Genomic DNA, 144,179 nt, shown 5'->3' on the forward strand with positions numbered 1-144,179 from the left:
CGTTGTAAGTGTGCACAACACCATATGCACTTAAACAACTGTAAATAATTTAAAAGAAGTGGCCCGAGAAACGATTTTGACCTACGGCTGGATTATCAGTAACTGCATTTTACTGGCTCTGCCATCTGCACTACAAGCTTCCATTCTAGATGCATTGCTCAGTTTTAAAACGTGCCCTTTCTACGGCTCAATAAGTTGCAAGTTTGCACTGCGCCATATGCACTTTAACTGCTCGATGACTGCAGATGATCTTATCGACTCACAAATGAATGTAGGCAGAGATTGTTGGGTAGTAGGGTTTAGGAAATACTCGCGCTACACTTTATTACTCTAGAGATGCAAGACTTATACATGTGATTGTTACATTTTATATTGTATTTTATTGCCAGCAGGAGTCTTTTTGAGTGTTGTTTTAGTCATGGAATGATTTTAATTAACTACGCCTGGTAAATAAACGATTTCATTAATTTTGATGTTAAATTGAGAATGCAGTGTATCACCAACTTGAGTATCTTTGACTTTCAAAGACCAATTTACAAAGCCAATCAGTTTGGCTTTGTTTAGTGAAAACATTTTCCCAACATTAACTTACATCGAAGTACACTAGTATGGGCAGTAGTAGTGCAAGCTTCAACCAACTGGAGCAGCACTGGCAGCACCTGGGTAACCTCCAATTAGTAACGTTGTTACAGCACAGACAGAAGAGGTTCAATTGACATTATCTAAAGAACAGGCACAGCACAGGCAGCAGCAGTGTAAGTTCAGCTTCAGAGTACAGATGGTTACAACTTCACTTACATGATAATGTTGTGGGTAGACCAAAAGTAATGTTGGGGTGTAAAGGGAGAGGTAATAAAAACAAGCATTTGCAATGCAATCAGTCTCGCCATTGGGACGTTGTGTTTAGCCAGAGCTATTGGCTCTGCCAATGTGTTTAAGTCATGTTATTAAAAAATACTTAATTCAAAAGCTATCAGGGGTTGCTTATATTTATACAGATCTTAGCAGTATTTATTGCCAAGTACCAAGGTGCTACATAGCCTGCTAGAGTTTTTGTCTGTGGTCTCGCCTTTGGGACCTTATAAGTCTTTAGTTATGCAGCACAATATCCTTGGTGCAACAACATTAACTGTTGCATGGCTAAACACTTATATGGTCCCAAAGGTGAGACCTATTGGCTATGCCAATGCTTGTTTTATTTTACCTTTAGCACACATGCCAGTGACTTTAAAGAAAGTCTAAGTGAAGCGCAACGATTTAAGTATTCTCGTCTTTTAATAATAGTTTAGTGGACTTAATAACTAAACCACCTATACCGCTCCTTATAGAAATTTTGAAAATGTTTTCCCATTACAAAAACGCTCTTACATCATAACAAGCCGACACAATAGAACGCATCTAGTTGCTTGTAATAAATTTTTACTAGTGATGTGACATAGGAGCTGGCTGTGAAACAAAGTGAGCACCTGTCTTCCCTTGCAATATAAGATACAAATGTCACTGGGTGTTGTCAGCAAAATGACAATCTGTAATCCACAGGGGCTTATCGCAGGGCCCTGCAGCCTCTATACCGCAGGGGGGCTGGAAACCCTCCAGGGATCACCAAATCTTCAAGGAGACTCGTTCAGCCCAAAGCCAATGAATATCTGTGAGATATGGGAGACTCTGGGACCCTCATCACATTCTACAGGGAGAGCACCCTGATTCTGTGTTGTGCCACTAATTATCCACAGCTTCTGACAGTCACAAATAGTGGTTGATTCCCTAGCCATACCCGCGTTTATCTTTTTAAAAAAAAAACAATATTTCAACATGTTTATATTGTTTTTTTTTTTTTTAAAACACGGCAATACATACAACATAAAACATCCAGTCATCATAGATTTCTCGTTATCATCATTTCTTAGCATCAAAAAATAGAAAACTTGAGCCTCTCTTTGGAATCAATTTCTGCATTGGTTCTGCAGTAAACAATGAAAAACGTGGAGTCAGAGAATCACAAAGATAGGAATAGAGAAAGTGTGGCAGTATGTGGGGGCAGGGAATGTTAAAAACAAATAACAAGGAAGATGGAACATCCCCCAGCCGGATACACATATTTAATATGGGTAGAGAGTAAGAAGGATGGTCTAAAAGGTATTTATTAAAAAATGGGGGGGTGGAGGGGAGTGGGATAATAAAAAATTTACAAAGAAATATGAAGAATGGGGAGGACACATTTAGGGAGACTGTAAACATCATTAGGCTAAGAGAGGAAGACATGCGATAATATCAATAAAGTACACCCAACTGCACATGCAAAAAGATATTGCCTAACACCTCAGAGACGAGGGATGTAATAAAGACAATGAATCCTACACCAGTGTGAATTTAGATAGCACTATATTTCATTAATGATTTGCAATATCCTAGCAATGTTGATTTCCTGTAACACGCCGGCCTTATGATTGATTGGCAACTGTGAGCCTGTCCTCTAAGGGCCAGATGTATGACCTTTTCTAGCGGTCGGAAATGGGTAATCGGCTCATTTACGACAGCTAGATTCGCCTGTGCAATGTACAGACCCTATTTTGCAAGTCGCTAACCTATTACCGACTCGTAAAATTTGGTTTGCGACTCACTAACAGGAAGGGGCATGCCAAGGGCGTCCCTTCCTAAAAGCTAGTCGCACTTATATGTACGATTGTTTTGCGAACTCAATTGCGGTCACAAAATACTTGCAGTTTACCAGTTTCCTTGCTGCGAAAACAAAATTTAAGAGCAGGCAGTGGTCCAATGGACCACTGGCTACTCTAAAAAAATTACACAGAAACATTTCTTTTTTCTTTTTTAATGCATCCCATTTTCCTTTAAGGAAAACGTGTTGCGTTTTAAAAAAAAAGTTTTATTTAAAAAGCAGTCACAGAAATGGTGGTCTGCTGACCCCAGCAGGCCACCATCCCTGAAAAGTGCAGGCCATTCCCAATGCGTTTGCAAATTGCGACTTACCTCATGAATATTAATGAGGCAAGTCATTTGTGAACCCATTGGGACCTTATAAGTCTTTAGTTATGCAGCACAATATCCTTGGTGCAACAACATTAACTGTTGCATGGCTAAACACTTATATGGTCCCAAAGGTGAGACCTATTGGCTATGCCAATGCTTGTTTTATTTTACCTTTAGCACACATGCCTTTACTAGGTATCTCGTAGTAAAGGTATGCGTGGTAAAGGCTATTCGTGGTAACCACGCATGCGTTGTAATGCATGCGTGGTTATGGTAATGCGTGCAAATGGCCGCGTTGTAGTGGCCGTATCACCCACGGCGGTGCCTCAGACAATGGGCACCGCAAAAGAAAAATAATTTCTGCATGTATCGACTGTAAAGCCCATGCCGCACAGGAACTGGGGTACATGCACACAGGGAGGTACATGTTGTGCCCTCATGCATGCACCCCATGGCCCTGAGGCACAAGGGGGCACTGTAGAGCCCTCTTTGTTACCTCTCCAAAGCGTTTTTCATGGAGTAGGAACCGCCATGAAAACCGTGACGGAGAGGAATCTTGGAATATGCTTTGCAGGACCATGGCGTTCCCTCCAAGCATATTGTGGCCTCAAGACTGTTGCAACACCGCCAGGGAACAACGGTTCCCTGGTGGCTGCTGTGGGGTAATGGCGGCCCATCCTAATTGTAACAGGGCGGTCAGAAGACTGCCACCGCTGCGCCCCTGCGAGTCTGGCAGTGTATGGACCCCCAGTCTCGTAATCCAGCCCTATATTTTTACCCTTGTGCAGTATTCTAACTTTCAACGCAACAAAGAAAGAGAAGAGTATAGCTAAGTCCTTTAATTGTTGTCTTAAGGCACAGAAGACCTTCCTGCGTGTTACCGTGTCTTGAGTGATGTTAATCTTGGTTCTGTTCAAATTAATGCATTGGATTTTCTTCATGTGTGATGCTATTGCTTCTGTGTGGCGATATCTTAAAGGCCTGAAAATACAAGGTCTTATTGTTTGAGATGGTCTCAGGAGAGACTTTGATTTTCTGGAAGCTGGGATTCTATGTTCTCTTTCTATTTCAATTCTTTGTCAAAGTTGATTTCTCGAGTCTTTGGGTTCCTACGAATTCTGCACAGGAGTTTGCATCATGCTCTGCGTCTTCAGGGAGGCCAACAATTCTTAAATTCCCCACAAACAAATCAGAACCAGCAAGAGGAACTTCATTTTTTTTTATTAAACATACTTTATTGATGACCATGACATTCTATCCAACGTAGACAGTCTTTTGTATTTATAACAGGTACTACATATGTTTTACAGAAAACTACCATATATTTTGTACTATTCGATATGAATTGAAGGACAAATAATCTCTAATGACAACATGAGTATCAGGAACATCGTAGTTATGGCAAAGGAACTGGAAGCATTAAGCATTTACATTTCTAATTAGCTAGAATAACATGTTCAACCATATCCCCTCCCTCCCTAACCCACCCAACCCGGACTCCTGGTCAGTCTATTATTAACTTCCAAAAACAACTGAGAGGAGAATTCTAGTAGTGAAATTCTGGGAGGTCTATAGTGCCCTTGGGTTACAGTGTATGGGTCAAAATCTCAGAACCCTAGAGACAGGGAATTTTAGCCTGACCTTGTACGTCATACGGGTGGGGTACTTTGTGGGGGTAATAGGTCGAGTGATTCGAACTCATGTAGCATGATCTCCCATTTCATCGAAATGGGTTTCTTTCGCAGCCCCCTCTCTTCTTCCCTCCGAAGGGCAGCACTCTCCCTCCCTCATTGAAGCATATCGGCTACCAGCTTGAAACCGCAGGACATCTGGGGGACTTCCACCTCATGGTGAGGGCTCGCACTGCTAATATAAGGGCTAAGTCTAAAAATCTCAGACGGACCTTCTGCACCTTTATATGTCTAAGCAGACCCATGAGGCAGTTAAGGACATCATCCGAAACAGGGAGTTGTGTGACTTCGCTCAAAGAGCGACAAACTCCCTCCCAATAGTCTCAAATGTGGGGGCAGGTCCACAGCATATGTAGAAAGTCTGACTTGTCACCTTTACAGCGGGGCAACAATGGGAAGAACCTGGGAACATGCGATGAATCTTCTTAGGGGTGAGATAAGACCTATGAAGGACCATTGTCTGAATTAACTTTAGTTTCGCATTATGTGACACTTTTTTGGGGTGTTCTAGCATATACTTCCAAGCCTTGTCCGTGATTTCCGTAGTAGTGTCCTCGGACCAGTGCGCTCTGAGGGACGTGAGTGCAATTGCTGCGTGTGCCTGAATATCCGTGTATAACCATCGGACCAAGTGTCCCCCATTTCCCATGTAGTATAAGAGGTGTACCAAGTTATGTTGTGAGGGTTCACTGCGCTGTGGGGCCCATGTGTTTTTGATATAATGTGCGACAGCAGCGTTTAACAGATATAAACGTGTTGGTGCACCTGTAGCCTGAACACAGGAGTCATGATCTAGCATAGTTCCATCTCCAAAGAACGCCCGACGTCCTTCACCCCCGCATCTATCCAATCCTGTATCCTGGCCTTCGTGAGCCTACCTTGTGGGGTGGAAATGCCCAAAAGGAGCATATTCATCGCATAAGGGGTTGTTAGGGAGGTATACTCTAACGCCTTCCTCCAGCACTGTAGAGCGGTCTTCAGTAGGAGGGGGGGCATCCACAGGAATCTTGGCTTTAAGCAGGAGTAGTGAGTGTAGCTCGCCCCGATCCAGATCCCTAGGTGTGTAACCTATTCCCTGTAAATTCCTCCCTGCGATCCAGTAAGAGAGCCAATGGAGCAGACTAGCATAGTAGTAGGCCCTGAAGTCCGGGACTCCCAGGCCGCCGCTCCGGGTCTCCAGCTGAAGTTTCCGTAAACTCACTCGTCTGCGGCCTGTTCTCCAAATTAGATCCACCAGTATTGTATTCAATGTGTTGAAATTAGACTGTGGGACAACAACAGGTATGTTCACAAAGTAGTATAAGAGGTGAGGAAGCATCATCATCTTTGAGGTGGCGATACGCCACATCACCGATAGCGGCAGAAAGGACCAAAATGCTACTCTCGCACGGAGGGCCGTTATGGTCCGCATAATGTTACCTTCAATTTGATCCAACTGGGTTCTGAACACTTGAATGCCTAAATCTTTAAAGGTGGTGGAGGCAACTGGTAGAGTGTAATCTCCGAATTGTAAAGTATCAGAGCATGTTGTTTCCCGAGAGAAGTAAGCCATAGATTTCCCCGGGTTAATGGCCAAACCCGAGAGACGTTCGAAATTGGCAAAGATCTCAGGGAGGGGAGTGTTATCCGCTGTCAGGTCTCGTAGGTACAAGAGGATGTCATATGCGTAAATAGAGATTAGGTGAGGCAACCCATTGATGTGTATACCTAGTCGATCTGCCGATCCTCTAAGTGCCATAGCTAGGGGCTTCAGCGCAATAGCAAACAACAGGGGGGGGGAAGCAGACATCCCTGCCTTGTAGCCCTATGGATTGTATATTGGTCGGAAATCTAGCGGCCTGTGGGTGCTCTGGCCATGGTAGATGTGTATAATAAGCATATCCATTTTAGATATGTGTCCAGGAACCCAAATCGTTGGAGTGTCGCGAACATGAAGTCCCAGGAAAGAGAGTCAAAGGCCTATCGGAGGTCTAGTGCTATGCCTCTCGCTGCCTGGTATGCGTGTGGAGTAGCTTTCATAACGTGATGTAACCGTCGGGTATTAAGGGATGTGCTACAGTTTTGTAGGAGCCCACACTGGTCACTATGTATAAGTGTAGTAAGATATGGCTGTATACGGTTGGCGAGAGCCTTACTTAGAATTTTATATTCGGTCGCTAGCAGAGAAAGGGGTCTATAATTAGACAACTCTAAGCCATCGCGACCTGGTTTGGGTAACGACGTGACCAGTGCTTGCATGGTGGATTATGGCAGATGACCGGTCTCGAAGGCGGCCTTATATACTGATTCCAGTGCGGGGAATAGAGTCTCTGAGTATGTATGGTAGAATTCAGTGGGCAGCCCGTCAATTCCAGGTGCCTTGTTACGATTCAGACCTTTTATAGCTGCTCGAATTTCCTGTTGGGTTATGGGGCCATGAATGTCTTTTTGTATTTCATCGGAGATTACCGGAACGGGGAGATCCTGCAAGAACTCTACTATAGAGGAGCCCTCCACAGGAGTAGGTACTGCGTAAAGCGCACTAAGGTAATCATGAAAGACTGTATTTATTTCTCGTTGGGTATGTGCTATATGTCTCTGCGATGTACGGATTCTGGTTATAACCGGTGGATCAGGCCTATCTCGGACTATGCGGGCGAGCAGTGTACCGGACCTGTACGCCTCTGTGTGTTTGCGTTGCAGAAATGTTCTATGATCTATTATCACCCCTTCCCCTTTGTCCAGTTTTGCGCCAGAGCTGGGGCTGAGTGCCCCAGCAACCAGTTTGAACTGGGAAATGCATGGAGCACCTTGTGTGCCCCAGGCAGTGTCTGAAATGCATTCACTGAATGCAACCCACCCTGCCCCAATACACTAAAGCCTGTCTGGGGAGGTGCTAGCGCCTCCCTGGACAGGAAACCTATTGTCCAGGCCTCCCCTGCCAAAGGCTCTTGCCACAACAGGTGCTGTAGTGGTCCTAAGGGGAATTGCCTCTGGGTACCTGGTGGCATGATCCACTATCACCAGGATAAACCTGTGCCCAGATGCAGTTTGGGGATCAATTGGTCCAACAATGTCAATCCCTACTCTTTCAAATGGAACCCCCAACACAGGTAGTGGTATAAGGGGGGCCTTTGTAGTGCCACCTGCTTTGCCACTGGCTTGGCAGGTTACACAATGGTAGCTGTGAAGAGCAGCCTTCAGGCTAAGTCTGGAAGGAATGTAAAGCAGCTTGTTTTACCAGTCTATCATCTCTTGAATAATCAAATGAAAGTACACCACACAAGGTATATATCAAATATATATATATATATATATATATATATATATATATATATATATATATATATATATATTTATTCTAAACACAACCCCTCCAGTCCCTTTACGAAGCTAGAGGCAAAAGTACAATACAAGGACTTAAATAGCACACAGTAAACTAGCACAGTACACATGCTGCCCTTGGGGCCTCACACACCATATACTAAAAAAGTGGTATAAGAACCACGTGAGGGATAGAAGTGAGGCCTAGGGCCTGTAGAACCACTTGGGCAACCAGGAACCACCCAAGGTTGGGACGCAGAAGACCCACGAGGGATGCGTGCAGTGTCTAAACACAGCTGCGAATCACCATTGACTTCAATGGAGGAAAAGCAAGTAAAAATGTTAAAGATTAAGGACACTTGGGAGTGAACTACGATGGAACCCTTTTAGACTAGGACACTTCGAGAGTCAAGACCCATGGGAGCACTGGAGTACTCGTGTTACCTCACCCAGGGAAGCCGGGTGCATAGGTGTCTTTTGGTGTTGGGTTTCGTCGTCTTTTCCAATGGAGAGCTGCGAAGAAGTGCTGCAGGCGACCAGGGGAAAAGTGTCCGGGTGGATCCAAGGGTGGATCGGAGACCTGAAGAACCTGAAAGCAGAGGGGACAGAGTCTGGGTCACTAGCCAGTGACCAGGATGGCGATAGGAAGTTGCCAGCCGATGTTGGGTGCTTTAAGGTGAAGTAGGTGAAGCTTGACTCTTCAACCACGAGGACCAGGAGGCGTCGACCAGGAGCTGGATTCGAGCTGTCCCACGAAGGATGTCGAGTGCTGCAGCGTCAGAATCCGGATTGAACCCAACAAGCCTTGGCAACAGCAACCCACGCAAGAAGACAAGATTGGCTTTGGTGCAGACCAGCAAGGTCTGAGGGACTCACCCTTTGGAGGTGAGTCAGAGCACATCTGGAGCAACCAGGAAAGGTCAAGAAACAAAGGATTGTCCTTCATGGGGACCCACTAGCCAATGGACTAGGTAATGCAAAGGAGCCTCGAGCTGCGGTGAAGAAAGGGGACTCACAGAACATTCGTGGAGTGCAGGCCTCTCAGCTTAGGCGCAAAAGGTGCTCGGGGCAGGGGCTTCAAATACCCAAATGCACAACTTCGGGAAACTTCGGGAAGTAGGTGCAGTTGCAAAATTGCAGGATGTCCAGGAGTTCCGGTCCCACGTCTCTCGTGATGGCTATAGGTCTCAGCTCTGCTGGGGACTCCTGTCAGCCTCGAGATGTCTGGAAGTCCGTGTCCTGTGGCGCAGATTAATCGGGATCTGGTGGGAGCCTCGAAAATGCAGACCGGCAAGATGCTTCTTTGGTGCCTGTTTGAACAGGGAGGTCACTCCTTGACCCAAGGGAGATTTATTCCATCTTCCAGTCGATATGGAATGTCGAAGGTCCAAGATTTCTTCTTCAGAGTTTCGTCCAGGGTAATCTAAAGTCCTTGGGACTGGGTTCCTATACTTATACTAAGTTTAGGGGATGGACTAACTCTATGGCCCCACCTATGGGAGGGCCTGGGGAGAGGGTGTTTACAGACCTTCCCCTTTGTCCAGTTTCGCGCCAGAGCTGGGGCTGAGTGCCCCAGCAACCGGTTTGAACTGGGAAATGCATGGAGCACCTTGTGTGCCCCAGGCAGTGTCTGTAAAGCATTCACTGAATGCAATCCACCCTGCCCCAATACACTAAAGCCTGTCTGGGGAGGTGCTAGCACCTCCCTGGACAGGAAACCTATTGTCCAGACCTCCCCTGCCGGAGTTTCATCCAGCAGCAGGAGGTCAGACTCGTGTCTGTGGCAGCAGCATCCATTTTGTGATGCTGAGGCTCTTTAAAACTATTACTGGGTATACCAGTGTGTATATGTCTTCTCCCTCTAGAAGGGTGGAATTCTACCCCCGCCGCCAGAACAGGCGGGGGGTAGGATTCCAAAGTGTTTGACACCAAACATGACATGTTTTGATAAAGCCAAACCAAAGTTAGCATTTACCGCAAGGTTATAATGCACTTAAGAGTATATGGTATGTCTATATCATAGAACAGCTATAAGGAAGGGATTCCGAAAGCTGCAGAGGGGCTCAGCTTATGCTAGGACACCCTCTCATACAAAACCAAGCACTCTGCCTTCAGGATTGTCAAGGCCTGCCATAGGAGTGACTTATAGGTTAGTATGTGTCTATATGTATAGGTAGATATAGGTATACTATATCTAAGTAAGGGGTGTTTACACCACCTTACACAGGCTGCAAGTTCAGACCTGTGGTGTCATTTTGGAAGGCTTCCCAGGGGTGGCATAATACATGCTTCAGCCCCTGGTAGGCCTCTGGGGTACCTGTGCCCTTGGTACCTTAGGTACCATATATTAGGGGCTCACAAGGTAACTCAGTAACCAATCATGGTATGCACCTAAAGTACATGGTATCAATTTAGAGAGAGAACAGCTAGGCTGTGGTCCTGATTAGCAGGGCCACAGCCAGACTACAGTCGAAAAACCAGTGAAACACAGCAAAAAGTGGGGGTAACCATAGGAAGCAGACCCTGCTCTCCTACAGGAGGGGGTTATGATTTGACCAGTCATAGACAGTAACGTTAGCCTAATGTGACCATATGTACAAAGCTGCCAGAGTCCCTGTATAAAAAGAGCCCAATACGCACACAGGCAGAGGTGATCTATGTATACTGTTTTAGCAAAAAATCCAAACCTCCATGTTAACACATAGGCTGTAACAGGATGACAATGTTCGTAGTTCTAATAAAAAAAAAAGGATATAATAGCCGTCAGGAGTTGGTGTCCATTCTGTCCATAGAAGCGTGTGCCGAATGATAGACCCAGAAACATTCTTATCTCCCCCCTCCCGACCCTCCACAGTAATGTTCATGCAACAACATGGTGTCAATGTTCAAGTATAGAACTACAAAGAAAGGATACAACAGGCGCCGGGAGGGGGAGCCCAAGCCATCAGTACACACGTCCGCCTATCAACAGTTCCAGAAGTCATCTCAACACATCGAGCGGTCTCCACAGTTTCAGTTATCAATGATATCGTCCGCCGCCCGGGGAGTCATTGTGGGAAATAAAGTTAGACTGTGTTCGGAATCTGAGTTCAGAGTGCTGTCCTCCGAGTCCGTGGGGATTTTGTTGGTGTCTTCACGAAAGGCCCCAGTGACAGCAAGGGCCCCTTCCTGGTCACGTCGCTGTTGTTCGCGTGATGGTCCAGCGCTGCCCTTGCCCCGAATGGAGGTCTGTGATCCATGAGGTCCTCATTTTTGAAGTCTGCCGGAGCCCTGCGAGGATACGTCAGATCGGCTGAACTGGCTAGACCCAAGGCCCATAACTTCGAGCCATTCCTTGGTGTGCGCAGGACTCTCAAAGAAGTGTTTTTTTTATCATGGATAACTTTCAGTCTGGCAGGGTACAGAAGTGCCTATTTGAGTTGTGCCTGCTGGAATTTCTTCTTCACAGCTTGGTAGGACGATCTCTGCCTCTGAACCATGATGGTGTAGTCGGGGTACAACGAAATGCGGTGGTTTTCAAACTGAATCAGCTTCTTTTCTCTCGCTTTCTGTAATAACACATCGCGGTTCCTATAATTCAGGATTTTCACTATCAGAGGGAGAGGTGGTGCGCCTGGCTTGGGCGGCCTGGTTGGTATTCTATGGGTCCATTCGACACAGAAGTTTGAGGAGAGTCCCTCCGGTGCAACAGGGTCCCTGAACCATGCCAGTAGATAAAAAGAGAGAGATGGCCCAACACGTTCCAGGGAACAGGGCTCTTAAGACCATTAAGCAAAATAGAAGATCTCTGGAGAAATTCTCAAACACTTTACTCATACCACATGCACTATGCGGGCTCTAAATTGCACTTGTTGACCAGAGAAGCTATACAATGAACCTTCTTATGGCATATAAGTCTAAATTAAAATTTTAAATCCCAAACTGAAATGTAATGTTTACATTTGTTTATTTTAAAAAAGAATTAATTTCTCTCCTATACCAATCAAAAATCTCTGAATTGTTCCAGAGATAAACACCTATACAATACATATGTACAACCATTACTATTAAGCCACTGGATAAAGGGGGGGGGGGGAGTAGTAATCTTCAACACAGAAGACTATGATCGGAGAGCATTAGAACTCTTGTCAAATGAACAGCACTACTCTAGGTATCTCAAATCATATTAGAGGAACTTGAAAAAGAGGGCGAGAATCTGTTACTGACAGCTAAAAGCAATGGAGAGATTAGTGAGGAAGAATACAAATTCCTTAATATCAATAACCCCAAAATACCCGCTTTTTATGGACTTCCTAACGTCCATAAATGTATAGAGAATCCACCCCTCAGACCAATAGTAGCCTCCATTGATTCGCTTTTGGAACCGCTTAGTAAATATGGAGACAAATTCCTAAAACCTATAGTACAAAAGTAGAAATCATACATAAGAGACACCTCAGATATGATTTCTAAAATAGAAGGGATTGAATTCAACAGCGAAGGGGAGTATATGGTGACCCTTGATGTAGAGGCACTATATACGAACATACCCCAACATGACACTATAGATGTTGTTAAAGGCATGTTAGAAATAACAAATTACAGGGGCGAACAAGTTCATCTTAAAATGTGTCTAAATGGTGCTCCTTAATAACATTTTCCTGTTTAAACAAGATCTCTATATCCAACCGAAAGGTACCAGCATGGGCGCAACCTGTGCGCCGATCCTGGCATGTATATATGTAAGCAGGTTTGAGAAAATACATATATATAATGAGATCAGTCCCTTTAATGAAAACATACGCAACTGGGTCTGTTTTATAGTTGATATTTTTTTCATCTGGACGGGCCCAGAAGAAGGACTGGCGGAATTCCTTGAATGGATAAATCTAGGAAACAGGAATCTAAAATTTACAGCTCAATACAGCAGGAGTATAGTCAACTTTCTGGACGTTAGTATCAAACATGAGGAAGGACACCTGGCAGTGGAACTATTAAAAAAATAAACAGATCGAAATACTTTATTGCATTACAATAGCTACCACCTGAGACGCCAAAAAGATAGTATACCCTTCGGTGAATTTCTTCGACTATGAAGAAACTGCACATCTTTAGAAGATTTTTATAAACACGCAGAAGAAACTAAGACCAAATTCAGGGAAAGAGGGTATCCTAAGACATTAATCAACCATTCCTTAAAAAGGGCCATATTCTATGATAGAGAAAGTCTCCTTATGAGCAAAATGAAAGAGAATACCATGGAAAAACTAGTAATGGTAATTCAGTTCTCCAGCATAAGTAATAAAGTGAAGAATAACAACCACAATTGGAAAATTCTCTATGATGGAGAAGGCACAATCTGCCGAAACCGATGTTTGCCTATAGGAAAAACAAAAATCTGTGTAACACCTTAGGGCACACTTATAGAGAGGACAGGCCAGAGACTCAACAAACTATCACAGGGGGCAGAGCCAGGGGTAACCACAAGTGTGGGAACTGCAGTATATGTAACCTGTGCTTAGTTACAAAATGTATTACTCGAAACTCAATAAAATATCAAATCAAAACCTTAAACAACTGTAGGAGTAAGAACATGGTATACCTTATACTCTGCCCATGTGGGCAGGGGTATATAGGTGAGACAGGAAGGGAGCTGAAATCACGAATTTGTGAACACAGTTCAGCGATTAATACAAATAAAGAGAAAGCACCCCTGGTAAGCCATTGGAAAGAAAAGGGCCACAATGCCAATGATATTAGATGAATAGTTCTGGAAAAGATAGTAGCACAAAGGCGAACAGGGAACTGTACACAACGTAGGAAGCATCAGGAACAATGGTTCATGATTACATTTGACACCATCAAGAATGGTTTGAACAGCAGGGAGGATTGGGAGACTATCATCCAGAAATTAACTGTAGATACATGCATCAAGAGAATAATAGAGTATGGTAGTATTGAAAAAATAGAAATATTATGCAAGGAAAACCCAGTATAGACAGACCAGGTGTTTGTTATAGATATAGGGAGAGGACCCCTTCCCACAGGTGGAAAAAAACAGGACTGTTTACGGGTTTGGTGGTTAGCTCCTGTAGTGTCTGGGACACAGGGTGTAGGGAAAACCTATGCCGCTTAATAGGGCCTAACTTTACTGTTAATGAGGACGCAGACACTAGCTGATAGTTAGGGCCAAAGACCCCGAGCGGTCTTCCGGCCGTTTATTTATACCCAGGGGCTACCCCGCCCCTGAGGTGCATGCGTGCGTGTATGCGTACGTGAACGGGCCGGGTGGCTCCGTTACTACATCCCTCCAAACTCACGGATCAACAGTCTAGGTAATGGGAGTCGCTTAGGCGAAACCACTCTCCACGCATAGTCTCTCAGTCTCTGGCTGGGAGCTGGATTCGGCCTGAGGTGATATCTTTGGCTTCGACGGCTCTCCATGTCCTCAACTTCATCGTGTCGTTCAGGGGGATTCCGGACTTCATTCGGGATGTGCTCAAGACGGTATACACCCGTTACAACGCATTTTTTACAACGCACTACCATTACAACGCAAATACTATTACAACGCATTTATTTACAACGCATGTTTTTACAACGCAGGTACCTTTACAACGCATACCATTACAACGTAAGTATTGGTAAGTATATAATTATATTTAAAATGTTATATGTTAGGTTTTTTTTAAAGGGGTATTTTTAGGGTTCAGGGTCAGTTTTGGGTTTTTGGGTAAAGGGGTATTTTTAGGGTTCAGGGTCAGTTTTGGGTTTTTGGGTAAAGGGGTATTTTTAGGGTTCAGGGTCAGTTTTGGGTTTTTGGGTAAAGGGGTATTTTTAGGATTCAGGGTCAGTTTTGGGTTTTTGGGTAAAGGGGTATTTTTAGGATTCAGGGTCAGTTTTGGGTTTTTGGGTAAAGGGGTAATTTTAGGGTTCAGGGTCAGTTTTGGGTTTTTGGGTAAAGGGGTATTTTTAGGGTTTAGGGTCAGTTTTCAGTTTTTGGGTTCAGGGTCAGTTTTGGGTTTTTGGGTAAAGGGGTATTTTTAGGGTTTAGGGTCAGTTTTCAGTTTTTGGGTAAAGGGGTATTTTTTGAGTTCAGGGTCAGTTTTGGGTTTTTGGGTAAAGGGGTATTTTTAGGGTTTAGGGTCAGTTTTCAGTTTTTGGGTAAAGGGGTATTTTTTGGGTTCAGGGTCAGTTTTGGGTTTTTGGGTAAAGGGGTATTTTTAGGGTTCAGGGTCAGTTTTCAGTTTTTGGGTAAAGGGGTATTTTTAGGGTTAAGGGTCAGTTTTCAGTTTTTGGGTAAAGGGGTATTTTTAGGGTTTAGGGTCAGTTTTCAGTTTTTGGGTAAAGGGGTATTTTTTGGGTTCAGGGTCAGTTTTGGGTTTTTGGGGTACAGGGGTACAGGGTAAAAATAAAATAAAATTAATTAAATGAAATTAAATTAAATTAAATACAATTACATTAAATTATATTAATTTTAAATAATTTACAATTAAAAAAATTATATATACTTACCAATACTTACGTTGTAATGGTATGCGTTGTAAAGGTACCTGCGTTGTAAAAAAATGCGTTGTAAATACATGCGTTGTAATAGTATTTGCGTTGTAAAAGTCTCGTTGTAACGGTATGCGTTGTAAAAGTATGCGTTTTAACGTCATACATCCGCTCAAGACTGATGGTCTTTTCCGGTTCAGGCCTCGGCGGGGCTGTCTCTTCTTCTTCTCGTGAGCTTGCCGATGACTCGTCGTCAACCTGTCCGTAGTCCTCGTCCTCTGCACCATCGGATGTTGAGCCGGTATTCCCGCGCCCTCGAGAGACGCGCTTAAACCACGACACGTTCCGTGTCATAGCTCTCGTGCTTCTGGTAGCGGATACCATGGTGCCTTGGACATTTATGATCTCCCACACTTCAGGTTCAAAAGCAGGGTCATACTTTGAATTCTGATGTCTGTTTTTGAGGACTACCTTGTCACCGACAACCAGGGATCTGGTCTGGGCTCTCCGGGCCCGACTGGCTTTGTCATTTGTGCGTCTTCGCCGCTCTTGGGTTGCATTTTGGTTCATTTGAGGTGGGCACCACGAGGGTGCGGCTGGCACACAGTCTCTGGGCACTTTCTTAAACAGCAAATGCACCCGGGCGCAGTGCGTGGTTGAGTGTGGTGTTTGTCGGTACGCACTTAAGAACTGAGACAGACATTCTTCTGCATCTTCTCTTTTTTCCACCCCAATCTGAAGCGCACGATTCAGAGTTCGCATAAACCTCTCGACTTCCCCATTTGCCTGGGGCCACTGTGGGGTGATTTTCCTGTGATGGATGCCTCTTGCTGCTAGATATGCCTGAAAGTCTTTTCCCTGGAAGGGCGGGCCGTTGTCTGATCTTATCTCTTCCGGCAGGCCCATCATGGCAAACACCTTTTCCAGGGCTTTTCTCACGTGCGTGAACGCAGTGGAGGGCACCACCTCCACGATAGGAAACCGTGAGTAAGAGTCGATCAGCACAACGGTATGTCGTCCATCTGGGAAGGACCCAAAGTCTACGCTGACCTTTGACCACAGCTCGCGGCACGGATCCTCGGTTATCACTGGGTGGGGGCCCAGGTCCTGGCCTGTGATGGCGCACGAGTGGCAGTTGCTTACTTCTTCTTCCACCGCAGCGTCCATGCCGGGAAACCACACTTTGCTGCGCAGTCGTGCTTTCGTTTTCAACACACCTTGGTGACCCTGATGAGCCAGGTGCACGACCTCGTTCTGCAGCTTGGCTGGAATCACAATCGCTGTACCCCTGAGAACAATTCCATGGGGTCCGACACTGAGCTCGCTCTGGGCTCTCCACATCTGTTGTCTTGACTGTTGTTCTGTGGCCGTGAGGGCACTGACTCCGTCCAGAAAGTGTTATCAGTTCCGATTCGTTAGGGTGGCCTTCACCTTGTTGAGGCACTCGTCCTCCTCCGTGGCTTTCCTGATGACTTCCAGTGTGAGGGCAGTTGGGCAAGCCTCTTGCGACACCATCCTTACAAATTCTTCGACCTCCTCCGTGTCTGCCGACCCCTGATCTGAGGTAGTGGTCCCAGGGTGTCTCGATAGAAAGTCAGCGGGGTTGTCTGCACCAGTACGGTATATGACTTCAAAACGGTAGGTCTGGAGTTGGACGGCCCACCTCTCGATCCGGGGAGGGGCCAGCCTGGCCGTTCCCGCAAATAAAGGCACCAAAGGCTTGTGGTCTGACACGACCTTGAACTCGTGTCCGTACAAGTAGAGGTGAAAGTGTTGGCATGCCCACTTAATGGCCAGTGCCTCCCGTTCGATCTGGGCGTATCTCATTTCGGTTGCCGTCAACGCCCGACTTGCATACGCCGTCGGCACCCATTTGTGTGTTTCTGTCTCCTGCATGAGGACGGCCCCGAGACCAACGGCGCTCGCGTCAACGATTACTTCTCTGCGCCGATGGGGTCTGAAGTAGGCCATGACTTTGTCATCAATCAGTGCATTCTTGATTGCTATGAAAGCCTCGTCTTCTCTGGCAGACCATGCCCATGGTTGGCCTGACTTGGTTAGGACACGTAGGGGCTCCGAGAGAGATGCTAGACCGGGGATGAAGCGGCCGCAATAGGTGGCCATCCCCAGGAAGCTTCTGACTTCTGTGGCGGACGTCGGCTTGGGTGCCGCCCGGATAGCTTCGGCCTTCTTTGGATCGACTTGAAGCCTTTCCCTGGAGAATACGTATCCAAAGAATTCCACTGATTCCTTATAAAAGGAACACTTCTCCCGATGCAGGGTGAGACCATGATCAGCCAGACGTTGTAGGGTGGCCCTGAGGTGTGTATGGTGCTCCTCTAGGGTCTTCGAAAAAACGAGAATGTCGTCACTTAGATTTATGACTCCTGACAGTCCTGAGAGTGTTTCTCTAATGGCGTTTTGAAACACTTCGGCGGCCGACGACACACCAAAGCTTAAACGCTTGTACCTCCGAAGTCCAACATGGGTGGAGAAGGTAGTTATGTTGCGGCTGTCCGGGTGTAGCTCGAGCTGGTGGTACCCGGCATTAAGGTCTAATTTGGAGAACCAGCGGGCACCGTTGAGGTCAGCCACGATGTCGTCCATCGTGGGCGTCAGGTGTCTCTCCCTTTTCACTGCTTTGTTGGGGAGACGCATATCCACGCACAAGCGTATAGCGCCCGGCTGTTTCGGTTTTGGGGCTATCACCAGGGGCGATACCCATGGTGTCGGGCCTGAAACTTTCTCTATGACGCCCAGTTCTTCGAGCTTTCGCAGTTCTTCCTCAACCTGCGGCCGCAGGTGAAACGGTACTCTTCTGTGTCTTAGGGCTGTCGGTCTGATGGTGGGGTCCACGTGGAGTTTGAATGTCTTTCCTTTTAGGCAGCCGAGTCCTCGAAACAGAGTTGGGAAGTCTCTCAGCATAGCGTCTGCATGTAACTCGTGTACTTGTCGTGCAAAGAATACTAGTTGAAGATCTTCAGCCGTGTGGCAGCTGAGGAGCGTGCCACGCTTACCACCCGTCACGTGGAATCGCATCTTAACCTCTTGGTCGTTACAGGCGGCCACTACTTCAATCACTCCAAGCAGTGGAAGTGGTTCATCACTGTCGCAGGTATAGATCTTGGCTTTGGACGGAGATAACGGTGGGCGTGGAGACAATAGTTCATATTGGGCACTATCCATTACATTTACTGATGCCCCGGTATCGATGAGTGCCTGTACAGGTGAACCAGCTATGGATATTTCGCACATGGGGGGTGGCTTTCTTCTCGAACCCTCTCTCCCTACGAAGGAGACAAAGAAAACATCATCGTCCTCGAGGCGAAACGCTGATCTTGATGCGTCACTGCATGGTCCTGGGTCCTCCAGAGATAGCTGTCGCACACTCTGTGCGGGACTTCTTCCACTGGGTCCGAGACGGCGGCTGCCGCGGCACATCTTTGCGAAGTGGTTCATTTTTCTGCAATTCGAGCAGACTTTTCCCCTTGCAAAACACTTCCCCCCTGCTGGGTGATCCATGCCGCAGTTTCTGCATGAGGCGCGTGGCGTCGGTTGAGTGCTCCCTTTTTAGGTCTCGCCTTTTCCATTCCGAAGGAATGGGAAATGGCGAGAATTCAAGTGCTCGAAATTCTCGTGAAACCACCGCTTTTTTCGTGCGGTTTTCATCGAGTTCACGTGGCCACAGGCACGCGCTTTTGGGCCATAAACTTTCCCCCTCCCCAGCCAGCTTTGCCAGCAGCATTTGCCTCATCAAAGGCTTCCGCTGCCCCGCCCCCCGCCCTCACTTATTCACGGCCGCAGGCCGTGACTTCAAAGGGTGCATCTTGCTTAACAGGCCGGGCTGCACGCATGTCTCGCGCTTTAGAGGACCAACAATATAAAACCGAGCAGTGCACACCAACGTAAAAAGTAAAACAGTGGCTTTATCTGAAGAATTTAGTCACTGATAAGTATTAAACACTCATGTACACAAAATAAATGAATAATCAATTGCCTACTATAGACAAACATCGCAGGAAAAAAAACTCGCTACTGACACGGAGCCGAGGAGTCCTATTTAGAGAGCTGCCTCCTAAATACAAGTAACATCGAAGGAAAAACAACCACTGGCGTTGCCAATAGGTCTCGCATTAGGAAAGTTTATGTCATTTACAATACCAATAGGTTAAACTTTCCTAATGCGAGACCTATTGGCAACTCCAGTGCTTGTTGAAATGGCGGCCGCCTGCGGATAGCATCTACCTGCTCCTCCTTGATAGGTGGGACTCTTGCTGCCACTCCAGGCCGGTCGAGGGCCGCTTGCATCTCATCGGCCCTGGCGTTGGAGAGCTCATGCGATCTCGCAAGCACGAGGATTTCATCCAGGGAGATCCGCGGTTGTCTGAGAATGAGGCGTCTGAGTTGCACCGACCTGCAACCCTAGATGAGCTGCGCGCGTATCTCTTGACGCTGGTCAGGAAGTTCGCAAGCCAACGCCAGCTTCTGCTGCCGGGCATAGAAGGTGTCGATCGACTCTGTTTCGCCCTGTCGAGCTTGGCGCAATTTAAACCATTCATAGTCAGGGTTCACTCTGGGGTCGAAATACAGGTTCAATGCTCTGACAGCAGCGTCGTAGTCATGGTCCCCCCCTTTGTCTGGCAATGTCTCGAAGAGCTCGTAAAGTTAATCTCCCCCGTAGCACATCAGCAGCGAGCGTTTTACTATGCCATAGGTCTCTCTAACTCCGACGAAGTAGTGCTCCAGCCTCCCTATCCACAAGCGCCACCTTGCTGCGGCTGTGAACGGATCCGAGAGTTCGCTGAACGGGGGAAGGGGCGCTGCTAGACCATGTCCGGGAGGAACTGGCGCGGCGGCTGCCGCAGGGCCTGCAGCATTCCCGGCAACTGGAGGTGGTGCTGCGGTAGGAGGTCCAGTGGGCTGTTGGGCCTGGGGTCGCACTGGGGCCGCAGCCGCGGCTCCGCCGTTCGCGGGCTGCACGCTCATGGCAGGTGGTGTGCCGGCACGTGTTCGCGGCCTGTGAAGAGAGACCGTGCCTCGCTATGAGGTAGGTGGGCGGGGCCACTCCGGTGACGCTGCGCGCTGGCCTTCAGGACGAGGCGCAGAGGTGTGGAGGTCCCTTGCGTGAAAGGCTTGGAGTTCCACCTTCAGACACAGAGCGCGTGAAAAGCGCGATGTGTGGTATGCTGCGACACACCCTATGTGTCCACGGGGCCTCCCTGGCGCAGATGCACTGGTCGTGTTGCAGCCCGCCCTCCTGGCGCGGCCTGGTGGATAGATGCGCTTGCAGAACAGGAGCCGGGTGTGAGGGCCGATCTCTCCCCCGATATATGACTGCCGTCCGCCCAATGTGTGAGCAAACGCAGGTGCCGGCCGGAAACGCACGATGCGCACGTGCGCGAGCCAGAGCTTCCAGCGCGTCTCGTGCTCTTCGGGCGTGAGGGCCGAGACAGTCCCCCCGAAGCGCTTTCCAGGCCAAGAGGGCGCACGCCGGCGCCGTGAGCGCGCGCACGCCGCTCAGGGGGTGCGGCTGCGAGGCGAGCCGGAGTCGGGCCGCAGGCGGAACCGGGCAGTGCAGAGCGGGGGCCGCCGACCTCGTTATGGCAGAGGTGCGGGCTCACCTGTTGTGCCACGGCCTAGCACAGGGCAGACGGCAGGTACCGGCACAGGTACACGTGGTGGCACCGTGCCGAGGGCTCAAGCGCGACAGGCGCGAGCCCTCCAGGCGGGAGTCAAGCTGCAGGGCACTGCTGCGGGGCGAGGCGTGGGTAAGGACCCGCCTCGTCGCCAGTGTAGTGTTGGGGACACAGGGTGTAGGGAAAACCTATGCCGCTTAATGGGGCCTAACTTTACTGTTAATGAGGACGCAGACACTAGCTGATAGTTAGGGCCAAAGACCCCGAGCGGTCTTCCGGACGTTTATTTATACCCAGGGGCTACCCCGCCCCTGAGGTGCATGCGTGCGTGTATGCGTACGTGAACGGGCCGGGTGGCTCCGTTACTACAGCTCCTACCCATGCGTAAACCCGTTTAAGCAAGAGTTGGAATTATAATGTGTTAGGTATTTAACATATCAGGAATTATCCGATGCATTAACCACTTCACGTGTACGTCACGTGGGCGTCGGATGGCTGGAGGCTGTCCGATCTGTGCGCGCAATTCGTCTGCAGAGCGGCGGAATGTGCGCTGCGGCGAAGCGTTTAATAACTCTACCTTTGTTAAATTTCAGCACGTCTAACCTGCCTAAGTTTAACGGGGGATAAACTATACGGTATTTACTGTTATCATGCAGATTTTATTGCATTACTACCCAACAACCCGTAATAGGTGGTATTTAGCGCACTCAATAAATAACATACCCCTGTGGCATTGTTATTAATCATATGCGGTATATAGCATCTCTAGTCGTAATTAGGGCCTCACTCGTAATGAGGTCCTCAGGGTCAGTGGCTCTAATTACAATCCTAGGCAGTATTTAGCGGACCTGAAAAATAATGACACCACCTGGTACGTTATTTATGGGGTGCGATAAACAGCACCTATAAACATGCAGATTTGGGTGTTTAACGCACCAAAATACGCATGATACGGTAAATACCATATACTATTTTCCTATTTCGGCAGGTTTTGACCTGCATAAATTTAACGAATGCTAAGGTGTGAAATATAGATGGGAGACACGCCAATGGTGGTATTTAAGGCATGCCATAATTATCGGAAACGTTAAATAAAAGAAAGCTCGTAAATCCGACCCGTGCTTAAACAGGAGTTTAGGCACCGGCCAAAATTAACAGAATCACTCGTAAACAGACCAACTTCAGTGACATCGCCATAGCCTCCGGCTCCTACAGAGAAAATAAAGGCAACGTAGCCGCTAAACTGTTTATCAGAAATGCGCATGCACGTTCCAAAGTCTCGCAGCCAATCCGTAACAAGCATGCCCCAGCCAATCCACTCCATAGCCAATGAATGAGTGCTACGAGCGCAGCTGACAAGCATACCCTAGCCAATGAATGTGTGTTACGCGCGCAACTGCCAATGCCACAATGTAAATTGTTTCCGCCTACCTTATTGGTTGTCAGTCTACCTTGTTCCTGTTTGCCGAATTTTACGAACAAAATGTCAGTTGAATAAGATACATTGGACTGTACTCTAGACATATAAATGTTGTGGTGAGAGGTGCACAGCACCTTTTGGCAACCTTTCTCATATTTAGGTATAACTGGGGACGGAGTCTGGTTGTTTAAAGGCGTGTTGCCTGGCCAGTCAGAGCGTCGTAAAAGTGTCGGCGGAGGCGGGAGATTTGAAGCTTTGGTTCATTCGAGTCCTGCAACTCTTCAGCGAACGACCACCGAGGCCTCACGGTGCTCGCCATGTCTGAAGCATACTCCCCGGTGCCTCCCGGACTAGGCCGCGAGGAGAGTATGCTCTCCCTGGATGATATCCTTATGTCCCACGAGAGGCTGCCCTGCGTGACTGAGAGCGCATTACCTCGGCTAGGTTTCCTGGAGAAGAGCGGAGAGGGAGACAGCATCCAGCAGGTAATGGCAAGGGTTAATTCCCACGGGTAGTGACATTTGGCAATTTAAGTTCACTGGATGGGTGCTATTTCTTGCTGCAAGCGAAATCTAGAGATTAAGCCCCCCCCCCCCCCCCCCAATTAAAGTGACGCGCCCAGTTGCTACATTTTCCCCGAATGTATTTATTTATTATTTATTTAATGCATTTTTATATAGCGCGGACTTTACCCAAAGGTGTCCGAGCGCTTCACAATAGAACCAAGTACGTTACATGAGGAAATTTACATACTTACACACGTCGCAGGTACAAACGAGATCGACGAAAAAGTAAAGTAAAACAATTGGTGTCAGTCACACAAAAATCAAAAATAAATTAGGAGTTGGATCGTACAGGCATAGTTTACATATTTACAACATTGTAATAACTTCCTTGAGGAACATGAAAAGGGATGTATCTGGAAGTGTCTTTGGAAGAGAAGTGATTTGAGGTCAGTTTTGAAACTCTGGGTAGAGGAGGTGGCACGGAGTAGTGGAGGAAGAAAGTTCCAAATTCTAACCGCATTGCCTGAGAAGGATTGAGCCGTCGATCTTCTTCTTTTGAAGGTGGGGGGGCTCAAGCTGTACATTTTCCGCATTATGTGAAGGTCTAGAGCCTCCAGAGATTGTACGTTTATTCGCCAGGTATCGTGGGAAGGAAGTGTGCAAGCCTTTGAGGGTGATACTTACAGTCCTGTAGGTTGACCTTGCTTCGATCGGAAGCGATTGAAGAGAAAACAGTATGGGTGTAATGTGGTCACTTCTTTTGGCCCCAAAAACAAAACGAGGCGCTGAATGGGGTACGGGTTAAAGAGGGGAAAGGTGAGATTTGGGGAGGCCGGCAAGAAGAGAATTGCAATAGTCCAATCTAGAGAGAACCAGAGACTGGACCATAGTTTTTAAGTCTTGCTCTGGAAAGAAACATCAGATCCCCCAGAGAAGGCGCAGCTGGTAACGTGCATTCTTTGCAATGGAATTGATGTGGGAGTGTAGATTGAGCCTTTTGTCAAGTATGACACCAAGGGATTTAGCACGGTCGACAACAATAGGTTTGTGGTTAAGTAAATTCAGCTTTTCTATCCAAGATTGAATGGGAGGAGGAGAGAGTGGGGTAGAGAGGAGGAGGAATTCAGTTTGGACGGATTCAGAATGAGTTGATGAGCTAACATCCAGTTTTGAATAGAGTTGAGAGTAGTGTTGAGGATTGAGAAGTCGTGTGCGGAAGACACCTTAAGGTATATTTGGGGGTCATCAGAATAGAGGTGGTAAAGGATCCCAGATTTACTTAGATTTCTCAATGGTTCCAAATAAAGAATTAACAAAGTGAGTGCGAGGATAGATCCTTGCGGGACGCCTTTTACTTACCGCCATTGAAGACGAAAGGCTGTTCGCTATTTTAATCACTTGAGATCTGTCTGAGAGGAATGAAGCAAACCATTTAAGCACTGTGCCTTCCAAGCCCATTCTCTGTTTTAAAGTGTTAAGGAGAGTGTTGTGATTAACAGTATCAAAGGCTGCAGAAAAGTCTAGAAGAACCAGAAGACAAGACTACCCCCTCCCCCCACCAAGTCAAGTACATGCAGGGCATCGTCGATCACTTGCAGCAGGGCTGTTTCAGTCTTGCATGAAACAAGATTGAAATTTGTCGAAGATTGTTATCCTTAATGTGTAGGGAAAGTTGTTTCACTACACATCTTTCTGTGATTTTCGCAGGAAAAGGGAGGTAGGTGACGGGGCGGAAGTTGTTGAGGTCATTCGCATCAGCGGAGGGTTTTTTCAGAAGTGGGGTAACCTGTCCTGTTTTAAGGGCAACAGGAAGGGAGCCTTGGCTGAGGAAGAGGTTAACCAGACTGGTCCAATAAGAATAAGTGTGGGTGGAGAAGTCAGTGGTGATGTCACTCTGGATGGGGTCGAAAGAATGGTTAGAGGGTTTTGTTTCGAGAATACATTTGAGAAGGACATCTTCAGAGATGACGTCAAAGTTCTGCCAAATAAACTAAGGATTTGTGCATCTCTAGGGGGGGGTAGGGTGAATGACCTCACCAAACACTGATTTCACTTTTTCATCAAAGAATATAGCGAATTCTGCTGCTTTCTTTGGAGGATCGTCCGGCTTGAAGGTTGAGGATGAGAAGGCTCTATTCAAATAAGTATGCAAGCTTATTTTAGTTTTTACCTACTTCTTCTATCGTCTTGCACTTTAGTAGAAATAATAATATATGAGGTACGGGACTCCCCTGCCGTACATTATAAGGATAGTAGAAGTCACAAAGAAGTTCCATGACCATTGAGGGACGAAGCCGAAGGTCATGGAACCCCAGTGCGAATTGCAATACCTTATAATATACAGCAGAAGATTCTTTATTCCTTGTAATACATTGTAACAATATAACCCCTCCCTCAAACCACGTAAATCCTTGTGTGGTACTGTTTAGTATGAAATAGATAGGATGTTCTAAACCTGAAGAATACAAATAAAATCTTTAGTGTAAAATAAAAGCATCAACAAGTAGGTTATTATTAATAGCAAAAAGATACTAGTCCGGTTAAAAAAAAACCTGCCAAGAATATGCAGAAACATACAGAGAGATTCCATTCCACAGGCAGCTTGGACATCACCGTCCGTTCTTTCATTTAGAACCACAGCGTTTATTCTGTTTAGCGATTCCAGTAACATTCTTCCGCGTTCATCAGCCTTTATTTTGGGTGGAAAGACAGGGTGCAGGCTTCTTCCAGATCCTTATTTTTATATGCTTTTACTGTGGCATTTGAGATATTTGTGTTAAAGTCGCCCGTTGTTATTGTTTGGGAATTTCCTCCAGATTTGAGGGTGGGCTCTCTTAGATCAAATATCTCATTCATCAACTAGTTGAAATCTGGGCCGGAAGGAACATAAATGTTGAATAAGAATAAAGTGTCAGCAGAGTAAAGACTTTGGAAACTTTTATTTTGATTCATTGTATGTTGTTGCACTGGAGTTAGATTATTTCAAAGTCTCACTGTATCTTGATTGTAAGTAGGGTAGAGAGGCCACCCTTGAGATGACCTTTCTTGCAGGAACATCAATGGCGAAGTAATTGTTCCAGTCAAATTTAGGGACAGACCAGGTCTATTGGAGACAAATGATTGCTGGTGATAATCTCATCAGACTGTGCAATTTAGATATTTCCAGTCTAGCCAGGTTCCACGAGATAATCCACAGATCATCGCTCAAAAGGAAGTTAAGAGCCACTACCTCATTTAATTTTGTCTAAGTTCCTCCAGAGCCAAGACCAATGTATGTCTACGGGCCCATTATTGCACTCATGGCCCCTCCGACTAGATGGTGAAATTGAATGTTTCACTCCCCTTACAGGTGCCTACATTGGTAGCAGTGAGGCAGGAGACTTATAATGAATACCCACTTCGTAAAAGCCATTTATATGAAGTCTTTCACTTTCCTGAAGCGCTATCATGGGGATCAAATGTGACCAAAAATCTACGTGCACTGTAGAAAGTATTGCTTATTAGGAATGGACATAAACTTTATTTCAGAGGAAGTAAGAGATTGGAGTAGCAGGAAGTTATGTAGTAGCCGTAAAATTCTTTGCCTATTTTGAGGATCATTCCTGTTTGCAAAAAGATCTGAAATCTCAATAGCGATTTAATATTAGCTCTGCCAAAGACGACCCACCGTTAGAGCTTACTGCCAGGACTGCATGTGGAGGGGACCTGCTATCCGGTAGAAACATTGATCTTACAAAGTCTTGGGCCTGTGGGTCTAATTGCGTGTGTACTACTTTTTCGAATGGGAGGAGGGACATATTCGGTACTTGCACATCTTGTGAATTTGCCTTTTATTTGTGAAACCACTTGCTCCATTTACCTCAGCGCTTGTGTGGGCGTCTGTTATAGCAAACTATTCTTCTGGACAGTAATTCTGCAATTTGCTTTTTTCTTTTTTCTCATAGACTTCTTTACTTTTGCCTTGCTTCTGTTAGCCTTCTTTGGGTCTGTTTCTTGTGCTGTTGACGAGTGATTTTGAGAGGAACCTGCTCCATTGAGGCAAATAAATATCGGGTAAGGGAGGAGCAGCTATCTCCATACTTGCCTTCAGATCAAGTGGTGATTCTGCAAATAGCTTGTGTAGCAAGAAAATAGCTCCTGTTCCTTCCCCGTTCTCTTTTTTTTTCCCTTTTTGTGTTCTTTTGCTTCTTTGAGTTGCACTTGACTACTTGTGAGAATCCCATATAGATTGTGGGTTTTGGCAGTCTACAACCTCACCTGTTTGAACTCCCATTCCAAAAATGTACCCTTCCGGCAGTGGATAGGCCATTTTGATTTCTAGTGTGTGATCGGTACTAGATGTTACTCTTTCCAGCAATAGTAGTATAGATTCAAGTACCCTCTGTAATATTCGAAGAGACTCAGAGATGATTCCATGCTCATTAGCAGGTTGAAATGATGTTAATAGAGGAAAATGTGGGGCGCAGGATTGATTCACTTCAATCTCTGTTAAATTGCTCAGAGTACTATTGAATAGTTCTTAAGTCTCTTTCAATGGCTTGCTCCCAGCAGTATAAGGGATCTGAATCAGTTCTGTATTTGGTAGTGTATCCGTTGGCGAGGTGTGAATAGAGGCGACTTCTGGAATTTTCAACTGGTTACTTGATGCACTGAAAAGAGCGGTGCTGTTTATTTCTGCGTTGACTTCTGCTTTTGGCACTTGTTCCACACTAGGCCAATTGCTGTGATGTCACTTAACCCGCATCAAACTGAAGGAACTGGACTATTTAAGGCCCAGCGGTGCCAGGGAACAACACCTTAAACCTTCGTGGGATACCTGTTCAGGCGCACTAAAGACAGAGACACGGGAGACTTCCTTCGGCGTCAAAGATCAGCGTTTATTACTGCAGGGATGCAAAAGTCATGGGAAGTACAACAGAGTGTAGGTTCCAAGAGTCTGCTTCAAATTGCATTTGTGTGTCGCTCTCTTTTATACAAGATCTTGTCATTGCACAATATGTAAGCAAAAGGTTACAGCTCAGTTCCCACAGTAAAATTCAAAAGGATCGCTTTCATGTATTCAGAACCCCGGAACATAATTACATTAACATCACCAGTTCCAACTGTAAAAGCACATCTTCCCACCATTAGGTACATTCCACTTGAGTTGTAAATAAGCAAGAGAAAAGAGACAAGAACAGCTGCTAGGAAGTCAGGCACACCCAAAGAAAGAGTGTGGGGGTAATATTGGAAACATGATCATAGGATCAAAGAGCTTGATCTCAGCATGTGCATGGCTGAAACAATAGGCCGGTACGACAAGATTACCCTCAAGCTGAGCCATTTGCCTCTGCAGTGTCATTCCTCCGGTCATAAAGACGCATGAAAGGAATATGCGTCTTCCGTATGGCTTGGGAACTAACAGGTCACGATGCGGACACTTGCCTGTTCACTGACTACGTGAGGGCAAAAAACAAAATGAATGCCGTATCCAAAATGGAACCCATGGGTTCAGATGTAGAAACACGTAAATGAGGCGAACCATGCCAGGTAGTGTAGTGAAAACGCGTACACTTACCGAACTCGCCATTTACGGTTCATAGATACCAAACTCGTCCATATTCGGCAAGGCCCAAAACACCGTAACGATTTTCACGGAACCTCAAATCCTTACACTTCCTTTTGATGTATTCCCATTCCCAGGTGCTGTAGGAGCTATCATAGGGAAGACTTCAGGGATCGATGTTAGTCCTTCTTGCCTCTCCTATTTTTGTACCGTTCCTTGCCGCTTCATTACAACTGTGGGATTTCTTAGTTTTCTAATTGTCATGGTGAAGGGATAACTTTTTTCGCCCCCTTGGTTGTTGTTGATCGCCACCTTCACACACTACAATGAACGTTCCAGATATCTTAGTATAGTGTAACAACCCTCTAGGGTAAAACTTGAATTAGTTGCCTGGCACGAGCATGATCATATCTAAAGGATAAAAGAAACTGAGTGAAGTGTAAATGTGGATTTATGTGAATCAAGGTGATGGTGTACAATGGGCAGACAAACCGGGCGGCGCTTCTACTGTTTTCCCCGTTGACAAACTAATCTGCGGCGCATTCCGGGGGTGCTATTGCTCCACCTCCGCAAGTGACACTCCGTTAGCTGGGCCACTTCAGTGGGCCCGGGACACGCCTTTGCTGAGGACTCTAGGCCTACAGCCTCTTCAACCACTGTGCGCTGAACCTCAGTGCCTCACTGTAGTCGCATGGTGAGGCTCTCAGCAGAGTGCCCATTTTAAACAACTCTAAACTCTGTAGTTGATTCTGGTCGCACAATCCTCCGCTTATTACAGGTCTCTGATATGCCCCAGTCAGAGGAGACAGTATGATATTCTCGGTTGCTGGATGTTGCGAGTCACAGCCTTCATATGCACAAAATAGTTGTAGTAGAGTGCCAAGTGTAAGGGAGAACCCCTCCCACCTGTTCCTTTCCCTTGGCTTTAGCACTCAGCTTAGTTTTTCTGTCAATTATTGAGGGGTTCCAATTAGTATGGGGCTCAGGATCTGGGGCAGTGGACACCAATGCTGAGCAAGAACTCCAGAGGATCAGAAGTCGAGGCCCAAGAAACCCTGGCCCCTCGGTGAAGGTATGGAGCGGCTCGGCGGGAGAACCGAATTAGCAGGGGAGGGCCCATGGCGGTGCTCTGTTTACCGCCCCAAAGCTTCCACAGAAGTGCACTTTCATAGCTGCCAAGGTTTCAGATTGCTATATGTGACATTTTCATAATTTTGGTGTATTATGAGTGACATTTCAATGACTGAATGACACTTTCTCCCGAGCAAAATCCAGCAATGAAGATGAGAGGAACATATAAATATCATACATCACACCCATTTGAGCAACGAGAAACTCTAAGGAGCGCTTAAAACAGATGCAAAGCACCAGAAATGGAAGGGAACTAACCTGGTGCCAATGTAACCTGATTGGATAGTGGCCTCAGACACTCTGCATCAGGCAAGGCTCAGGGGAGTGAGGGTGAGGCACACATAAGTTACAGCCAGCCAGGGCGGAGTTGTGTGTAAAATGGTATGCCCCCTTAAGAGAAAATATGAACATATGGCAGACGCTGACACACCAAAAGAGGACAGGTTAATGTTTGACGTGGGCTACAAAAGGGGTGTGCAGTTTCATCTTTTTTTATTAATCCACCATACGTTTTGGCAGGAGGAGCACTTCTTTATCAGTTTCCCAGCTGAGGACGGATGGCCCATTATTGTTAAACATGAAAGCCTGGAACAACTATTAAAGTCAGAAAGAGTAATGGTAATAATGTGGAAAGTGTCTAGACTAATGGCCATTCAGAAATGTCATTCCCCATTTGTAATGTATAAGAGAAGTCATGAGCACAAAAAGCTATATATCCATGTACTGTAGCACATAAACAGGTAAGTGCTTTCAGCCAAACAGAGAGAGAATAAAAGAGAACTGCACTCATGAGACAGTGAGTTTAGGTACCTGCAGGGCTGTGGACTGATGCTGGGCTACATCTGTTGCCTTAGGTGATAAAATATAACATGCACTGTTTTAAATAGTTTTTTTTTAGCATGAATTACTTTTCAAATTATGTTGCTCAAAGACACTAAAGTATGTTACGATTTTCAGTGACACAGGACAGTGAATGCAAAAGCAGAAGAGATAATATATTATAATACAGATCTTGCTTTAAATTAATTTAGGAAACAGTCACTGTATGGGACCTCTATTCAAGAAAAACACAAACCATTCCCTTGCAAAGCTCGAGGTTAGCACCTCTCAGTATGCACGTCACAGTATCAACTTATGAAAAAATTGACTTACCATCATGAAGTATACATGTCCAGTGCCGGCTGATGAGAACCTGAACACCTTCAGAGGCAGTAGGTTGGTTGCCGGGCTCCTACAATGGTTAGCCCTCTAAAACAATTCTGGCCTTGCGCTTTCAGCGCTCTATAATTGAAGGCGGCGACTCCGGTCTGCAGAGGTGCAAGGCTGGCTGCAAACAGGGTCAGGCTGTGAGTCACAGAGGACCCTGGCAATTTGAATTTGCCACCCGGGGTACCAGCCTGCCTCCAGTGATAGTCATGTTGGATGCTCAGCAGTCCTGACTACTGTGAGTCTCGGGTAGAACCGTCCAGTAACGGACTGTTCTGGTGACCGCTGCGACACTAACTTCTTTCCGTCTTCCTCGGTTGTTGTAATATACTGGAAGAAGCTGGGGAGAAGTAATAACTACAGCTGATAGGATGTGGTTGCTCGGGCTGGTGCAAGCTGCAGAAAAGAGGGCTGTGAGCTCCTCGGCCGGCGCCATGATTATTTAAAGCGCTCCGGCAATTACTATATGCACTGCAAATTAGCCAGCCGAGCCGCCTTCTAGCCCGCAAAATAACCTCCCGTTCTCTGACAGAAGGGGGTAACATCTCCTCTAAATGACGTCAGGCTGCTAGTAGGGGCCGCCGGGATTGGAAGCACAGTCATGGTACATTGTAGCAGTTCAGCTAGGGAGCCCAAGCCTGACGAAGCAACTTGGGGAAGCCACAGGCGGCGCTCTGCCACAGACTCCGTTTTATCAGCTATTTTAGTGACCGCTGACACACAGCATATGTTTGACAATGCATTTCAGTGCGGTAATGCGGAGTACCACACTGAAATGCGTTAGTCTAATGCATGATGTGTGGCACTTGGCAGGACTGCACTTTCCAGGAGCCGTGGGCAGGAAAGAAAGCGGGGGCTTGGCTAGAGTGAATAAGAGCCAATAATCTCCTCCGAAGGCAGAATGCTGGGAGACAATGCACCCAGCACACCGCTGACTTCTGCTGCAGTCCGCCCATTTTGCATGGCTCGTAACACCTAGATTTGTTGTGACTACAAAACTGCGTTCTGTAGTTCTTGAGTACAATATTAGTATCTAACTTTCCCACTTCCTCATTCAAGCCCATGCTTTTTTCCCTTACCCCTTCAAAAAACTCTCATCTATCTTGTTAAATGTCTAGATATCATTATTGAGCTTAGTTCAAACCATTCTGCGATCTCGATAAAATAAACCATCATTTAAAAAAAGCACATTATATAAAGCATTGGACTATCATTGACTTCCTTGCTTGCTATGCACTGGACCTTACATACAAAAGAAAGACAGACCTTTGTCACAGGGTCGGCACTTCAAATTTTAGATCTAAAATGTAACTTTGGATTTCAGACTGTTAACTCTGTGCAAGAATTACTCAATGGTTCCTCTGGGAGGGGTTACATATGGAAATGATTCTGAATTGAAAATGAGGTGGAGAAGGTAAAGGGCATATGGACAACATAGAGGAAACATGAGGACTCCTGTGTACTATACAAAGGCCATTCTTTTGTTTGCAGTGGACAGGGCCATACTTGGTATTCTCCTGGATGGCGTGCATGCTGTAGGTAATCTCGGAAAGAAGGCTATTTGGATCTAGCAAGACAATGTCCATCTGGGCACCTTCAGGTGGGTGTTTCTCTGTCCATCTCTGGTGATTTTTTTAGCGTATTTCTAGGAAGCATTGTGTGAGGATACACACGGGCAACATCTCTCCCAAATTGTCTTTGCTCTTGCATGGGATTTAGAAAATAGAGGGTGTGCTCTAGTATGGCTGTACTTTGAGGATTGGGTGCATGCATGAAGGTGTCTCCCTATTGCTCGGGCTTGTGATCTTTCTAGTGGGAAGATTTGTAGGTAGCAACTGACCCTGAGTGTGAAGCACTGGTGGGGGTGATCTGTAATCTAAATTTTAGCTGTTGATACATTATAATTTTTATCTACTCTAGGGCTCAAAGATGGAGCTTCCTCTATGGCTGGTGAAGGGTCTTTATGACAGCAAGCGGCGCATTCTCTCAGTGGAGCTGCCGAAGATTTACAGAGCAGGTTGGAGGACTGTTTTCAGTGCTGATGCTAATGTTGTTGATCTTCACAAGATGGGTCCACATTATTATGGATTTGGCTCGCAACTTCTTCACTTCGAAAGTCCAGAAAATACGGAGATTGCGAAGACTATCTTGCAGGTCAGTGCAAACAATTCCTGGCATTCTCTTTGGGTGTAAGAAGCCTCTTCATGAGATAGAAACCTTGGAAACTGAGGTCTAATAACTTCCTTTAAGCTAATGTCCTGGAAAGTGAGATAAAAAAACATTGTTTGACAAATTGTTCTTGGGGCTTTTTGTAAAATTAGCCATTCTTATTTTACCTCAAAGACTGCTTTAAATGTAATGCTGGTCAACTGTTTGTCTACAGAACATCTTTCACACAAATGGTTTGACAAAGCAATAAACAAACTAAATTACTTAATTTTAAATTGAGCACCAAACATCAGCAACGTAGTCTGATGCAAACCTATTGTTTCTGAGCCCTCATGTTCGGTGGTTTGGAATACATCTACAGACTTTGGCTCCTATTTTGTTTCTATAGAAGCATCTGAACTACCTCACATTTCAGGAAGAGTGCTGTAAGAGTTGCATCTCAACAAATGAAAACCTTTGTAAAACATGGAAGATTTTCTGCACTATCTCTCTTCTCTTTCTAATGTGTTTATGTGTGTGAGCACTGCTTTATTTTTATAGTTTACTGATCATCTGCTCCTTTTGAGGCTTCTTGGTGGATTGGACAATTGAAGGAGTGCTGATAGTGTAAGCCTAGACCTAAGAGAAGGCTCTTAGGTATAGCCAAGGCTCTTTGCTATAGCCACGTCCTCCCTTTACCCCATCAAGATGTTTTGCAGAGCAAGTGTATGACACATGAAATAAATTGGCCTCCGGGAGAATGGGGGCAATCTTGGGACAAATACCTTTATTTGGACTGCTGAGTTTGGTTTAGTAGTAGTGAAGAAGATAGCCGATACGTAGAAAAATTCCAGATGGACCTAAACTAAATTTAAATCATTAACGTTATAGTGTACTGGATTCAGGCACAATTCCCTTATCTTTAGAGTCTTTTCAGTTAATGAATTAGTGAGGCCAGCCATGCCCCAGTAGAGAATGCTGTCTTGTTGGCTCTGTAAATATGTTGTATTGTAGCATTTTAATAGAGCTTACTACCCATATGTAGGGTATTGGAACTCCTACCCTCACAGATAGCAAGTTACACAGTGTACTATGTGTGACTAAAAGGGTGTTTTTGTTGTGAGGTTTTATGGAAGTGTTTTCATGTTGTGCGTGATGACCACTGAGGTGCGGTTATCGTTGTATGGGATACAGCACATGTCGGTGTGATTGCTGAGGCTATTTGAGAAATAGAAGCGTAAATTATAATAAGTAAGCAGGACTAGGCAGCATAGTGCCAGCGGCAACATGTGGTACTAATGATACGTCAGTGTTTATAACGGGCATTCAGCTTTATTAGACGCACAACAATGATTTGATTCCACAGAAGTATATTGAAATTTGAAACAATATTGGACCAGAAGTATTAGTATGGGCCATTAGTTACTCTGAGACTGCATATAAAACCATTGGCTTTTTAGCTAGCATATTTGCAAATTTGTTTTAAGAAATGTACTATTTGCTCAAGTTTGTGTTGTGCCTACTGCTGGCAATATGGAATGATTCCAGCGTTTGTTGCATGGGACCATTGCGTTGCTAGCAAACTATAGAGGATTCACTTTGGAATTGTTTTAGTCTGGCAGAATATTTTCGGAGGCTGATGGTAGATAGTGTCCCACACTGGAACTCTGTTCTATAGGTATCAATTACTAACCTTCGTATGATGCTCAAAGTCAACTTGTAGTTGCTTTTAATGTACTGATGTGAAATGGATACCAGGTTGTCTTGAGGATATTAAAATTTTAGTGAAGGTTCTTGCCTACTCTTGATGATTTAAGGATCCTTTCCGTTTGGCATTTGAATGACTGTCATCTGATTCCCAGATAGTGCATAATGGAGTAGCATGTACCATTCAATGCACATACTTTAAAATCTTTCCACAAAGATTAGGGGGCTCACGATATGCATGGTAAACAATGAAAATTGGACCTGCCAGTGTCACCAACTTGCCCACATTCTTCTTTATGTGCATTTTCTCTGTACTAGGTTATAGCTCAGGGATACTCCTTTTGGAGTGAGCTGTTTGCACTATATCACATTCTGTTAACTGTTTCGGGATCCGATTGTCCAAAAGGCGTTTTTCAAAATGTATTATTTATTTCTTGTAATCTCTGAGGAAAATAAAAATTCTCCCAACATGGGCGCCTTCCTCACAAGAAAAATGTCTGCATCAGATAATCTCAATCAACCATCCTCAGCCCTGCTACCGGAGTCTACAAAAGGATGAAGGCCTTCACTCTGTTGTTCTCTGTCGAAGAATTTATTGACTTCATTCGATCTGGCCAAAAATCTGAATCTCCAGCGAAACCACTTTAAGAAAGAAAGTCCTATGCTCTACATCAAATTCTTCCAGCGCTAGAAGCGTTCTCCATTAATCTTTTTAAACCAAAACCTCTTCTAGCGAATCTTGTACAGCATGCATATGTTAAAGAAGCAAGACTGCATATCTGTAACTCCGAATTGCAGATGTATTTCAAAATGTATATGCCTTGACATAACTTATTGAAATGAGCTTTTCTACAGCTTACTCAATACATAAAGTCCAACTTATCTCTGCCCCTTCCCTATTCTGTGCAAGTCCTCGATCCTCATCCAACTTCTTCTTTGGCCTAATCTGCTGTAACTACAAGGATGACGCTAAGATCTTCCTCAAACCTAAAAATCTTTCTAACTTTAACTCTTCCATGCTATACCTACTTCTAGCAGTCAATCTCTTGCTGAAGAGAAAGCACTTGAACCTAAGCACTGGCAAGCCTTCATTTCTAAGTACTGACTTAAGGCACTGGCCTTCATTTTGAAATATGGCACCCCAGCTCACCACCTGCACAGTATTAAGATGAATCTGAACTTTGCTACAAGAAACCATCTCCAGTGCCCTTGATCACATTTAGTTGGCCTTGCAGACTATTCTTTGGCCACCACTGGACTGCCAGATCTTGGTGACCCTATATGTTGCATAGCTTGCCCTTCATGGTATAATACCAAATTTCCTCCACCAAAAGATATGCTTCTCCCACCTAGATGAAGCCCCTATTGTTGAAATTTTATAAAAATGTTATATATATTGTTGAAATTTTATAAAAATGGAGCAGAGTAGGAAGGATGAGTAGGATAAATGTCAGGGGAGCCATGTGTCCACAGCACCTGGAAGTGGAGAGAAGAGTGAGGGCTTTCGCCCCTCATTGTGATCGGAAGAGAACGCCCTTGTGAAGATAATTTCAGTTTGTATCTTCCTGTTCTTAGCCTTGCATTGTTTATGCAAAGTGTAAGTATGGTCACTTGTGATGGTTGTTTGCAATGGTAGTTTTCAGTTTTTGTTTTTCTGCCAGAAACCTTTTATGGCTGTTGCCTCTTTAATTTTGTCCAGTTGAATTATTAGTTGGCTTTAGTTTTTTATGGTTCAGGACAAAGATGGAAGCTGCTGGCAGGTGCTTGGCTTAGATTTAATAACTTGTCCACGCTTTCCCTGGAGGAGGACCGTGCTAGTGTGGATAGTCATGCACTGTTCTTGGTTAGAGAGCACTCCCACATCACAATGCCAATAATCAGAAAAAATACATCACCAGCTGCAATAACTTCATCTTAGCTCACACTAGACTGGAGGATATTCACAGCCGGGGTCAAGAGACTCAGAAAGCCGTGAGCTGCTACACTGTATAAGACGCTTCTGTCCTTTCAGGTCCAAACAAAATCCCGCTCTCCAAGTCAACAGACCCCCGTTTTATAATCTCAATGCACTACAAGTTTCAGAGACCTCCTCTGCGCCAAGGAAACTTACTGGAGTTGGCTGATCTCCCACAAGCATTCCAAAGGCAAAGGAATTCTCACATGTTCTTATTCGCTTCCACATGTTCCAGCCCCTTATCTTAGTGAAGCTTCAGAAAGTAGAAAACCTCTCCAAAAGTACATAAAATAATCTTGAACGTGGATAACCTAAACAACGTGAGTGATCTGGGGGCCTGCTTGTGTGTGCAAAGCTCAAGCCAGACAGTTAGAATTTATGATGGCACGAGGGCATGCCCAAGCCAATAGTAAAAACTTCATAAAACGTCCCAGTGAACAACACAATTGTGGTCCACTGCATATAGCACTGCACACTTCACTTCCCAATGTAAAACACAATGCACATTTGGGCATCAATGCCTATAACATTACACTCTGAGACAGAGAAGTACATTCCACACCTTTTCTCTGTCATGCTTTCAAATGCACATCCCACATGTTCTGTTCCTGGCAAGGTTGTAAAAAGCAAACACTCCCACTTTGACGCTATTAGGAGAGACAAAATGAAATCACAAGGCAGAGTGCACATGCAAAAAAAAGTATGTCTTACATTCAAGCTAGAATAAATCAAAACATCTAAAATCCATTAAAACAATGGTAGTCCAAGCTCTTCACGTGGTCCCAATACATGGTAGTGCCACTGGCACTACAGCGCCTCTGCGTTCCAGTTGTTGCATCTTCATACCGAATCCCAATCTTATTTGAGCTGGTGAAGTGTATTTTGTTAATTTAAAAATCTTTCTCAATGCTCCCATTACTATACCATCCAGCGTGCTGGCGTCCCTACCCCTCATGCACTTGCTCCAATAGGTCATAGTTGAAATGAGGTTTTACAGTGTCACCTGGATCAGTTGAGTAAAGCTTGGACCGACAATTTTGTTTGAGATTTGTTTTTGTGCTACTGCTGTGTAAATACCTCTTCGTTTGAATGCCTCTTTATGAGCCTTAAATGTATCTTTGCTGTTTATGACCCCCATATATTTGTATTTGTTGACTGTTTCTAGTCTTTGTCCTGCCAAATGCCAGTGATGTTTTCGAGTAACCTTTTTTTTTTATTCGGCTGCATGACTTTGGATTTGTCTAAGTTTATGTTCAGCCTACTCTTCCTTTGGGTAGTGTCCTGTAAGCGTTGGAGACCGACCAATGAACACTAGGTCATCAGCATAATAGATTTGAAAAGGGCAACTCCGCTGATTTTGGGGGCCTGGAAATTACACTTGTCCAATTTGTTCAGTTGATCTGACATAAAAAGACTGAACAAAGTTGGGGCTAATACGCAGACTTGTTTCAGCCCCTGTGTGGTTGGAATCGTTTTTGACTGATGATTGCCAGCTCCACTTGGATTCAAGTGTCAGTGATTAGAAGAATCAACTGAGTGAAAAGATAAGGTAGAAGATTGATGATTCTTTGCTTTCAAAATCAAATGTTCACAAATAAAATGCGAAAACATTTTGCTAAATTACTGAAAAAAAGTAGGTACCATTACTTTGCAGCATCATTTAGTAAAATGTGTTGATGTACGCTAGTATTTCCCCAAAAATATTGAGAATGGGAAATCAGTCTAACCGGTTTTCATAAGATTATGGTAAACCTAAAAATAAACAAGCAATAGTAAACCCGGTAGGTCTGAAATTGTTAGTCAGCCTTTTGGTTTTGTCAATGCATAACTTGTTTTGGCATGGCTTTTGTAAAACCTTATTGGTGTGGGAGCTGCCTGGCCCTCACCATTATAACAAACATTAGCAAAAGCAAAAATTGTTTTGGGGTCAAAAAGCACACATTGCACAGTAGATCCTGGCACTGAACAAAAAGACTATGTCAATATGCTTGTTGTGGAAGAACAGAATGCTTTCACTCAGTGAAGCTAGCTGACAGAGACAAAATCTTAATAAACACAAAAGGTCATGGTTAACGCCAGGCCTAATTAGGGGCCCATTTTTAAAATAAAGTGCTCCCATGTCCTTGGATTAAGTGCAGATATACGACTTGCGTATATTCACAAGACTTTACAGAAGCAGGCCAAGAAATAGTACTCCTAGAAAATATTTGTGAACTGCATTTTAGCATGAGCAATTATGCAGATGTAGATTTGCTCATGCGAAAACCTGAGTGTTTGCAAGTTCGCTTTCCCTCCAACACTTTCTTCCCAACCCTGGAAGAAGTTTTATGTCCGCTATTGTCAGGAGTAATATCCAACCTTTCTCAGTATGGGAAAAGATTAGAGAAGAGTAGGCGAAAACCCTTAAAACAAGCATGTTAGTAGGTTAGCACAGGTTCAAAAGGACATTCCTACCCTGGAACTGCTGCTTACCATTACTGTCCGCCCCAGTTTGTAGATCTGCGGAAAAGTGGCAATATAAGGGAATTGCTAGTATTCAAACAATACTATGGAAGGAGGCCTGGCATATTCAGAGAGGCTATTTCAGAGCTCTTTTATAATAAGATTGCCGCCAAAATGTGTAGGAGCATTACATGGCCAAAAGGGGCAAGTGGATTTAGTTAAAGGACAAGTAGATTTATGAAGCAACCTGCCCATGGACAAGTAGATATTTTATTGAATTTAACACCCCTGTTGGAAATTGAGTGTTCAAGGGTTTTCCACCTGTGCAGCAATTTTGGGACAGTCCAGTTATGATCTGAAAATTCCAGTCTCATGCTTGGGTTCAGGCGCGGGCTGTGTTAAGACTTCTTGTTTTTTTAGTTTTGTGCGTCCTGCTGGTCCAGCATGCCCATCAGCACATGCAGGATGTGCCCTGGAGCCTCCATCTGCAGTGGGCATAACATTGGGGTTGCCTTTCGGACAACGTCTGCATTTCGAAGGAGGCAACAGAAACTTTGGTGGTGGCTATTGGACACCAACTTGACTTGCTACAAGGCTCTTCTCCCTACCCTGTTTGAAGCGCACAGTAGTGATGGGTACACTGTTTCTGGGATGGGGCTGTCCTCTGGAAAAGGGGGAGATCAACAGCCTTTAGTCCTGAGAGCAGCAGAAACTCCATATTAACCTTCTGAAGCTTCATGCTGTTGGGTAGTGTCTCAAGGCTTTCTGTCCCACTCTGAAGGGAAAACCAGAGTTCAGGTCTTAATAACAGCACAACTACTTTATGGTACTGCAACAAGTGTGGTTGTGGATCCTGTGCCAGAAGGCTCTGCATCTCTGGAAATGGATGGACCTTCAATGGATCTCTCTAATCGTCAACCATTTGGCAGGCTTGCTGAAAGCCAGAGTTGACCAGCTCAACCAATGTCAGCTGACAGACCACAAATTGCATCTTCATTTGAAGGGGATCCAATGCATCTTCACCCAGTGGGGTTGCATCTTTTCACCACTGTAAAGAACTCATAAGGTTGCGACTATTGCCCATTGGAGTTTCTGCCACAAGGCTCCCAGGGTGACCGATTTCCTGCACCCCTTTCCACCTCTGCTGCCTCGTCTGAAGATTATCAGGAAATATTCGGTTCTGATCCTCCAGATTGTGCCAGGAGGGTTTTACCCTGATATGTTGAGCCTGAACATTTGCACCCCCAATCCAGCTGCCTCTAGTCTCAGCAAGAAGGCAGGGCCCTGCTCCCAAATATCCACAACCCACGCTTCCTTCCATGGAGTTTGTGTGGCACAAACAGACTGTAATTAATTTCCATACAGAAGGCCAGTTCTGCTGGATATCCTGTGTAAGTCCACTCCACAGACACCTTCACTTTATGGGAGGTATTACTTTGGTATTTATTCAAAAGGTCAGTAATCTGTAGGTAGAAGTAGCCATCAAAAGAGTTATTTACTTGCCTTCAGTAATGCTTTTTCTGGTCGATACTCTAACTGCAGATTCCTCGCTGCCTTCCCTCCTCCCTATTCTGGACAGTGGACATTTAGGGTTCAAAAGTTCCACAGTTAGATTTTGCATGCTGTCTTTATTCCAGTTTGCCAAAGGTGGTCTGCGTCTGACGGAAGAGAGGAGTTCAACGGTAAACAGATGTTCGTCCACAAGAGGGGCACCTATGTACAGACCTGTGCTGTCACTCCTGGAAGCATAGTGTGATCATTACGGGGTAACTGTTTGTCACCTTCTGGTGTCTAGGAACAGTTATGAAAAAAGTTCCAAATCCAGTCTGGCGTCTGGGGAAATTCAAAAGGTGAGGAATCTGCTTTTAGAAGTATCCATCACAAAGAACATTACAGAAAGTAATGTGTTCTTTGTGAATATATGCTGTAAAGTACTGGAGCACAATTGTGACCCTGCATAAATGACAACCAGCTCTTTCATGTAGGTCATTGGCTAACCATACATCTTTCAGAGCACATATCGAGTTTCAACTTATGCTCTTCCCCCCTCGATCTCAAACTCACCCATCTCTAAACTAGGCCCTAACTCTTGATCCATCCTCTACCCCTCCCATCTCTCTAAACACGGCAAGAAAAACCTCAAACATAAACTTCTCTGTCTCCACCCAAAAACCTTATTTGCTGATCATCATAATAGCCTAAACTCCTCACTCATTACTAACTTCATCTTCTTCACCAAATGCCCATCTAAATGGAAAAGCCTATTTCTAAATCACTTCCTATCTCGAATTCACGTAACATCCCTTACGGCCTAAAACTCTCCACCACGCCTTCTCCTTCCTTTCCGGGTAAAATAGATATCTCCATCTTCAAATCGGGAACCGTTCTCAAACAACTTTCTGAAAACCACCTCGATATCTTTGAACAACACTTTGGCTCTATATCTCAATCCCTCACACAATCTTTGAACCCTACACTCTCTCCTACTCAACCCCTGACACTTCTCCCCCATCCCATCCTTGGCCCCCATATCTCGTATATTTGATTTACCACAAGCTCTATTGTCTTCTTCTCCTGGTCATTTTTCCTACCCCCCCTATCGCCGCTTCCCGACTTACCCTCCTCCGCACCTACTCCCAGAACGTTACCTTTTCCCACCAGCCATTGACCTCTCCCGCTCGCATCACTATTATGAGCACTGATTCCCCTCATCTGCCTCCCGCATTATCCCCTCTCACGACTTCTCCCTCCCCCTCCTCAACCAATCTTGCTGATTACTCCCGATCTCTACTTACCTCCCTCGCTCTCAACATTATAACCTGTTACGACTCCCTTGTCTTACAGCATCCTATTAGACATACCACCCTTCCATCCTCTACCAACAATGACTCCCCCTTCCCTCCTCATGAATCCTCCACATTATATAATTCCCCTGTCACCCACATGCCTATTCTTGCCTCCCCTCTAACACCGAATTCTCCACACCCTGCTACACATTCCTCTCCTTTCGATCTCCTCTGCAACATTCCTCCCCGTCCTCCATACTATTCAACCCCGAAAAGATGCCTCCAGCACACCCCACTTTCCCCCTATTCTCCCCAGACTCTAACAATACACTCCCCTCTTTGCTCCTCCCTCCCCTCGACACCCAGATAACTTCTCCCTCTGCCAATTATCTCCTGGCATCCTCCCTTTCCAATAATACTCTCTTCTATGCCCCTCCCTCCTTCCCTCTCTGCCAATTACCACCTGTCACCCCACTTTCTAATAATACACTCTCTGGCATGCACCTCCCTCCCCCTGACTCCCTCACCACTTCTCCCTCCGACTCTCTTCGACCTCTTCCACCTTGCTCATACATCCCCCTCACTCATGTGTTAGAACCCATACTTCCTCAACCTTTACCCCACTCTTACCCCCCTTGCTATTTTCAGCAACCCACAATTTATCAGGTACCTTAACTCCTTCTGCCCCTACACCACTTTCACCTAACTGTCAGACCAATAATAATGCCTTTTCTACATCCACCACCTATACACACCTGCTTTCAAATAACCATCCTCCCCCACAATATAATTACACATCCCTCCCCCTCCTGGTTTTCCCCCGCGTCCTCCACACTTTATCCCACCCCTAGACAACCCTTTCACGACCAACTTCCCAATAAATACGGATCCTCCACACTCTTCAATCCACACACTGCCACCTCTTAACATTGAACTTCTCCTTTCGTCCCTCGTTTCAGAAATCTCCTCACTCAAAAGCCATCTCCTCAGTCCCCTCTCAATACGCCTCATCGCCGCACATCAACACCCATCTCAATCCATCAACATACAGCTCGACAACCGATATTACCAACACCATCACTCCTCCACTTACCAGTAACTTTACTTCCTGTTCCTTACCCGCTCAACCTCCTTTAAGTGTCCCACCCCACAATCCTAACTCGCCCTTCCCGCCACAACTTGGTACTTGCCCAACAACCCCGGGAAGTTATTATCCCACAAACATACCTATCTCTCCCTCACCATCCTCGTCTACTATCCACCCTACTAATCAGTCTACTATTCCAGTTCTCTTAGGAACGAACAGACTCCCCCTTCTTCCCACCTCCCTGAGACCTCCCCAACAACTTAGACCTATCGCACCCTGTCCCCCCACCCAACTACCCGACCCCTCCCCACTCTGTTGCTTGTTGATCAACTGCCGTTCCGCCTCCTGCCATGCTACGGAGATTGCGGAAACCATTCTCAGTGAAAACATTGACATCGCATTCCTAACTGAAACCTGGCTCACCGCCCACTCCACTCCTATCCTCGACCTACTCATTCCCCCCGGTTATGCTATCATTAGGAAAGATAGAATAGAGCAAACTGGAGGAGGCCTTGCCCTAATCTTTAAAACTGAACTTAACATCTCACATGTCCATCTACAAGACCCGTCATCCTTTGAATACCTTTGCGCAGATCTCATTATACACGGCTCCCCCACCATTCGATTGCACACTATCTACCACCCCCCTGGAAATTGCCTCTCCTTTACTGAAGAGATGTCCAATCTTATTATTCAAGCATCGCTCTCACCATACAAGAATATCTTCCTTGGTGACTACAACATCCACTGGAATAAAACTGAAGACCCTTCTGTTATACTATTTAAGGCAGCCATGGATATCACCAACATGACCCAACTCTGCCATTCACCCACTCATAACAAAGGGGCCACCCTCGATGCTATTATGACTAGCAATGATCTGGCCTCCCTCTCGAATATACTTCCGGTTGACTGGTCTGATCACTACCTTATACTCTTCACCTTGAACAGATCCATTACGCGCCCCACCCCATCAACACCATACCTATGAAACCTTCTCGCAACCTCCACCGTATTCCACCTGGCGAACTGGAATCCACAATTAAAACCCGCTTACTTCTCCCTCCTCTCTCCGACTGCACCAATGACTTAACTAACCACTATAACAATTTTATTCGTGAAGCCCTCGACCAAATTGCCCCAGTTAAACAAAAAAAACAAAAAAACAACCCTCCCAAGTCTTGGTTCAATTCTGAACTCAATAATGAAAGACGAGCCCTTGGACACTCGGAACGTGTTTGGAGGAACCATCCCACCGCTTATAATCTGGTTCTCCTTAGAACTGCGAGAGCCCAATATAAAAAAACTCATCTTCAACGAAAAAGCCTCTTTTCTCCGATCACAACTTGACCAGGCTAGAAACAAACCTCCACTGGCCCTCCAAAAATATTAGCATCTACTGACAGATGCGAAGAAATTGCTAGCTTCTTTACGAATAAAGTCAACAAGATCGAACTATCCTTCCCTCATCCAACATACTCTCCCCAACACTTGCGCCCACTTCTCCCTCACTTCATGATCCATCTCTACCCCTCCCGGATCTCCCCCTACCAGACCCCTCTCCCACGGGCCTCCTAGCTAAAAACAAAGCTTCATGGAGCGAATTTAGTCCAATATCAGAATCCTCGATCATCAATATCATTACCAAACTCAAACCTTCCTCCCACTCCAAAGACCCTCTTCCAGCACATTTGGTTCAAGAACTCAAATATATCATCGCCCCTACATGGATCTAATATCATCAACTCCTCTCTTTCCACTGGTTGTGTTCCTGTCTCCCTTCAACTTGGTCAAATCTCACCCATCCTGAAAAACACCTCTGCCGACCCAAATGATCTTAACAACCTTCGCCCTATCTCTAACCTTCCCTTTCTCTCTAAAGCCCTTGAAAAATGTGTATTATCACAATTAGAGAAGCACATCGTCTCCTTCAATCTCCTTGACGTTTTCCAATCCGGCTTTAGAAAGGGGTGCAGCACGGAAACTGCTATGTTAAACATTACTGATGACATACATCGCTCCCTAGACAAAGGTGAATCCTCTCTAATTATCCTCCTTGACCTCTCGGCTGCATTTGATACTGTACACCATCCCACTCTTCTCAACACTCTCAAAGACCGATTTGGTTTGAAAGGCACTGTTTACAAATGTTTCTCCTCATTCCTTCAAAACAGATCACAGCAAATCAAGCTTAACCACTTCCTCTCTAAACCTCAACCTGTCTCTCTCGGTGTCCCTCAAGGATCCATCCTCTCCCCTACCCTATTCAATCTTTTCATGGAACCACTCACCCTCATCCTGAAACAAGCTAAAATCAGCTACCACCTCTATGCCGACAAAACACAATTATACTACAAGATCAAATCCCACAAAGACATTCTTCACCTCAATGACACCTTAACTAGAGTTAAAGCCTGGTTCCATCTAAACCACCTCAAACTGAATCCGAAAAAACCTGAAATCATCCTCTTCACCCCCAAAAACAATCCCCTTCCCATCCAACTCTGGATAAATGATATCAAAGCACTTAATTGCTCCCTCTCCACCTCTAATTCTGTTAAATCCCTAGGCATCAGCATCCACTAAAATCTTAATCTCATCCCACACATTAAAAATTTAGCCAAAAGCGCTCTCTTCACCCTTCTCCACCTCAAGAAAATGAAACCTTTCATTCCAGCGGATGATTTCAAAATCGTTGTCCAATCGCTTGTCCTCTCTAGGATTGACTATGGCAAAGCCACACTTGCCGGCACACCTAAAGTCCATCTTACTCCAATTAAATCTGTTCTCAACCTAGCTGCCAGACTTATCTCTGACTGTAAAAGGTTTGATCACATCTCACCCGTCCTCAAAAATCTCAAGTGGCTCCCAATAGAAGGAAGATCCACCTACACGATTGCCTGTATCACGCACAAAGCTCTTCACCAAAACACCCCCTCTTACCTTGCAAGCAAACTACAACAAGCATTTACAATGCAACGGTTTTGCCTTTGGGAAAGTTAGAGCTATTGGCATTGTAAATGACAATTTCTTTATTTATGTGTTCGTTTTGAAAACTGATAAATAAATGGCATTGTCCTTTACAATGCCAATAGCTTAATCTCTCGCAAATGCCACACACACCCACACCGAACCCCCCACACAGAGCCCCCTCACACACACAGGGCCCCCCTACACACACACCCACCCACAGAGCCCACACACACCCACACAGAGCCCTCGCACACACTGCGAGACCCCCCACACACCCAGACTGAGCCCTCCACACACCCACGCAGAGCCCCCCCCACACACACCCACAAAGAGCCCCCCACACACCCACACAGAGCCCCTACACAGACCCACACAGAGTCCCCTCACACACCCACAAAGAGCCCCCCCACACACCCACACAGAGCCCTCCACACACCCACAGAGCCCTCCACATACCCACACAGAGCCCCCCACACACCCACACAGAGCACCACACACACCCACACAGAGACCCACACAGAGCCCCACACACACCCACACAGAGCCACCCACACAGAGCCCTCCACACACTGCGAGCCCCCTGTGCAAGTTATACACTGTTGTTAGAGATGAACCGACCGCATAGGTAACCAATAGGTGTAAAAAGGACTTCAAAGGTGACAGACTGGGGAGAGAGATGATGATGTAGGAGTGAGAGATAGAGGGATTGTGCAGATAAAAGAGGAGTGTTAAAAGGGTTGTACACAGCAAGAAGTCTGAGAGGGAGTGTGTAGATAATGGGTAGGTTTGGGTGGGAGAAGCTCTTTGTGTAACATCAGTTGTACAAAGGATTGTACAGGCAACAAACAAGTGTGAAAGGGGCTGCAATGATGTACACTGGTGAAAGGGAGTGCTGCAGACAATAGCGAGGTGTCACAGAGGAACAGCAGACAGTAGGTAGGTGTGAGATAGCTGGGCTGTGAAACTAACTCAAAGATGGGAAAGGGTTCTTCACAGGCAAGAGACAGGTGTCAAAGGGTGTAAAATACTTTTGCACAGAGCAGGCTGTGAGAGATGGGGGAAAGCAAGTCACAATGCACTTTATTTCCAACAGGCTTGTGTTATCTGCAGAAAATGGTCAGCACCAAAGGAGATCAACATGAGGCCAAGTGAAGGCACCCAAGGGGTGCAGCAGTAGATTAACCACCCAAGAGGGGGATTTAGAAAGTACCACATAATCACAGTACATTAAGAGCACAACACAAAGCCTTGTCCGTGCCAGAAAGTAAGGGGTATAACTAAATGCATACGTACCACTAACGTCAATTTCTGTGGCTTAATGTGCAGTTTCATGCCACAAAAACTATAACTGAGCCCACAGTATTACAATGGACAATGCATCGCTTCCAGTTCACACTGGTCATTGTATAATTATGTAAGGCAGGGTGCCTATTTTGGAGGCGAACGTAGCAGACAATCTGTAACAAAACTATTTAAAAAAAAAAAAGAAATGTCACATGTATTTCTTTCCGCTGAGGTATAAAGATGCTTAAAGCACAAGTATTGACAAAAACAACAGAAATGGCCTTTGGGACTCATTGATTTTGCCACTGGTTTTTAGCAATGATCTACTGCGTGCATGTTGTTGTGAGTGTGTAAGAGGCATGCGTGTGGTTGTCAGTGTGTGAGGGGTGCGCGTGTGGTTGTGAGTGTGTAAGAGGCGTGAGTGTGTTAGGCGTGCGTGTGCCTCCAGAGTGCTGGTCTGTGAAGGGTGCGCGTGGGGCTGATGGCGTGCGTGTTGTTAGTGTGTAAAAGGCGTGCGTGTGGTTGTGAGTGTGTAAGAGGCGTGCGTGTGGTTGTGAGTGTGTATAAGGTGTGCGTGTTGTTGTGAGTGTGTATAAGGTGTGCGTGTGGTTGTGAGTGTGTAAGAGGCGTGCGTGTGGTTGCGAGTGTGTAAGAGGCGTGCGTATGGTTGTCAGTGTGTGAGGGGTGCGCGTGTGGTTGTGAGTGTGTAAGAGGTGTGTCTGAGTGTGTAAGAGGCGTGCGTGTGGTTGTCAGTGTGTGAGGGGTGCACGTGTGGTTGTGAGTGTGTAAGAGGCGTGCGTGTGGTTGTCAGGATGTGAGGGGCGCGCGTGTGGTTGTGAGTGTGAGGGGTGCGCGTGTGGTTGTGAGTAGGAGGCATGCGTGTGGTTGTGAGTGTGTAAGAGGTGTGCGTGTGCCTCCAGAGTGCTGGTCTGTGAAGGGTGCACGTGGTGCTGAGGGCTGTTGTGAGTGATTGCTGCAGCATGGGTGTGTGCCTGAGCGGTCAGTGGGGCCAGACTGCTAGAATGAGAGCACGGTGTGTTTGGGGTGCTGTGGGGAAAGGACGGCCTGTAGTCTGGAAGAGTCGGAGATGCAAGAGCTGAGTGTAAATGGCCTCCTGTGGGGCACTGGCTGTCATGTGCGGGGCGTCAGTGAAGCCCCGGGTGTGACCAATGCATGTGTGTACCTGCGCCAAGGATCCAGCGAGATGTCTCGAGCAAGGACACCTGGTACAAGCTGAGCCCTGATGATGAGACGTAGTCCCCGGCAGTGACGTCACTCCTAACGCGCACATCTTTTCTATTGCAGTGACTGACGTGGTTGACCTGGACCTCGGCCTCTCGGGCCGCTCCGGCGGGATGGTCACAATCACCGTGCTGCTGGCAGTGGCGCTCTTCACGCTGGTTCTGGCTCTCATTGCAGCACTGGTCGTTGGGCGGGAAAAGTCACCGCTCCCCTAAAGATGGCATCGGCCATCACAGTGACTGACAGACACTTGCAGCACATCCCTCGCGCCCCATGAATGGAAATCACATGTTGTGCTTAGGGGGGACGTTTCTTCCAAAAGCACCCGCTTCAGAGCATTGTCCCAGCAGATTCATGTAGATGACCTTTCAGCTTTTGTGGTACAGAGCAATGCTTCAAGACGCCACGAGGCCACTGCTTGTTCTAGCAGCTAACTGAGCTCCGGTTGGCCATATAAACTGGCCATCCTTATTAACAACTTAATTCATTGCACATATGAAGAAAATATTAAATGATGGAAAATATATCCTCTGTTTAGGAGCGCTTGACCTCCGGAATTTCCTAGTGCTTGTTGGGGATAAAGTAGGAAGAATAACAACTCGCATACACCATGCCCACCGCCAGCCTAGGCGTGGCACTGCCCATGGCCGCCCTCAACATTAGTAGGCCTCTGTAAACATCGAGGCAGAAGGGGGTGGCAGGAAAGGAGTGACATCACTGCAGAGAGGCCATTCTGTTTGTGCCACCCAGGGCCGGCTTTTGACATGGGCGAGCGGGCTCCATGCCCAAGGCGCAGGCTTCAGAGGGGCGTAAGGAGCTGTCTGCATTAATGTCAGCAGAGACCCTGCTTCTGGCTCCAGAGCTGCAGACCTGTTTTTAACACCCCATCAGCCTGCTTTCTTGCCCTCCCATCTCCTCCCACCCGCTGCTGCCATGCACCATTAACCCCCCTCCAACCAACAGCTTGGCACCAGGGTGAGATGCAAATCGGTGCATAATGCAGGTGAGTGGGGTGGCGCAGGGATCTGTGCAGAGGCCAGACACTACTAATGCAATCCTCCAGGGGCGGCCCTCTGAACCCAAGGGCTCCCGCTGCCTCGTTTTATTCACCAGCAGGAGGGCGCCAAATGCATTTCCGCCCAGGGCGCTACCCGACAAAGGCGGGCTCTGGAAGACAAAAGGGGGATAAATGCAGAGCAATCAAGGCACGGACAAGCATTGGTACTGGGCAAGCGTCCCATGCTTCCGGGGGCGACACCTACACAAGGACAGCAGCTCGTCCACGACTCATTTGCACTTCTGTGCAGCGCTGGGTCTGAACTTCAGGTGTGACGCATGTTTATGCAACAGCCACAGGGGCGGCGGGTTCCCTCTCCTGGCATTGTAACGGGGGAGGCCTTCCATGTTCGTTGCACGGAAAACACCGGCCATATGACCGAGCCGTAAAGATGCGAGGCGGTGAGTGACATACACATATGTAGTTACAACGTCATACTGTGCAAGGCCTCAAGGACCTGTGGATGTACTCAAACCTTCAGACTGTCGCCAGGTTCAGTCTGTCTCCAACTCCAAACGCGCCGGCCAGGCAGCCCTAGCGCCAAGCATTCCCTGCAGTTGTGTGGCGCATGCAAAGCACATCGGTGAAGTCACGAGCAGGCTCGTGGAGAGGGGTCGAGGTGTGCAGTGCCGTGATCTCACACTCGAAACAAGGGTGGAGAGCATTCTATGAGACCCCTTGCTGCCGGGAGGGCCCGCCGCCTCACGTCCGGCCCGTGTCCCGCCCCCACCCCAAGAGAAGGCCGGGGAGACTCAGCTCCTCCCCCCCCCCACCCCACCCAGACCCCGGTACAGAGATACCCTCTGCTCAGATAGCGCCCTGGGCAAAACCAGCAGAAAGCACGGACACTGCACAAGCGCTACTTCACCGCCTAGAGCCTCCAAGTCTTTCAGGAGGCGCTAGTTCCAAGTAGGCAATTGTTATCTACTTGGAACTAGCGCCTCGTGATAGATTTTGAGGCTCTAGGCGGTGCACTAGCGCTTGTGCAGTGTCCGTTCTTTCTTCTGGTTTTGCCTCCTCCTAGACTCGTGTGCATCGCACCCTCATGATAACTTTCAGAGCACGCACAATAAAATGAAGGGCTTCTAGGAGCTTGGAGAACAGTCCTGGATTTTGACGAGAATGTCAAATGTACATGCAAAATTCCAAATGGATAATTCTGCACAGTGGATGTCCATTTGTGTCAGATTAAAACATAGAATTATTTTCTCTTATGTAGTTATAATTAGAAGGAATATTTATTCCATGAAGTAACCGCTTTCTAAAAACGATGTTCGAATACAGGAGTGTTCCTTCTCAGCACCAACTTGACCTGAAGCTTTTGGAGCGCTTTACACACGCATCACTTACATTGCCTGACAGGCCCTTTATTCCACTGTGCATTTACCCCGTGGGTCGGTGCCCTTGGGGGTGGTTTTGAAAGCCCCGGGCCGCTCCCGGTGTCCCTGTCACTTTCCGCAGGCCGCAGCTCCCCCATTTTAACTGCAGCAAAGAGAGGCGTCGAGAGAGATATATAGATGGGAGGGTGGGCATAGGTAGAGAGAAAGCGATTAGCGATGGAGAAGAGAGAGAGAGGCGAGAGTGGATGGGCTCAGGGAGGTATTGCGCAAAGAGTCGAAGGGGGGGGGGGGGGGGGGTAGAGAATGTGGTGTTAGGGGCCAGAGCTGTATCTTTGAAATTGGGAAACCCAGGTACAAGTTTTGGCGTCTTCTCAAAATCCTGCACTTCTGGACAAATTACTGAATCTCCCCGTGCCTAAAAATACCACAAAAAAATTAATGAGACATTGTGTAGTTGGTGCTGTAGCATGTTGGTGAAACTGCGCCCATGAGAGTGACGTGGTTTCTATGGCTGTACGTCAGACGATCACATATAGAAATATTCTCTGACATGCACATTGTCTGGTTGGGTGTAGATTTTTTAAATTATTAACCACATGGGGCCCTATTTTTCAGAAGGGTATTTGGACGCTATATTTTGTCAGCGTTTGAGTGGTGCGCTATACTTTACAGATGACTCTGCAGCTGAAACTGTTTGCAGCTGTACTGCAGTCGGGCCGTGCCAGCCCTCGGAGACCAGCCTCTTCACACGTCCCCCCTGTGCTGTGATCGTGTGAACGAGCAGTCCAGAGACGTGTCCGGCTGACGACCTGGCGGTGGCGCTCCCAGAGGTGTCTGCGCCTCGAAGAGGTTCGGTCAGCCGTGAAACAACACCCCCCCCCCTTAACTCTGTCACACCGCGTTTGTAAAGATGTGAGGGCCTGGACTCCATCACTAGCGCTGCTGGCCTGGCATGGATGCTCCCGTTTCGCAGCGCTAGCTGCGTCACACGTTCCCTGCCCGCTGTCCATGTGGCGGTGCACTTTGTTCAGGGTGGAGAGCGGGCAAAGGTTGCACGTGGCTCGGAAGATATCAGGCGCAGGCAAGGCAGAAAAGGCGCCTTCTGCCTCAGCGGTGAGAAGCGAGAGATGTACGTGAACCCCAGCAGGGATACTTCCTCTGATGATTGTGTCAGATCACTCACCAAGCAGGAAGGCGGGTGCCGGCTCAATGCCGGACCAGATTCGGGGGCGTTCCCGGCTGACGTCGCGTGACGTCGGCAAAAGCCAAAGAATCTCGGGAACGCCCCCGAATCTGGTCCGGCATTGACGGACAGGCCCCTCGTCCAATGGCTAGGCTCCATTTATGGAGCCAGCCAATGAATGACGAGGGCCGACCCAAACCCACACTACAGTTCTCATCAGGTTTTCGCCTGCGCGAAAAAGATGCGCAGAGCGCATCTTTTCGCCAGGCAAAACCTAAAAAGCAGGTTGCTCTAGGTCTCTGAGGAGTACTAACTCCCTTGTCCTGATCCCTCCCAGACTTAAATGCCAAAAGACCCAAGCCCGTGCTTTCTCTGGTAATGCTCCTACGATTTGGAACACTCTCCCCAAAGATCTTTGCTGCAACCCCTCTTACTCTCTCTTCAAAAAAAGAACTCAAAATACTTCTCCTCAACAAATATTGGGGTGTCTAAGGTGATTGTCCTTGATCATGTTCACTCTTTTCTCTTCTCTGGTCCACACCTCTCTTCACCCCATCCCACTCCTTCTCATATTCTCACTCACCCTCTCTACACTCCTTTCTCTCCCTCAACTCTCAGCATGCATCTTCCCATTAATGTACATCCCTGTTTCTCTACCCCCTAGCTCTTCTCAATATAATATTATATCCCTTATGAATGTCCTTCATATTGTTAATTTTATCTTATTTATTTATTTATTTTTCCTTACATGTATAGCGCTCTGATTGCAATACTAAATCCCTTGCATTTTCTGCACATTGTTAACTTTATCGTATTATGTCTACCTTCCTTGTAAAGTGCTCTGATACTCTCGGGTCCAGCAGCGCTATATAAAACCTTTGCAATAAATAAATAAGCATGGACATCCAGTTTGCTCATCTCTGGCCCTCATGAATTACTGTGAACACCTCAAATAGGATACGCACAAACTTTCACTGACTAAGCCCTTGGACAAGATACTGCAATGCCACAAAAGTGTAAGTGTTTAGAAATGTCAGTAGTTTCAGTTTGGAGAATTCCACAGGAATTTCTCTAAACCAGTAATCTATTTCCTGCCTTGTCAAATCTTACTCCTAAGTGTTAAAATACGCCTGTGTGGCTTCGGTGATCCCACAACACTTTATATAAACAAAGCATTTTTTAAATATAGGAAAGCTGACCTTTTTGAAAGCAGATAAACCTACTTTCTACTGATGTGAAATCTTCCCTTTTTTAGGTCTCGCCTACACAGCGCGCATGCGCTGCATAGGAGGAGACCTTTAGGAATAGATTCGTTTTTTTCTGCCCAAAAACGTGCAAGCTTTGCATTGCTTTCAATGGCAACACGTGCACATTTGGCGATTCCCTTGCTGGAGCGAGCTTTGGCGACATCTGTTTGTAATTAACTTTCAAACAGATTGTGCCCCAGCTCGCTCCCACAAGGGAAACGCTGTGTGTGCTCTCGGCCGCACTCCCCCACCCCTCCCACTTGTTATTGCTTTCTGTCTCCTCAAAACGTAGTCACTTGGCACACATTGCGACGTTCCCACCAGCGCTCCTGATCCATTTCTTCCGGACGCCCAACACTGGCTGCCTTGGCACCGTGTCTCAAACGTGTCCGGGTAGTGCCCTCCTGACGCGTGCAACAAGCCTCCACCACATTAAGTAGCAATGGCCACGACTGCCACATAGACCAAACGCCTACTGGCGAATTTTCACAGACACAAGTCTGCTACCCTTCAGGAGAGAAATAGAGCCAGAATCAAACGCTGCCAACACTCCAACTCAGAGTCGCCGCTACACGTCTACTCCACCTGTACCATCACTACCAACTCGTCAACCTGTCATGTGGTAAATAGTTTCTCCACGTCAGTAATTCCAAAGAATGCTATCGTAGATTGCTTTTCCGTACCAATTTCAGTTGAAGCGCATCATGTTGGCAGCCAGGGGCGCCCCTTTGCGCTAACGTCTCCTTCACTAAAGGAAGGCATACTGTGCGGAGCCAGTGCACCAATTCTGCCCCCCTCGGTAGACCCACTAGCTGCACACCTCTCACTTCGCTCTTGGAGATGCCGCCCACTTTTAAATTACTTTAACCATCTCATCATTCCAAATGTTCCACAGACTTGAAATAACCGAGATCCCTGCCCCACCACCAAAGCGTTTGCCAGATGTGACCTGCTATACCCCCGCCCAAACTCTTGCTGTACGACACAGCAACACCATGCCTCGGTCTCTATTTAATTATCCCACTCATCCAGTAGGGAAAAAGACACAGAGAGCAGCCTGGCCACAATTGCTGAAGGGGGGTCTGTTTTACCTCTGAGGGAGCCCGGCAGACTGTCACTGAAATGGGATATCTGGTCCTCGGCGAGCAGGCCAGTTGTTTGTAGCAACTTTGTGATGAAACCCACAGCTGTCTTCCATTATGGGATCATTGTTACCCACAATGCGGCACGGAGGAGGACTGCCCATGTCTTTCTTTACCCTCCTCAAAGTCGTCTTTCTATCTGCCGCTGCGTTCTCTCTCCAAGACCCTATCTTTCCCTTCTCTATCTCATTTCTTCCTGTCCGCGATCGATTCAAACTCCCCTCGCTCATTCCCGCCTTCCCAATTTTAATTTCTCTCTATATTCTCAACCTTCGGTTTTTCTTATTTTTTCAAATCTTCTATCCAAGGACCTTCTCTTATTTACATCATTCGTGTTATCTCTTGCAAGTTCCTATCTTCCTCTTTTGATGTCACATTATCCATTCCCCGATGCAATGAGCTCTTGCTAATGTTCCTCTCATCCTCCTTTCACGCATTTGTGTCATCTGTCTCAAATGTTTGTAAACGCCTCTTTTCTCCCTTGCCCCTGTGGTCTTCTCCTTCCTTTCTTCCCATGTCCCCTCTCCATCAACTTTCTCACCTGTTTTCTCTCTCCCTTTCTCCCTCACACTTTCTCCATTCCCACTCGTCCCTTTTTCCTCCTTCTCCACTCTCCTCTACCTTCTCTCTCTACCCTACGTCCCATGCTCTCCCGCCCACATTGGTGTCAGTGTTCCACGGCCTTCTCGCCGGTGCTGAGACGGATCTGGGGTTCTCCACGCCCCGTCTTTGTCCCGTGCTGGGAGCAACGGTATCAATCCAGCAGAAATCCTCAGACTACACAATCCCCTCTGCCTCGACTACAGACTAATGCATCGTAGCTGGCTCAATGGCCTCCAGCGCTGACCGGGACTTCGCTTCTTCCGGTAGGGACCTCCCTGGGGACCAGCGGCATCAATCTGGCAACCAACTCCAGGGCGCCCTGCTCTGACCTCTATGCCCCACCGAGCGCGCCCTTTGCCGGCCAGGGTCAGTAAGGTCAAGCAACCTCATTTTCATTCTTAAGATATGTCCTGGGCTGACCAGTTGGAGTAATCAATATAAGGGAGGCGGGAATCAGCGGGATGACCAGGTGGTCACCTGGTGGAAAGTGTTAGACTTTCGGCTGTCAAACGCGCTCACCAGAAACGTGGTGACATTTTCTGACCAGCATTTGCAATTCAATATGTCTCGCATGTACGCGAGTTTATGCTATTGCCATTGTAAATGACAATTCCTTTTTTGTTTTAAAAAACAAAAATAAAAGGCATTGTTATTTGCAATGTTAAAAATGCATGGCTAAACTTATAAGTTCCCAAATGCGAGACCTATTGGCTATGCCAATGCTTGTTTATTTAGCCTTTGCAGCTGAAATAAAAAATAGCACACGTAGATAAAAAGGTAAATGCAGCTTTAACAGGTAACAATGTGGTCTTTTTAAGGCTCAAGTGGCTTCTATATCGTGGCATGCCTTGTTATGACAGTTGCTGTTAAGGTTTTATTCTCTGGCCTGTGTGAGTAGGATCTGTGAACATAGTTTTTGTCACTGTTCTTTGAAAGGTTTTTTAAAATCTTATAGTCGTCTCTCATTTCCTTATGTTGTTTGACATCTTTAACCTATTTGAATCGTTTGCACCCATTTTATCACCTTAATAATAGTTATTCCGTAAAACTTGTCTTTGCGTTTCGTGAAGTGGTTTTGCAATGGGGTAAGTAGCCTCTGGTACACTCTGGTTACGTTAAATATGCTGACCTGCTTCCCATCCACAAAGGAATTATTTTTGTGTCAGAGGATTGGAACTACATCCGCCTCAGATCCAAGGAGGCAAACAAGGCAATCGGGGAAGATATTTCTTTCGCTGTGGCAATGCTCTCCACCTGAACAACTCGAATAGTGAGAGATCAAGTCAGAAGAAGAGGGCACCATTCATGCCCCTCCCATTTTACATCGTACACCTTGATGTCAAAAATTGGTACTGTCCCAATTTATTTACCAGCAAGAGTAGGATCACCTTTAGATCGATGTCTTGACACAAAACACTATTTGATATGAAGGCATGCTGCCACTGCTAGGCACACATTTGTGACTATGCACTTGATGTCCTACCTTGTTTAAACATTGATGCAAGACCAGTTTATTCCCACAAAATGGTAGCTTTTATCTACAGTTCATGTGGGTTCTCCAGTGCATGCCACAGTACTAATGGTCATTATTCCAGTGGAAGAAATGGGTCACAGAACACTGTAGCCACTCCCTTTTTCTATGAGACCCTAGTCAATACAAATACAAACATCGTTGTCTCTGGTATTGAAAAGGGCTACTCCAAAGCTTTGTCCATCTGAGCCTTCAGAACTGCCTGTCTGCTTTAACACCTGAGGGTCCCATTATTATTTGTGCCTGGTCCTCTTGTTCAGCCAGGCACAGGACCCATTGATCCACTGCCATGCAGATGGTAATGTTTTTTTTCTCATAACATAAGTAAGTTTGAATTTATCCTCCTCTGATGTACAGAATACGGCCAATAAACACATTAACTACAAATTATAGTCAGTTTCTCAATGCAGGTTTTGTTCTGCAGTAAACTTCAGTCCTAATTTTATCTAAATTTCTTCAGGTTTTATTTTAAGGACAAGGAAACTTACTGTTGCATTTCCTCTTCTGTTTCTTTAAATTACTTTGGTCATGTTAACACTCTGTGCATGTGCCTTGTTATTGTTCAGTTCTTATTCTAAGCTCCGTTTGGGATCTCTGTGAATTTATCCAGTGAGAGATTTCAGTTGCGCCTGGAGTCTACATCTGGATAGATGTGCTGCCGTGCTGTTGATAAATAAAGCAACTAAAAATATATTTATGAGTCAGAATGATTTAATATTGGCGACTAGGGAAAGGAAAGAATTTCTCCTGTCCGCATCAGCACGGGAACGGAGATTTTCAAGAACCTAACGGATTTTTGTGAAGAGGAAAATATTTTAAACTGTTGACAGTGCTGCAGAAGATTTCGGAGAAAGCTAAGGAAAAGAAAGGTGTTTTCAAACAGCGCACATCTCTTGGAGGCGTCCTGAACTAGTTTGTGCTCATTTGGAAGAAATCGCTGCATTACGAGGAATCGGAGCAAAATTTAACAAAGGAGTTCAAAAGAAAACATACCGCAACGTCATCAAACTTCATAGCGAAGAGGAAAAACGCCACGAACGGAACACGCAAGTATTCTGGCGACAGTGAAGAATTTTCATCTAATTTTGGTAACGTACACGTCATCGAGTCAAGGAAAATCACGTGGAGACGCACGCTGATGCAGTACGCAACGTGGAAGCCATTTTGAGCTTCCATAGCAACCAATACATGGAAAGAGGAACCGTGTCAAGACGGGTTCGTCATCGAATAACAAAAAAAAATTGTTAAAAAGTTTGAAGGAAGCATTTTGTCGCGCGGCGGAACGGAAAGGGTGGCACATTCTTGTGGTGAGTGAATCTTAGTAATTTAAAAAATACTTTCAAAGCGACAATTTTTAAAAACAACATACAGAGGCTCTTTAAAGAGAAAACAAAAGAGACAGATTAACAAAATTAAAAAGAAAGAAAAGAGACTATCAACTAAAATAACGTTTATTCTATTTAGAAAACATACTTTTGACTAAGGGTTCATTTAAAAGGATTGAACAACAAGAAAGTTAACATTTGGAATATATATAAAAATGCAATTTGATCTACCAGGTATATTTTTACAGAACAAGGGTGACCCTCCGTTACTGTGGACAAAGGTGGAAAGAGGAATTTTTAAACTATATGAGGGCAATTGATGTAGAACGCATGGGTGCAGAGAGAAAGAAAAGTATTCTACTACACTGTTTGGGATCAGAAGAACAAGAGATTTTTGGAGCATTACCACAAGTCGCACCGAAAATAGGAGAAAAACATGTAAATGTTTATGTTGAAGCTTTACAGAGACTAGAAAAGAGGTTCAAGCCAACAACCAGCATTGCTTTGAACAGATTTAAGTTTTATACTAGGGCACAAAAAGAAGACCAATCTTTTGATGATTTTTTAATTGCTTTAAGATCGTAATATGTTCATTGTAAATTTGGCGCAATGGCAGATGAAATGATTAGAGATCAGATAATTGTGCATGTAAAAAACAAGAAGGTTCAAGAAAATTTGTGGGTTATGGGTGATCCTAATTTATCTGAAGCCATGGCGAATGCCAAAGCTGTAAAACCATCTGAAAGTCGGAAGCAAACAGGCAAAATACTAAAAAGAATGAAAGTGTAGAAGACGTGTGTGCAGTTAAAAGTAAAGTTGGAGATAGACCTGAGAGTTATAATAGCAAGCAAGAAAATGTTCAACAGAAATTTGCTGGAAATAAAAACAATAATAGTTATTCTTTTAGAGGTAACAGAAGATTTGGAAACCAACATTCATGCTATAAATGTGGTAGTAAGACATATTTAGCATCTTTCATGTGTTGTCCTGCTATTAACAGAGTGCAGTAAGTGTGGGAGATTAGGTCATTTTAGCAACGTTTGCAGAAGTTTTAGAAGATATAACACATCTTCTACAGGGTCAATTTCGACGATTACTGGAAGTGAGAAGTTACATGATGATTTTGAAAAAGAAGAGAATTTGTGTCATTCTGAGTGTGAAAGAGGTTTTGTAGTGTCCATCGTAGAGAAAAGTGTAGAAGGGAAGAAAGAAATTTTACTTGAGTCACCTAAATGTATCGTACAAGTATTTGGAGTAGAATTACAACTCATGGCTGATTCAGGATCGCCATCGACCATCATATCAAAGGAATATTTTAAAGAGAAACTATCAGTAATGTGTAATTGGAAAACATTACATGCCAGTGACATCATTGCTGAAAGTTTTGAGGGGTCAAGAATAGACATGGAAGGTTATTTCAATGTTACTTTGTTATTTAAAGGAAGATCTGCTGATATTAAATTGTACATTGCTGTGGAGGGCGTGAATGTGCTAGGATGGCGTGATCAGTGGAAACGTGGTATCATGCTCAATCCACGCTCATCTTATTATTATTATTATCATTATGCGTTCTTATATAGCGCTCGATTACCCGTAGGCATCTCGGCGCTTGCCTTGGGAACCCGTCCTGGCTTCCCCAAGGTGAAAGCCAGGCATCCCGCCGCGGGGGGCCGTAGTGGAGATTAAGCAGGCTAATGCCCAGAGCTGCAGAGTGTGAACCCGTGATTCGAGTGGGCACCGAAGCGAGAATTATCAAGTCCGTGGATATTTGGGCTCAAGACCCTGCCGCGTCGGGAATTGAACCCTGGTCCCGGGTCTGACCTCTGCTTCAGGGTCTGCCTCCTCTAACCAGTGAGCCACACTTCTCCACCTTCTCCTCTCTTTCATCTGAACCAGTTACATTAGGAAATAATGTGTTGAAACACAATGTAGCTGTTTTAGATTCAAGTGACAAAGGTAAAGATTTAGTTGAAAAATGTGAGAATGTTTTCAGTGACAAGTTAGGAAAATGTAAGAATTTTGAGCACAAAATTGTTTTAAAAGGAAATGCACGACCTGTAATACAAAAACTCAGGGGTGTTCCCATTAATGTGAGAGAGGAGCGTAGAGATATATAGAAGGATCTCACAAAAGAAGGAGTAATTGAAGAGATTGAATCTTCAGAATGGGTTTCACCCATAGTTTTAGTGTGTGTGGACCTTAGGGCTTTCAATGCTAAGTTAATTATTGATTGCCATCCACTTCCAAATATCAACGAGGTAGTATGCATGTTGGAAGGTGCCAAGGTGTTTTCAACATTGGACTTAAGGTCGGCGTACCATCAGATTTGTCTTTCCGAGGAGTCAAAAATTTGACAGCTTTTATAACTCAGACAACACACGAAAGAGTAGAACAGGTCAGGATAGTGGTGTGTGACTATAACAGTAACTGGGGTCCAGTAGGCTACATATGCGAACCAGTGCTTGTTGGGAAACAAAGAGCTAGTACCAATCCCATCAGACCACCCCTTCGGTGGAATATACGTCATGTGGGAATTGCTGATCAATCCATATCTTGGCCGGCCATATAGTGCCAGTTTTTGAACTGGATGTCAGAAGACTAGTCATGATGTTTGCCATACTGTGGACTAGATAGTGTGCAGTGCTAGAGTGATAGTGATAAATAAAATTGACTACACTGGCTCTGAAAGGGCGTGTATACAGAAGTCCGTGTGTCAAGGGATAAAAACTGCGCTAGGTAGTATGACTACCCTCTGGCGCTCGTACAATACGGTCGACATGTTTCTGCCAAAGGGGAATTTCCCCGGCATTCTTCAGGACCTCGGAAATAAATAGGCTACTGCAGCTGTGACTGCAAATGTCACATTAGATGATAACTAGCGATAAATTTACTAGTAGAAGGATACATGTCTACCAGGAACATTAATGGTTAGACGTCCACTAGAGGGAGAGAAGCATTTCTTCTTCCTATCAATAAAGACAAACAGAACGAAAGAATGTTAGACAACAGCACTGAATAACGCATACATAACCCCCTTAATCCAGAAAGCCAGTATAGACAAGACACACCTGCAAAATAATTGACATTCTGCATATGTAAAATAAGCATAATAGCTTCATCACTTAGAGGCATTTCCTCACAGTGATACTCACCCAGCATTATGTGGGTGAAGACCTCACCTCACCCGGCAACCGCTCGGTTGGGCATGAGGCCCCGCTCTGTGGTGTAGAAAAAAGGAACACAATGACGCGCGAAACGTTATTTTGGAGTAGTTTGACTATTTATCCTCCCTCGTGAACGGAATATTGGGTTTTTAATAACATAACCATTATCGGTGCGCCATGTAGTATATGCGCATGCGCAATGGAGCAGCATCTCGCCTCGCGTTTGCTGAAGAAAAGTTTATGTTCCGGGAGATGCTCCGCACGCCTCTTCTGGCTGGCGGATACTTAAGAGCAGAGGGCGGACCTACGGGTGCCTCCACTCCCGCTTGGCTCACTCACCGAGGTACCGACGGACAGGTGAGTGTCCTCACGGACTCTCTTCAATTTAGCTAGACTTTATAAGTAGATTAGTCCAGACAGGCTCTTTTTGCGATAGAGATGCTAAATGTGTCTTTGAGGTCTCTGACCCCTTGATCGTGCAGGGGTCCTCATTGAGGTCAGCTTAGTGATATGATTCTAATGTGGACCATGACAAACCCCTCTAACTAGCGCCATAAGACTGATTTTTTACAGTAATACAAAACGGGTCTTTGATATCCCAGACCCCTTGATATTGAAGATATCCTTCATTCAGGTCAGCTCAGTTAGTCTTTAATGTGAACCATGATCAGTCCCTTTAACCAGCGCCATCAGACTAACTAACTTAGTATTCATATCTGAATGAAAGGTTTAGACACATTCATAGGACGGTTTTGAGGCACCTCTAACCAGCGCCACTAGATTGATTGTAGTAAGTGTACTTATCTGAATGATAGGTCTAAACACCATCGTATGGTGATTTGGAGGCACCTCTGAGTGTCTGTACTGTGCTATCCCTTATGTAACACATGGGATTTGTCGCTATACGTGGACCTTGGTAGAGCAGCTGGGTACCTATCACACGTTCGTTGGGTTTGTGTGTAGAGCGATTGGCTTGGGCACTATAGGGTTGTGTGCTCATTGTGTTCCTTTTTTCTACACCACAGAGCGGGGCCTCATGCTCCCGAGCGGTTGCCGGGTGAGGTGAGGTCTTCACCCACATAATGCTGGGTGAGTATCACTGTGAGGAAATGCCTCTAAGTGATGAAGCTATTATGCTTATTTTACATATGCAGAATGTCAATTATTTTGCAGGTGTGTCTTGTCTATACTGGCTTTCTGGATTAAGGGGGTTATGTATGCGTTATTCAGTGCTGTTGTCTAACATTCTTTCGTTCTGTTTGTCTTTATTGATAGGAAGAAGAAATGCTTCTCTCCCTCTAGTGGACGTCTAACCATTAATGTTCCTGGTAGACATGTATCCTTCTACTAGTAAATTTATCGCTAGTTATCATCTAATGTGACATTTGCAGTCACAGCTGCAGTAGCCTATTTATTTCCGAGGTCCTGAAGAATGCCGGGGAAATTCCCCTTTGGCAGAAACATGTCGACCGTATTGTACGAGCGCCAGAGGGTAGTCATACTACCTAGCGCAGTTTTTATCCCTTGACACACGGACTTCTGTATACACGCCCTTTCAGAGCCAGTGTAGTCAATTTTATTTATCACTATCACTCTAGCACTGCACACTATCTAGTCCACAGTATGGCAAACATCATGACTAGTCTTCTGACATCCAGTTCAAAAACTGGCACTATATGGCCGGCCAAGATATGGATTGATCAGCAATTCCCACATGACGTATATTCCACCGAAGGGGTGGTCTGATGGGATTGGTACTAGCTCTTTGTTTCCCAACAAGCACTGGTTCGCATATGTAGCCTACTGGACCCCAGTTACTGTTATAGTCACACACCACTATCCTGACCTGTTCTACTCTTTCGTGTGTTGTCTGTATAATTGGGGAGCGAGTAGACAGGTCGTTAAATATTCCCTCTGACCCTCCACACACCCTGTTTTTTGTTAAAAGCTTTTATAACTCCTCAAGGCCTGTATTGTTATACAAGGATGCCATTTGGTTTGGCTTCAGCCGCTTCTGTCTTTCAAAGAGTTATGTTCAACATTTTCAGGGATTTAGGGCCATATGTATCATCATCACCATTTGCTATTTCTAAATAGCGATTTTTAAGGAATCGCTATTTAGAAATCGCAAAATGGTATGTATGTAGAAATCGGCTTCTTTTTAGCGATTTCTTACAATTCCTTAATTGCGATTAGCAAATTGCTAATCGCAATTAAGGAATAATTTCCCATGCATTTTTATGGGCCAGGGGGCCCATAGGAATGAAGGGGAAATGTGCGATTAGCATTTAGCTAATCGCAAATGGGAAATATTTTCAAGGGGAAATCCAGCTGCACCCCTGAAAATGACATGTGTGCGTATATGGCGCACATACATGCCCTAAGGGCATGTATGAGCGTCACATGGCACCTTTTTGTTTTTAAAAAAAATGCTTTTTCAAAGGAATTCGCAACTTACCACCAACTTGAAGTTGGTGGTAATTTGCGAATCCTTAGGGTCAATTTGCAATATTTTTTTGCTTCATACATTGCATTTAAGGAATCTCAATTTTTGCGATTCCTTAAATGCAATCGCAAATTGTGCGATTCCTTATTGTGCACCACATTTGCATGATACATACGGTATTGAGAATTCGCATTCGCAAAGGCCGAAATTCTGCGAATTTCGGCTTTTGCGAATGCGAATTTCAATGATACATATGGCCCTTAGATCAGTATGTGAAATGTTTTCAGGACGATATATTTTTTCTAAAAGTGAGTCTGAACATACTTTACATTTTAATGAAGTCTGCATGAGATTGAAGAAGCATGGACTCGCACTTAAAGAAAAGAAATTCAAATTGTATAAACAAAGTGTAGAGTACTTAGGACATACTTTATCGGGTGATGGGGTAGTTCCAAAAAAATCTAATGCGGATGCCATTTTAAAAGCTCCAGCTCCCATTAACAAGGAACAGTTAAGTTTTATTGGAATGTGCGAGTACTATAGCAAATTTGTTAATAACTTTGCAAGCAAAATGGAACCTTTGAGAGAATTACTCAAAGGATGAAAAATATGATTGGTCTTGTGCTCAACAGTTAGCTTTTGATGATATAAAGCAAGAGATGGTGTGTGCACCAACTTTGAACCCCTTTTGTCTAAAGAAAGAATGTATTATCACAGTGGACGCAAGTCTTTATGGTATTGGTGGTGTTCTTGGAATGGAGAGTAGAGTGGAATGTAGCATTTGCTTCAAGGACACTAAATGAGACTGAAAGAAAGTATGCTATGATAGAAAGAGAACTCCTTGCCTGTGTTTGGGCTATTGAACACTACAAGCTGTATGTGTGGGACAGTACATTTACATTAAGGACTGACCAAAACCGTTGGTCAATATTCTGTCTCCTGGTGGAGGATGGAATTCAACTGCCAGAATTGCCAGACTATCCTTCAAACTTAAAGAATATAATTTTAAGACAGAGTATGTACCAGGGAAGAAAAATGTTACAGCGGATTTTCTTTCTAGATTGCCATGTGCTCAGAATGGAGTAAGTGCAGTCAAAGAGTCTGACTTTGTTTTAACCATCGGTTACATTATGCCTGCACAATTTCAAGATATAAGTGAAAGCATGTGGAATGAGTGTGTCAGTAAGGACAAAGATTGGTTAGATATTAAGAAGTATATCATGGAAGGTTGGCCCAACAAAAATCAAATTAGACCAGAGTTATTACCTTTGTTTAAAGTTGCAGAAGATTTGGAGTTTGAAGGAGATCTTCTTTTTAAAAATGGCAAATGTATTCCCCCAAAAGAAATGCAAGATGTCATTCGCAGTATAGCACACAAGACCCATCCTGGCATTTAATCTATGAAACGTCTAGTTAGAAATTTCTTTTGGTGGCCAGGAATGGACACATTTATTGACAGCATTGTCAGGGAATGTGTGTTTTGTGTATCTAGTGAGAGAATGTTGAGTGTTAAAACTCCTCCCTTAAGAATGGTTGAACGGCCTAAAGAACCTGGCAGAACATAGCTTTTGACATTTCTGGTCCGTTCAACATGTTGCCTGAAAACTCTTGTTTTGCGTTAGTTTTAGTTGATTATCATTCAAAGTGGCCGGAAGTAAAATTCTGACTAGGTTGATTTTTGGAACTTGCCCTATCTCTAATCGTTCCGAGTAAAAACAGTGATGTTTTCCTTATTGCCTGACCAGACGAGTCACTCCCATTTTGCCAGCCTTTAACACAAACTTCTAACCATAGTCTTTTTTTACTGAAATATCAATCATTACTAATGGAGTGGCTTGTTTACATATATGCGTTTGGTTGTTTTTTTTTCCGATGAGTTTTTGATAATCATCTTTAATTCCTTTTTTGCCAGACATTTGTTGGAAGGTTCCGTCGAATCATGGACTCTTCCCAGAATGCATACAATGAGGACACGTCAACACTAGTAGCACGGCTTGACGAGCTGGAACGGGCCTTGTTCCAAGCTGGACAGAAGGGACTCAATGACTTCCAGAGCTGGGAGAGGGGAAAGGCATCCCAAATCACTGCCTCTTGCCTGGTTCAGAACTATAAGAAACGGAAGTTTGCTAATACAGAAAACTGAGCGAAAAGTGTGGACTGCAGCCAAAGGGCACGTTAACCACATACCATTTCTGTGAACAGTACCAATATCCAGTTTTAATGGGACTACTTAAATAATGAAAGGTGCAATGTTTTAAAGTTAAGTGTATGAACTCAAGCAGGAGGAGAATTTGAAGCTTTGTTTTGCTGCTTCGTCATATGGAATTTGTGGTTTCTAATGTACTTACTAATGTACTTACTGGCAAACTCATGGGTAAATGTTACAAGTCCAGATCTGAGTGGTGGAGGTGCAGTTTTATGAAATCCAGACTTGTCTCTAAAAAGAGATAATATGGTATTTAAAAGGCGCAACATGTTAATTGCTTAGTCACAGCTCTAACATAGGATGTTGTCTCTTAATTGTGTATGACTGAGGCACTGTTGCATGTCTTGCAGTAAGTAAATCGTAATACGCCCCACAGGATCTTCCGTTTTACATGCTGCACTTGCAATAAAACAAAATTCTGTAATTGTGATAATATAGTGTTTGCATGTTATGGTTAGGGCACTTGGCCACCCTGAAGCACTAATGAAGGTTTGGGCATAGAAGCCAGAAACTGTATGCTTTACGTGATGGCAACACATCCATGTACATTTACTTTTATACCGAGTGTCTATGATATATCTGTATTTGTTTTGATTTGGCCAGATTTTTCCATCATTCGGATGTGCTGAGGCTTGTATCTAATTTTCTTTTCCAATTTTCCAAAATGTTTCATATCTTTTTGAGAGCTTCAGAACAGAACATGATACACTTGTGAAGATTATGATCAATTCTCCTAGATTCTCAGATATCCATCTGAGGATACTTCATTTCTATTTCTAGTACAGAAGTTGCCGTGCACCTTTCCAGAGTTCACGTGTGGTGGGTCAAATCTGACCTCCTTTCTCCAAAAGAGTAGATTTTACCAACATTCTGAAAACCATTTGACTAGCAGATTGGTACTTAAATTAAACCAGGCCACTACATCCTCACAAATAAAAATGTTTGCACATCAAACATCCTCCTCAAAACAATCGTTATCGAGTTTCTGCCAACTGCAAAATGTTCTTTTTGTAAAGTTTAAGTGAATATTAAAATGTTCTGCAAAAGCTTTTTGGTAAGGACTTTTATCTAAAGAAGTATGCCAGCATTGGTGTGTTGTATCGCGTTTATAGGACAACAACCAGAACATTAATTAAGATTCTATTCAGTCTAACCAAAATCTCTTGAGTACAATGCCAACCTCATTTCGGTGTATTCGTTAATCGTAGCCACTGAAGGTAGAAAACCAAAACCAAGCCAGCACATTGCATTTTTATTATTTGACTTGAAATGTTTGAAAACCAAAAAAGGACCAATCATCTCAACCTATCATAGAGTAAGAGACACCGTATTAAAAAGGAGTTAAAATAACGTTATCACAAAGAAATACTTTAAACCTGACATTTTAAGTAAATGTCTCATAAACAAGGGTTTAAAAAAAAAAAATGTTATGAAATTTTCAAGTCAAGACACAGAGATCCATGTAAAGGACTATCTTGCATAGTACCTCCATACACCTCAAAACTTTTTGAAGAATTCTTCTTAGCAATGATTCTTGAGTGGGAAGCTTTATAAATGATCTTCATCCCAGGTGGTGGGATTCAGATTATCAGGGCACCTTTGGCGATGTATTCTGGAAATGGTTCACACCACATGTACCCAGAAAAGTGATTTGTTTGCTAAAAGCTGCCTTCTCCAGATGATTTTACAGCATTTTTCTGATGTGATACCAAGTTTAGAGTACACAGGTCACAATCCTTTGCATTTCTGATCCTTTTTCATACCATGCACATGGCCAGTGCATCTGTAGGTGGTGGTCCTAAAGGTTTGATGGGTCTACTTTCGCATTTTTCTAGAATAACATGCAGTGCTTTGTCTGGAGTAGTTCCGGCTGCACAGACATACGCTCCTAACTTTTCAATGTCACTAGTGGATTCCTTAATCATGACTGCGGAGCTGCCATGTGGATTAATGGGTTGATCTTGCATGGCTACTCCAGGCAGGAAGAGCAATTTAAAGAATGTTAGGTTCTTGGAATGGCCAGTGCTTTCATCAGTTAAGATGTCAGCTGACCTTGTGGCCCGATGCGTAGCTAATAAGGTCTGCATTCAAACAGTGCCTTGTTTTTCTAGGGTTTATACCTGGAGATGACAGAGCTACCCTTTTTAGGTTTCGCCTCGCCGAAAGCTGCGCAAGCAGACTTTCGCGAAGGCGAAAAACTTTTGTTTAGAGTATGCTGTGTGTAGTCCCCCCCCCCCTCTGTTCCATTGGCTAGCTCCATAAATGGAGGCTAGCCATTGGAACAGACATCTGTCCGTCATTGCCGGAGCAGATTCGTGGGCGTTCCCGTGATTTTTACTCATCCCACCCCTTTTCCTATGTCATGTGGCTGTGGGCGTGTTTTTTTTTGTTTTTTTCTCACAGCTTTGTTTTCGCCATTTCGGAAGTGTCCTTTGCAGGGGTGGGTTGCGCGATGTCCCGCTGTCCGTCCCCCCCCCCTTCCTCCCGCTGTCCGTGTGCCCGTTCCTGCCCCCCCCCCCGTTGTTCGTGGTCCCGCCCCCCTCCCGCTGTCCGTTCCGCCCCCCTTCCGCTGTCCGTGTGCCCGTAGGTGCTTGTTTAATACATGAAGTGGAACTTGCTTTTATAGCTTCATGTTGCGGCAATGGGGATTGCTAAATAAATAATACACTACAGTCACAAATATACGTGCGCATCTTCTGACTCTAGTGCACTGTATAAAGATTAGAAACACTTAAACTTCTCTCCCCTAAAGTACGTTTTCCAGCAGCCCCCGGACAGACCCCCTTGCTGCCTCTGTTGACAGTGTGAGGGAAGGAATGCCGGCTCTCGGGTTACAACAAAAGCCTGTGATATCACCAGCGCCGCCTGGAATGGCTCTGCCTGCAGGGGGTGTGCTCTGGGATGGGATGGGGCGTTTCCTCAAAGGCTAGTGAAAGCTGCCAGGAGAAAGTCTGGCCGAATTTCTGCAAGACGGCCCGGGTCGTACATACCAGGAGCACCTCAGAGCATGCCGGTCCCCGAGCTCAGGACAAGACAGGAAAGTGGACATTGCCAGCCGGCAAAAGAGAGCTGGTGAAAGAGAAGGTAGCTGCAGAGGGACCGCGAGCTGCTCAACGTAAGTGCCCCTGGACCATTCAAAGCTTCTGACTGCATGTGGAATTGGGGTGCCTTTGTCGTCCTTTATTCAAAATCGTATTTTTGGGGGAGAGTTGCGATTGCTGACGGGCTCACGTGTTTTATAAACTCAGCTTCTAGATCTTTCAATCATTTATTTATAGGGCTCTTTCTGTCACGGACTGGAAGCTCGTAGCGCTAAATAGCACATGCTACTTTTACCCAATGCACCAACTAGGATTCGAACCGTTGACCTTCGGTTTGCACACACAGACATGGGGAATGTTTGCATCAATCCACGGATCCGTTTTAGCTGCTGGTTTTCCAGATTCAGATGAGAGCCACAGTAGCTCATATTCTGTTCAGAGACAGATGGGCTGGGGAGTCCGGAGAGCAAGGATAGTTCCGGCCGACAGGCGGCGTCCTGTCCAGCGCGGGAGGGTGCGCCACCATGGCACCCTGGCACCCACCGCCGCAGCGAGCTCTGCTCTGGCTCACCTTTGGGATCCTGTGCTGCGTGCCCAGACCGGTAAGGGGGCAGCTGATGGCGGGTGGTGGCCCGGGGCACTGCTGTTAGGAGGTGCTTGTTTGCCGACTCTGAACTGCCTCTCCAGTGGCATTCGGGCTGTACAATGTGTTGTGTTGTGGGTGACTCTGAGCAAGATGTAAGGGGGGCAGAGTGGCATGTCGTGATCGTGCCCTCCGAGGTTGTCATTAAGACAGGCTTGCATCATGTGCAGAATGTAACCCTGGGTTTGGCATCATGGCCCCCTGGCAGAGTTCAGAGGTGTTTAAAGGAGAGGATGGAATGTACCAAGGTCTTTAATGACTTGTCATTAAGTTAAGATGGCATGCCCAAAGTAAGCATGGGTTTGAATGAGGGCACCATGACATGTGTTGGGTATTCCTCTGAGGTAGGCATTACGTGCTGAATGTGTCTTTCCAGTTGCCATAAGGTAGGAAGCCAGGTGCTGAGTGTTACTCTGAGGTTGGCATTAACGAGGAATGGCATACAAAGAGTGTTTTCTGGGTTTGACATGGGAGTAGGCTGGCATGGGCTGAATGTGTCTGCGTGGCTGGCATAAAGGGCATGTGCTGATGGCGTCTTTGCGGTTCGTGTTAAGATTGTGTCACTTGGAATAGCCACAGGACCGGCTGGTATGTGATGAAGGTGACTCTGGGGCTGGCATCATGACACCGGTGTTGCCCTGAGTTTCACGTCATGACATCATGTGACGCATTATGGGCGTTTAGGGGGCATTTTAACTAGGCAAGGAGGAAATGTGCCAGGTGTGTCACAGGTGTGAGCTACGTATTAAAGGTAATGTCGAGTGTTTCTCTGACGCTGGTACGAAGGTCAATCAATCAGTCAAATAACTTTATTCGCATTTAGTAAATGCATAAAAGTACAAGTAGTTATCACAGTACGAATTGATCAAGGAATAATTCAAAACAGCTAAAAATTAATTGTATACATTTTCCTTTTAAAAGATATCAACATTTATATGCATCCACATTACTGGAGCAAGCAGCTATACATTTACGAGAGGAATATTTGCAGTAATCAATTTATGATGGTAACACCCTCACGTGTGGTTTGTTCAGAATAGCCAAGCACTGGAAACATGGCTGTGCTTGCTTCCCTGCCCCCTGGCTGTGCTTGCTTCCCTGCCCCCTGGCTGTGCTTGCTTCCCTGCCCCCTGGCTGTGCTTGCTTCCCTGCCCCCTGGCTGTGCTTGCTTCCCTGCCCCCTGGCTGTGCTTGCTTCCCTGCCCCCTGGCTGTGCTTGCTTCCCTGCCCCCTGGCTGTGCTTGCTTCCCTGCCCCCTGGCTGTGCTTGCTTCCCTGCCCCCTGGCTGTGCTTGCTTCCCTGCCCCCTGGCTGTGCTTGCTTCCCCGCCCCCTGGCTGTGCTTGCTCCCCCTTCCCCTGGTTCCCCTTCCCCTGGTTCCCCTTCCCCTGGTTCCCCTTCCCCTGGTTGTGCTTGCTTCCCTGCCACCTGGTTGTGTTTGCTTCCCTGCCCCCTCGCTGTGCTTGCTTCCCTGCCCCCTCGCTGTGCTTGCTTCCCTGCCCCCTCGCTGTGCTTGCTTCCCTGCCCCCTCGCTGTGCTTGCTTCCCTGCCCCCTCGCTGTGCTTGCTCTCCTGAATGTGTGTGGCTCTGGGTGGGTGTGTGTGGCTCTGGGTGGGTGTGTGTGGCTCTGGATGGGTGTGTGTGGCTCTGGGTAGGTGTGTGTGGCTCTGGGTAGGTGTGTGTGGCTCTGGGTGTGTGTGTGTGTGTGTGTGTGTGTGTGGCTATGGGTGTGTGTGTGTGTGTGTGGCTATGGGTGGGTGTGTGTGGCTATGGGTGGGTGTGTGTGGGTGTGGCTATGGGTGGGTGTGTGTGGCTATGGGTGGGTGTGTGTGTGTGGCTCTGGGTGGGTGTGTGTGTGGCTCTGGGTGTGTGTGTGTGTGTGTGTGTGGCTGGCTCTGGGTGTGTGTGTGTGGCTGGCTCTGGGTGTGTGTGTGTGGCTGGCTCTGGGTGTGTGTGTGTGTGTGGCTGGCTCTGGGTGTGTGTGTGTGGCTGGCTCTGGGTGTGTGTGTGTGTGTGGTAGTAATTGCTGTCTGCTGAGCTCGTCCGTAAGGTACAATAGGTCTCACATTTGCGAGAGATTAAGCTAATGGCAATGTAAATGACAATGCCATTTATTTATTTGTTTTCAACCAACACATAAATACAAATTTTGTCATTTACAATGCCAATAGCTCTAAATTTTCCAAAGGCGAAACCATTGCATTGTAAATGCTTGTTTTATGATTGCTTATCAGAGCATGGTCTGATAGAAGCATGACAAGATAATGGTGCAAGTCAGTAGTTTGGTCTGGAGCAAACAAACGTTTCGGTGCTCCAGACTGAGAATTTCACAGAAGAAGTGTGTACTATCCATGCGTTCCAGCCCTGCCTTGAGAACTAAGTATTTTATGCCAGCAATATTAACCACTTTCTCCAGATTTCACTGGGGTTATGTTGAGGTAAGGCAGAGTGGTGCAGATTCCTTCATCATCACCACCACCACCACCACCACCCTTTAACAGTGTCCCTTAAGGCTCCATAACCACTAGCGTTCAGATGCATTTAATTAGTTATAAAGTGCCACTCATACCAGTGTAGGGTGTCAAAGCACTTTGTATCACACACAAATTACACAGAGACAATCAATCATACGTGTATAAATTAGCGTAAAGGAAATGTTACATAAGACATAGGACTACAGGGTATAGGAGTCACAAGTCATGCATATTGGTAGGCAGCATTGCTAAAGAGTGCTTGGGTCCCAGAAGCACAAACTCAGAATTGAATCTGAAATACCATAGTTGGGGGCGCTCTTAAATGAAAACAATAAATTCCTACCCAGATAAACCCTGTTTGCTACATTAATATCTGCTTTAATCTGTACTTTGCTGTGCATGCAGTTCTTTGATGACCGTTCTAAATTCACTGTTCTATTTTAGGATTTTAATTTATGAGCTGCAAGTACCAGAAAAGCAGTAACCCACTAACCCATTTACATTTTATGCACTTTGTGTCCTGCATGGTAGGCTTTCTTTGCAGTGCATATTAACCCTTTGCTACCTTGCAATGAGTCAAAACTTCTTCCACTAGACAACTCAATCTCTCCAGCAAGAATATTAATCACTGGAGTTATCTTGACATTTTTATTGTCTGGAATTGCTTGAGGCCAGGAATGTGTCAGAGAGTGCTTTTAAAAGCAAAATAAACTCTGACACACAACCTCTCTGCTTTGGTCAGGTATCCAGTGCGATCGCACTGCCCTTGTGCCAGCCCTGTGTTCTGCATTTATTTAATGTACTACATTCAAATGCACATTTACAGGGGACATTCTTCCAGAAAGGAACATTTTGGCCTCAGTGCTCAACCGAGAGGGGAGACTTCAACCCCTCAGCCAGCAGCCAAGCGCAGGTCGTGGTGTAGTGTAGTTCCTATATTCCCAATAGGCTCTGCGCATTGGAATAATATATTCAGCAGTGTAGACGTAGGACTGAGGTTATCTAGGTCTCTACTGACTATATTTGACTTAAGGTTTGCCAGCTAGCTCAGAGGTCACTAGAAACTTTCTCGAATAAACGAGGAGGAGTTTAACCTCCCTGGATAGACAAGAAGGGATTAGCTTCTGACAACCATAAAACATGACAACTTTGCTCTCCCTGAATAAGAGTGTATCTCTAGAGTCGTGTGAAAACAACAGACAGCTATTTCACTCAGTCAAATGTGCGTACTTCGTTTCACCAGAATGTAGAGAAAAGAGAGACGGGCGTTTTCAATAAAAGGTGTTATTTATTGAGCAGTCTTCTTCCTCATACAAGAGAAATGAATTGCCACGATTGTAATACTCATGGTAAAGTAAAGTGCGTACAGTAAAAGGAGGATTATAAAATAATACTGTAAAAGCATTGATATGGTTTCTTAGCCATATGATACTTTAAAATAGATGAAATATATACATACATATATACATTGACTAATCGTACTCAACTGGTGCTTCTAAATACGCCTACCCCGGTGTACCTGACCTAAGCCTAATACGTGGGAAGGAGTAAGTAAGTAGCAGTTTAAGTTAAGTTTGTTTTGCCAAGAATCTGACTCAAGAATTCTCTGTAAGGGTTTAGTCAGTTCCGTACCTGGGTAATAGAAAGCAGGAGGTCTTGTATCTCTTTCTCAGGACTCGATATCCCAGTAACCCGCGAAGGTATCTGGAAACACCGGAGCTGGATTTCTCGGCAGGAGAAAAGACAGAGTCTCTCTCAGTGCGTCAAAGAGGAGGGGCAGCGTCCGTGGGCTCTCGCATCAGCTGGGCTCTCGGGCAAGTAGATAGCTGCTCTGCTCCAGAATCACCACCGTGTGTTTGCTTAAGGCAACGTTGGTATATTTATACCTGAAAGGTGCCTGGGTTTGACGTAAGGTTGGACATAAGACGTCAATAAAGATGTCACTAAGAACTGGCCGTTCTTACAGTGCTTTACAGGAGTTCTAGGACGAAATCAAAACAAAAGCAAGGGGGATTTCCCAGGTAACTGGAGGCTTGGTTTTGTTTAGAGAACTCGGTGTGCTTACTAGGGGGCCGGAGAAGTAGCCCTGCTTAATGTGATAGCATGTGCTACGACTGAATTATGGATATGATTATTATGTCGTTGTATGGATATTACTGATTATAACCAGACAAGGGCATAAAATAGGAATATCGATTCAGGGTCCTAGATAAAACACTACACCCACTCCACGAATTAATGTCCATCATTACTAAAACTTAAGCAATAGTAAACATAAAAGGTGCATGTGTATACCAACCCACCCCAAAATACATTTTTGCATTTGAAATGGTGTATTTGAAATACATGAAAATGATTATAGGTACTGTACGCTTTTCAAGCGGTGTAATCCTTCATTAAAAAGGATGCATATATATATATCGGCATGAACGATTTGCGAAATTTACACATGAAATGGCTCTTAATACAGAAGAAAGGGTTGAGACCATTCCATCACATATAAATACAGTTGCTGTAAATGTGCTAGAGGCTGACATGATATATTGTCTTTAGAGTTCCTAAAATAGAAGCTCTGTTCTCTAAGAATAGTTCTACTTCAAGCAGAGAACATGTGCCAGAAAAAGTGTAAATATTTTGGAATCGGGGAAAGAAAAATAATTTCGCTTTCAGGGGAGAGGGGAAAAAAATATATAGTTCCAAATATGTTCAGTAGCTTTTGTTTATCAAAGCTGAAGGCCGAATTCAGAGTTCAGGGAACGCTGTGTACTAGTTTGCTTAAAAGTTATTCTTTTTGTTCGGGGGAAAACATCATTTCAGACAGACTCGCAAAAAAGTTGTCTACGGCTTCAGGTGAAAGTTCCACCAAGTTTGAAAATACCGCAACGGTGCAGTTTTAAGCATGATTGCTATCATCGATGACAGGATCAGCAGTGCTCACAGCAGGTCGTACCTGGGTGATGTTGCTCTCATTTCGCACTTCACTACCCTCTAATCGCAGTGGTGAAGTCTCAACGAATGCCGTCTTCAGGATTGGTAACCGCTGGGGACAACACGATGCATGAGCCGTTACAGGACTTAGCAAAGTATCTGTATCCAATGGTACTGCTGATTGTAGTGTAAGACAGATGTCCAACACGCATTCTTCTCCGCATAGCATACATCGAAGCACAGGTAGGATACAATTCTGCCAGATGGGTCTGAATGAAAGAAACCAGGTCATATTTAGATCTCTTAGCCGGGCTAATCCAAGGACTTTAGTTATGCGGTCCCGATAGCGTATAGCTAGGATCGTTTCTTCCATTGTTGCTGGAGTCTTGTCTGCGTTTTGGCTTGCCATAACGAAGCAGAAGTATCAAAAATAATATGCCTGCTACGAGTCCCAACAGGAGTGGTAGGCCGCCAAAGACAGAATGGATAAAATTAGGAAAAATGCCCAGAACTGTTGTGAAGGGTGTTAACAGTCCCGAAAAATTTGTCTTAAATACATGTGGGATACCGCTGGTATCAGACATATTTAGGATTTGGCTTAACATTTCTGCGACATGTAGGGGGCAATTTGTTGATAAAAGTGTATGTATCTCTGCCGTTGTCCTTGCAACTTGAAGATCATACGTTTCTTTTGATGACGTCAAGGGCACAGTTGTCTGCAAAAGGACAGACTTCATTCTGCTTAAAGTATCAATTCGAATAGAAGAGATATTCAAAAAAGGCCAAATTTTTGCCTCCCTGTCTGGAGTGCTGTTTGGAAACAATACTTGCATACAGCAAGTGACCATGGAACTAACGCTCACGAGATAAGCTTTTCCTGGCACCATGCCACAACATCTGTGGTCCACTATTAGAATATAGCTCCCGTTAGAAAGCCGTCTAAAGAATGGCTCTATTAGAATTGCAGGTGCGCCATGCTGGTGACATGAAAGGTTATTTGAAGTCCCCTCACAGGCCCCATGCAGGTTAATACCTTGACACAGAAGTATACCACTTAGTGATCTTTTACAATTATTACCACTAAGAAATACATTCTGTTCCTTTTCACTATAACGTGTGTGTGTAAGGTAATTTCCATGATGACTTAATGTACCCTTTACCCAACCTTTCATACTGGCCTGCTGGTATATACTCTTGACAGAATTTAAATTTGAAAGTTGTTATCGGAATTGTTATTATTCCGTGTATTATCCATTCAATGACAGGTCGTTCTGACATTGTCAATGGTAATCTCTCAAGTTTTTCAATGCTCAGAATTGTATATTCTGCTCCTTTCTGTGCCAAGCTGATTTGTGTATCATTAAGGTTATGAGGTACTGGGTTTCTAAGAACCGGCACAGAACCGGCAACCCAGCGGTGTCAGGGTACACCCAGAGACCTCGAGTCCTTCCTGATTCAGACCACAATACTCAGAGTCTTCTAGGAGAAGTCAAGGATCGATTTTTATTGGCTGCAACCAAGGTAACAAGTGTCCTAGAAGTACAACACACGGGAAGTATATTCTCAGGAGACTGCTCGAATTCACAAAACCAGGCTTCTCTTTTTATACAAAATATTCAGCTTCAGGCAAACATTCTTAAATTTACAGTATACTATTAACATTTTTCGTTACAATGGGAAAAGCAGAGTCATGGTGACATGTCCATATTTCACTTCGTCCAGCCCAAAATAAATTACCCGGCAAGGTCCGGTATTTCCATCAGATATCAGTGGACCCCCAATAAAAACGGGCACCTCCCCATCATAAAGCAAGTGAGAGAAATGAGCAGGGAAAGATGTGAGCAAGATTCGGCTGGGTGTGTGTGTGATAAGAAGGTTTTATGGCTTGTTGAGCCTTGATGTTATCTTGTTCGGCCACTGGAGAGGAACTGACCTAACAGGTTCGGCCTGGGGCAATGGTTCCAACTTGCACAGGTCACAGGAAAGTCGATTAAGGTGTACGTGTCCTTTGGGATCGAATTTAGCTGGATTAAAGCCTATGTAGAGGGCAACTCACAAAATGGCTGCCATACATAAAATGGAAGCCAAGGGTTCAGAACGAAAATGACGATTTCGAGGTGAAATCGTCACTTGAATATGCTGAAAATGCTTGTACATTGTGTACTCGTCATTCTCGGTCTTTTGATACTAAATTCGTCATGTTACGATGAAGTTTTATTCTCAAGTCCAGAATCATTATACGAGTTCAGAATTTTCAGAACCACAAACCCTCCTTTTGCCCTTACATAGGCAATTAATCTATCCTCATGCTAATCTGAGTCCAGATCTATATTCCTAAAGTCATTGAGATGTTGCTGTAACATCATTCTAGTACTTAGTTCGTCTCTTGATACAGGCTTCCTTACACATGATGTAACACAGAGGCTACATATTGCAGGTGCACACTGTACGCACAGACAGAACAGGAAAAGAATGGCTAAGACCATCCCAATGACCATGAGAATTTTCCATCCCCAGGCGGATACCAGTTCCCAGAACCATCCCATCAACGACCAATCTCCTTTATCTACATGAATAGATTCGGAAATCTTATGCAGTTTAGAGATGGCCTGGTACACTGTTGGAGCGTTATCTGGGATGAAAACACAGCAACTCGATTGGATCAATCTACATACCCCACCTCGGTCTGCAAGTATGACAAATAATGCAACCCTGTTCTGAAGGCTCATAAGTCGATCCGACTGGAGCTCAGCAGTCAAGTTGCTAAGGGCACCAGCAGTTTCAATCACGGTGGATTCAACCACCCTTGTCAATTGCCTTATGTTCCTGCTGTTAGCCATGGATCCCCAGAACGGCTGAAAACCCTTTGCAAAGTCCCCAAATTCTTGACCTGCAGAGTCTTCTTCGCTCAAGACACCTCTAACTACCCGTGTCTTGTGGTAATCTGCCGCCGCTGTGTAGGTGGGAGGCAACAGGAATGAAACAAAACATGAGCCCGAAAAGTCAGGGGGCAACCATGTATAGGCTCTATCATGGCAGATGAAATAGGTACCCTTAGCTGCTAAGAACGAAGGGGAAGTCTGGGCTGCAAAAACATACGTTTTAGTGCAGATACTCTTCCCTAACTGAGCTCTGGGATTCGTGCCATTACCTTGCAGACATAGATGTCCCTTATGGGGTACAATCCAAATCGGGGAAGATCTCTTAGCTTGCTGTTTCTCACTCCGAGTAGCTCCATATCCGGTTAAGTTCCATCCTATGTATACTAGTGTCTCATCTCTCGGGATAGTCTCATAAGAAATACCTTCCTTAATCATGTCTACTATACCCTTAACTAGAGCACTATTTCTAGGATTGTCTGTTACAGAACGTAGGGAATAGATTTCGTGTGCATATATGAACATTGTCCTATATGCCCACACAGAACCATTGTGACTGAATGGCAGGACCAGATAAGGGATACCTTTATCCGTTGTGTGAGGCATAAGACCACACACCCAACAGTTAGTTGTGTTCATTACTAGTTGGTGTTGGTGCAAAAGCTGAACAAAGGAATTATTAATGAACTCTAATCTCCTAGCTGATTCGTGTTCAGGAAGGGGTTGAAAAGAGTGAGAGGAAACAGTAGGAGGAGGTATGGGCGATGCAGTGGGTGCAAAGGTTACACGAAAAGAGAACAAAACATAACTTATTAAAAATATCATCACACTGAATAACATACAAATGCACAATATCAAAAAGCTTTTCCTTGTCATGGTTTTACAGATCCTTGTTTTAAAGTTCACTCTTTTGGCAGGTCTCTCCATCTTGGAAAACTCCATCCTCTCTAAAGTGCTGCCCGCGACGGGAGGTTGATTCTGCTAAGAAATGCCTCTGTCAGTCCAGGGCAACTCCCTTAGACCAACCAGAACTGCCGAGCTAACGTCGTCAGCTGCACCCCAAAGACTTTAAGCAATCGCGGCCCTAGCAGCGGAACCCGGATGGCGGTTCGAAAAACAAAAATAAGCAAGTTTTCAGATGGGAGAGCTGCACTTTCAAAAATAGCACTTGAAGGGAAAAAAAGATTTTTATTAGTCCATAGGTCTCGGCCTCAAATTATAGCGTTTCTTTCCCGGTACTGTCTGATCCTGGAACAAAAGTGTTCAATCGCTTTGATGGTGGCACAGCTTCTTGCAAAATGTCCTCACTTTCACGTTCAGAGTTAGTTCCTTTTACACGTGCATCACTGAAAGGTAGTAAACGCGGCAAGGTTTCGGTTTCTGAGTCAGCGACACCCTTCTGGACCCACTGGTCATAAGGCAGAGGTAAAGGAATCCTTTTACAGTGGACCCCGTGGATCCAGTTGGCCTTCCCCTCCACTCGGACTGCTGTTCTTGTGGAAAGAAGGACGAGGTGCGGTCCGGTCCACCTGGGCTGGTCGTTCTTCGTTCTCTGGAAGTTCTTAACAAGGACCCAGGAACCAGGGTCGATGGCGTGACCCGGAGTCTCGGAGACCGGAGGCAGGGTGTCGTGAACCTGTTGATGCAAAACACGCAATTTAGCCGTCAATTCATACAGATAGTCAAGCAAAACAGGGTGTTCCAGTTCGCTGAATTTAGTGGGCCTAGGCACTCCCCATATGTTGGCCGGGCGGCCGAAAACGATTTCATAGGGACTAAGTTTCACTCGTGAATGCACAGTCATTCTGGTGGACAGGAGTGCTAAGGGTAGAGCGTCAGGCCATTTAAGACCTGTGCTCGCTTGAATTTTGGCCAGTTTCAACTTAAGCGTGCCATTGTAACATTTTACTAATCCAGCTGATTGGGGGTGATTTGCAGCGCGGAACTCTCTTCATCACACGACCCACGAATTCACTCCCATTGTCACTCCAGACCATTCTAGGCATTCCAAACCTGGGGAAGTACTCTTTCACAAGGGCTTTGGCTGTGGATAAGGCAGTATTGTCTTTTAGGGGGTATGCTTCTATCCATCTTGAGAAGGCACAGACAACAACGAGTATGTATTTTAAATTGTTGCACCTCTCCATGTGGATGAAATCTAGCTGCAAAACCTCGAACGGGTACGTAGGAGGTGCAAAATGACCAGCTGGAGTTGGGGTTCCCCTACCAGGATTGTGTTTCAGACACACCATGCAATTCTTGACGACATTCTCTGCACACTTGGGAATCCCTGAATTCTGCCATACTGGAGCCAACAACTTGCAAATCCCTTTCACGCTGATATGAGCCATTCCATGAGCCATTGTAACCACTGCAAGCACATATGCATCGGGTAACAACCATCTCTGATGCTCTGACAATTCAACCCAACAACCATTTGCATCCATTCTACCCGTACTTTCTCTCCACGTGCTCAACTCTCTCTCTGTGACCTCAGCTTGAATGGACTTTACACTCTCTATCGTGTCTTCACACATTCCAACATCACCAACCAATCTTGCAGGGCCTGCAACATACATTCGGCTAATCACATTCCTTGCAGTTTCTTTCGCTATTTCATCAGCAAATGCATTTCCACGACCAACATCATCAGTCACCTTCTTGTGAGCACTACATTTCACAATCGCCACTTGCAGAGGCATGGTCAGTGATTCAAGAAACTCATTCACCAACTGACCATGCTGAATCTTAGCTCCATGCGAAGTCAGGAACCCACGTTCTCTCCACAATCGCCCAAAACTGTGAGCCACACCAAATGCATACTGGCTATCGGTATAGATAGTCACTTTCATTCCTTTAGACAACACACATGCTCTCGTAAGTGCGATCAATTCTGCTGCTTGAGCTGAATTATGTGGAATACGTGCAGCTTCAACAATTGTATGCAAAGTCGTGACAGCATATGCTGCAGTCGCGTCACCATTCGGGAGCTTGAAGCATGAACCATCCACCCACAATGTACCATCACATTCAGCGAGAGGAGTGTCCCTAAGATCTATTCTCCCTTTCGTTTCTTCTTCTGTTCTAAGAAAACAATCATGCTGTTCTGAAGCATCTATTTCCTCTACAATTGGTAACAACGTAGCTGGGTTTAATGTGCTGCATATTTTTATGTGCACATGACTTGCTAACAATGTTAATTCGTAACCTGACAATCGAGCACTAGTTAAGTGCTGTGTCTTGGTTCTATTTAACAACGTTTCTACTGCATGTGGGACTATCACGACTAGTGTATTGTTCATTACCAGACCAGCAGACTGTCGAATAGAAACAGCTGCTGCCGCTGTGGCTCTTAAACAACTTGGCAATGCTCTAGCTACTGGATCCAAAGTCGACGAAAAATACGCGCATGGACGCTGTTTGTCCCCAAACAACTGAGTCAAAACTGACAATGCACAACCTTCCTTCTCATGGACATACAATGTAAAAGGCTTACTGTAGTTGGGGCTACCTAACACAGGAGCCGAACATAATACTGTGCACAATTCAAAAAAACTTTTCTGACACTCTTCAGACCAAGGAATGGGATTGGGTGTATCTTTACACGTTAATGCCACCAAAGGTTTGGCTAATAACGAAAAATTTGGTATCCATTGTCTACAGTACGATGTAATGCCCAAGACAGCACGCACTTCTCTCTGTGTTCCTGGCACACTCAATTTCGCTATTGCCTGAATTCTTTCTGGGGTCAGTTTCCTTCCCTCCTTCGATAAGAGGTGACCTAAGTAGGTCACTTCTTGTCGACAATATTGCAGTTTTGAGAGAGACACTTTGTGGTGCAAATCACACAAATTACGCAACAATGACAGTGTGGCTTCTTTACAGATTTCCTCAGTATCTGCAGCAATGAGCAAGTCATCCACATACTGAATAAGGGTAGCACCTTCAGGTAAAACAATCGTGTCAAGCTGTGTTTTTAGAGCTTGACTATATATTGATGGACTTTCACAGTAGCCCTGAGGAGCGCGTTTAAAGCGGAAGCTTCGTCCTCCTAAACTGAAGGAAAAAATATCCCTGCTCTCCTCAGCAATCGGGATGCTGAAGAAAGCATACTTCAAGTCAATCACCGAAAACCAAGTGGCAGAAGCTGGAATCATAGTCAATAATGTAGTAATGTCGGGGACAACTGGAAATTGTGGCACAACTATTTTATTGATCTCTCTAAGATCAATCACGAATCTGTAAACAGCTGGCTGGGAAGGGTCAGTTCTCTTTAAAACAGGCAGAACAGGGCTATTGCAAACATTGCCTCTTGTCTCTTCAATGACATCTTTTCCAATTAGATCGTAAACGATCGCTAGCAAAGCTTTTTCACCTTCACTAGAGATTTTGTATTGGGGAATACGTGGCATTCTAACATTGGCTTTCAATGTTACCACATATGGTGGTATTTCTAAAAGACCTACATCATTAGGACCAGTAGCCCAAAGAATATCTCGAAGAAGCGACAATTCTGCTGGAAGTTTATCCCTTGACAAATACATTGGAGAAACCACTTTCTTACCCAGTGTAAGTTGTACTCCAGAAGGAGAACAGTACAAAGTCGCATACAATCTTTTAAGCAAATCTAATCCTAGCAAGTTTTCACCACAACCTGTTGTCAGAATAAGGGGTGCTTCGAATTCACAAGGTCCAACAGAAAGGGACAAAGGGTCAGAAATCGGATTTCTAACTGGGGCGCCAGAAAAACCTACAGATACATTCATTTCGCCAGACAAAGGTGCGCCAGGGAGTTTGGAGTGCATAATAGAACTCTTTGTAGCACCAGTATCCAACAGAAAAGGCTCTGACACACCTGATGTAATCACCTTAACGTAAGGTCCACTCTGATCTACTGGAACTGAAACAACTCCCTCTCTTTGTCTATGGCTGTCCTAGCAATCATTACCTTCCCAATGCTCATCTTCTGCATAGTAATCATCAGCATAGTACTGAGCTGTCCTACCAGATGCGTTATTCTGCTGATCAAACCTATTCATCGAATTTTGAGGTGGAAGAGACTGTGTGTTCTGGGGCAAATTTCCACGTCCTCTACCTCTAGACGTTTGCTGAACACCTCTACCTCTTGTGTTTGAAACACCATTCGCGCGCTGTAACAGAATAGGGCAATTATACTTGAAATGACCCTCTTCCTTGCAATATGAACACTGGTTGGGGCCTACAGGGACACGTGGCTGAGTATACTCGACTCTTTGCGAGTTCCTCTGATACTGTTGAGGCTGCTGATAATTATTTTGATAGTTACTCTGACCACTATTATTTTGACCACCACTGTTCTGGCCACCACCACCACGTGGCGGATATGCTTGCTGTAACAAAACCTTCGTTTTCAGCTCCTTAGTTTTCTTTTCTGCTTTATCTTTCTCGTCTTTGTCTCTATTTTCGTAGTATTGTGCAGTAGCCAATATCTGTGCTGAGGAGGAAACTGCCCAAGAACTCTCTGAATCTTTTAACTTTTTACACAACTCTGGAAGCAGATTGTGCACAAATTTATCGACGAACAGTCGCTGACCATCTTCTGTGCTCATATCTTGACCACTATGGTCGACAAATGTCTCTTCAAACCTGCTGAAGAAATCTGACACTGTTTCCTCTTTCTTCTGCTTACATGCAGACAACTTATCCCAATTTACACGCATTGCAGGCATTATCGTTTTCATGCAATCTATTATGTTACCAGGCAGTGCAGCTACTAAAGGCTCAGGTTTAGCACCACCAACTTGTCGGGCATCTGCAGCAGCAATATTAGCCCATGAGTCACCTAATTCCTGATCATGATCTGTATGACGAATTTTACCCCGTAAAGGCTGTGGAACAACATTCCCAAAAAACATGTCGATATCGGCTAAATTCATGATACATGACCCAGCAGTCTGTGACAACTCTTTGTAATACCCTGCAGGATTTTTGCGGGGACCAGGTAATGTCTGTTTAAGCGCTAGAACTTCAGCTCGCCTCCATAGGACATGTACCCACACACGCTGAAAGTGTGGCAGAATTGGTGGGACAGCAGTTGTGGGATACGTCTATCTCAACATCTGTAGTGCTATTACTGTCAGGTGTTGGCTTTAGAATAGACGGTTTGTTCAAGTCTTTAATTTTGGCTAGGCCAAGACAGGTTGTCTGTTGAATGGTATCATTCAAGAATATAATTTGTTCTGGGATCATGCAGGCTCTAAATAATGATTCTATACCTTGGACCTGCCAATCTTTGGTACCCCAGATGGTTTTTGTTTCAATATTGTTTTTCCAAAAATCAAAACCAAATGTAGTCATTTTTTCATAAAATGTTTCTGAATAGATTAATTTAGTGTTTGTCAGCATTGTTTTCATCCCTGTCTTATTTAACATTTTGAAATAAAAGGCTTCTGCTTCACTTGTGTTAAACCCTGAGAAGTATGGAAATTTCTCGTAAAGTGTTTTTGAACTGCCTTTTGGTGGAGTTGCACAATGTTCCCATTGATTATAGTTTAAAACATTTCTAGGTTGAGCAGATTTATGCAAATAGTGATGTGCAAAGTGGTTGTAGCAGTACATTTCTTCATAATTAGATGAACCCTGCAAGTAATCATGTTCTGTAAATTTTGCTGTTTAAAACAAATTGGAGGTACCCCTGTAATTTATGGCAGGGAGGGGGGTCGTGACAGCAGAAAAAGTTTGACGTCCCTGACTCTTAAAGTAGCAGATTGGAAATAGCTAACTTAATATTTGTGGACGTGGTCTAGCTTCAGGGGGATAATTCTCTATATCATCTTACAGAGAACTAAAATGCACACTAGGCAAAGCGAACCGCTAAAACACAACTTAATAAAATTAAAAACACAACTGAATATAACAGTCCAACAATTTTTGTCATATTAAAATGTCACAAACAAGTCAAAGTAACTTTGACTTGTTTGTGACATTTTCATTGTATGACCACGTTAGGTGGTGTTTTTAATTGTATGTGTGATAACGTTTTAGATTGTAACCCAATTGGGAGGTAAACAATAAATTCTATGATCATTTTTAATGACAAAAATTGTTGGACTGTTATATTCAGTTGTGTTTTTAATTTCATTAAGTTGTGTTTTAGCGGTTCGCTTTGCCTAGTGTGCATTTTAGTTCTCTGTATGATGATATAGAGAATTATCCCCCTGAAGCTAGACCACGTCCACAAATATTAAGTTAGCTATTTCCAATCTGCTACTTTAAGAGTCAGGGACGTCAAACTTTTTCTGCTGTAAATTTTGCTGACATAACTAAATATGACATCATATCATTAATACTTTCAAAGTCCCAATCATCAGAGAATGTGTTCGGTTTTACAAAGTCACTCAATGAAATCTTAAACTGGTGTGGATACTTCAAGAGCTCGACCGGGCCATAAATTTCATAATCTGTTTTGTCCCAAGCTACCCCACCGGGTATTGGATTGACTGTGACATTCACGGATGATAGTTCTCTTTTCTCGATGTGAGATGACTTGTGTGGCTTTAGGACCAAGTTGATGTTCTGACTTGCTGTGTCCATTGTACTGTATTTTCCCTCAATGAATTTTCCCAAACAAAGATTCATGATGAGCCAAAGCAGGAGGAAAAGTACGTCTAACACAATCCAAAATTCAATCCATGGAGAAATCAGATAGGTTTCTTTGAGTTGATGAAAGAGTTCTGTTACTTTGTTTTTAAAAGCTTTAGTTGTTGGCTGTTCTTCAGGCTCACTTGGATCCTCAGAAAACTCATCGAAATTGATGAAGTAGCCAGATGCAGTTCTGTCAATTGTTGGAATTGCTTCCGGATTTTTATTTGCTTTTAGATTTTTCTTTGTTTCATTAGCATAGTCTGTGGCTACATCGTTGTAGACAGGTGTTTATTTTTTATTTTTTTTTATTTTTTTTTGAAAACCTTTATTGTGCAGTATCAGTAAACAGTTACGGGCCTACAACCACCTGGCCGGCCTCAACGTATGTCCAAGCACTTACACAAACGATACGGCAACTCGGCAGCACGATAAGAATAATTAGCAAGTATTCAGAATTACACTAGAAGCCTCAGACTGCCGAGAAACAGGAAAATTAAGGTTCAATTTTTGAAATTATATAAGCAACATACAGAAAAGGGTAGGGACAAAGAAGGATCAGTAACCATACAATCACCAAGAGCAAGAGTGAGCAATGTCCACAAAGGATATCTAACGAACAGGGAAACATAAGCAAAGAACGGCACTTAAACAGCAATGAAAGGATAAATAACCATCAGAATATTTCGTGCCCGTCCGTACCCACCCCACCTCAAGGAACCCTACTGACCCAAGAAAAAGGAGAAGAGAAAGGGAATAAAAAAGGAAAAGAAAAAATCAGGCCCATAGAAACAGAAAACTGACAAAAAGAAAACCCCCCCTCCACACCCCCCACCCAACACACATGCAGAGGCTACGGCCTACCCCCCCCCTAGCAGTGCGTCTGTCGCCCAATAAAGAGTACCCGAAATACAGACAGAGAAAAGAAAGACAGAAAAGAAAAAGGAAACTTAATTAATTAATCGGAGGAGGGCCATACACATGCGCTCCCGGTCTCCCAAGCCTCAGGTTCAATCTCCACCCCAAGAATACATGTCAACCGTGATGAACAACAATTACTGTAACGAATGGGGAGAGACAGCAAAAACAGCGCAGCTGAACGTTACATTAAAACATGTCAGTCCGATCCTCCGCCAGCCAAGCATCCAGCAAGTAGAAAAGGGAACACCTAGCCCTGGCCTGTTCGTGCAAGCCCCCCTAAACATGGCTCCCGAGGGGAGCCCGTCCCATCCACCACAAAGGAACTAAATGTCCACATACGGCGGAGCGGGCTGTAGACACAAAATGGACGCCGCCAGTCACCAAGATGGCCATCTTCCTCGACAAGTATCGCCCCCAAGGTCGCCCGACGAGACTCAATCCAGAGCAAGGAGAGTGGGGCTCGGAAGGAAGAAGCCGTCAAAGGAGCGAACAGTTGAAAAGGCATTGTCCGGAGTAGTAACGACGATATCGCCAACGAAGTCTCATCCCCCAGGTGGGAGAGATACACAGCTGTGTCGCAGGAGCTAGCAGACGGCCGTCCGCGGGCACCCACATCATCCAGGAGAATACGCTCCGCCTCGCAGTCGCGCGGAAACATAGTAGCCCCCTCGGGAAACGGAGAAGGCAAGTCGACATCCCACTGGGAGCAGGACCTCCGTGTCCGCCTCAGAGTGTAATGCACGCCATCAAGCTTATCACCCAGCTCTCGATAACCATCCCTCCACACACAGTGTAGGTCCCCAAGAGCAGCGAGAATGGTGCCACAGGATAGCACAGATCGGTGACTCCACACCTCCGTGTTTCGAGAAGACCCGCATACCCCATCATACTTCACCTCGATAGGCAGGGCACTGCAGACCAACTCACGCAGGGCACCATCAAACGTGTCCATGGAGGGAGAATAGCAATAAGATGGGGGCGAGGATGGCACCGGCAGACAGCAGTCCAAGGTATCTACGCCAGCAAGGCATACCTCGAAAAAATCACCCTCCGGAACAGCCATCCCCACATCAATGCAAGTCCGGGGTAGATTCAGGGGCGGCCCGCCGAAATCGGGAAACTCCGAAAATGTGGTCGACGTCGCTCACCTCCAGCTTTCCTCAATAAAATAGCACTCCCAGGGGGCTTACACCTCGCAAACGCTCTTCAGGCGCGCTGCGGGAGGAGCAGCGCTCCAGCCGAGAAATTCCGTTCCCGCTCTCAGTCAGCAGCCAAAATGTCACAATGGGCCGGCTCCGACCAGGACCAAGGGGCCGGTGTTGATCAGTTAGGACCCGGCCACATGCAGCGGACGAGGTCCCGGCTTCAGGGCGGCGGAGGCCACAAAAGAACCTCTCGAGTAACTCCGGTTACCGGGCTGGTGGAAACTCCGGAAAAACACGAATGAAGGCAGCGCGCAATCACCGGCACCCCGCTGCAGCGCGACCTCAGGATAGTAATCAGGATTAACAGCGGGGCTCAAAGTTAGTGGAGCCGGGAGCCTACACGTCTGCTCCGGTGGCCATCTTGGCTCCTCCTCGACAGGTGTTTATTGATGAACTGTTACAATTTGGGTTTAAAGAGGCACAAGTTCCATGGCATTATTGCATAGTCCTTTTTTAATCACTGCAGGTTTATCAAATGTGATTAGTCTTTCAGTTTGAACCTCTTGTTTTGTAGCAAACTTTGGTGTTCTGCTATTTTTTGGGAGTCCACTGGGCCTACTACATATTATCGGCCACATGATTGTGGTTTTACCAGGTCGATGGGTACAACTCGGTTCTCCTTTTCACCAGCAAGGGGCGGTAGTACAACTGATCTTGTTCCGTTGATAGCTAAGACAGGTACTGCTTTTCTGTAAGAAGGCACAAATTCCTTCTTCACCGCGATCTTCTCTCTGACCAGATCCCCAATCTTTGGAATCCAGACAGGCCTTGCTGGGACAGGTGGTTTCTCTTCAGTGGCTGTTGGCTGCTGTTTCAGCTTTACGTTGCTCAGGTCTTTTCTTGTTTCATTTAAGTCCTGTAAAATAGCCAAACGATCTTTGATATCAAAGCATTTTTCTTCTACCACTGAAGTCTGACTATCGAGGTCCTGAATGTGCATTCTAGTCCCGAACAATAGTTCATACGGACTGAAACCTTTTAGAGAATTTCCTGGCAGATTGTTAAGACTACGTTGGACACTTGTTAAATGTTGGACCCACCCATCACCCGTACCTATTACCCTCGCCGTTATAGATTGCTTTATGTCTCGGTTTTTTCTTTCCACAATCCCGTTTCCCTCAGGATGGAAGGGACAAGAGTACCGCAATGCAATGCCCATGCTGGTCATGGCCTCCTTATAAGCTTGAGAGCTAAAAGCAGGACCCTGGTCAGAATGTAGCATGCCAATTGCGTATGTGCCGATATAGACTCGCAAATCTTTTATAACAGTTCTGGCGTCAGCCGAGCGCTGGTGTCTACATTTTAAGTGAATCTAGTCTTTAATAATATACATTGGGACGCATGTTTCCTGTTTAATCATGCGTATAGATCGCCTTATGCTTTCTATTAGGTGTTCTGGCACTATTTCGGCCGGTTCGCCACTGTGATCTCTGTTGCAGTTTTCACAATTTTTTGCAAATTTGTGATTATGCAAGCTCATTCCCGGCCACCAGTATTCTGATTGTAATTCTGTTAGAGATTCCTTGATCATCTGATGCCTTAGACCTAACCCCATATGTGCTTCTTGTAGTAAGAAGATTCTCCTGTTCGTGTTTGGAATTACTCTATCCCCCACTCCAGGGATTCGAGCAAAAGAAACGGGGTTTGCATCGATTATGTATGTATAATTGAGTGGATAGTTCCAGGAGGGACTTGGCACTGTTGAACAGGCACTGAATTTAACCCTCTTAATAGGCAAGTACGTAGGGGCAAAAGGAGGTAATTTGTACTTAGTTTATGTCGATCTCAGCGCAGCATTCGACTGCGTGATACATTCTAGGCTGTGGTCCATTCTTAGTGAATTGGGGGTAGAACCTCCTCTCATAAAATTTCTCCGCGAGCTCTACTCCGACGCTACTGCGTGCGTGAGATATGGGATCGGCGGTGAACTTTCTCCTTCATTCCCAGTAAATAAAGGAGTCAGACAGGGCTGTGTCCTGGCCCCTTTCTTATTTAACCTTTATACCAACGGGCTGGAATCGGCCATGTTAGCAAAGAGCCAGGACCTTCCATCTGTTAACCATCACCCTATTCCCGCTTTACTCTACACGGATGACTCAGTCATTTTAGCAAGAACACTAATCCAGCTACAAAGACAATTAGACAAATACTGTCAGTTCATGCTTTCTTTGGGGTTAAAAGTAAACAAAAGCAAAACCTTTGTCATGCACATTGGCCCCAAGGCAAAGAACCCCAAACCTGTTTTTATAGAACAAGTTAGATTGGAGTGTGCCAGGGAATATCCCTACTTAGGTATTCTAATGGACGATCAGTTATCCTGGAAACAAGCAGTGGCAAGTAAAAAGCTGCTCTATCAGAGAGCAACCTCAGCTCTTGTTTCCTTTTCGAGAAAACTGGGAAAACCAGCCCCAGCCGAGTTGCTCAAAATTTACCACGCGAAATGCCATAGCGTAGCAACTTACGGCGCAGGTGTCTGGGGCTACGCTCCCGTAGACGATTTACAAAAGGTCCAAAACGGGTTTTTAAAATACATCCTGGCACTTCCCCAAAGCGCTCCAATATACGGTTGCCACATCGAGCTGGGCATCGACTACTTAACTGATAACATCAGATGTCAGCCGATCCTCCTATGGCACCGTATTTGGAACAAACCGCAATGCCATTTAACCCGCTCACTGATATCTGATTGCTTATCCTTGGCAAGTTGGAGCAAAATTCCTTGGCTACTATATGTCTCCAACTTTCTAAAGGACTTGAACTGCACATCTTACTTCTCTGAGCCTATTTCAACATCAGATATTACCAGAAGCGCCCTGAAAAATCTCTGTTTAAACCATCTCAGAGATTTGCGTCTCTCTCAAGAAGTAACCAAGCCAACAAATGTGCAGATCCTAATGGTTCAGACCTCCCCTGGTATTCAGCCATATCTAACCTTTTTCTTATCTAACCATGAAAAATTTGTTCTAACCAGGTTTCGATGTAATTCTTTCTTTCGCCTTGTTACTTTCCCCACTGAGTTAAACTGGTCCCACGATCTGATCAAATGTCCTTGTGATGGAATATCATCCCAGTCGACAATACATGTAACCTTGTTCTGCCGCTACTACGAGCAACCCCGCAAGCGCTGGATTATCCCACTTCTTCGTGCAATGGGTTTGAGAACCTGCCGGCCAGCTTACTTGGCCCTGCAGTCACTAGGCTCACAATATGTTGCTAAATGCGTAGCTTGCTTCTTAAAATCATGTTTGAAAATTCGCTGTAAAGCTTGAGCTACTGTTTTCATGATTCTAGGCCTTTTTTGTATCAATTCGCAACATTGGTTTAGTCACAAGTTTATAAATGTTATTCAGTTTTTATCTGTATCATAACACCATGTCTTAACTATATACCGTAATTTTATAATGTACTTTTTATGATTTGCCAAATGCCAATCGAATAAATGTTTTGATACGAGTGGATAGTTCACGGGTAATGCTGCACAGTCGCCTTTTGAAGACGTTTTTACCGCCAGCATGGTTTCCCCATCTATGTATTTTTCTGAACGCTTTTTTGTGGCTACGGAAGCCGGATTAGTTGCTTCCGCTGTGGCTGTCTCAGCCAATGAATTCCCTGCAGCGTGAACGCCATCACGCTGATGACTCAGTGTATGTATCACGTGAGTCTTTTGTAGTTCTTTCTTTAAAAGAACTACTTGTTCCCAAAGCGATTTTTGCTTGATTGTGGCACCTGTGTCATCTTTGTAACCGTTTTGAACCCATTTCTGCAAGTCATTATTGTATGATTTGACGCAGTAATGCGAATCTCACACTATTAGTGTCGGGAATTCGCGATCGGCAATATCGAGCGCCATTTTTAAAGCTATTAATTCAGTTTGTTGACCTGAATTGTCTTTTACAGATTGTGACATTGTTACCAGTGGTCTCAATTTACCTCCGTGCCACCGGCATTTGACAACCTCGCACGTAGCGTTATAAGTTTGCTTTCCCCAAACTGATGGTTCTGCATAACTGTTTGTGTATATTACACAGGCGTACTGTTGTAGGAGCAGAATGTCGATTGGTAGAGGATATTCTCTTTCATATGCTAGATCTTTCAATTTTTTCATTTCTGGGTCAAAATAGTATTTCACTTTTTCTGTTGCAAGAGAATTTTCCCATTGTATCCATTTTGGATCTAATGCCATGGTAGTTAAATTACATGGGCTTGTTAATGACTCGAAGGCTGATTCTGCTGTTAAAACAGTAATCTGTCTTCCTTGGGCCTGGGCTATTTATTTTGCTACAGCTGTTTGAACCGCATTTACAATGTTTTCTGCAAGACTGAATGTTTTTTCAGCTTGTGTGTACAAGTGTGATTTGTAAGCTATTGGTACCTTTTCTCCCTCATTAGAGGTCAGGTACGTGAATCCCCATCTTCCTGGGATGACTCGGATTACAAGGTTGCGTGTGTTATCGCGAGTTTGCAATTTTGTTTTAGCTAACATGTCTGTTTGCAATGATCTCAAAATTTCTGTGTGTTTTTGAGTCCAATTGATTGGTTTAAAATCAGGTTTTATTAATTCATAGAGAGGTTTAACCCTCTCTGCATAATTTAGGATGTATGTTCTTCCGAAATTCAGGAAACCTAGTATTGATTGTAAGTTCCTCAGCGTTTTTGGTGCTTGGAGTACAGCACACTTCTCTAAGAAATTGTCTGCTAGGCTTTTGCCTTCACTTGATAATTCATATCCTAAAAACAGGACAGTCAAATGGGCAATTCGTGACTTTTTAAAGTTGAATTTGTAACCCTCTGCTGCGAACCCAAGTATTATGGTGTTCACTCTTTTGAAGTGAGTATCCAAGTCATCATCTGTCAGATAGATGTCATCAACATAAGATAATGCCTCATCATCATACATTTGTAGTAACTCTGTTACTCTTGCTGAGAATAATCCTGGGCTATTCTTGAACCCCTGTGGGAGTCGACAGAAATTTCCTGGGAGCCCATTATTGAGAAAGCGGTCAAATACCTGCTTTCAGGTGCAATGTTTTGACAAAAGAATCCATTAGAGATGTCTAATGTTGTTTTGTATTTTTTGCGCACGATGTTATTCATTAGTGCTGCACTGTGTGAGTTTTGTACTGTAAATGTCTTGCAACATGAGTTAAGGTGTCTGTAGTCCAAAACTAGACGATATGAATTGTCTGGCTTGGAGACAGGAAACAAAGGATTGTTCATTTGTGAGGTGCATGTTTCTATCACCCCCTGGTATTCAAGTTGATCTAATATCTCCCTGACCTGTTTTTTGGCTTCTTGCTTAATTGGGTACTGCCTTTGTGCAGTTGGTTGACATTTTAATTGGATTTTGTGAGGAGGAGAGTCCTCATCCCATCCTACATGATTTTTATATAATGCAGGTACTTGGGCTACTGCCCACTTTCTTGCAAGTGTATATTTTTTATGAATTGGAATGTGATTTGAGAAGGCAGGCATAATCATTTCTTCGCCATGAGGGCACTCCCTGACAAACTCTGGTGGCCAGTCATGTGTCATAGCCTTTGGAAAGGTTATCCCAAAATAGACCCCTTACTTTCCTTGTCTTATCTCCCTCTATACGTAATGTTATCTTGTATATTTTATGAGGTTTGCTAACTCTGCTGTCTGCAGTTTCCACTTGAATGTATTCATTCGTGTCCACTGTCTCCAGATGATTCATCTGGATCTTGCGAGCTATGGTCACTTCTGCTGCGCTGTCTAGCACTGTCTGGGCCGACTCTCCGTTTTTCAGCTGTGTCCTCAGTATCCTCGGCATGTTTGATTATTTTAATGCTGGCTACCTTCTTTCTTGGAAATTGTAATTTTTTACTTTGGTGAGCAGGTTCCTTGTCTTTGGACTTGACGTGCTCTTCCCTTTGTTCTGACCGTCCTCTTCTTTCCGATTTCTGCGAGGAAGTCTGAAAAGATCGAGAGGGACGTGTATCAATATCTTGATATCTATCAGGTTTCTTTAGATTATCCCTATTTCTAAGGTTGTATCTTTTCTCAGAGGGCTCCCTCTGGGGAGATTTGTGTCCTTGGTCCGGGGATCTTTCTCTCCGCCGAGGAGACCTTCCTCTGGACTGGAATCTTTTTTCTTTGGGAGTGGATTGTTTATTTCCATCCCAGCTCTTTTTTGGAGTGTTTAGATTATTTTTAATAAATATTTTTTCAGGATTTTCAGTTAGTTGGGGTTTTACTGGTTTCCCACCCAAACTATCTCTTCCTAGTTCTTCATAGGATTTTTCTATGATTCTGGCAAGTTCAAATGGTTGGTCTGCTATATCTGTTTTTTTAAATTTCTGGAGGAATGTTATATCCTCCGTTGCCAATTGAACCAACTCTCTATATGCATGTGTTAATTCTTTTATTTTAACTAAGAGTTCTTTACTTGACATTTTTTCAATGTCTGGATGTGGTGTGTAGCTGGCTAGAACCAGCCACGTTGCTCCTGGTCTACTTAGTGGACCGAGCCTGGTGATGTGATTATTATGTTTTAGGGCGCCTTTAAACCAGAGCAGGTGCTCTTGGTATTTTAATGGGATTTCCACCTCCTCGAAAGGAGTGTACTCATCCGGAGGTTCCTCTATTTTGTAATAGTGGAATTCGTGTGTGACAGCGTTTGCTGCTGGAAAGTTTATCCTTGAATAGAATACCTCTGTCTGCCGACATTCATGTGCCTCAATTACGAATATGACTGTACCACCTCTCGATGTTAGTCCATTTTCTATAAGTTTAAGAGTTATAGTTTTTCTTATGTTGACCGGAATGAGTAGTGCATTCGGGTCATTCTGTAGGAGACTTGTGTCAACCTCTAGGAGTCGAGCTGCTATTCTAGCTGTCTCCCTTTAGTCTTCACTTTCTGTCATTTTTACTAACAGAAAAGTTTTTTTTTTGCAGATCAAGTTTTAAGGAAACAAAGATTAGGTGCACAATATTTTTGGAACACTGTATCCTTCAACGTTGACTATACCAAAAATTATACATAGGATTCTCATCCTACTAAGTTCCGGCGGATTTTAACCTTTTACCCACTCCAGACGTCTTTTGGAGTTTTTACGGGAAAAAAGGGTCTGTGTGAAAAAGCACGACAGAGTTACTCTAATGTCTTGCGTTAGATTTATCGCCTTATCAAACGTTGGGCGCCATGTAGTGTAGTTCCTATATTCCCAATAGGCTCTGCGCATTGGAATAATATATTCAGCAGTGTAGACGTAGGACTGAGGTTATCTAGGGTTCTACTGACTATATTAGACTTAAGGTTTGCCAGCTAGCTCAGAGGTCACTAGAAACTTTCTCGAATAAACGAGGAGGAGTTTAACCTCCCTGGATAGACAAGAAGGGATTAGCTTCTGACAACCATAAAACATGACAACTTTGCTCTCCCTGAATAAGAGTGTATCTCTGGAGTCGTGTGAAAACAACAGACAGCTATTTCACTCAGTCAAATGTGCGTACTTCGTTTCACCAGAATGTAGAGAAAAGAGAGACGGGCGTTTTCAATAAAAGGTGTTATTTATTGAGCAGTCTTCTTCCTCATACAAGAGAAATGAATTGCCACGATTGTAATACTCATGGTAAAGTAAAGTGCGTACAGTAAAAGGAGGATTATAAAATAATACTGTAAAAGCATTGATATGGTTTCTTAGCCATACGATACTTTAAAATAGATAAAATATATACATACATATATACATTGACTAATCGTACTCAACTGGTGCTTCTAAATACGCCTACCCCGGTGTACCTGACCTAAGCCTAATACGTGGGAAGGAGTAAGTAAGTAGCAGTCTAAGTTAAGTTTGTTTTGCCAAGAATCTGACTCAAGAATTCTCTGTAAGGGTTTAGTCAGTTCCGTACCTGGGTAATAGAAAGCAGGAGGTCTTGTATCTCTTTCTCAGGACTCGATATCCCAGTAACCCGCGAAGGTATCTGGAAACACCGGAGCTAGATTTCTCGGCAGGAGAAAAGACAGCGTCTCTCTCAGTGCGTCAAAGAGGAGGGGCAGCGTCCGTGGGCTCTCGCATCAGCTGGGCTCTCGGGCAAGTAGATAGCTGCTCTGCTCCAGAATCACCACCGTGTGTTTGCTTAAGGCAACGTTGGTATATTTATACCTGAAAGGTGCCTGGGTTTGACGTAAGGTTGGACATAAGACGTCAATAAAGATGTCACTAAGAACTGGCTGTTCTTACAGTGCTTTACAGGAGTTCTAGGACGAAATCAAAACAAAAGCAAGGGGGATTTCCCAGGTTGCTCGAGGATTGGTTTTGTTTAGAGAACTCGGTGTGCTTACTAGGGGGCCGGAGAAGTAGCCCTGCTTAATGTGACAGCATGTGCTACGACTGAATTATGGATATGATTACTATGCCGTTGTATGGATATTACTGATTATAACCGGACAAGGGCATAAAATAGGAATATCGATTCAGGGTCCTAGATAAAACACTACAGTGGAGGGGAGGAAAGAACACACGCAGAATACATATTAAAGTATCATTTGAAGCATTGATTCAATGGAACTGAAACAATGGCTGTTTTTAAGCTTTGGTTTAACTTTTTTTTGTGTACATGATTTAGTGCTACAGTAGCTAGATGGCATGCTGTTGCAGCATTATTGTGCCTGTTTCTGCAGGAAATTAAAGGAGGCAGACTTAAAACCACAATAATTAATTGCTTGCATTCCAAGCCAGCTAGGAAGCTGTCTTCAGGAAGAATACAAAAGAATGCTAGACACATGGAAGGAACTGGAAGGGTTAATGCTGCAATAAAATGTAAGCAGCTACAGGTCTGAGCAGCCACAGTGTAACACTAGGTTGAAAACACATAATAAAATAGTCTCCCCTCAAGCAGATCAACAGAACAAAGCATAATTATATTGTAGTAAGTCCTTGCTCCTTGGAGAAAAAAAAGGAGGGACAAAGAGGCAGGACTGGCCACTAGCAAGCATTTTATTTTAAAGGACATTGAAACAAACAAATGAGAAGCAAGGAATGGCATTTTGCCCACAGGGATATATGTATACTAAAGTATACAAGAGGTTTTACGCTCAACCTAAAATATATATTATATTTACAGTTCATTAACTGAGCACGCGCGCTGTAGGCAAAACCTGACAACATTAAATAGATCTCATCATCATCAACAATAACTTTATTTCAGTCACCACGGACCATAAAAGTTCAGATCAAATACATACATTGAACAATGAGTGAGTAAAACAATAAATAACATATGTACAGATAAAAATCAAACATCTAAAATCAAATTAAACATTTAGTAGTTATCGAGATGTACATAAAATACACTATTGTATTTACAAATAATCTTTACATAAATTTTCTCCGTCTGTGCCACATACCAATTAAGAACCGCGAAACAGCAAAAACAATTGGGGGATGCGTGTCGTACTTTAAAACCCTGCATGCTTGAATGCATTGACTGAAACCTAAGTTTCTACAAAGTGGTATCAGCCAACATTTCCTTATGGCCTGATAGGCAGGACTGAAAAACAGGACATGGAGTCCATCCTCTAGGTTGTATTTACATGCCGGGCACACGGGGTTCTCTGTACTGTCCCATTTACTGGTAAATGCCCTGAGCGGGAGATTCCCAATCCTGAATTGGATGTAAAGTTTCCTCGCCAATGGAGGGTAAATTAGATCCAAATAGTCCTCCTTTTTAGGTTCGATTTTTACTTGGAGGAACTCTGCTGTTAGCCTTCCCAGTGAGGTGCACCTAAGAAGAGATAATAGGTTATGGTGCCGAAAGTGGTGGGCCTACTCTGTCTTAGATAACCCTGGACAAGTTACTTCAGGATTGTCCCAAAGCTCGAGTAAGCCAATCCTGGTACTAACTGCCTTAATATGTGAGAGCCACTGGATTTTCTTAGTTCTTAGCATAGCCCAGAGCTCCAAAAATTCTTTTTTGTAGGACACTATAGGACACTAATTCGGGCATAGACCATAATCTTCTCCAATATATCAAAGGCCGTAGTGCTACTTCTTCCTCTATAGGTACTAGCCCCAAGTCCATGCATAAGGGAACAAGCGGTGTACTGACTGGTAGACCCAATAAATTCCTCATAAAGGTATGTTCTACCCTCATGAGGCAGGATGTACTTTGGTGTCCCCATAGTTCCTCCCCATACATAGAGGCCGATCTAGCCTGAAGTTTATACATTTCTGTGACTGGGGCCGCTGGCTTAAATTCAGATATTCTGTGCACTTTTGCAATTCCCCCCGTCACTTGAGATAACCTAAGGGCCGCCTTTGCTGACTGGATGCCCCAGTCAAGATGTTCTGTCAAAGTGATGCCTAGGTACTCAAAAGGTCTTAACTCGCTCCAGAGAAATTCCATTCAAAAGTGGATTTGGACGAGTCTGCCTTGGGGCATTAAAAATCATAAATTTAGTCTTATCTAAGTTTATTTCTAAACCTCTCGATGCACAGAAGGCAGCAAAGCCATCCAAAGTTCCTTGGATACCCGTTGATGTTTTGGACAACAGCAAAGTGTAGTCTGCAAACATCAACGCAGGCACCCGACCTGAGACTAGCCTAGGGGCATCACTATCCTTTACTCCAAGCAGGTGGTCTATAAGCCCATTTATATAGAGACAGAATAAGGTGGGGCCAGCACACACCCCTGGCGCACCCCCTTTTTCACTGGGAAGCGGGCCGACAATTTTCCATACTTCCCACACCTGACTTGAGCATAATTGTCAGTATAGAGTCTAATTAGCACATCCAATAAATAAGTAGATAGGCCCAGATCAAATAATACACTCGACAGCTTATCCCTCGGCACTAGATCGAATGCAGCCCGCATGTCAACAAAGATGAGGTAGAGGCTGCCACCCTCCACGCTCACCGATTTCCAAAACAATACCTGGAGTCTGATCAAGGGTTGAAGTACCCAGCCTAACTAGATCTACCAAAACACAGCTTCACCAAAATGAAAGGGAATTATGAAACTGTAGAAACATCATATGATCATTGTTGGGTTCATTCTTTCCTAGTGTGCATTAATCAGTGCTGCTGAGGTTCTCCGACTTGTAATTTGCAAGTGATTTTCGAACTGCCAAGTATAGCGTATGGGTCATTTGATCTTTTCCTATAGCAAGTGGAAATGCCTCTTTTTTCCGATATCGCACCTCCACCATTTAAGGGTCAGGTGAATAAACTGGCTACTGTTTTCAAGAATAAGCTGAAGAAAGTGGCAGTTATTTGTGTTTGATTTTTCTCTCACACACTTTGCATTAAGTAGTAGATGGATCTCTTCATTTTGAATGAGCAATTGTGAATTTTGTCTGTCTGCTTCTGCGGATAACGAATAATGCCAGCTGTTCAAGTCTCGATAAACCACCTGACCTACCCTCAGAATTTGCCGAAGTGGAAGCAAGTGCCTAAAATTTGAAACAGTATCTATAATGAAGTTCTTGTGAAATGTAGGCAGAAAGACCGGTCTCAAACATTGCCCCCACCAAGCCAACGGATAAAACTCTGTCTCCACATTGGCACCAACGCTGTCTTTCATGGATATGTTAGTAGCAGTGCCTACAGGTGTACTTTAACTGCTTATAGCAGTATATGGTATTGACATATGATGTTGGTTTTCAGATACATATTTTTCTATTTACACTTAAAAATGCTAGTGCCCCACATTACCTATTTCATTCTTGCAGGTCTGTGCACTTGCACACAAATGCACAAACATCGGCATATGATGTTTGCACAATGTAATATTCACTGGTTCATTCAACCACACATAGGGCGAGTTTATGCACAACAAGCATAGCTGAACAATATTCTGCAGTCTTTTAATGACTATCCTGGTAAATACATTTTGCACACAGTTAGAAACTTACCTGTGTTGCCTACCGCAAATTCTACTGTGCTGCAGGACCTGCTGGTAAGAAACCCTGCAGAGGATGCAAAACCCCTCAGAAGGGCGACCACACAACTGAGCAGTATTAAGCGACTCATTTTGAAGGTTCTGCTGGGATGACGCTGGCAGCAAACAGGGAGCTGTGCTAGATCCCTGCTTCATGGCATGGACAGAAAATCCTGGAAGAATGCAGGTGGAAGTGAGAGGTAAGTAATGGGCGGTCCCTAAGGCCGTTTTTTAAAGGCCTTTTTCGCCGACAGCATGCATGCTGTGGGCAAAACCTAAATATTTGACATTCTAGCGGTCAACCTTGTTTCACTAATGCACACTTATTTTCACGTGTCATAAGCTCTTAGCACTGCACCCTTTGGAGCACTTGCTTGTGTTTTGTTCCGTATGCTGTTTTTCACCTTTTGTTGGTTATTGCTTTAACAATAATTAAAACTGTCTGATCTGCAGCAATAACTCTGACAGACTGATCTCAAAATTCAAATTCATAAAGCTTTATTCGGTACATATCAAAAATGACCATAAAAGCACATAAAACATACACATGTGATCAATGTTGCAGAGGTGTACAAAAACCGACAGAAAGATTAAAACATCATGCTTTTCCTGGCATTGATTGATTTATATAAAAAAAGTGGCAGTAAAAAAGCAAATATCAAGATTTTGCATATTAAAAATCAACTTCATTGCATCATTTATAGAACGGACTCCATATTTAATAAACATAGGTTTTAAATAGACTATACGTAAGTTCATGTAAAGATTACATAATAAGAGAGAGTGCAATGTGCTCTGCTTAGATAGAACATCACATGGGCAAGGGCCGGCCGGGTGTTTTTTAAGGTGGGGGAAAGCCACCAAATGGTGTACCTGCCCAAGCCTAAGTCTGATAAGGACAAATCTATGTGATGGATGTGTCACCTGGGTTAGATATAATTGAAAACCTTCATTAACAATGTATTTGTTGTAAAACATAATAGAAGACAGTAAGCCACTACTATACCTCCGCCTCGTGGCTCTATAGGACAGAAATATGGTCTTCAACTCGGTTTTAGGAATTGCGACGACAGCATACGGGTCAACCAATATATTTAAGTCAAAGATTTCCTGGAAACTATGCACAATGTATTTTAACCAGGGAATCCTAAGATGGTTGTCCAATGCAAGACATTCCTCAATTACAAGTCTATTAAAGGCTGTCTCCTCCTTTTGCCAGATGGATCGCCAGATCATTATGGGCCTTAGGAATATCAAATCTGACAGGTAGTTAATCCCCAGTTCTCTATGTGTTAAATCAGTTGAGGCAGAGGTGGGTAGACATAATAGCTTTTTGAGGAAGGAATTTTACTCGCTTTGAAGGCAACTATCGGGGAATATCCCCACACCCCAGCCCCGTATAAGGCAAATGACACACATCTGGATTTGAAAATCTGCATCATGTCCCTGATGCGTCTGTCGCCTATCTTTGCCGCGAATCTAAAAAAACCCGTGAGCACTCTTGGCCATCTTTGCGCGAACATTAGTAAATTCATGAGACCATGATCTATCTTTAGCAAAGGTGTTTCCTAGGTAGCAAAATGTATCTACATGTAGCACTCTCTCACCATCTATAAAAAAGGCGTGGGGCCTCTTCCGGCTTACCCCACAATTCATGGTGTGTTTTTTTTTCTTGTTAATAAGGAGTTTCCTGTCCTTGATAAAAACAGAAAATCCATAAATTAATCGCTGAAGGCCGATGGGTGTCGTAGACAATAGCACGGCATTGTTCGCATATAACAATACCGGCACTTCAATCCCTTTTACCTGAGGGGCATCAGTGTTTACTGTTTTTAAAACTGTATCTATTTCATTAATAAACAAAGTAAAAAGCAGGGGGGCGAGGACACAGCCTTGTCTAATGCCGCTCTTGACACTAAATTTGGGGGTACATTCTCCTCTTATCCCATAGCGAACGCTGGTTTGCAATTTTTCGTAAAGCCGGGCTAAAAAGAAAATGATACCCTCGGGGGCCCCAAGCTCTAACAAGGTTGTCCATAGGATGGAATGATCCACCAGATCGAAAGCGCTACTTAAATCTGCGAAGCAGAGATAAAGAGAGCCCTGTTTGGTCTGGGTATACTTCCCGATCAGCAGGTCTAAGTTTATGCACTGGTCGAGAGTACCGCGCCCTATCCGGAAACCATATTGGGTGCTGGCCAGAATCCCATTAGCCTCCCCCCATTCTTCCAGCCTTACCAGCAGTATTCTGCTCATAATTTTTACTGAGGAGTCTAATAGAGAGATAGGGCGGTAGTTTTTAACATCCGACCTATCTCCCTTCTTGTGAATCGGGATTATAATAGATTCTCCCCACTTCGAGGGGGCACCACAACTCACAGCTGCATTAAAAACAATTGTTAATATTGGATTCCACAGCAATGGGGCGGCTTTATAGACATCTATAGGGACCCCATCCGGCCCCTGGGCCTTCCCACCTTCCTGGCACTAATACCCTGTTCAACCTCCGCTACATAAATATCCAAAGGCACAATAGGCCAAGATCTACAAGTAGTTCCATAGGGACAATCAGATTTAAATATAGCGGAGAAATGGGACACCCAGGCCTCACTAGTGACATTTGATGTAAGCTCAGGGATTGAATCATCTTTTAGGAAAGGGGAATTAACCGTGGCCCAAAAAAGGGCACAATTGGACAGTTCCACGGCCTGTGTCAGTTTTTCCCAGGCCTGCTGTTGCAACTCTCCCTTCCTACGCTTGAGAGCAAATTTATACTCATGTCTCAGCTGGATTATCAATTTCTGATCCCTTGGCCTAGTCACTAATGCCTGCTTTAACTTATTAAGTAAGGCTGTACAGGTATGTTCAAACCACCCCGGCTGTGGCTGGTTTTTACTTTGCCGGGCCTAGTAAATGTTGCGTCTATAAATGTATTAATGCCACTAAAATTTTCTAAAACCCGATCTGAGTCATTATTATTTTTCAGAATATCGTTAATTTCCCCTAAACTCCCTTCGACAATAATTTTTAATACATCCTCAGACTTTTCTCCTTTCCATCTCAATCTCACTCCGTTCGGTCTATGTGGCTCAATATTCTCCTTTGTTCTCGTAGGGGGGATTGACCTGCCTACCCAGATAATAGTTTCTAAGATGATACAATTATGGTCACTCAATGAAGTTACTTCAATCCTAGGGGCCATGCAATATGAGATGATGTTAGATGATACAATTACATGGTCAATGATAGAATTAGTGTTCCTGCCCGTATATGTGGGGATAATATGGCCACGATCGTCATTTACATATTGCAGAATTTCCAAATCATGGTCCACCATGAATTTATTAAGTGACTTGCCATAAGTGTTATGGCAAATGCAAGTCATCCCCTCCTGAATTACCTTTAACCCCACATACCTTTTGGGTGGACATTACACAAGTAGGAATATTAAAATCACCCACCCAAATAAAATCAAAAATAACATTTTCCTCTGCAGTCAGGTTCTCAATAGCGACAGCTATATCCTTTACAACTTGATGTCGCGTGTTATCAAATATGTTGTTGTAAAAATGAACTAAGAGTACATTGCGGCCATGCTTCTCGTGCAACCAAAGGATCTGTGAATGGGCCCCAACACTCAAATACCTTTCCACAATCAGGGAATGATTTATGGAGACCAATATCAAAAGACCCCCTTTTGCTCTTCCAAACACAGAACCTTGCACTAATAAATTATAAGAGACAAAACCATCATAACTGACTAGGTCCGTGCACCATGTTTCTTGGAAACAAATGATATCATGTCAATTAATAAAATTCATCTAGCCCAGTGTCTCCCCTTTGGAGGCCAACCCGGCGATATTCCAACTAACAATGGACATCCCTTTATTACCGCAGGTACTAATCTTCTCTCGAGTAGGATCACCTAACGGTACATACCCCGCCCTTTGGTCAATTGCGTATCCTCCCCTTAAATCTATAACATTACTTGGATTGACCACAAGCATAGTCCAAGGATCTTCTGGTTTTTCCCCTTCTTTTTCATTAGGGCTGGGAGAAACCGCCTTATCATTAGTATGGCGGTCCTGGTTATGTCAATCATTTACATCTAGGGTACCTCAAAATTTGAATATAAGTCAGGGCATCTACCGGGTGGAAGGAAACCTCTCTTTGTTCTATCCTTTGGTTCATGAATTATATGGCTATAGAAAAAACCAAAACCAAGTCGGCGTAATGTAATACCTTGGTCAGAATATGGTAGCGATGTCACTCTTATCAGGGAGGTTGCAGCATAATGGGGGTTTTTTAAATTCATGATAATGCAATTGCCTTTGATGCTTTTGTTGGAATTTCCAATCCAGTTGACACTTCTAGTAGTAAGGATCTGGTTGGAATAATTTACAGGGAACCCACATTGTCGATTAAGCCAAAACACCGTTTTATTTTTGAGAGAATCAGGGGTCTCCAACTGATTTAAGCTCAAATTTTGCTCCAGAGGTGGAACATTTGTTAAGACGGCCACATACGGGGCGCAATCGGGAGGTAAATTAATAGTGTGGCTGCGCTTAACTTCAGGGGTTAGCTGAGCCCTCTTAGGCTCTAATACTGCCGGGCTCATCTCACCGCTAGTGATTTGGATGTTAAGCTCACCTATGGCTGCCTTGTCCCTCCCCCTGCTGCATAGAAGCACGGGCTTAGGTATATTCAGGATAGCATTGCTAGCCCTACTTTCATCCGCAGCTTCTATTGAGGTTTTCACTTGTTCACTTTGGGCAGATATCTGTCCACCTAGCCTAGTGACCTCTCTAGACAAAATGTCTAGTTTTTCGCACAGGGGTTTAATAAAACTTTACATTTTTGCAACAAAGGTATTAAATAGTTGCTCAATCTGACCGTCATTAGAAACCACAGTACTAATTTTACCCGGTTGCTCATCTCTACATGGTACATTAGACCGACTGATCTCATTCTCGATTGTTAATCCAAGGGAACAGCTGTTTCTATTATTGAAATCCCCAGGTCACCAGGAATATTGGGTGCCCAGTACACTTTTTTGCGTTGATTAGCAGTTCCCGTAACTGCAAGGGCTTTTTTGCTTATCTCCTTGTAGCGTGAACAGTATGTCTGAAAAAGGCACCCTTTCCTATACTGACGAATATATTACAAACGCTTGAAATGTCCTTCATTTCTGATTTAAGTACCTAACCCTGTAGATGATGCCTTACAAATACAAATAGACAAATTAGTGAAATTGAAGAAGAAACTAATTTGAACCACCAGTTGCATGGTCATGTAGTGAAACAATACTAGAAATTTAATTTTATTCCTGTATAGTTAGGAGTCGAAAATTAACCTGCTATTTTGTTGAGGATCTCGTATGCAGAGAGATCTTTAGTTTCAGTGCAAATACATGCTCCTGCCATTCTAGGGATAGAGGAAGCCCTTGAACATATATGCAGAGTTGAAAAAGAAATAGCAGACCTCACAAAATAAATATTTTATTATCGGAGATTTATAGATGGCAAGGAATCTTTGGGAAATCTAGTGAAATTGATTAACAATTTCAACATTATTACTCTACATCGTAAACAAGGCAAACTTATAAAGGATATAAAAAATATGACTTATCCCTACTTATTTGACTACTCAAGATGATGTAGGTAGCTGTATCAACGGGAAAGGATTCAGCCAAAAGATTTTAACCTTTTCTGCTACCTCTGTTTCTGACACCACTCACAAACCAGCACAATTTCTTCCCCTTTTTCACCAGGCCCTACTCCTGAATCAAATCCTCCTTTGGGAAGAGGTCAAAGACAGCAGAGAGAGCGAGGCGAAAGATGGATGTTTTTTCCCCAACAGGACTGAAAGCGTAAGACCTGATGCCAACATTTCATTGGGTAACCGCTGCATCTACCACATGAAACCTCCAACAATGGCACCCAATTTTAATATTTGTAAATACAGCCTCTGAAATTTCAGTAATGAGCACGTCCTTGAGTTTTGTTTAACACAATAGACCCAGTTTTTTACATCAAAGCTGAAATGCAAATTATTTTCGTAAGCGGAGATTGAAACATTTCCTTACTAATAACTCATATCAAGGTTAGATATATTCTGCTGGATTATGGTCATCTACCTTTATCCCACTGCCGCAGTCCTTACATGTCAAGTTATTAGCTTTTGAAAAAATAATTAAGGACATTGACCTACTGAGATCCAACTAACGCAACAACCTAATACAATATCCCCAAGACTGAACTTATGGCTATTCTTTCCCTGAGGAACAGCACCAGAATCGTTCTAATGCCAAAAGGCCGAGGATGGGGATACTCCTACAAAACTCTAGTGACTCGGAAGGAAATATTCACCGACTTTCAGTAAAACTCAATACGGATCCTACAAACCAGACCAGAGCAGTCATCAAAGAAACTACAGAACAGGCACTTGATAAAGGCTTTTTGAGTGGAAACAAATTTGAATATTTGAACAAACAACCTTCCAAGATCCTGTTACTTTACATTCTAAAATACACAAGGTGCTTGAAAATCCTCCAGTTAGACCCATTGTGTCTAGCTCTATCCTTTAAGCCCTTGTGTCAATATGTTGAGATCTTTTGCAAGACATTTGTTTGCAATACCAAGGCATACATAGGGGATAGTGTGCATTTCATTAAAGCCATTGAAAATGGAAATGTGCCTAGCTCAAGTGAAGATAGGTTTCAGTTCTATTAAGGACACAGAGGCGAGGATTATGCTTATTCCTTCTTCACTGTAATCAGTAATTCATAACACAGCAGCCAATTAAAGCCAAAGCGACTTTTCCAAGAACACTTAGGGAAAAAAACTAACAAAAATCCACAGTCTTTAATGTCCTTGATCAGTCTCCAAGAAGTCCTCTGTCACAGCTTGCTCCTCATATTTATTCGCGCGAATCATGCCCACAGGTTTCTTCATGAGTCCTGTTTCAACCCATTGCCTCCTGTAAAGCCACTTTGCATCAATAACCAATCTACCCAAACTTCTGAACAACAGAGAGGATAGGTCAATGAGTATAAACTTATTGTTTAACCAGATAAATCAAGATCATATAACAGCATACCATCCAAAAATGCACATGGAATGAAACAGACTACTTACACCAGTATGGGCGGGTCTGCATCTGACTTGATTGCCGGGTGTGATAATCCTTGCCTCCGTGTCCTTAATAGAATTGAAACTTACCTTCACTTGAGCTAGGCAAATTTTCATTCTATGTTAGGACAGGAGGCGAGGATTATGTTATTTCAAAGCTTACTTAATACCACATGAGCCACGTTTACTACTGGTTTAAAATAAAACCTCTTAACGCCTTCGATGCTGATGACGAGCTCAGCTCGTCATGAGGTACACCTCTCGTACGCTCATGACGAGCTGAGCTCGTCATGAACCGCGGGATTTTGAAATCTTCAGCGCACAGCGGGAAAATGCGCCGCACCGATGCGGTTAAAAGTTGAGTCAGAAGACCAATCCGCTGCACACATAAGATCTTCCAAACGTGCTCCCAGGCTAAAAGCGTTCAAGGCCATTGCCCCCTAGCTGAATGTGCTACAAAAACCTTTGTATCAATACCAGCCTCCTGCATCACCCATCTAACCCAGCGGGCTATCGTGGGAGAAATAACCGCTCTGTACGGTTTTCTGTGGGCAATAAGGAGCTTTCTTTTGAAAGCCGGATAAGAAATTGTGCGAGTGTTCGACTTGGTGCGCCGGGTTTAGGGTAAAAGTCACTCAATCAGGGAAAAACACCCTGTCCGTTATGTCCAAGGCCCGCACCTCAGAGACCCTTCTGCACGATATAAGGCAAAGCAATATTGCAATTTACGCCGAAATCTCTATCCGAACCAAGAATAGATTTGGCTGGCCTGACAAAAAGAAATTCAATACCAAATTAACATCCCTTAGCGCTGCAGAATGAGGTTCAGGGGTAAGGGATACCGAATCCCCCCAAGCAACCTACAGACAAACTGGAGTTTACCCGTTCCACGCTATCTGCTGGGGCATGGCCCGCTGAAATGGCAGAATGAACAGCATTGATTGACCAATATGCCAGCCCCTCCTCTTCGAGCTTGATAGAAAATCATGGATTTGGATTACATCAGATCCCACGGGATCCACTTCCCTTCGCAGACACCAACATACCCATCTCAAACAGGCAGAGCGGTAACACTTTGTTGTGCTGTCTGCCCATGCTCTGGATAACAAGAAACCAGAGTGGCTTGAAAGGCCTGGGAGTTTCCATCTTTGCCTGTAATCCGCCATGCCATTAGATGTAACAAACCCTCTGACACCAGCCGAGGTGGTTCGTTGTCCGGATTCTTCAGAATGTGAAGATAGTGGGGGAGTCGGTTTGGAGAAGCCCAAGAAAGTTCCTGAAGAACTGGAAACCATACTTGAGACCTCCAGACGGGTGTTATCAGGACCACGTCCACCTTTTGCCTGCGGACCTGAGCTGCTGCTCTGGTGATCATCGAGAAGGGGGGAAAGGCACAACCCTTCTCCCAACTCCAATGCTGGAGAAACTAGTCTATCGCCTCTGCCACAGGGTCTGGCCCCAGCTGAAAAAACGTGGCCGAGTTGGTGCACAAACAGATCCATTGAGAAGGACTCCTCCTGTTGGACAACTGCTAGAAAATTTGAGAGTCCAGCTTCTAAATGCTGGAGTTTTGCAGGTTCCCGGGATTGCCAGTCCACCATTTGATTCTCTTGACCCGGAAGGTACTCCACTGTTACCGTTACCCGATTGTCCAGTCAGAATTCCAAAATTTCTGTGCCATATTCTTTTTTTTTTCTCATTTCTTTTTCTCATTTGAATAGCATAGAAAGTACAGGTACAACAGCGCCATGCAGAAAACTATTGCATACAATCAAGTGCAGTCGGCGTTATTATTCAGTAAGGCAATCTTCTACATTGCATCTTTACATTTCCGAATACAGGTGTTGTGCGCTGTGAGTCTGATCACTGCATTACTCAATAGTCCCTGCGAACAGCAGGTGGGTCAAAGCGAGTGGAAAGAAAAAGAGTGGGGACATTTATGGGGGTGGGGGTGCTGGCCATCAAGGGGGTATGACATCATGTACCCGCTGGGCTTGATTAGATCTGTGCACGGGTCAGTTGTTTCCAATGCTTTGCATTCATTCATTGCGGAATGTCCCTGGGGCAGGTCAGTTTAGGCATGAACTCCCAGTAATCTGTCATCTGTCCCTGACAGAACGCCGTGCCGCCCAGCCAGTCAGCAGCATGAAAGCTTACTCGTCTGCCCCAACACATGGCTACCTGCCTCTAGGAAAGCAGCAGGAGCAGGGTCGCCAGCTTCCTATGTCACACATGTCCCAAGAGGGTTGTCAATGTGGATCGCTTCAACTCAAATTCAAGCATTTCATCTAGCACTTCAAAGATGCACTCCAAATACTGTGCAATCTCCCGGCAGGTCCAAACTAAATGCAGGAAATCTGCCTCTGATGCCCAGCATCTCTCACACCTGTCCTCATTCAGACCAGCTCTATGCAGCCTGACAGGGGTTCTATAAATGCGGTGGATGAACTTGAAGTGGATTAACCTTAATCTGTAGTTAGGAAATAAGCCCATTACTCATCCTTCAGAGGGGCACCTAGTAGCTCCTCCTATCCTTTACGCTCTGCCGGTACACATATTGGCGCCTCACGCTGCATAGCTGCATACAGTCAGGTGATGAGTTTACATCGTGATGGGTAGTTTAAAAAGTCCTCGAGAACCTGTAAAGTGGAGGTGCCTCTGGGAAAGAGGCATATCTCACTCGCAGTGCCGCATGGATCTGGAAATATGTCATTCTTTTGAGCAATCGGCTATCCCGCTCACAAGAACTCCCTCCAGCGACGTGAAGGTCCCCTCAGGGAATACATCCCCTATTGTATGAATACGGAGCTTGTCCAATCACCGAGAGGTTCCTGTGTCCTCCAGCAACGGCAGATCCGGGTGACACGGCAGGGGCACAGAGGGAGCGTACATCTCCCCTAAGTGTGCCCTTCGGCGCAACTCTCACCAAGCCCATACTGTGCAACCAACAGTCTCTACCTCGGAGCGCGGTCTGGGTTGCGATTTATAAAGTACTGTATGCAACGGTGTGGGGTTGCCTGGTCGTGTTCTGGCGCTATATGTGCCATGAATTGTGTGGGGAAGAGCCAGTGAAAGCCAAACTGGGCTTGGGCGTAGTTGTAATAGAGCTCCATGTCTGGGGCTCCCAGTCCCCCTTGCTCGAAAGGCTGTGTTAGGGTCTCCCATGATACTCTGGGTTGTTTTCGCGCCCAAGCGAGCGATATCAAATGAGCACGCAATCTGCGCTTGAACGCCGCAGTGAGAGGAAGCGGGAGATCAACAAATATATATAGGAACTTAGGTTACGATCATTTTAGCAATTGCTAAATAGCCAGCAAGGGACAGTGAGCAGTAAGGAGATCCATCGCCCCAACCGGCTCTCACGCCAGTCCATGAGTCTCCCGTAGTTGCATTGCCATAATTCTTCAACATTTTGGCTGAGCCAGATCCCAAGATACTTTACTGGGCCGCCTTCCTATCCCAGTGGGTATTCAGACTGAAATCGCGCCGTGGCTGCCGTTAGTGTAACAATGATTGATTCCCCCAATTGGTAGTAATCCCAGAGAGGCCGCCTAATCATGTAATTTCCCTGATTAGGGGGCCTAAAATTTCTGCCAAGCGCTTGACCTGTAATGTCACGACATCAGCATACAGCAACGCCAAAACCACTCTGGATACAAATGAAAGGCCTCAGTGTGCATGATGTTGCAGTCGGGCTGCCAGTGGATCCGTTGCGATAGCAAAAGGGAGCGGGAACAGCGGGCACCCCTGTTGGGTACCCCGAGACACAGAGAAAGGGGGAGAGACAATTCCATTTATCCGGGGCTGTGCCGTTGGGGATGAGTATAATAGGGCAATAAGTTAAAAAAATGTGGGGCTGATGCCCAATTGGGTTAGCAGAAAAAACATGTACGGCCACCCCAGGGTATCAAAGGCCTTAGTGGCATCAAGGAATACTGCCGCCTCCAGGATCGAGTGATCTATTTCCTGATCGCAAAAAACGTGCGCAAGTTGTGGGATGTGGCTCTTCCTGGGACAAAGCCGCACTGGTCAGGTCTGAGTATCAGAGGCAAAAGGGGGAGCAGTCCTGATGCAATGAGTTTAACCAGAATTATTTTATTTAGGTTGGTCATTGACAGCGGTCCATAGGAGTCGCACATTAGCAGGTCTTTGTCAGGCTTCAAAATAGTGACAAGGGATTCCCGAAGTGTGGGGGGAAAGACTCCTCACTCAAGAGACTCGTCATACATGTTAATAAGATGCAGCACCAGCAATGGTGCAAATTCTTTATGTAAAGAAGCCATAAAACCATCCAGTCCCGGGGCCTTATCTCCCGGTAGAGCATGGATTACTCCAATCACCTCAGCTGAGAAGGGTTCATCCAGATAATTGCGGGGAGGCACTGTCTAGCCAGAGCAGCTGAATTGAATCAAAGAAAGTGGTAAGATCATGATGAATGGTGTTTTGTCTGGCTGTGTACAAGGAGGAGTAGAAGGACATAATTTCTGCCTGTGCAGCGGTTTGGTCACTGTCTTTTCCGTAGTACACTAATATAGCCACTGGCCCAGGGTTTCTTAAGGAGGCCAGCAAGTGTTTTACCCGCCTTGCCTCCCTCACCATTCTCCCTGGCTCGGGTTTCTTTTCCCAGATAGTGGGTGCCACTTAAAACTTCTTCCTCAAACTCTGCAACCTTGTCTCTGATCATCCCTAAAATCTCATTTTCCAGCTCGCGCATCTCTCAATGGATTTGGGAATTCCGACAATGCGCAAATTGTTACGCCTCGATCTGGCCTCTAAGTCTTTATTCTTGTTTTTTATAACCTCCAGGACTTTTTGCATGCTTAACAGTTTTTCACGTATTGTTGCTCCGTCGTCCTCGAGTGCCGATGTGCACTGTTCCATCTGTCCAATGAGCTCCACATGGCTGGAGACTTTGGGCCCGATGTAGGTAATAGGGAAATACCGATTCCTAAATACAGAATTTTACTGATTCGGTATTTAGAATTCGGTATTTGAGATGTAGGTAAGAATTCAGTAAAAAATACAAAATTCTTAATATTGGTTATTGCTGAATCGGTAATTGAGATTCGGTAATAATGAATACCTACCCATTCATTCCTATGGGCTTGGAAGCCCATAGGAATGAATGTGAACACATTCGGTATTACCGAACTGGTAATAGCGGGAGGTATTTCAAGGGTGCCAGGGTGTCCAAAGGACACCCTGTTGCACCCCTGAAATGTGCATGTGTGCACATGTGGCACTCATGCATGCCCTAAGGGTATGGATATGTGCCACATGGCACATTTCAAAAAGCACAAAAGTGCTTTTTGAAAGGAAATCGCTACTTACCACCAACTTGAAGTTGGTGGTAAATAGCGATTCCTTAAGGCTGAGGTGCACTGTTTTAAGTGCTACCTACATTGCATTTAAGGAATCGGTATTACTGATTCCTTAAATGCAAGGCCAATAAGGAATCGGTATTAAGGAATCGGTATTTACCGATTCCTTATTACCGATTCCTTCCCTACATCCTACATGGCTAAATACCGGTTGGTAACGGTGAAATTTAACAAATTTCACCGTTACCGACCGGTATTTGCCCACCTACATCTGGCCCTCTATCTCTTAGTCGGTCTGCCATAGTGTTGATTTTCTAGACAATGGCTGTTAGGGATTGCTTAAGCTCGCTGAACATTTCGCGAATGTCCAGTTCTGGCACGGCTGTAGCTCTCCCATTTGGTTCCGGCAGCTCTTGTTCTGGTGGTCCAGTGTTCTTTGGGGGGTGGGGGTCGGTGTTGGTGACAGAACAGCTTGGGTTGTTGGGCGTCTGGTTTCACCTTGTCCCCTTACTGCTGCTTAGTCAAGTTTGGGTACTCTGGCTGGGTCCCCCCTGGGTAAACCCCTTCTCAGTTCTCTTCACTAAGGCGCTTGGTGTAACTCAGACGCACCCAGCCCAACCAGCACGGATCTCAAGGGGCTCATTGCTTCTCTGTTTCTGTGTGCCACTCAGCCAGCCAGATCTTCAATGAGCAGGAGTCTAGCCATTGGACCCACTGCATGCAACATAGAGCTCGGGCCTCTGATGCCACCGAAAAAGGTGGGGGGACCAGTCTCCTCCCACAGCTTCCTTTCAGGCTGTCTCATAGCTGCTATGCACACTTAGGGGGGCACACAATATTCTCTGCTCAGTGCTCCCCCCGCCGCTCCTCTAACTCTAACCTGATACATTGTGGGGCCTCAATGTCTGGAGCCCCGGGCGGCATCTTCCTACTGGCCTGGCAATCTCTTCCACTTGGGTGCCGCGGGCTGGCCAAGCCCTCCTGCCAGGCCGCTGCCTTCAGCCAGCCACTCCACACCTGCTTCAGTGGCACCTCCTGCACTCTACCCAGAGCCGCACGGCTCTCCGCAGGACATCAGTAGAGCCGCGGGTCGGCCGCTTCCTACCTCAGCACCTTTGGATCACCACACCGCCCCTCTCGACACTGCCGGCTGGTCCTCCACTTCCTGGTCCATTTCCGGGGTGTCGCTTGGGGTTAGCCACATTCTCGCTCAGCTGGATTGCCCCAAAGCCTTTCCAGTAATCACAGGGCCGGTATAGGCAGGCAGGCCAGAAAGGGAACTGCCGTCTCAGTCCCAGGTTTCACGAGGCTGCCATCTTGTCCGTGACCCTGTCTCCTTCTGCCACGCTCAGTCCAGGGCAATTCCTCGCCTTTCCGGCTCGTGGGGGTGTGCCTCAGTGGCGGTGAAGCACTCTCCCCTCAATTGGAGCCGACGATGTCTGCTGTAACTGGCGGATTATGTCTGATTCGCCGACTGACCTGTAGAGCCTCACAAGGTGGTGGACATCTTGCGGCTGGGCTCTCTAGCGCCCCCTCCTTTGCCATATTCGCCAGGGCGCGGGGATCTTGTGCCCCCCAGGTGGTTGATGTATCTCACTGCAGAGATATTGTCCATCTTTAAAAGGACTGAGGACTGGATCTGAACCTTCGTCTTCCATCTGACCGCGAACACCCTGTCAGGAGCGCCAGGCAGTTTATGTGCAAGTGTTGTTCTAGAGGTGACATACTTCCAACTGTGAAAAAATCCCCACACCGGGTGCCGCAACCCGACTTTCTGGCATCTGCCTCTATTACCAGGTCGGGCGGAACCGAAGATAGCTCTTCTGTTCCAGGCTTCCACATGGGTGAGCCACCACTCCAATTACTCCCTGACGATGTCCGTTAGAGGAACCGACTGCGAATACGTGAGACCTCTCCTGAGATGGTGCACCTCCATACACTGTAGGGCTCGATAGTGCAACGGACCTGGAAAGATCAGCTGAATCGAAGAGGAGAGGAGGCCCACCATGCGAGCGATCTATCTGATCGATGTGCACAGTTTGGCCAACGTCTGGCTTAGCTCGTTCCTTATCTTTGCAATCTTTGGGAGGGAAGACTTAGAGAAGAGGAGGTGGAGTCTATAACGAAACTAAGGAAGACCGCCCTTTACTTCGGAGTGAGTAAAGACTTCTTGTTTATCACAAACCCCAAACGTTGCAACAGGGCTCACGCTGAATTGAGATGTCATCAATTTCCTGGGGCATTGTGCCGTGATGAGTATATCGTCCAGGTAGATGATAAAATCCCCTGAGCATGCAGGAACCCCACAGCTGGCTTGAGAACCTTGGTGAAGCACCACGGGCGGATGAGAGGCCGAAGGGCAAGGTGAGGAACTGGAAAGTGTGAAGTGTGGCTCAATGGTTAGAGCGGCAGACCCTGATGCAGAGGTCTAGCCCGGGACCAGGGTTCAATTCCCCGCCTCGCCGGGTCTTGGGCTCAAAAATTTCACGGACCTGATAATTCTCGCCTCGTGCCTATTCCAATCATGGAGTCCCACTCTGCAACTCTGGGCAATAGCTTGCTTAATCTCCACAACGGCCCCCACAACGCTAAGGATGCCTGGCCTCCACCTTGGGGGTGCCCAGGAGTGGACACCTCACAGGGAAAGCCAGGATGGGTTCCACAGCGGTATTCGTACAAGCGCCTTGAGACCCTTGCGGGTGAGTAGTGCGCTATACAAGTATCAATTTTAAAAGTTTGAGAGCCCCAAACAAATTGTAGGAAACTACGATGAAGAGGGAACATTGGAACTGTCAGGTACGCATCCTTCAGTTCCAGGCTGACCATCCAATCGGACGGGAGTAGCACGTCCCTGAGAAGATGAATACCCTCAATCTTGAAGTGGCGGTATACCAGTCACTCGTTGAACTCTTTGATGTTTTTTTACATGTCTGCGGCCTCCATCTGCCTTGTCGACCAAGAAGAGGTTGCTGATAAAACCCTTGGGATGCACCGCTGAACGACAGATGGCTCCTTTCCGAAAAATGGCGAGACCACCTAGTCTATCAGCACTCTGTTGTGGGCGAAGAAATAGATGGGGTGAGGGTGCATGTTTTGGATGGGAGAACCGTAAAATTATATTTGGAACCGCTGCACTGTCTCCAGAACCCATGCGGCTGACGTAATGGAGGCCCAGGCTGAGAGGAAATAAACTACCTGCCCCCCCATCTTTAGCAGGGTTGAGTGAATGACTCTCACCGTTTACACTGCCGTTGCCTCCTTTATATCCTCCATGGCCCCTGACCCGTTGCCCTCTGGTGGGGTAGAAGTTATTAAAGTGCGGATTGAACTGATATTGTCCATGCCCGGAGCCTTGCCCCCTGGACAAGGACGAAGAGGAGAGGCGGCTGGTCGGGCGGCTCCTGCCACGACAGGCCCTGTGGAAAACCTGGAGGGGTGAAGACCCGTTTGATATTGGTTTGAGCTTTGTCTAGTGACGTTAAGGTCGCTACAAACTTACCCCAACTCCTTGATGAAGGGGTCATCGAACAAACCCTCCTGTGCCACCGCCCATGCCTCCGAGGAAGCCAAGTCCCCAAGTTTCAAGTTTCAGGTAGACCTAATGAGCTGGGACCTGTGCCGCCCGGTAGGTCAGACACAGTTGGCATTCCCCATAAAAAGTGGTGCGCTGCGCACATATGGAAAGGACATCAGGGTCAATGAGAGAGCCCAAGGCCTTGGCTACTCTGCCAAGGCCTTGGGCTCTCTCCTGGCAGGAGTGCCAAGATCTACTGATTCCCTTTGTAGGGTCCTTAACAAACTTGGCCAGGAACGTGACCATCTTAGAAATCAATATTGGGAGTAAGGGCAACCTTCCCCTCTACAGTGGGGCGGGGGCATTCTACTCTCAGGCGGCTGCGGGCCTCGTTGTCAAATTGCTTCCTGAGGCAAGACGCCACATATTTAGCCACCTTCTGAGCCAGAACCCACTTGGCAGACCTCGGGTAGATATCATCATCTGGGTCCAGCATATCTGTGACCCCCCTGTTGCGCCAGGGCAGGGTGAGAGGATGGGCGCCATGATCTGGTAGAGCTTGCTCCATCCTGAGGGGAGTCCCCATCGTGAGGTTGTGGTGTACCGGTGCACAAAGGAGCCGGGGACTGCTTGGACGGGCCCTCAGGGCTCTCTGGAGGGGAGGTCCTGGCCAAAAATGCCTGCTTAAGGCGCACAAACATGTCCTTATTGACCCCTTCCTCACACTTTTTCTTGGGGGTTGGGAGACCCTCATTTGGAGTGTCTTGAGATGGCTTCTCCTGGGCAGGGAGTGGGACTGGCTGTTACGCAAACTGAGCATTCTTGTGCTATCCTTTCTGAAAGCTTTTCGTTCATAGGAGCCCTTAGGTCAGTGGCTGCCATGTAAATCGAGGTGCCAATTGCCTCATAGACGTCCTCGTTGCACTGGACGTAGGACAGAGAGTCCTCATAGGTTTCCTGTGCCATCATGTGACAGTAGAGGAAAACTCTTGCGGCTGAGATCCGAGGCAGGGACGGGCTAATAGGCCCAAATACTGTATTAAATCTGCCTCCACTAATGTGTTGGGGATCCAGTACACCCAAGTGTGACAAAATTAGGGCTTTGGGGGACCCAGGCAGGTATGGGTGAGCCTACTGGACACACAATTTTGTGGGTGCTTGCCCAGGGACCCCAAGCCACCCTTAGCTCGAGTGGGTTAAAGCTGCCCAGCAGGTGTGTCCCACGGAAATACCGACCCCTCTGGGAGTTCAATGTCAGTGCACCACACCACAACTGGCCTCGGGGGCCGTCAAACAGGCAAAACGGGTTGAGGGAAAAAAATACAGACCCAGCCGTATTGTTGGGTGTCAGCTGGAGCAGTTTGCATTTGAAACCTCCTTCAGAGCCCTCTATGAGGAGGCAGACCACACCATTTCCGTGAGGGAGGAAGTCGCATACGGAGCGCAGTAGTGGTCCAGCGACCAGCTAAATGAATTGTCAAACCCTTAGGAATCTTCCAGAAAAACAATGGGCATACTCAAGATGACAAACTACATTAACTCAATGTTTTGCCGCAGGTATATAGATAATCCAATCACCTGAGCTTAAACACAGTATACAGAAAGGGAGGACAAATGTGGCCACTTACCTGGCTGCTAAGCAGAAAAGAAAGAGGAGGAGCAGGCAGTGACAGAGGACTTTGGGAGCCTGATCAAGGACATTATAGAAGGACTACGGATTTTTAGTAGTTTTTTTCCTAAGTGTTCTGGTAATAGTAGTTTTGGCTTTAATTGGCTGCTGAGTTATGAATTACTGATTAAAAAGAAGGAATAAGCATAATTAGGCTTTCCTGTTTTCAGTTTCTATCTTGATAAATTCTGGTGGTGTTTTGTCAGTGTTTTCCAGTGATTTCAAAACCTGAAAAAAACAGGGCTTTTCAGTGGTTACTCATTTTCGTGCCATAAAAAACAACTGAAACTGTGTTTTATCAGTGTTTATGGAATGCTTTGCTTTTATTATTGCTGGCTTTCTTCAATGATGCATGGTATATAGACAGTGTACGTACAGTGTATATGAAGTCCAAATAAATGTTTACAAGTCAAATTTATTGTAGTACACCATACAATATTTCTTCAGTGATTCTTTGGTCATTCGCGCTCTCTCTTTCCTTCCCATGTACACTTTTATTTGTGAAAAGGCCCTCGACATTGGCACTTGAGACTTGAAACTCCAAAACAGCCAAATACACAATTTGCCAACTGGCCACTGACGTTGCTTTCCATGCCAATACTGGTGCACCTCAAGGTTGACATTCTCTGGGCCAGGTTCTGCGACATATGTATTGAACTGGGTCCATATGGCCTCAGAGGTATTCAAGCAGTCAAAAATGAAGCTGTATTTTTCAAAGTCCGGGGAAAATTCCCCTTTACGGAAGGGATCTAACACTTGTGCAGAGTACCACAGTGAGGCTTCATTGGCTTCAAACGCCATGGTTGGTGAAGGGACATTTCTATGCATCTTAGCTAGCCATTTTTCATGCATAGTGAAATAAAATTTCCTGAATTGGTCCTCAACACTTCTTTGCTTACCAAGTGGCAATCATTCTTACAGGGAACATGTGGCAGTCCCAAAGTCACTAACAAACATCGTGGGAAGAGCACACTTGTGTTGCAGTTCTCATAGTTCATTTAAGAATCAATGTGTTGTCATTTCAAGAAAGTGAGCATGATGGCACAGCTCTGAGTAAAGCTAGGCTTGTTTTCACTGCTGTTTTTCTCCCTCAGAGATTTATATGGTGCTAACTCGACCTGAAGGTATTGAAGTGCTTCACATGAGCACCTGTGGCTTACACAAGGGCACATTCATTTTTGTTAGGGAAGGGTAGATTATGTGATTTGCCTAGAATCACAGAATGTTGAGCGTCATTGCCGATACTCGAACCCCGCTAGATGTGAGGTCGACTGCCCTAACCATTAGACTACATCCTCTCCTGCTGTTATTTTCAAAGTTTATGGGAGAGTCTATGCTTTAAGTCTTAGAGTTTGTGAAGTTGAAATCTTTCCAATTAGCCAAACAATGCCACTGTTTTGGTCTTGATGGTTATGCTGCTTATTGCTCTTCTGCATTCCACTTCCCATTATCTTTCCATCCTGCATACTGATCAGCTTAATTACAGGCTCTGCATTTGTAATTACTCTGTTAGTGCGGCACAGGGCAGCCATTTGGCCGGAGCCCTGAAATATACGACCCTGCTGATGGGCTTAGCTTCTTGCCCCCACGTTAGCCAGGCAGGGGGCCCTTGCTCATGGGCCTAGGACTACACGTTTACAAACTATACATGGCTTTGTGAATCGGCCTAAAAATCTGAAATGTTCTTTGGTAAAATTGCAAAGCGGACACAATCCTTTCTATTTATACTAACTGTACATGAATATTCAGAATTTAGGCATGTAAGAAGAGTACATAAAAGGGTGCTTCAGGAGTACTATTTTACTCCAGAATCCCTTTGTGACTAGGTGCCATAGACTCGAACATTAACAAAGAGACTGATCTTTTTGAGAGATTGGAATTAGCTTCACCTTGAGTAGAGGTGCCCTGCACTGTCACAGGCGATCTCTTTCTCCTTCTCTTACTCTCTCCACCCAGACATGTGCAGGGAGACTCCTTTAGCTTATAATTATTCAGAGTGCCCAAGATGGGTGCGCCTCTCTTGGCATAAACAAAACACCTTGCTCTGCGAATGGTGGCTCAACGAGTTAACGTCCATAACTAATATCCGCAGTGAGCTGACGTAAGGATTCGAGTCATGGATAGACGGGTTCATCTTCCCATCCTTCTGAGTCAAATACTTTGGATACCATTAAGTAATAGTAACAGATGTTATGTAGAGAGCCTAGAAATGACCCCAGTGCGCTAAATATAAGACGTTATAGTTATCATACGACAGCATACATCCTCCGTGCACTGCATAGCACACCTTTCTTGGCCCTGCTAGCACGGCAACCTGTCTCTTACCTGACCTGTCTCTTCTCGGCCTCGCTAAACCCTTTGTGTGAAAAGGTTTTGTAGTGTGCTTGAGGGGTCTCGCCCTCTAGACCAGCGTAACCATGCACTGGTGTCATTTTAAAGACCTGTGAATTGACTGGGTGCTGCCGCAGGCAGACAAACGGCAGACCACAACAGCTTCCCTCCCCCACGTTAGCCAGGCAGGGGGCCCTTGTTCACGGGCCGCATTAAGAGTTTCAAAGACATTTTTAAAACAAAGCAAAACACTTGAGTGTGCCGCCTACTCAGCCCCAGGTGCTCCTTGTGTGACACACAATGGCAAAGTCTGTGTAGTTAAAAGTATGTGTAATACTTTACTAATAGCTGCATTGAGGCTTACTCCACTTAGATGCTGCGCCACGCTTTCACCCTTAACCCACCCTCCTGCGGACCACACAGGGCTTGCCTGCGAGTGGGGACCCCGGCCGTATGGTGTCTGCAGGTGTGTAACTGCTGAAGCAGGAGCTTGGCGAGAGTTTGGGAGCAGCACGATGCGCTGCTTCAGGTGGGAGCGCACGATCGTGACCAACTCGTAAGTGTGCATACCGGGTGAGCTGCGGGCTTAGGTCCTGCTGCACAAGGTTGAGCCCTGTGCCTGCAGAAATGGCCCAACTAGGCTCCCAGGCTTGGAAGCACCTGGGAGCACTCCCCACAAGCAGTGAGGTGGAAGTGGAACCTGGCATTCTGGCAATCTCAGGTGACCTGGTAATCTGGCAACTTGCTCTGACTTTTCTGCCCTGACTAACTCTGTCTTCTATTGTGCAGCCAGCCTCAACCACGCAGCTCTATCTAGCAGTGTGCGCGTTTAGGGCAAAGAGTCCTCGTCCCTGCAAAAGCAGTAGTAGCTCTAGCTGCCTCAGCAACCCTCAAATGGTGCTTCTAAGATCACCTACCACCCGCTGCCCACTGCTTATAGCTTTTTTATACAGTCATCTTTGTGCCAGCAGGCACATTGTTCAGGATTACAACATCCTTCTCGTGGCCAGAATCTGGCTACTGTTCTAGGGCTGAGACGGCAGGCCACTCCTGCCATAACTGTTGTAAGTGCCTGACCTTACACCTGGGCCAGGACATAGGGCCCAGAACCTTAGAGCAGTAGCTCCCTGGAGCCACAATTGGATCAGCTAATTAATTCAACATCAGCCAGCAACAGCTAAACGTGCCATAGGCATGCAGAGTCATTCGGAGCTGCTTCCTTCTCGGGCCAAAATTGCAGTATGATCTGCAGTGCTTTGGCTCCATCAAGTGGACAAAAGGTGCAACAGCAATGAAAATCAGTGACCCTCGGTTTCAACCGGGTCATCAGATTTTCATCCAGTAGGGTACTCTCGGGCAGAGTCGGTTTTAACCGAATTCCGGACAGCCTAAATATAATCCAAGGATTTGGATGCTTCCTTTGGGGGACTTTTTAGTGTTGCAATCAGATGCTTCCTCATGCTTCATCAATTAACAATCAATCGCTCCTGTAGGACTTACTATTTTGACAATTTAACCAATGTTGCTCTCTCAAACCACCATAACAATTCTCGGGTCAATGCCTTTCTGATAAAGTTACAAGGTTTAAAGACCAGATGATAGTTTCATCAAATTTAGTATATATGAACTAGCTGTTGTTTTGTCATTCACCTTTGGAGATAAGCGTTTTGGCCACTGTCTCAGGCACTCCATGATTTTTTTAAATTGTCATAGTTTATGCCAAACTCGAGCCACCATGAATGGTCATACTGACATTGTCACTCGTGTAAACACTGCGTGACCTTAACAATCAGTCTAATTTATTTAATTTTGAACAGTGTCTCTAGGTAGAATGGCAGGGGTAATGTGCTGACCCTGGCCCAACTGAAGTAATTCCTCTCCGGTCCTCACTCTGGTTCAGTGGTGGTAACCCCTGGCAACATACTTACCATGACACAATGCTGGTAATTCCTGCTAAAATGCCAGCCCTGGCATAATGAGGGTAATCTCTGGCAACATATTGGTAGTGGCACAATGATGGGAATTTCTGGTACAAGTCTGTCACTGTTACATTGGCAATAATTCCTGGCAACTGACTTGCCCTAGAACAATGGTGGTAATCTGTGTCAACATGTTCATCATGGTACAAGGGTGGTAATTCCTGGCAAAATGCTGGCAATCCCTGGAAACATGTTAACCCTGAAACACAGGGGTGGTTATTCTTGGCTTCAGGGTGGAGGTAATTAGTGGTAAAATGCAAGGTCAGGCACAGTGGTGGTAGCTCCTGGAATTGTGCTAAACCCTGTGCAATGGTTCCAATTTCTGGCAACAATCTGGCACAATAGTGGTAATTCTTGGTACAGCACTGGTGAAATAGTAGGTATAATTCCTAGCAACATGGTGACCTTGCCACAATGGTGATCATTTCTAGCAACAACTGGTCCTTGCACAGTGGTCGCAATCACTGGCAACATACTGGCAGTATTGTATCAAGGGGGCAGAACGAGTTTAGGGTGCGGTGGCCTTCATCTTCCCCCGCTCTTATCTGCGGCTGTCCTCGGGGAATCAGCAGCATGCTCCCCCACTCTTTAAATTCAGCCGGGCCCCCATGGGCGACAAAAAACCTAGATACCCCTCTGGGTTTTGGTACAATGGGGATGATTCGTGCAGGGACAAAAGCTGGACATGCTCATTTTGGTACAGGGGTGGTAATTTCCATAAAATGCCAGTCCTGGCACAATAGAGGTAATCCCTGCAACACGCTAGCCTGGCATAATGGTGGTCATCCTTAAAAACATGCTTACCATACACATTGGTGGTAATTACAGGTACAATCCTGGGGTCTGGAGATAACACACAAAAGAAAAGAAGAAGACACTGACAAAATCACACAGATCTAACTGTGAGATAATCCCTTTTTAGGACAAAATCCCTCACCCATCGAAGGTGGCATGCTTCATCATTTGGGATTCTCCTCTCAGAGGAAACCTTGTTCCTCTGAGGGCCACAACCCCCTCTCTGAGAGGGTGGAGCAGAGGGATGTTTTCAGATCTACTCTACTCGGATTTACTAAATCCACTAAATGAGAGAAAAGTAGGAGTGAGGGTGCAGCACAAAAGAAAAAATAACGTGGAGGAAGTGATGTTAAAACTAGCTAGAGAGAATAGAGCACATCATTTATTCATATATTCTCGTTGCCAGGATTAAAAACATTGCGCCTGTGGTATGGATTTAAACCGTATGTGTCAGACGAACTGGTGTGTCTCACACATACGGTGTACAGGCTTCGCAACCAATTAAGCATAGCTGATTTACTGCCTCATGCCTCCTTGTTGCCAATTTCTTTGGGCCAGGGTCTTAACATATAATTGTATACGTTGAAGCCCAGATTTTGCGACTGGTGTGCGCCAATTTTTTGGGCACAACCCCAACGCTAAATCCCATTTGTTAAACACAGAGTGCGGAATATGGGAGGGGCACTATGAAACCTTTTCTGCTCAAGTAGATGACTGGTCAGTAAAGTAAGAATTTTCATATTCAAAGCACCGGAGAAAAAGTAATCCCCGGCTATATATAGACACTGGCACAAAGGTGGTAGTTCCTGGTAAAAGGCTGGCCCAGGCAGAGTGGTGGTAATCCCTGGCAACTCGCTGGTCCTGGCACAATGGTGATAATTTCTAACAACTCGTCGGCCCTGACAAAATGATGGTGGTTCCTGAAAACATGCTGTCTTTGGCACAACAGTAGTAAGTACTGGCACAATGGTGGTAATTCCTGGTAAAAGTCTTGCACAGTGGTTGTGATCCTTAGCAACATGGTGATACTGGCACGATGATGGAAATCTCCGCAACATGCTGCCCCTGATATAATAGCAGTAATATCTGGTAAAATGCTGGCACTGGCTCTATGGTGGTAATCCCTGACAACATGCCAACCCTAGCACAGTTGTGGTAATTACTGTTAAATGCTGTCCCTGGTCCTATGGTGGTAATCTTTGGAAACATTCTAGTTCCGGTACATTGTTAGTAAGGCCTCCTATGTTGTGGCAGCCATGGTATGATGGCGTCACTATAAAAAATGTAAATCATTTTGAATACATTAAAGAACAGACGTCCGCAGAGAAGGGAAGAATCAGGTCAAGTAAGCTTACCTCATGGGTATATTAGTGTAGATTCTACCAGGGGTCTCCAACCAGAAGCTCGTGAGCTACTGCAGCTCTCCAGCTACCTTTGAGTAGCTCATCTGTGTGCTACCGAGCTTATTAAATTAGAAAGCTTTTGCTTTGTTGAATTAATATACATATCAGGGGCGACCTTAGGCATGTGCAAGCTGTGCACCCGCACAGGGCCGCCAAACCCCAGGGGCCACCACGCCAATATACATCCTTAATATAATAATCCTCCGAGGATGGATCCATATTTGCGTGGCGGCCCCAGGCAGGGATTTGGCGGCCTCCGTCTCTGTTCCACTTCCAAACACCCTGACCCCCCCACCCTCTTCACTGGGCTCTCCTGGTTCCTGATTGGCTTCTTTTTTTTCCCCTACCCACTGCTGGCCACGTCGTGTGTCACAATACCCTCCTCCTCCTAAATGTTATCGTTCTGAGACGAATTCGGAAGGGTAGGAGCAGCCGCAGGTACTGGTCATCTAACGCCTTTTCTGGGCGTTTTATTAAAACACATTCCTGAGCTTTGGGGGGGCTCCGCCCTGCCCGGACCCCCTCTTCTGGGGCCCCCTACCTACCCTCCCTGCCCAGGGCCGTCATGAGCCTAGAGCCGCTCTGTACATATAAAAAATTGATATTCCACAACACTAATAATATAAGAAGCTTCTAATGCGTTTCATTGAACATAAGCTGCTCTCAGTACAGAAAAGGTTGGAGACCCCTGACTTATCTGTTTAACGCCTTAGAAAAATGTCTATGCCATTGTCCGGGTTTTAGGAAGAACATTGGAAAAGGCGAAGCAATGTGTCCTTAACCAGTGCTCATGTAAAGCGGTCCAATACCTGCGGGTCGAGTTCGCTCTATATAAATAAATCTGCACAAAAAGCAGATTGTTTTGTGAATACCTGCTTTATTTTGATGCACATGAAGGGCAGAGGGCCACTCTTTGACACTTCAGCTCTCACTCGTAGGCTGGGCGTCTGAACATTTGCAGCACTGTACTCCTCTTGGCCAGTCTCAATGGCTGTAAATTGGTTTCATGGATAATTAATTCTTGTATAATGATAATCTTCTTTGCAGAACCACATAAAATCTCTCGCCAGTGGAGAGGGTCTGGGATCTCTTTGCTGTCCGGCTTGGCTTAGTTTTTGTCAGGAATGTCAGCCACTGATTGCTCTTCGTCTGAATTATCAATGTTGTCGCCGTTGGACGTTCACTATCACGCTCACTCACTATCACGCTCACTCCTTTCTCCTTCGCCTTTAGAGAGCGAGCACTCCAAGCTGTTCGTCAACAGGGGGCAGCACAGAGCTTTGCAAAAGCATCTGACGCGCAAGGAACCAGAAAGCTCCTAAGAATGATGAGGTCCCGGCATGTTCAGCGAGGCCGTGGAAAATTATTAACGCCAGTATGCTGTCACCTTCCACTGGCCACCCGCCAATCTAAATAACAAAAAAATTAAAAATAGAACCTCACTTATCTTGGAAGGAAAAGAGCATCCAAGGGCAGAACATCAACAAAAAATGAGAAACATGTTCGTCCACTATATTGTTTACTGGTAATTTTCCAGTTATAAAATAACCCAGCCGGGGAAGACGGCGTTTGACCAGACATTGAAATGTAGATTTTGACAGCAAATAAAGCTCACCAGGCCTGCTGCTCAGCCTGCAATTGAATACATTCTCCCCAACGCACAGAGTCTACATTCTCTCCAGTGTTACTCATGTTTTCTAAGTAATGTGTCTACTCTGTGTTTTCACAGGCCTTTTAATCGATTGCCAATCGTTATCAATAACAATAATAAAAATATGATTGTTTTCACCAATTATGCCATAACAATTGCTGCAATTCTAGGTATGCAAACAGTCAATCGTTATCCTCAGCCTTCTGCTGGAAGACTTTAAAATGCTCTCGCTGTCCTTTTCCCACTCGAGACCTCGGAGCTCATATCGTGACATTACACATATTTTTCTGCTAAAATCCTAGCTTTATGTACTTTTTTTAATTTAAGTCGAATGTTTAAACCCCATCCCTTCCTATCTGTCCCAAGACCACTATCTGCAAGACTGCTGTAACAACACTACTTACAGGATCCAGAGATGGAAACTGTAATTCTAGTCTTAATCAACGGTTGGCTGTCTGCACACTTCAGTAAACACTGACAAAGCCAATATATCATGGTATAATATGCTAAGACGTGCATCCTTAGCAGATTAGTGTAAAACACAGAAGGGAGCCTGCAGGAGTGGAGAGAGAAGGATATATTGTGCTTGGTATCAAATGGAAAAGTAAATAAGCCAATGCTGATGAATCAATATAGCAACTTTCAATAAATGTCTTGATTACTTTGGCACATGTAAAGACAACCTAGTATATGTAGGCACTGTACTCACTGGTTAAGTCGAGTGCCTTGTACCATAATGTTAGTAAAATGTTTTTGTGAGTGGCACTATATTTATGTCCCAGTAAAATGCTCACTGCCTTATCCTATGGGCCGTGGTAGGAACAAGCAAAATGCAATCCACTAGATAAAGATCTTCGGCGAAGACTCATCTATATATTGTATCGGGTTTGGGAGCATGTGTGTGTTTATGTATATATATATATATATATATATACTATATGTGTACATATATATGTGTGTGTGTGTGTGTATATATATATGCCTGTCTTTTGTTAAATACATTTGTGCTGCTTGAAGAGTCCTTTTCGTTGTCCGTGGCTGCTGTGCTTGTAGAAGCTGCGGCGTTTTGTTTACACGTGGGAGCACAATTCCACACCAGTCATTGCACCCAGATGAAGAAGCAGACAGCTTGGAAACGCGTTGGCGGAAGGTTACAATTAAGGATGAATAAGCGACCTTCAAAAGCACGAAATACATGAATTACCTGCTGTGGAGTGTGTCACTGAAAGGCAGAGCATTTTGGATTAAAAAGTAAAACGGCGGTATCGGTCGTAGTCGTCGCACCACGTAGATAATGAGGAAGGAGCCGTGGGAGAAAGGGCAGTATGGACAGGAACCTTCCTAGTTCATGGCGCAGCAGGGAGCTCCAAAAATGAAGGAAGCAATTCAATCCGGAGCTCACTGAAGAGCTTTTATCATGCACAGTGAATGGAAGATAAATCGCTGTGATTCCTTACATTAATGTGACGGACTGTGGGACCCACTTAGGGTAAATACATTGTGTGACTTTCCACGTATTTATGGTTGTGCTACTAAGCAACTACAAATCCCAACAGACACTGGGACTGCTACCAAGCATATATGGGATTGAACACACGTGGGAGCACAATTCCACACCAGTCATTGTGCCCAGATGAAGAAGCAGACAGCTTGGAAACGCGTTGGCGGAAGGTTACAATTAAGGATGAATAAGCTACCTTCAAAAGCACGAAATACATGAATTACCTGCTGTGGAGTGTGTCACTGAAAGGCAGAGCATTTTGGATAAAAAAAAAAATAAAAAAATAAAATATATATATATATATATATATATATATATATATATATATATATATATATATATATATATATATATATATATATATATATATATATATATATATATATATATATATATATATATATATATATATATATATATATATATATATATATATTACCTACTGGCGGTCGCCAGTAGGTATATATAGTTAGGATTTTTTCTCTATGGGTTTTTTGAAAATTCTATGTCTAATAACTTTGGCGTTTGTGGACGGAATTGGCTGAAATTTTCAGGAAAATGGCACATTTTGTTTCTGAGCAGCCCCTGAAAATTTTGGGGGGGTTCGTCAAGGGGGGGCCGAGAAAAAAGGGGGGTCCCAAAACGCGTTTTTCCCATGTTAATTTCCATAGGGCGGTTGGCCTCACTTTTAGCCCGAACGGCTGAATGGATTTGCACGAAATTTGGCAAAATTGTAGGGACTGGTAGCCCGATGTGCCTTTTGTAGGTCTCAATATATGTGCTCCAGTGGATTTTGAGAAATTAACGTTTAAAAAAAGATATATATCTGTAAGCGCGGACCAGGCAGCGCTCTGGTTCGCGGACTTTTCGCGCAACGGAGCTTTGTGAAGCGAAGCTGATTGGTTCTCCGGCGTCTGTCAACATTCCAAACAGTCCGTAGCGGCCGCCATCTTGTCTCTCGGTAGGATCGAGAGACAAGAGGAGGTCAAAACAAAGGGGGAAATAACTATAAGGGGGCATAGTAGATCCTCGCTGACCCCCTAGGTTTGATGTGGAGGTTTTAAAAGGGCCCCGCGGGGCAAAAAAAAATAATAATAATAATAATCGAACGGCTGAATGGATTTGCACGAAACTTGGCAAAATTGTAGGGACTGGTAGCCCGATGTGCCTTTGCTAGGTCTCAATATATGTGCTTCAGTGGATTTTGAGAAATTAACGTTCAAAAAAAGATATATATCTGTAACAGCGCACCGCTTCGCGTACTTTTCGCGTTACGGAGCTTTGCGAAGCGAAGCTGATTGGCTCTCCGGTGTCTGTAAACATTCCAAACAGTACGTAGCGGCCGCCATCTTGTCTCTCGGTAGGATCGAGAGACAAGAGGAGGCCAAAGCGAAGGGGCAAATGACCATAAGGGGGCATAGTAGATCCTCGCTGACCCCCTAGGTTTGATGTGGAGGTTTTAAAAGGGCCCCGCGGGGCAAAAAAAAATAATAATAATAATAATCGAACGGCTGATGACCATAAGGGGGCATAGTAGATCCTCGCTGACCCCCTAGGTTTGATGTGGAGGTTTTAAAAGGGCCCCGCGGGGCAAAAAAAAAAAATAATAATAATAATCGAACGGCTGAATGGATTTGCACGAAACTTGGTAAAATATTAGGGACTGGTAGCCCGATGTGCCTTTGCTATGTCTCAATATATGTGCTTCAGTGCATTTTGAGAAATTAACGTTCAAAAACAAGATATATATCTGTAACAGCGCTCCGCTTCGCGGAGATAAAATTATATCTGTATTACCTAGCTGTTGCTAACACCAGTTAGCGACGGCTAGTAGGAGATAGCGACCATCTTGGGTCCCACTTTGCATGTGAGTGATATTTATCACTAATGACATGCAAAGTGGGCATGCCAAGATGTTAGCGACTGGAAACAGTCGCTAACATCGCTATCTCCTATTATCAACTTTTGGAAATATTCGAGATAAGCGCGAATATCTCCAAAAAGTAACAGCTGCCCTGAGCAGTTCTTAGCCATGTTATCCAATGGGAGGTGGATAACATGGCTAAGAGCATTAGCTCGGTAATGCATGAATATCGCGGAGTTTTCAGCGATATTAATGCATTGCGCTCGTTTTTTATCGTATTTGCGATAAACCTTGATAATAGCAAGGTTTATCTGCGATAATTTCTGACGGTAAAAAAATCTTTGCAATGCATCGTTAGGGATAAATATCGCTTAACTTTGGTAATATGCCCCAACGTCTGTTAACGTTCGATTCGAAGGAAATCAGGAATTGTTGAAAAACATTGTGTGCGCCATCTTGTCTTTTTTCAAATGCCACACTTTTGTCGTGCACGGCAGCCATTTTAGATGCCTTGACCAGATCCACTCTGTGCACGCTGTCGATCCTTAGCATGGCTCCCCACCCTCGCAAGCATCTCCCCCAGGCAGTGGTCACCCCCGCTCTCTGTTTTATGCATGGGTAATAAACCTCCCCCCATCTGCGCTGTTCTTCCCTGAGAATCACACCCTGTGCCCGCCCGACACCTCCCTTTCGCCCTATTCACTACCGCACCCTCTGACACTCCTTTTCCTCTGTGTCCGATTGTCCAGGCCGGTCCTAGGCTATCAGCTAGCCCTGCAGATGTAGTTTATGGCCACAGCTGTAAAGAATCACCCGTCTTCAAAGGAGTTATAGTAGATCAAGGCCCACACTCGATGAGATCCGTCACAGCAGAAGCGTTGCTATTATCTGAAAACCATCCTGTATTGTGATTGGGGAGGGGACCGAGCGTGAAGCGGAAGATTCCAGGGATGACTCTTTGTACATCAAAGTTTTTACAATTATGTGTCACATTAAAAATATATAGCACTCCGACAAAGTAGTAAGATTATAAAACTTTAATAATTTATAAATATATACAAGAAAACAAAAATAGTAATAACATATAAACATTTTTAGAGAAAAACAACGAAGTAGCGGTCGGCTGTGCGAATAGTCCCAACGCAGCACAACGTCCAGATTTCCGGCGTGGGGCGTCGCGGGGGGTGGGTCATCAGTAGCAAACTGTTGTGCGAATAGTTCCAAGGCAGCAGAACGCGCCGAAATCTAGATGACACGAAAGTGATGTCTAGTAAGTTGCCACCCAGCAAATAACGGCGTGGGGCGTCGCGGGGGGTGGGTCATCAGTAGCAAACTGTTGTGCGAATAGTTCCAAGGCAGCAGAACGATGGCACCAAGGTGATGTCCAGTAAGTTGCCGCACTGGTTTTGGTATCCTACAATGTTGCTCCGAATAACGGCGTGGAGCGCCCCGGGGGAGGCGGCGTGAACGGGCCTCTCCAGGTGGAGTCTCATCTGTTTTAGTGGGGCGCCCCTTTACCGTTTCAGTTGCCATTCCGTCCGCTTTTGGTCCACTGTGTCAAAATCCGCCATTCAGCTGAGTTGCGCCCACTCTTGCGGTGCAGCGATAGGCGGCTGTCACAGGACTCTCAAAATGGCGGCAGGCTGTTTCCTTTTTGGGCCTGGTCCACTGAAATGGCCCTGGGACACCTTGGAAATCGGACGCTTGTCTGCTAGGTCTTGGACCCCATTCTCGAAAGCGTCCCCTCCGCCTTGAGAATTCATCAAAAGTTTTGGGGGCCCCGAGTCCTGCAGGCTTCTGGTGGGGAGCGGCTGCCATGATTGCTCGCGGAATGACCACGACGGAGCTACGAGATGGTGGTGCTCTCATGGTGACGCCAGTTTAGTCTGAAACATCCAGAAACAAGGTGGGGCTTTCATCGTTTGGGGGAAAAAAAAAGTTTTCATCCAATGAAAAGTGTTGTTTTTAGGTCATATGATCAAGCCTTCCATCATTAGGAAACCAAAAGTAAAATGAACCAATGAAAAGTTTTATAAACAAGTCACATGACCTGTTATGCGGCATAGGGTATAAAATGCGGAGAAAATACGTTGGCACGTGAGGCGGCGTCAGTAGCGGACCGATGTGCGAATAGGCCGAAGGCAATACAACGCGCCAAGATCCGGATGGCACCGAGGTGGTGTCATAGTTGAGAGTTCTGAGCAGCGGTTGTAACACTGTCTGAAGCTTATTTGCAGCTGCTGCAGCTTCACTACGCGCCAAGATCCGGATGGCACCGAGGTGGTGTGTAGGAAGTTGCCGCACTGGTGTGGCCATCCTACAATGCTGAAAGTCGGCGTGGGGCGCCCCGTTGGCCTGTGAGTTTGCGTCAGTAGCGGACCGATGTGCGAATAGGCCGAAGGCAGCACAACGCGCCAAGATCCGGATGGCACCGAGGTGGTGTCTAGTAAGTTGTCGCACTTCTGTGGCCATCCTACAATGTTGAAAGTCGGCGTGGGGCGCCCCGTTGGCCTGTGAGATGGTGTCAGTAGCGGACTGATGTGTGAATGGGGCCAAAGGCAGCGCAACAATATTTTCTACTATATTTCCGGAGTAGAAGACACCACAAGGCGCTGAGATGCCAAGATCCGGATGGCACCGAGGTGGTGTGTAGCAAGTTGCCGCACTGGTGTGGCCATCCTACAATGCTGAAAGTCGGCGTGGGGCGCCCCGTTGGCCTGTGAGATGGCGTCAGTAGCGGACCGATGTGCGAATAGGCCGAAGGCAGCACAACAATATTTTCTGACTGACACCACAAGGCGCTGAGATGCCAAGATCCGGATGGCACCGAGGTGATGTCTAAGTTGCGGACTGATGTGCGAATGGGGCCAAAGGCAGCGTAACAATATTTTTTGTATGGAAGATACCACTAGGCGTTGAGATGCCAAGATTCGGATGGCACTGAGGTGATGTCTAGCAAGTTGGTGTGGTCATCCTACAATGCTGAAACTCGGCGTGGGTCGCCCCATTAGCCTGTGAGATGGCGTCAGTAGCGGACCGATGTGCGAATAGGCCGAAGGCAGCACAACGCGCCAAGATCCGGATGTCACCGTGGTGGTTTCATAGTTGAGAGGCACTTCATCTGCAGTGGGGCGCCGAGATCCGGATGGCACCGAGGTGATGTCTAGCAAGTTGCTGTACTGGTGTGGTCATCCTACAATGCTGAAACTCGGCGTGGGTCGCCCCATTAGCCTGTGAGATGGCGTCAGTAGCGGACCGATGTGCGAATAGGCCGAAGGCAGCACAACGCGCCAAGATCCGGATGTCACCGTGGTTGTTTCATAGTTGAGAGGCACTTCATCTGCAGTGGGGCGCCGAGATCCGGATGGCACCGAGGTGATGTCTAGCAAGTTGCTGTACTTGTGTGGTCATCCTACAATGCTGAAACTCGGCGTGGGTCGCCCCATTAGCCTGTGAGATAGCTGTTCTTTGGATTTGGGCCTGGTCCACCAAAATGGCCCTGGGACACCTTAGAACTCGGACGCTCGATTTTTTTTTCCTTTCCTGTACATGCAAAAAAAGGTAAATGCCCGGTACGTTACACGCTTCATCTGCCACGATGAACTCTCCAGAGGAACCGAAAAAAAATATAGTTGTGGTAACTATACCATGCATCGTCATATGGAGAGGTGGCACCAATTAATTATAGTGCTGCATAAAAGAGAGATTTGGAGGAGAACCCCTGACCTGCTAGTACATTCATCAAAGAAGTGGCACTGAGAGCTTCAGAGGCAAGGGAAACGGTCCCAAATATTTAGAAGAACTTTGGAAAGATTAAAATGACATGTTTAGATTGTGGCAAATTAATTTCATGTGGACAGATGAGTGTTACTCTAATAAATACAGCATATGAACATCATCATAGTCGATGGTTGGTAGAGACATTTTGACTATATCCTGGACCTGCCCGTCCTCGCCCAAAATGGCGCCAGAATAAATGGGACTCGTAACTCCTTGTTGTGTACTGGTTGCAGAACCTTGAAATCACGAGATACGTATGCAGTTTTGAAGCACATGGCGGGCGGGGACGAGAATTGATTGAATATTTCGACATCCCTATTGATATTAAGTTCTGATGTGTTATTGATTACTGTACTGTTGAAAGTTCGAATTAACGTCACCCATGGTACTTGCCCGCAAATGTATATCTAGATAATTTTATTGTAACTGGCCCTGTCGTATTTTAATTATAAAATGTACGTCCACCGATTCCGTAACTGTTAGACACCTTAGTTCTTGCAACCTAATGGCCCGCCCGTTACGTTCCTCTACAGTGTAAATGTCTATTCATCATATACGATTACAGTTTGCTCCGTGGCCGGCCCACGTGGTTATAGGCTCGTATTTGTATAATGAAATTTTCACAATAAAGGTTTTTAAAAGAAAACATGGTAGTAGTATATACATTGGTAAAGTTTTTAATAATAGTCACTGTTTTAGAATCATTAAAAGGCAAGTGAAATAAAGCAGACCAATTACATGAAGGGTAAAAGGTATAATACGAAGGAACGCAGTAAAGATAAATGGTCAAGGGCTGTTGTGTTTTCTATTCCTGCAACATAAAGTGATCGATAAGAATCTCATATTCAGGCGTATCGGCGACTAAGACAGCAGGTCGACCCTCTTTTGCTCAACGGCTCCGTCATGGGACGAAGAAACGCTCTTTTTCTCGAAAAAAGAATATATTTTACTTGCAGGACAGTTGTAAAATTTCCGGGAAAGTACATTAGCCTGGAACATTATAACATATATTTAAGAAAAAATAATGTTCGGAAGTAATGAAAAGCGTAATTTTTAGGTCATATGACCAAGCCTTTCATCATTACAATAAGAAAAGTAAAATGAACCAATGAAAAGTTTTATTAACAAGTCACATGACTTGTTATGCTTACGTTACGCGCTGCGCGCCCCGGATGACTTCCGGATGCGCTAACGCGGCGCGTCATATGACGCATTACGCGACAACGCAGGTACAGAATATAGTCAAAATGTCTCCACCAACCAGCGGTCGGAACACAACCCCTTTCAGCAGGCTAAATAGTTCTGTTAAATGACAACAGAAGGGACAGGCAACAAGAACCATCAGTCAAAGAGGGGAGGGCTAGTTCTTCTCTACCGGGTTACATTGGGGCGCTACCGGAACTGATCGAATTGGTAGTCTACAGTGTTTCTGGATGTTTCAGACTGAAGCTGGGGTTAGCATGAGAGCAGCACCATTTCGTAGCTCCGTCATGGTCATTCCGCAACCAATCATGGCAGCCGTTCTTTATCGTTATTTTGGGCGGGTGGGTGGCGGAGCCGAGCTGTTTTGCAGCCATCATTGTGTGGAGTTCAGTTCATCTCACTAGTTTTGTATTTGTCATGAGGGGTTGTTCCTAATGTTTCTATTTTAGCGAGGTCAAAAAGAGATCCCATTAGTGGCCTACTGATTTTGCTCGATTCCTTTTCTTTTTTTTTACACGATTTTTCGTTATCTGCAAAGACTAAACAGAGTATTGCGACTCTGTGTTTGTTTGTAAATAGAGAATGAACCAAAGAGAACTAATTCTAAAACAGTAAATACTTGGATAACAATGAATCAAATGGAGAGAGAAGCAGGCACGACGGATTACAATGGGGGCAAAGACCTGCGTTAACTACCTTTCACTATCTGCAAAGAGAGAGTACTCCTAATAGAAATGAGGGGGGGGGGGGCACCATTCAAAGCAGATCAGTGTGCATAAACACGAAAATGTTTTCACTTACCACGTACTTGACATTCGACAGCTTATGATATTTGCTATTAAAAAACCATTGAAAGTCACTGAAAAAACCATAGGTTATAGACCATATATAGTTAGGAATTAGCATTTACAAAACCTTGAAAATTCACTGAAAAAACCATAGGTTATAGACCATATATAGTTAGGAATTAGCATTTAAAAAACCTTATTTTACTCACACAAAACCATTGAAATTCCATATATAGTTAGTTGCACTAACTATATATCGCGCACCTGCAATCCACTGCTGATGATGTCACATATTACATCATTCATGACATGGTCAGTGACATCACTGATGACATCACTGATGACATCTCAAATGACATCACTGATGACATCACTAATGACATCTCATTTGACATCATTCTTGTGCTAATACGATAAACCTCTTCAGACTCTAATATAATCTTAGATACACTCAGTGTATACAGACACTCACACACTTCCACTCATCCATGGAGTTACTCACACACCCAGTCAGTCATGCAAAGAAACAATCTCATCTCCATTTCTTCAACTATACAGTTAAACACACCTTACTTATTGAAACATATACTAACACATATTTACTCTCTTATACAATCCCTGATACAAGTTCACAATGATCGATACAACCACTCACTCATTCGGTGGCTCTCATGCACAGTTATTTATATATGCCAACTCTCACATGTACTGTGTTTTACATATGTACTTACTATGACATGTAGCATTGAGATATCCATTTACTCATCAATACACTCATGCACACAGTCAACTGCCCATGTAGCTGTTTCCACATGCACTCTTGAACTCATACACCTAGTGAATAAACTGTTCACACATCTATGCATAGAGTCACACACCTTTCAGCCACCCCCACACAAACTCAATCTCCCATAGAAATACTTGGGCAAGCAATTAATAACACATATAGCCTCTCGTATAGCTAATGATCAACACATGCAGCAGTTTACAGAACAACAGACATAATGATGCACAAATTAAGACAGTTTAGTCACTAACCCATGCATTCAGTGAGACACATTTAATCACTCACTCATACAGTCAGTCACGCACCTACTAAATCCTTCATCCAGACACTTATACATCCACTCATTCTTCAATATGTAAGATATATTTTAACTTTACAGAAACATACAGTCACTGGATGTTGTCATCAGTGATGTCATCAGTGATGTCATTTGAGATGTCATCAGTGATGTCATCAGTGATGTCACTGACCATGTCATGAATGATGTAATATGTGACATCATCAGCAGTGGATTGCAGGTGCGCGATATATAGTTAGTGCAACTAACTATATATGGAATTTCAATGGTTTTGTGTGAGTAAAATAAGGTTTTTTAAATGCTAATTCCTAACTATATATGGTCTATAACCTATGGTTTTTTCAGTGAATATATATATATATATATATATATATATATATATATATATATATATATATATATATTCATTCCACAAAGGTTGCCCTGTTGGAAACGCCACACACGAAGGGTTGAAGCACAAATTCCGCCGGTAGCAGCACTCCAGCCTGCCAAACACACCAATCCTTCTCATGCCATACGCGTTTTGGGCGTCCTCGCACCCTTGTTCACTGGCTGCACAAACGGAAAAACAAAGGCTTTAGTTCCAGGCACATGATTTATTTAAATATACAAGTCCCGCCCATGTGGTGAGGTGGCAAAGAAGCATTGTGGTTATTACAGTACATTGCCCTACTCGATAGTGCCAAAACCCAAGTGGGTGCCTTTGTCCCTCCGTTCTCAAAAATTTTATTCCACAGTGGGCGGAATGGGATGTGAACAGCGCAGTTGTGTTGCCAATATCTGCCGACAGCTCAGGCCCTCTTCGTTCTTGTCACGGCTCGAGTACCTGAGCAATGTAGATCCGCTTGTAACAACGGCGTGGCATTTCCGCGACTGGACCAGCCGCATATAAATTCATTCCACACAGGTTGCTCTGTTGGAAACACCACACACGAAGGGTTGAAGCACAAATGCAGTCGGTAGCAGCACTCCAGCCTGCCAAACACACCAATCCTTGTCATGCCATACGTGTTTCGGGCGTCCTCGCGCCCTTGTTCACTGGCTGCACAAACGGAAAAACAAAGGCTTTAGTTCCAGGCTGACAGGCTGGAGTGCTGCTACCGGCGGCATTTGTGCTACAACCCTTCGTGTGTGGCGTTTCCAACAGGGCAACCTTTGTGGAATGAATTTTGCCATTCGCGAGCGTGTAAGACGCACCGTACAAGTACACTTCCGTTGTTGCGTAACGTTGTTCTCACCGTATGCGCCGTCGTTGGTTTCTGTGCACCAGGTCGTAGGCGTACAGGACTGGGATATCACGGACGATGGGGTTCATGGCGTGTATGTCGCGTACCGGGGATACGGTTCGGGTTGGACTATGCTATGACGGACGTTTTGAGCTCTCGTAGAGAAAGGGTCGTTCGGAGTGTTGAAGAGATAAATCGTACTTGCTGGGCTAAAAACTGCTGCTTATTTACGTACAGACGCCGCGTACTGCATGTTCCGGATACAATTCGCAATTATTTTTTTGTCGTACGGTGTTTAGTAGGATTCGTACGGAGATCTGCTTTGGATACGAATTGTACTTCATCGTACATACGAGAACGTTTACGGGTACGATTTGTACGGGAAATATGCTCCGTACGGCTATTTGTGAGGGATTTTACCGAATCGGAATCAGAAAGTATGACTTTCTAACTGTATGAATAATTAAAGTGGTGTTTGTGTAAGAGTGTAGCTTAGTAAATGTAAGTATGATCAATTATTTGCATAAGTGAGTAGGATGACTGCATAAGTGAATAGGATGTGTGCTAGTGTGTAATGTCAATGTAGGTGTTTAAGTAAATTTAATAGTGTTCTATTGATCTTTGTTAGCATGTATGACTGAATATATAGGTAAGTGTTTAGATGTGTGTGTAGATGTAGGAATCACTAAGTGGGTTTTTAGAAACTTGTATTACTGTGTCAATGGTTTCAAACATGATACTTCATATTTTATAATGAGTGTTGAAAGGTTATACTAGTGTATGAGAAGATGTATCAGATTGTCACGTGGATGATGTCATCAGTGATGTCATTTGAGATGTCATCAGTGATGTCATAAGTGATGTCACTGACCATGTCATGAATGATGTAATATGTGACATCATCAGCAGTGGATTGCGGGCACGCGAGTTATAGTTAGTACAACTAACTATAACGTGGGAATTTCAATTGTTTTGTACAAGTGAAATGTCCAACTAGCTATAACACCCCTAAAACCTATGGTTTTTCAGTGAATTTCCAAGGTTTTTTAAATGGTAATTCCTAACTATAACTTGTCTGAAACCTATGGTTTTTTCAGTGAATTTCGAAGGTTTTTTAAATGACCATTCCTACTTTTAATGTTTACCATTTTCCCATATTTTCAACAAGTAACCAAATCTGCAATGCTATCTAAAAATCAGGCAATAGTTCCACTTACCACTAACAAATCAACATCAACATTTAAGTACTGTAAGAACGTCGAATATGTACTGCGTGAATTACATTCAACTCACACCCATGTTTAAAGAGCAATATGTGATAGAGTTTCTAATTATACACTTCCCACACCCAACAAAATCAAAATACCCAGCGCCACGATCACCACAACTATACCCAAGGACCCCTACTACTTCAGAGGCAGCGCAAACCAGTACCACGGACCTTTCCAAAATAATATATGTCCTCAACAGTACACTAGCTCAATCTACAGAGATGTGGCAACCAAGTATGTATAAGGGAAAGAACTCGAACATCAACAATAATGTACACAACGCTAAGACTACCGGTGAAATACTATACACAATTCACTATAGAAATCAAAAACTTTTCAGTGTGTGCATATATCATTGATACGTGTAGTTACTGAATAGTGGACGCAACCATATTAGCTCAGACAATGGGGAATATTACGGTCATGCACCTGTGTTCATCCCCCTCCTTTGAAACAGAAGCAGAGTGGGCTAGTCCAACATAAACAACATCAACGTAAGACTATAAATAATTAGGCTACGCCTTGGGCTTGTTTCACTTCTGCAAAGAGAAGAGTCTGCATCGCAGCTAAGATCCCCACCCTGCCACGTGGCTGCCACCATTACTGCGTGCTTCCTCGATACAGGCCGATTGCGAACTCAGCAGCACACCACCGCAGACCTATGTCTGTATCGACTAGTGGTTTCCATCAACACTGCGGACAGCAGGGTTCACAACTTGAATTCAACTTTGGATCTAAATTTGTCTTCAGTATCTGTGCTGAGAACTGCCTTCAATCTATTCTGTGGTCAGTAGAGTTGACAATTTGATACCAGTTGTGCATCAGCACTACAGAAACATTGATTTATTTAAAACAGAGACAATTGCACTATGTCCTCAGATTTTGTTAAAGTTTGAACAGTAGGAAATTCAGCCTTCATTGATTTAATACAAAGACAACTATGGACAGCATGCAAGTTAGCCTTGATTTATGAAAGGAGGAGTCAATTTTATTAATGGATGCCACAAAAAACGTTCATCTATGTCTGTACTAAGTACTGCCTTCAAATGTACACTGCAATCAACAGAGTCTATCACTTGATACCAGAAGCGCTGAATCACTACAATCAACATTAAATTCATTCTCGATTTATTGAAGACAGAGACAATTCTACTGTCATCAGATTTTGTTAAAGTATGTGTCAAAAAAGCACTCACCGATGTTTCTGTGGACTCTTGCCAAAATTTACAACAGGATGTGGGAGCATACCGCTAATAAACCAGAAACACGTGTCTAGAGATCAGCACTATCTGCGCCAACCTTGGCGAAATACTCAAAAATACCAGAGCGAGCTACAAGAGACTGTATTTCCCAGAATGCCAGGAGCGAACCTTTCCTGAGAGGTTAGCTGTGTGCTCCCATATCCTGTTGTCTATTTAAAGTACTCCAGTGAGTCATTGAGCTGACGAGCTCATGGATGAAGCACCTGCACGCCAGTGAGAGGTACTGGACCTGATATATTGTTTGGCAGCCTACTCAGCAAACCCCAAAATACAAGACTGTATTCTCTACTGATGACGGTTAATAAACCAGAAACACGTGTCTAGAGATCAGCACTTTCTGCGCCAACCATGGTGAAATACTCGAAAATATCAGAGCGCGCTACAAGAGACTGCATTTCCCAGAATGCCAGGGGCGAACCTTGCCTGAGAGGTCAGCGGTATGCTCCCATATCCTGTTGTCTCTTGCCAAAATGTACTCTGCCGACAGCAAGGTTCACAACTTGAATTCAACTTTCCATCTACACTACGAGCAGTAGGGAATTCAGCCTTGATTTATGTAATGTAGAGACAATTCTACTGTATATGTTCAGATTTTTTTGACCTAAGTCACAAAAATCATTTGTCGATATCTGTGCTGACAACTGCCTTCGATCTACATTGTGAGGGCTCACGATTCAGGTGAAATGGCGATTGCACATGACACATTCCAATAGCCAAGAGATTGTGTACCAGTGCGACCCGCCCGAACCACGAATCATCGCAGGGTACGCACACGCTGAGTTCTTCAGGTACCACTAACTCACTGCACCACAACTCATCTCCACGTGGCCTTATTAAGGCAGAATTCACTAGGCAAAAAACATTACTCCCAGTGCGGCTTGCCCGGACTACGCAGCATCGCAGGTTACGTATACGCTCAGTCCCAAATGTACTACTAACTCAGTGCACCATAATTCATCGCTACGTGGCTGTATTGAAGCAGAATTCAATAGAGAAAAGACATTGCTCAGAATGCGGCCCCCCCTTTACAACTCATTATCGCAGGGTACGTACAAGCTCAAAGATACTACTAACTCAGTGCACCATAAATCATCCCAAAGAAGAGTGAACAGTTTTATGTCACAGTGAGGCATACTGCCACTTTTAAATGGAATTCATGCAGAATTAAATCGACAAAAGACATTACTTCAATTACTGTGCCTCCCCCCGACCACGCATCATCGCAGGGTACGTACAAGCTCAGCGCCAAAGGTACTACTAATTCAGTGCACCAGAAATCGTCGCCACGTGACCATATTGAATGAGATGACTTATTTAGAAGAAAATATATCATAGTTTTTGGAGATATACTTCAACTTACTTCTGTGAATGTACAACCAATATTTATTAGAAAACTTGATTTTAAAGACTTTGCTACCAGTGCGTCCTGCTTGGACCATGCATCATCCACAGAACTTTGTTGCTTTGGGTGCCACTAACTCTTTCCACCACTTATCATCGCTGCGTGCACACACACTAAATTACTAATACTGTGCAGCTCTAATCAATGTCACATAGTCGTGGGTTCTTGCTAACCGCTGCCTCCTGACTACACTGCGTCATCAGAGCTTACAATTAATAACACTGTTGATTTATTATTTGCAGACTACAATACCAAACTAAATATAACATTTATCAAAACCTATACAATATCCCTTTATTATGCTTCCTTTAACAACTTTTTTTATATCACATATAGATTTTCTTGAATAATAAATTTCACTCTGCCAGTGCAAAGGTACACTTAATGATAGTCTACACTGTGGATAGCATAGGTCACAATTTGAACCTCACTTTTTCTTCATTGGAAACCTGAATTTCTTTTTTGGAGACAAAAATGTCTACACCACTGAAAGAATCATCTGATTCTGATAATTTTGTTGCTGAAGAATTCATAACCATCGATGGCACTTCACCCTCCCCCTCAAAGTACATACAGTCCAGTATGCAACAGTCAATGTTTTAAGTGCAGCCCGTTCAGACCATGCATCATCGCAGGGTCAGCACACGCTAAACACCAGACGTACCACTAACTCAGTAAACCATAAATAAGCACCACAAGGCTTTATTAAGGTAAAATTCTGTAGTCCAAAAACATTATCCCCAGTGCAGCCTATCCGGACCACGCATCATCGCAGGTTAGGCACACGCTCTGTCCCAAAGATACTACTAACTCAGTGCACCATAGTTCATCGCGACATGGCCGTATTCAGGCAGAATTTAACTGATTCTTAATTCATTATGTATAAAGTGCCGTACCAAATAAACGAACGTCCCTCAAACCTACACAAAATCGCCAATTGGCCTTACTAAGCCAGAATTCAAAAGACAAAAATCATTACTATCAGTACGGCCTGCACAGTCCACACATCATTGCAGGCTCCACAGAACCTTGTTGCTTCAGGTACCACTAACTCAGTGGAAACCAAACTAAGTATAACACCTATCACACCCTACACAATATCCCTTTAGTATGCTTCCTTCAATTTTTTTTAAATCACTTATAGATTTAGTTGAATAGTAAAATGTACACTGCATACATGTTCGATCTTCCACTTCCACTATAATTGCAGATGATGCACTCCACCCTAAGATGTACACTGCGGACAGCAGGGTTTACAACTTGAATTCACCTTTGCATCTACACTATAGACAGTAGGGAATTCAACCTTGATTTATTTATCGCAGACACAATTATACTGTATGTATTCAGATTTTGTTAAAATAAGTGAAAAATGCATTGCTCAATAACTGTACTGACTACTAGCTTCCATGTCCCCCTTGCACAGTAGGGTTCACAACTTGAATTTACCTTTTCATCTGCACTACAGACAGCATTAAATTCAGCCTCTAATTTATTTAAAGCAGAGAAAAAAATAGTGCTGTTGCACTGCTAGTATGCACAAGCACCTTCAATCGTTGCATCCTGTGAACTATGATAACAAAGAATGTAGAAGATTGTGCCACAATGTACATCCACCACCGGCAATACCAAGTACCTCTGGGATATCACCTTCAACATCACCACCAGACATACGTCCCCAATTTGTGAAAGTTAGAATGCACTGCGTGAAGTGTAATCGTTTAATTTGTTATGGGGAGCAATCAGTACACGTAGTTTGCAGAGCAATTGATAACCATCGATGGTAGTTTTTTTCCCCCCCTCAAAGTTCATATAGTCCAGTATGCAACAGTGAATGATTTCAGTACAGCCCGCTCAGACCACGCATCATCACAGGGTGAGCACACGATAAACACCAGACGTACCACTAACTGAATACACCATAAATAATTGCCACGTGCCCTTGTTAAGGCAAAATTCAATAGTCAAAACACATTTTTACCAGTGCGATCTGCCTGGACCCCACATCATCGCAGGCTCGTCACAAACCACCCCTACCTCAGTGCACCACAACTCATGAACTCTTTACAATAGAATCTTCTGTGTATTATTTCACATACAATGGTCCTACCTTTGTACAGCAGAAGTCATAAACCGTTTATGATTAAATATCTGTACATGATATCATGATTACTATTCTACTTGTTACCAACAACACTGTAACAAAATGGAGTCGAGCACACGTGCCCGTACCCACTTCAACTTTCTATCTGTGTCTGTGTATTTATTGTGTTTGTAAAGTGCTGCTCCTCCGCCCTACCACATTATATTGTGCTATAAATAGCGTATGCAACCATCTTACCTGTGACAATAAGTGTGGGCTATTCCTCCTTTAAAAAAAAAAGAAAACATATTTATATAGCGGAAAATTAACCCAAAACTATATCAGCTATTTACATTGGCACCGCATTTACAATACATTTTCAGGCACGCGTACATTACGTCATTACTCTACAATAACACATTGTTGACGCAACTCCGAGACTCGAACACTGATTTCCAGCACCAAGTTCTACAGTGTACCTGAATAACCACATAGGTATATATATATTAGCTGCCCTTCATGTGCCAAAAACTACAACTTAAACCTTTCACAGCCTTGTATCATTACAGCTACAACACTCCACTGAATGTACAACAAACAGTCATAATCGCAGAAATGCGTCATGACCACCATCTTTTATGTGTGAATCTATGAACGAATATAGAGTCAGTAAAACCTATTACCTTCCATGTTGGCCAAGTTGTAGGACTTTTTTAGATATAATGACACATTTGTTTTTAAGACCCGGGTGGCGTCAGCACTACAAAACGGACACCCGAATCACTTGGTTTCTCATATAGCTCACAACGGGACCACGCCCATAGCTCCGGATTCATGGTTCAGAGCCTCGTGCAGCACTGGCATACGTCAGGCCAGCCCACTCCACTTACGCTTCCAGGAAAACACAACAACGAAACATTGCCCAGATTTAATTGTAGTGATTTCTTAGTTCCTAGTCTAGTTGTCAGACGGCAAACACACACTCCCTCATGGCTGGTAAACACCCACACCACACCCATCCTATGCATCCGTCTCTACACACGTGACCGTACCAATAAAAAAGACAGGGTGCACATTCTCTACGCCATTTTAGAGTTGCTCCCATCCCAAGCGCTGTGATGGCCCGTCCTAGTGGTTCAAACAGCTCATGTAGACCGAGTAGGGGGGCCCACCACTACGTGTGTGGCCTCTTTGGTCACTGAGTTAGTGGTATCAGAAGCACTGAGCAGGTGAGGAACCTGCGATGATGATGGGAGCACGAGTATGTCGTTAGCCATACCGATATCAAGACTCTGCACCATACATGAGACTTCTTAGTGGCAGATCGGGACTACGTGATGCAGAAGGTGTCCTGTCCACGAAAAGGTGAGCAGTCAGGCCTAGGTGCGCATCGGAGGAAGTCGAAGGGCTGTAGCAGACTGGATACAAAAAAGCGACGCAGCGATTTAGACAAACACAGTCCTATATAGTGTATCAAATTACATGTACATTTTTTTTTCCAATAACAGGAACGTTTTTATAATCGCTCAAACGTCCGGAA

General features: G+C 44.8%; 1 protein-coding gene across 1 annotated transcript; it reads left to right on the forward strand.

The window, feature by feature from the left end:
* The first annotated feature begins 22,535 nt into the window (after positions 1-22,535).
* Positions 22,536-66,723, forward strand: GINS3 (GINS complex subunit 3). The gene is made up of 3 exons (XM_078669570.1): positions 22,536-22,999; positions 32,823-33,056; positions 65,476-66,723. Exons 1-3 carry the CDS (start codon positions 22,832-22,834, stop codon positions 65,704-65,706), a joined length of 633 nt encoding a protein of 210 aa, XP_078525696.1. The 5' UTR covers positions 22,536-22,831; the 3' UTR covers positions 65,707-66,723.
* The last annotated feature ends 77,456 nt before the right edge of the window (positions 66,724-144,179 follow it).

The sequence above is a fragment of the Lissotriton helveticus genome, chromosome 12, assembly GCF_964261635.1.
Source record: "Lissotriton helveticus chromosome 12, aLisHel1.1, whole genome shotgun sequence".
Taxonomy (NCBI): domain Eukaryota; kingdom Metazoa; phylum Chordata; class Amphibia; order Caudata; family Salamandridae; genus Lissotriton; species Lissotriton helveticus.

Excerpts from the sequence above, each read along its gene's own strand:
- GINS3 (XM_078669570.1), top strand. The coding sequence starts at position 22,832 with ATGTCTGAAGCATACTCCCCGGTGCCTCCCGGACTAGGCCGCGAGGAG. Across the intron at positions 23,000-32,822 it reads AGGGAGACAGCATCCAGCAG|GGCTCAAAGATGGAGCTTCC; the intron begins GTAATGGCAAGG and ends TATCTACTCTAG. Across the intron at positions 33,057-65,475 it reads TTGCGAAGACTATCTTGCAG|ACATTTGTTGGAAGGTTCCG; the intron begins GTCAGTGCAAAC and ends CTTTTTTGCCAG.